General features: G+C 25.6%; 5 protein-coding genes and 2 long non-coding RNA genes across 17 annotated transcripts; 5 read left to right on the top strand and 2 right to left on the bottom strand.

The window, feature by feature from the left end:
- Nucleotides 1-2,488: 2,488 nt before the first annotated feature.
- On the bottom strand, nt 2,489-36,849 carry LOC114119119 (protein draper-like). Its single transcript, XM_027980598.2, has 18 exons — nt 36,447-36,849; nt 18,420-18,622; nt 15,220-15,349; nt 13,896-14,064; nt 13,587-13,833; nt 13,293-13,413; nt 12,535-12,672; nt 12,265-12,476; nt 11,888-12,054; nt 11,333-11,569; nt 7,820-7,984; nt 7,448-7,657; nt 5,827-5,979; nt 5,576-5,752; nt 5,348-5,458; nt 4,429-4,644; nt 3,795-4,109; nt 2,489-3,554 (listed from the first exon to the last, which is right to left on the bottom strand). Exons 2-18 carry the CDS (start codon nt 18,536-18,538, stop codon nt 3,439-3,441), a joined length of 3,003 nt encoding a protein of 1,000 aa, XP_027836399.1. The 5' UTR covers nt 18,539-18,622; nt 36,447-36,849; the 3' UTR covers nt 2,489-3,438.
- On the top strand, nt 28,391-35,591 carry LOC126549762 (uncharacterized). The gene is made up of 3 exons (XR_007603869.1): nt 28,391-28,464; nt 28,528-28,687; nt 35,503-35,591. It is a non-coding gene; the product is annotated as an uncharacterized LOC126549762 (long non-coding RNA).
- Nucleotides 36,850-43,984: 7,135 nt separating the features above from the next.
- Nucleotides 43,985-58,751, top strand: LOC114119419 (uncharacterized). Of its 3 annotated transcripts, XM_027980976.2 has the most exons (10): nt 43,985-44,383; nt 45,371-45,458; nt 45,556-45,675; nt 47,099-47,300; nt 50,904-50,977; nt 51,065-51,157; nt 51,507-51,578; nt 51,887-52,002; nt 52,187-52,259; nt 56,668-58,750. In XM_027980976.2, exons 2-10 carry the CDS (start codon nt 45,381-45,383, stop codon nt 56,878-56,880), a joined length of 1,041 nt encoding a protein of 346 aa, XP_027836777.1. In that variant the 5' UTR covers nt 43,985-44,383; nt 45,371-45,380; the 3' UTR covers nt 56,881-58,750. The 3 variants fall into 3 exon arrangements, with proteins under 3 accessions (XP_027836777.1, XP_027836771.1, XP_027836786.1); XM_027980970.2 differs by lacking the exon at nt 43,985-44,383 and having other exon boundaries at nt 45,238-45,458; XM_027980985.2 differs by lacking the exons at nt 43,985-44,383; nt 51,065-51,157 and having other exon boundaries at nt 45,238-45,458; nt 56,668-58,751.
- On the top strand, nt 52,681-55,533 carry LOC126550221 (uncharacterized). Its single transcript, XR_007604263.1, has 4 exons — nt 52,681-53,668; nt 53,776-53,972; nt 54,041-54,188; nt 54,261-55,533. It is a non-coding gene; the product is annotated as an uncharacterized LOC126550221 (long non-coding RNA).
- Nucleotides 58,752-59,554: 803 nt separating the features above from the next.
- LOC114119592 (putative uncharacterized protein DDB_G0271606) lies at nt 59,555-77,487 on the top strand. The gene is made up of 2 exons (XM_027981193.2): nt 59,555-59,689; nt 74,679-77,487. The coding sequence occupies exons 1-2, from the start codon at nt 59,678-59,680 to the stop codon at nt 76,455-76,457; spliced, it is 1,791 nt and encodes a 596-aa protein (XP_027836994.2). The 5' UTR covers nt 59,555-59,677; the 3' UTR covers nt 76,458-77,487.
- A 3,064-nt stretch (nt 77,488-80,551) lies between these two features.
- Nucleotides 80,552-86,575, bottom strand: LOC114119874 (TNF receptor-associated factor family protein DDB_G0272098-like). 3 transcript variants are annotated; one of them, XR_007603942.1, is made up of 14 exons: nt 86,140-86,575; nt 85,750-85,873; nt 84,938-85,067; nt 84,645-84,789; nt 84,177-84,318; nt 83,929-84,025; nt 83,709-83,775; nt 83,057-83,644; nt 82,073-82,319; nt 81,581-81,642; nt 81,435-81,525; nt 81,290-81,349; nt 81,126-81,211; nt 80,797-80,882 (listed from the first exon to the last, which is right to left on the bottom strand). XR_007603942.1 is itself a non-coding variant. In XM_050200572.1 (13 exons), the coding sequence occupies exons 2-13, from the start codon at nt 85,859-85,861 to the stop codon at nt 80,719-80,721; spliced, it is 1,905 nt and encodes a 634-aa protein (XP_050056529.1). In that variant the 5' UTR covers nt 85,862-85,873; nt 86,140-86,574; the 3' UTR covers nt 80,552-80,718. The 3 variants fall into 3 exon arrangements, 2 of the variants coding, with proteins under 2 accessions (XP_050056529.1, XP_027837402.1); XM_050200572.1 differs by lacking the exon at nt 81,126-81,211 and having other exon boundaries at nt 80,552-80,882; nt 86,140-86,574; XM_027981601.2 differs by lacking the exon at nt 81,126-81,211 and having other exon boundaries at nt 80,552-80,882; nt 84,941-85,067; nt 86,140-86,573.
- An 8,551-nt stretch (nt 86,576-95,126) lies between these two features.
- Nucleotides 95,127-120,092, top strand: LOC114119281 (neuroglobin-like). 7 transcript variants are annotated; one of them, XM_050201175.1, is made up of 5 exons: nt 110,648-112,307; nt 114,247-114,892; nt 115,748-115,816; nt 115,941-116,033; nt 119,750-120,092. In XM_050201175.1, the coding sequence occupies exons 2-5, from the start codon at nt 114,287-114,289 to the stop codon at nt 119,834-119,836; spliced, it is 855 nt and encodes a 284-aa protein (XP_050057132.1). In that variant the 5' UTR covers nt 110,648-112,307; nt 114,247-114,286; the 3' UTR covers nt 119,837-120,092. The 7 variants fall into 7 exon arrangements, with proteins under 7 accessions (XP_027836599.1, XP_027836591.1, XP_050057132.1 ...); XM_050201174.1 differs by lacking the exon at nt 119,750-120,092 and adding an exon at nt 117,873-118,182 and having other exon boundaries at nt 110,655-112,307; nt 115,962-116,033; XM_050201172.1 differs by lacking the exon at nt 119,750-120,092 and adding an exon at nt 117,873-118,182 and having other exon boundaries at nt 110,657-112,307.
- The last annotated feature ends 5,399 nt before the right edge of the window (nt 120,093-125,491 follow it).

Below are 125,491 nucleotides of genomic sequence, written 5' to 3' on the forward strand. Positions count from 1 at the left end.
CAGTCTTATCAGGATCACGAATCGTGAATGTTACATTTTGTACCTATTCATAAGACACATTGATATCAAAAACCTATTGACTAGTTAATCCTTTTTTCAATAATCAATTCCTATTGTTGAAAACATAATATTTCTAGTATAACTTAAACCTTCAATATTCATATTATCTATCGTTGCAAGCGACCCTTATATTATCCTTCCTCGATTAATTTCTTTTTCTGCATACAATTATATTATTTAGGATAAACAGAAAATCACAATATCACAAATACAACAAGAATACCTAGATATCCAATTGTTTTTATACCACTTTACATGTATCTTAAATAAGTTATAACTCATAAGTCATAACAAACAAATGTACCTACACCATTTTGTTTCATTATGATTTATTTTTAAACAATAACAAATAAGAATATTATAGTGATTATTGAATTGTAGCGCTTGAAACTATTATGATATCAGACTTAGATCGTTTTACAATATATATATATACCTATTATATTATTTATCCATATAATTACTTATTTTGACCACAGCTGGTATATACACTGGTATAGTGGAATATAATAATAAACATTTTTTTTATCAATCATTAAATAATTGATCAACAATATATATTCTGTAATGAATATGACTAGTAACTAAAAATAATAATTATTTTATTTTATAATACCTACCTACCTAATTGATTAGATAGATATTTTATAAAAAAATCTAGTTAATGTATATAATACATACAATTATTCTATACAGACATTAAAGCTATAATAATAAATTAATCTAGGTTAATAATAAATACTGAGAATGTCAAAATTTTCCAATTCAAAGCATTTAAAATATTAACATTTTTATATAAATGTTTATTAGATAGGTATCTTTACGATTGTTGTAATTCACTATAATACCTACTGCAAAATAGTTGCAGTTGATTGTTATCAACTTTTTGTTAAAAGTAAAGTTTTAAATCATTCAATTATATCCAATTTAGGCTTGCCATATTTTATTTTATATTAACAAGAACAAATTGTGTAGTCATAATTTTTATGATAAGAATCTTACTACTTTTCAATTACCACAGTAAGCCACTATGGTCTTGCATCCTATATTTTTTGTAATTCTACACATATTTTTCAACATTACTACGATAAACCTTCATAAAATAAAAATGATCTACATCATATTCTACAAATACTCTACATCACATATTGGAGGTAAGGAACGATTCTACAAATTTTAAAAATCTATGTACGTATATAATCCATTAATCCCGATAAAACTATTATATAATTAATATTAATGTATAATTTATTAAATGATAATGCATATTTCCAATACCTATAAATTATACAACAAAAATCTGAAGTATTAACAATAAGTAGGTACATATAAATATAAAATAAACACCAAATAATAAGATAAATAATATCACACATTAATATGAAAAAGAAGTAATATAGAAGTACAGCAGTTTTATAAAGAACCAGGCATAGTAGCAGTATTAAAATATAGGAGAATTGCATGGTCGGTCATGAATGGAGGTAAAATAGTCTTATGAAAACGGTTTTTAAAATGAAAATCCCAGGAGAAAAGACCACTTGACAAGTCAAAACAAAGATGGACTGACAAAGCGGAGAAGCATTTAGCAGAGATTGGAATACGAGATGGTGAAATAATAGCTAGCACAGGATAGAAACAGATGTAAGCAAGTTTGTGTTGCGGTAATGGGCCTTAATGGCCTTTAAAAAAAAACCGAAGAAGAAACACCAAATAAATTGTCTACATTTAACACAGAACTATCACGTATTTTTCAAATTGTATCAATATTTAAAAACAATCTTAAATTCTTAAACATTATTTAGATAAAGATAATAATCATATGTTCATATAGATAATGATCATAATATTAAAAATACACTTTTTAAATGAATTTCATTTGAATAACCTAAAAATCATTAAAGTTTCTTAAATTAATTTATTTTGTTCATGACGTATTGATTTAAAAATATGAAAGCTTGTAAAGTCTCTTTGTAAACACTATATAAATCAACAAAAAATATACTATTATATTATTTAAATATGAATTTTTATATATAAAATATATATAAAGTTAATACATGAATGCATAGTTAGATCGATTGTTTTTCAATCAGGCCCAGCTCAAGAGGTAGGCGACATAGGGCCATGCCTAGCGTGACATTTAATATTTTTGTATAATAGATAAAAAAAAATATTGATGTAGTATATGTAAGGGGCTGCAAAACTCAAATTTTCAAGATGTGTTTAAACACTTGAGTCAGGCCTGTTTTCAATTTTCATACGATACCTCAGTTCATAAGTATAGATTATAACAAAATAAATGATGAAGTGAAGAGGGAAAAATTAATAAATCGCCATAATAATACGAGTGACAGTGGACAGGACATTTGCGATCTATGTGTATTATTAGTAGGTACTTATTTTTTAAACTAAAACAATATAGATAATATGGTATGATGTTATATATTATAATAGGTAACATCAAACATTCAACATATGAAAAATGTATAGTAATTTAATAATATAAATTATTGTAAATCATTTGATTAGTACTAACCATTTTGTATTTTTTAGCTTCAAATGGTTAAAGGTAGGTATTACATAACCTTGGTTACAATTTTGAAATAGTATAATATTATAAAATTATTATGATTTATACTATACAAAAAATAAATGGATAAAATAAATGCACATTTATTCATTATAATATATATAGGTACAATTATAATAAATGTTTAAATTAAATCAATTAAATTAACAGAATAAAATATGAATAGATCAAAATCAACTCATGACCTATATTTATTACAAACAAATAAAATTTGAACTCCTTAATACTATAATATTATATCTAAGTAAAAAACAATCGAAGTAAAAATTATTGAAGGTAATATCCACATAAAGATAATATTATGAATTCTTCATTTAATTACATATAAAACGAAAAAAAGTTTTTAATAATAATTATGTATACAATGTGAGATACTTACAATAACACTTCAAAAGAACATACAATAATATTATGGAAACCTTTTTTTATAAAATGTCCTACATTTAAAATTAAAATATGTTTCTTAATTTTTGTTTTATATTCAGTCATAAAGACAATTTTAAAAGTCTATCAACAATGGACTACGCAAGTATATTAATAAAATATCACAGAGCGCCTCAATAATAAAATATATCAATTTTGTAGAAAAAAAAATATACATAATATAATATGATAAGGTATTATTTAAATTTTAAATAAAAAGTAGGTAAATCATTATCAATAAAAATATATAAATAAAAAAAAAGAAGAAATAAATGTTGATAACTAAAGTCACGTAGTATTATCTTAAATTGACAGTTATTTAGGACTTCATGAACAATCTGACAAGTCTTGTATTTAAATTTGTTTTATTCTGTATTTAAATTCTTTTTACTTTCAGCCTTTAAACTTGTCGACATTCGTTGATAGTGAGGCTTCCATGTACCATTTGGTCTCTGATAGTCTAAATGGTCGTATTCTTGTTCTATTTAACAAATATTAAAAGTTAATGTTAACGTATAAATTAATAATAATCAATCTAAAATGATAATGTGTTTATTATTTGTAAGCAATGTGGAATAACGTAAATTTATAATCGAACAGAGATTTTACAGTTAAAAAAAAAACGTAACTCAATTTATTATTTTTGATAAATTTTTAAAAAATTATAACATTTGATCATATTGCAATTAGTTATTATCTTTTAATTTCAATAATAACTCACCCGCTGCTGCTAATTTTTTATCTTCAATCTCATCATACAGATTTTCTGATTTCAAATCATCTAAACTGTGATAGATGTTCGGATTGTTTAAATCAGCTTCCATATTTTTGAAAGATGAAGAGCTAGTTGATGGCATACCAAAACTATCACTGTCATCTATCAGTGATGACGAACAACCAGCTTTCACCAAATTATTAGGCTTGGATAAATTATTTTTAATTTGACAGTTGTTCAATGTTTGGTGCTCATTGACCATTCCTACTGTTGTGTTAGCCTGTCCAAAAGAATATACAGGGTTGTCGAAATGGAATCGATCTGAAAGTATGCATAAAAATCATCAAATGATAATAATGTTATTCAGTTGGATAAAATATGTATATATTTTAAATTATAAAATATATCTGTATTTAATATTTATTAATACTTCAAAATTTAAACACGTTTTAAAATATATTATTTATTGCAAACACATTTTTAACTCTAATATGAAACAAGAAGCAAGATCACTTATGATAATAAATAAAAGTCACAGATTAACTCACGACGTCCGTTTACCTTATATATTAATTAAATTTAATAAATACTATTTAATTCAATTTATTATGTTTATTATTTATATTTATACATTATTTACCTTGATTTATGGTAAGTGGATCAGCTCCATATTGGACGTGTGCATGTATAACATTTTTTAGACCAGCAACACGATTACGGTAGTATCGTAACACCATAATAAATGCAGCTATTACCAAAATAGCAACACATATTCCAGCAAAGGCACTTGAAGAGCTCTTTTCAGTTTCTAATGTACCAACTATTCGGTCAGTTAATGGCTCATCACAGTTCTCACCTAAACCATTTGTTATATTAGTAAGTATGCAATATATTATTTAACAATAAAACATTAAATGAAATGTTTTCACGTCATTTACGTTATCTATAAAGTTACAAGTATTCAATGATATTTAAAGAGTCAAGTCAATAATGAAAATAATTATTTATTGTAGATACTTATAAGTTTTGACTAAAAAAATATCAACTGACAATATTTAAGTAATTATTTGGTATTCATATTTTTACCACTGGAACTCAATTCTTTTAAGGTTATTAAAATCTATCATAAAATTATTTACCTATACCATGATTAATTTATATAATCATTATTAAAAATTAAGAGTTCAACACATTTATAACAGGTACCTACTTATTTATAGATAACAAATATAAAATATTTATTGATGAGTCTGGTTCAATATTATTATTGTATTAGTATCATAAATACAGTAAATTGATTACGAAAATACCTAACTAAAGAAATGTTCCAACGATAACAGATGAAATTAAGTACATTGAAAGAATTGATGATACAATGTATACCTATGGTTACAAAAATTCACTTTTTTTCTTTTTTTGTTTGTTTAAATTTACCTACTTAAAGTGAATCAGAGTCACAAAATAAAATATATAAATAAAGTACACAATAAATATACTTAAAAATTAGATATGAATAGTGGATTTATTATGGGCAGATAGATATAAAGTTCTAGAGGTACCTGTGTATCCATGTCTGCATACACATCCGTCGACGGCATGACAGATAAATTTTTCACTAGGACAGTTGCATATTGACATACAGTGATCGCCATAATACTGATCAGGACATACTGTAAAATCGTAAATAATTTGTCAGATTTTAATATTTAACGACAGTAGTAGCATACTAAAGAGATAAGTGTTTCTCCACGTATTAAATTCGAATTGAAACAATAAAATATACTGACCTTCGGAACACGCGGGACCGGTAAATCCAGGTTTACAGTGACAAACACCATCAATGGCACGACAAGAACCACCGTTTAAACATTTACACGGGAGCCCACAATTGATACCGTACGTGCCAGGTGGACATACTTTCGTGCAGTTGGAACCAGTCCAGCCCGGGTAACAGTGACATGCACCTAGAGAAAAAAAAGAAAATGTATGCACTTTGCTTAAACGCATCCCTAAAATCGACGACAAAAGTCATCCTTACCAGTGACGTGATGGCAATCGCCATATTCGCAGTTACACTTTTTCAGACATCCTCTACCGTATGACTTTGCTGGACAAGCGTGCTGGCATATTGGCCCGATGTAACCGGGGCGGCATTCGAATTTTCCAGTCACATGGTCGCACGACAAGTTATCTGAAGAAACGAAAATTGAAACTTAAGTACAACTGTATAAGTACTAAGTAAGTACTAAGTAAACGCTACTTATTACTATATACAAGGTTTATATATACACAGAAATTTTAAATTAATCTTTTTCATCTTAAACTTAAAATGTATACACGAATCTCGACGACTAGAGTAATCATTAATCACAAACTACATATTATCATGTATATAAAAAATACTAATACAAGAGTTAGTAGGTCACCTTATATTTGGACACTTATGTGATATCTGTTAAAAGCACTAATGTATTTGTTTCATAGCAAAATAAAGGTTATACAAATAATATTTTAAAAATTAAAGATTTTATAAGAGCAATTATTCTTAACTGTTTATAGTGATTAAATGCTCAAAAACATATTCGAAAAAATAACGTTCTAAAATAATGCATGCCCATAATATTGTGCATATTATATAACTATATCAAAAAGTATTTTGGTTTATAGGAAAAATAAAAACTGGAGGCGGGAATAGTTTCCAACAATCTTAGCTTTGAATCTAATAAAGATACATTGATGACATACTCAATGACGATTTATTAACTAAAACATAAAACAGCGAGTTTCATTTCAGGTGCAAGTATAACTAGATTGAATAGTTCAAATCACTTATTAATTGTTTGTATCTATACATCTGTTAATAAAATGTCATACTTCAACTCTAAATTCTAGATGAACTGCGTCGTGATATACCAAGTTCTGATGAGCCTAACTATTAAGTGCCCATGACACTATACGCCCAAACGAAATTGCTTTAACAGTTTATACATAAAATATATATTGTATAATTGATCTAGAGTTTGGATTTTGGGTCAACATAAATAATACTAACGCACTTGCAAAAACAATAATGAAACCTTATAGTATATTTATGTAAATTAGTAAAAGTACCTAACTGAAAGTAGTGGAAGTTAAGATAAAAAAATTAAAAATATGTAAAGTTTCTATCAATTAATAAATGATTTCTTCAGTCAACTATGGATTGATGATCATTGATCAATCTATTTATTAAAAACACATTAACATAATATTGTATTATGTACTATGCTATTAATAATAAATAAGCATTGACGAGTAATAGTAATTTAACGATCTATCAGCGATAATTGATGATAAATAGCATATAATATGAGTATTTTACATAGTACCTATATTATTTTAAACAGAACACTGACAACACATAGTATTTGCAAGCTTTTATCAATTTATATCATAATATCTACATTCAAAATGAACGCAAAAAATTAATCATTTAACAAAAATATTGAAAAATAAAGGATTTACACAAGTACATATATGAAGTTTATTCAATTTTAATAAAGATTATAAATGAAATACATTTTGAATAAGAACGTATATATTTATATCATTAAAAAAAAATCATTTGCTTTTAAATGTAATACAATATAGATAGATTATAAACAAAGAAAACGACTTACCGTCTAAATGTCTTTCTGCGCATTCCTCCTTGCATCCGAAACCATACTTGCCCGGCTTGCATGGCAAATCGCACTTGAGCCCTTCCCAGCCTCGAGTGCACGTACACTTAGCAGACTTTTGGTCGCACGAACTGTCGTTGTGGCATTCGCATTCATTCTGACATTCTTCGCCATAAGTGCCGGGTGGGCATAGCGTCTCACAATGAACACCTTAAAATGTAAATACAATTAATTCAACAATGAGCGTGCTATTATAACACAGACTGTCGCGAGATCTATTGTGAGATATTAGTCGACACGGCCGCGAAATTATATTGTTATGCATTTTAGTTGTAACACTAATTCGATAGATATAAGTATGACATCGTTTACCGTTCCAGCCTTCGACGCATTTGCATTCACCAGTTACTGGGTTGCACGATGCTGTATTTTCCCAGTTACACTCGCAAGTCTGCATACAGTCTCGGCCATAAGTCTTAGGTGGACAAGCCGAATCACAGTTATCGCCAGTAAAACCCGGTTGACATGTACAAGTACCTGAAACAATAAACAAACGATTTAATACAACTGACAGTGATAGTTGTAATTTATTATTACTAAGCAATAGGTACCTTGAACTTAGGCACACGTATATTCGATGAACTTCATAGCTTACTATATAATGCTTAAAAAGAAGGCGATTTTCGCCATTATATATTGAGTTTATAAACTTAAAATATAAAAAATGAACAGATTTCTCTATCTACTAACTCAAATCTTATCCCATCGTTATTCATAACTTTAATAACATCCTATAACACTAATACATTTCATAAAAAATGAATTACTCAGAATAAAATTGTTTTTTTTTATTATTGACCAGAAATATTACCAATTTCATGCATAATTAAATTGAACCACCATTGTTTTTATTTTTTGTTGATTTAGAGTCTTTAATTATAATTAAATAACAATAATATTTTTAAATTAAATTCATTTTGAAAAACGAAGATAAAAATTGAGCCCATGTGATTAAGCAACCAATCCTCCAGTGTATTATAAACTACCAGGGTTATGGACATACAAAATCTTACTATAGTATTAATAAAAGTTGTATATTGTGCCAAATTTCATACTTATTATAAAAAAAAATAGCAATTAACCAACAAAATATATACGTAGGTACTCTACCTTGGAAATCACCCAGAAATTAAAAATAATGTCCAGTGTTAAAAAAATATTTAACTTTAGAAACAACAATTTCTTCAACAGAAAATTCTAAACCAAAACACAAGAAAGCCTCACATATAATAAATCTAAATTAAATTTTCGAAATAAACTAAAATCGTATGATAAATTTGGAATCTTTTTCCAAATCAACTACATACATCTCATACTCCTATAAACTATAAAAATAAACATTTTTCATAAAAACCAAGATAAAATATCAATATTAATCTAATAATAGTTTAGTAAATAAGTTATAAGTTTCTTGAAAACCTAAACCATTTTTCGATTGACAAAAAATGAATACATTTAAAAAGTAAATTGATCATCTATAAAAAAAATATATTTATTCCTTTTAATAATAGCGAATTTCAAAGTGTTACAATACTCTGAAAATAAAGTAGGCCAGTAATTATTGTATACATATTGTTTGTTTATCTAAGCTAATCTATCGTAGATTGTTTACGTATCAACATATTATTGAAGAATAAAACTTTTTGAAGATAAACTTTAAATTATTACAATTTTAAAAAAGTGCATAAATTAAACATCACGTATTAAAATGTAGTAGAGTCATAGTGGTAGTTATAAGTCACACGTATACTTTAATTTTTTAATCTTAATTAATTATGCCAACACAATATTTGAAAATTTAATAATATGATAAAGTCAAACGTTGATCTTAAAGTTATGAGCTTTTAAGTGCTCCTAATTTTTTTCAGTTATATTACTAAATACGTTGATGTGAAATAGATAATAAGATAATTTAACGTAAGGTAAATGAAATGCGAATGATGCATAGCCAAAAAATCGAATAATTTGCAATTGTCTTACAAAAAAGATCGACATGAAAAATAGTGATAAGAAAACGATTTACAGTCATAAACTACATCAATAAAACTCATTATCTATGTACATAATATCCAGAATATTATAATATACTTAAAATATTGATTTTACGTTTCTTGTATTTAATTGTATTTATAAATACTAAAATACCATTGACATCACAATTTGAAGAACACTACACATAAATTAATTAGGTATTAATTTATCATAAAAATGTTGAAATGTTATGTGGTTAATATAATAATAAAATATACTAAATAAAAATAAACTATCAATTATTTTAACATTCATACGTTTAGCGTGAGAACTTCATAATGGATGTATTATAGCTAGGCAAACTTGTCGTAATAGTTAAACAACTCAATTAATAAACATATCCATCAATGGGGCGTTTATTATTATACTCACTAAGTCGATTTTAATATTTACGGCCATAAATATTTTTCAGTTGTTACTTTACATATAATATTATACAGTGAAAACGATCTAATAAAGACCCTGAATAAAACGGAAAACTATCCGGGACAATACGGAATTGTTCTATAGTCCCAGCATTTTCCTACAGTTTTATATAGACGTTGAACCTCAATAAAACGGAGCCTTACTAACGCGGAAACAGAACAATTTTATAGGTTCCATCCAAGCAGAAACTTTCCATTTTCAAGCCGTACATATGAAACGCATCATATTACGTTGATATGAGTATGTAGGTACATTGTAAAACGATAATTGAGATAAAACTGCACTATATACATCAGTTGGGTAATTTGTATTTTTGGTTATCGTATTTGCGAAATAAACTTATCGCGTATATATAGCTGTGAAATTTCTTCAATTAAACAACATACAGAAGGAAAAGTAGCAATAACAGTGACAAAATAAAAAAAATATACATGATTTTTGGAAAAGCTAAATGTTTAAATTTAATTCCCAACTTTCATACGTATGTAATAATAATAAATTACTTATATAATTCTGTGATAAAATAATTCTATAATTAATTTAAAATATGTTATAAAAAGTAAAGTAATAAATTAAATTTATAATTAGTCTCCAACTCAAAAATAAAAATTATAAATGTTATAAACTAATTTTGTAATATGAAAAAATGTTATGAATTTATAAGCCGGATGAATTTTTCCGTTTTAATCAATAAAGCGGAATTTTTTGATGGGTTCTATGGTATTCCGCATTAGACAGTTTTCACTGTACAAATATTATGATATGTGAATAGTATATTAAATAAAATAAAATAATAAAATAATAATAATAAAATCTATTAAAGTATGAACTATTTTGATAATAGCATCCTCGATTTTATTTGAAATTAAAATTTAATTGATATTGACAATTTGAAAATCTAGAAATACATATAGGTAGGGAGCATTTTATACTAATTTAAAAACAGTAAGTAATTTAAAAATAACTATTAAGCCATTTAAAACTAATTACCATAAGATATTTTTTGGAAAAGTCCAATTACATCAATAAAATCTATACGACATTTTTAACAATATTCTAAATTTAGAGTTCAATTGTATTATAATATATTTCATTGTCGAATTTCTGTGAATCAATATTTTTTTACAAACCATTTTAAATTATAATTAACACCTTACTTATTTAGATTAATAAATGTAATTATATTGATATATAATACCATAATACGTGATAAAACACGGTTATGACGTGTGTTATTAGTAAGTAGTAGACACATATGTTTGATCATAGTAAAAATATGAATATATGATCAACATTTTTATATTTTATTTAAAATAAGAAATATTTCTTATGTGATATTATATAATTGTTTTAGTATTTAGTATTTACCATCAATGGGACTACACGCTGCATCATTTTTACATTGACATTCGTTTTTACAATTTTCCCCGTAAAATGACTTTTCACACGGCAAATCACATTGCTGCCCTCTCCACCCAGGAGGACATAAGCACATACCAGATTCAGGGGAACACTTGGCTCCATTGTTACATTGACACTGATTGTTACAGTTCTCACCGAACGTACCTTCGGGACAGGTTACGTTACACAAGGGCCCACGATAACCTAAAATAACAATTACATTATTATCCAACTAAAAGTAAAGTATGTACGTACGTCAAAAAAAATCATCATTTAAACGAGCGTACCTAGTATAGTATTTCAAAAAATGCATTGCGGAATTAATATTATTTACTCAATTTTGTTTTTATTTATTTAATTTACTAATAAAACTAATTTTAAAATATTGAGTATACAAACGCAATTTATCAAATTGTTAACTGTAGTCAAAATATTATCAAATTAAAAAGATTAATAAACATATAATTGATATACTAATTACTAGGGGCCATAATGTTCGAGAATTATTGACTTATAACATACCAGGACCACATATGCATGTGCCGTTATTAGCCAAACATTGTGCGTTGTTGTAACAATCACATTTTCTTCGACACTTTTCGCCGTAAGTATACAAAGGGCATGTTCTAGAACACGTCGGACCATCCCAACCAGCTACACAATCACAAGTTCCTTTCCACGGATGACACCTAAAATTAATATTTTTTATTTTATTTTTAAAGCAAACAAGAATTTGTTATACAATTTATACAATAAGTAACATGAGAGGGGGTTAAAGTATACGAAACTAGACAGTTTGATAGAAGGACGTGGTTCACTGACACTAATTTACAATTCTAGGCTATTTTTTGTTTTAATAAGTCAAAGTAAATTTATTAACATTTAAGACTTTTACTTACGAATTGGTATTTTCTACAACGCATTGACATATTTTGTCACATCTTTCCCCATAAAGACCATCTGGGCATATTCGTTTGGAACATTTATCACCTTTCCAACCTTTTTCACATATACATTTTCCATGTTTTGGTTCACAGTAAGAGTTTTCTGGACAATTACAATTGTTCAAACAATTTGGACCATACATTCCTTCCGGGCAAATATCTTTGCACTTAACCAAAACATACAAATTATCGTTTGAAATTTAACTCTAAAAAAATGTTTATTACCTTTTCACCATAATATCCAGGCATACATTGACATTGTCCAGTAATATGGTGGCAATTACCTTCATTAAAACAATCACACGACTTACTGCAATTAACTCCCCATTTTCCAGGCTCACATTTTTCTCCACACACCATTCCCTAAAAATAAAATTGTATTATTGTAATGTATAATTTTTATTATTTTATCCAAGGATATTTTAAGATTCAAACTTATCAATGGTATTAATGTACAACAGTAGCGAACTAATTAACTTTTATCATACTTTTTTTTATACATCATTAGTTAACTAACCATTTTCCTAATAAAAATAAAATAAATAAACTTATTTTTTAACATTAAATTAAAGTTACATTTAAAATAGTTTTAACTATGTATATTAAATAAAATTAACTCCAATTTAATAGTGCTTATTTTGTTATTTATTACAAAGGTAAAAACCCAAATCAATTCATAAGTATCTAATTACTTTTAAATACTTTCTTTTCAATTGTTTTTTTTTAGTAATCTTATAAAAAACTTGATGTGGCATGCTATAAATTATTTATAAAAAAAATATCAATGTTATTTATCTATTTGACACAGTGAAATAATCATGGATTTTATTCCGGTCTGATTGCATTTAACAATCTAATGGATAATCAATAAACCTTAACGATAAGAAAAAGAATAAGTTAAACGAAAATCATTGCATATTTAATTCTCATCAAGGATATTTTATAATGTGATACTTTTAAATAAATATTTGAATGTTACATACCGTCCAGCCGGAAGAGCATAAACAATGACCAGTTTGTGGATCACAACTACCTGAATTCTGACATTTGCATTCACTCTGACACTCATCTCCGTGACGACCAGAAGGACATCTCTGATCACATCTATAATTGGAATTAATAATATATTTTATACTATACATCTGGTTTATTTTCAGAAGTGCGATTTTCACGATTGGTTTCAACACATAACAAATTGGAGAAAAAGTTAAAGATAAAATTGTATAGGTCTGTTCCAAAATAAAAAAATAACTTAATGCTCAAAATGTTGTACTTACAGTGGTCCTCTAAAACCCGGCGGACAGTCACATTTTCCAGTGACTGGATCACATATAGCACCGTTTTTACAAGGACATTCTTCGACACAGTTGATGCCAAAGTTATGGGGTGAACATTTCTCTGAACAGTCAACTCCTGTCCAACCTGCTAAGCATTTGCACTGTCCATCATACGGATCACACGGTGAACCATTTTCACACTGACAATTTTCTGTGCAGAACTCGCCGAATTTTCCAGTTGGGCATGCTACACATAAACAAATTATACTCATAGATTCTGACAATATTTTTAGTATTATTTATTATTACTTTTATTGCAATAAGGTCCTCCATAGTTGTCATCACATTTACAAATATTTGGAGACGTGCAAGTACCATGCTCACAGTTATTCTGACAAACTGGAATGCAATTAGTTTTATTTGGTGATATAACAAATCCTTCACAGCATTCTTCAACAGGCTTTTTTTTTTCTAGGACCTATAAATGTAATACACATAAAATTATTCATTCAAACAAAACTCGTAAAGAGTATCTACAATTAAACATTAACAAACTGTTAATATATAACAATATAAATAATGTATTTAATAAAAAAAGCAAAATACTAAAATAATAGTTCATGACAAATGTACTAAAAATATTATGAAAAAAACAAAACGTAAATTAAAATGTTTGATTAAATTTAAAGTATTAAAATAAATTTTACAAGTACAAATTAAGGAAAAAAAAATTTGTATATTTAAGTTTAAGTATTGATTCACGTACACAAAAAAATAGTTGACAAATTTTTAAAGTTTAAATATAAATATTAATATTAATTTAGTTTGTATGCATAAGGCATAACACTTAAGTAACTCAAGTGGGACAATAAAACCATATATAAGAGTAAGCTATACTAAAACTTGAAGTCTACAGCTAATATATAGCAATCAAGTAATTGAATAAAAATATAAAAATTACTAAATATGTTTTTAGCCAAAAAATAATAATGATTTAAAAAAAACATATTGAGCTAAGTACCTAAGTACATACATTTCTATTAAAAGAATTTCAATAAGAAACAATATTAAAGCAGAAAGTAGTAATTAAATAGCTAGAAAAATTTTAAATGGTTTTAAATTTTTTTCTCTCACAAAACAGTAGGCATATTTTATTATAATATAGTAAACATAATAAACAAATTTACAAACTAATTGTTTGTACTTTATAACAATGCATTGTTCAAATATTTAAAAAAATATATCCTGTACCTAACAAGTTTTATTAATTGAACTATTTTCTAACTGAGTCGATACCTATTAATATTACTACTACATATATATTATACCAAAAGTATAATTATATTGTACAAGATAAATCATAATTCATATAATTTATACATTATAAGCTTTAAGATAAACTTTAACGTTTTTTTCATAAAGTACTACTAATTTAGTTATGTAGTTGATTACATAAATTAAAGTTTTTTTTTTTTTAAACAGATATAATATTATTTTAATAAAAAAAATTAATAACTAAAAATAGTAACTATCGAGGTATTAAGTATTGCAAACCTAAAATAAATATTACAAATGTACTGTAATTATAAATAGTATTGATTATACAAAAATTCAGATTTTTATATGAATTTACCTGCTGTGAAACAATCGATTTCATAACAATTCGGTATCTGGAACATTTTAGTTTGAAGTCTGTAAAACAAAAATACGACTCTCGTACTTGGTATGGTTTCAATTCAGTAATATTGACCGTCACATTATACCTAAGAAAAATTGTTACAATAATTAATAAAAGTTTATATATTAACAGAGCATAAAAACTATCGTCTTATAAATTTTATAAATTTATATTAACTAAATAATTATAAGTAATTTTATCTAGTAATTATTTTATTCTAAAGGCTACATTTAAAGAAATATAAAACTATAAAGATGTGTATATACACATACTTCAACGTAAATTATAAGTTAAAAACATTATGTACCTATACCTACATATTTCGTTTCTTAACATTTTCGATAACAAATTACAAATTACGGATTATAAATTTTAGATAGCACCACAAGTATATTCATTAACACGCGTTCCTAAGTTAAAAAATTCACTTTCTGCAATATGGGAAATTGTAACCATATGGTTTATTTTAGTAATATTATTATTACTATTATTATAAACATGCAAATAACTATATTAACTATTTTAATATTTTATTTTTAATTAACTATATTTGTATGAATAATAGTATATAATTATTAATTAATCAAAAACAAATTATTTTAATAGAAATATTAAATGTTAATTATTAAAAAAAAAAAAAATAAAGTTATTTTATAACAATATTATTTTTCTACTATAACTTAACTTTATTATTCATAGCAAAGCTTTAATATATTCCACGGTCTAAAATTGTTCATATACAAATTAAGAAGTATTTAAAACAGAATATTATAATTTTATTGACAATAAATATTATATAGTGTTATTAGGTTTATTTTTAACAACTAAAATGTTAAACAAAAACATAATGATATTTAATTTGTTTATAATATAATATAATTAAATTATGTCCACATTTAAACAAAAAACATTTTATTAGTACATCGTCCATGCATTATTCAATATTCGATTAGGATAACCGTTTCAATTCTAAAATCAACACACTCTAAAGGTATTGCATTTCTTAACTAACACATAATTATGGGAATTTATGCATCTCCTTTTATCCGAATGAATGTATGATTTTTTTTTTTAAGTCTATAAGTAAGCTACAAATACATAAGAAAATTTGATAACAATTTGAATAGCCCACAATAATTAACTATTATTACTTTATACAACAACCAGAATACAAAATTACATAAGCTTAAAGGAAAACCGTCAGATGGGAAACCCCTAATCTCTATCAAAAGGAAGAAACCACTATAAGCCGACTAAGAGTCGGATACTCAAGGGTAACTCATTGATTTTGTATGTCCAAAACAAAAACTCCCATCTGCAAATAAGCATGTGTCTCACAACTCATAGTCAAGAATATCAACGGAATATCAACTATACTAATAGGAGCAAATAAAACTCAACATGACTAGAACTCGACGCAGCTCTGAGATCGAACCCGAAGCAAAACAAGAAAATCATAAAATTCTTAAAATGAACAAAATGAACAAAATATAATTGAATTTTAAAATTGAGGTTAGGTTAATAATTTTAAATAATAATTAAGACACAGTAACTAATGGCCTTTACTGCTGAGTTGCAGCATAAGATCAATAAAAAAAAAAAACGGGTAAGTGAGTACCACTCTGCTGTACATTGGATGCCGTATGGATCATTATTATATATTATAGTAGTGTTAAATTTGAATACAATGATAGGTATCATTGTATATGAAAAACGATTCTGAACGAAGATGATTTGTCATCCTAGGATATCATTTTGAATGGTTAGTGAAAAAGGTGGTATATGTTTTAATGGCCTGAATACACCAGAATTTAAGTTCTTTTATAATTAGTATAAGCTAAACTTATTGAAAATCTCGTATTGGATTTTCAACTTTTAGCTACTTTTACAAAAATTGTTATGAATTATCCCTACAAAATAATTTGCAAATTTTCATGGTTTTGACGAACTTCAAATGCTAATAAAAAAAATTGTGCCTATGTATTTTTATAATTTTTTAATCACTATAAGAATAATTTATGAGGAACTTTGTATTAAATTTTCAAGTACTTTTTGGTCATCCAACATTTTTTTATCGACACTTTAAAAAAAAATTCTCATAAAAACCGAAAATTTCAATGGTCTATAAATAACTCAAAAAAGTCAAACATTTTTGAAAAGTTAACTGTATATAGATAACACTAACCTAAACATTTGGTGAATATTTCAAGTATTTACAGTGATTAGTTATTGAATTACAACTATATAAAAAAATCGATTTGATCGAAAACTGGTTTTACGTGAAAATTCCCGTTTTTCTGTCATTTTTTTTTTTTGTTGTTTTCGATTTTTTTAATTTTTTTGAAAACTGTTGGAAAATGTTTAATTTTGACCTCTAGAATGTACCAAGGATATTCACTTTTTCATCGGAAACCACCCCCAAAGTATGAAATTGAAGCATTATTTCGACTAGTTATGCTGTACACAAACACACACAAAAAAAAAACACATCATTGTAAAATCAATACATTCATCACTCCGTTCAGAATCTAAAATACGACTATATTATTTGCATCCAACTTGCATATCTCAATAATGAAAATATGCATTTTATGATAATAAAACTCAAAAGCTGATAAAAAAAAACAATCTACTCTAATAATTTATATGTTCATTTCAAAAATTCGAATAAAAAAATATATTTTAACTTTTAAACTCTAATAAAGTAGAAACTAGACAAATATTTCATTCGATAATAAATTTCAATCGGTACTTAAGTATAAATACTCTTACTTCTAGAATAAATAACAATAGAAACAAACTAGCTAATAAATAAAATAAATTACGTAGCTGCAGTAAAAGCATTGAAATTCTCGCTTTGTTCTGAATTTAAAACTAGATTCATTCACTTTTATAGAATATTTCAAAACATTTTAATTGTACATTTTACTTTAGAAAAGTAATTTATTTAATCTATTATTAAATTTAATGAATTGTTGTTAAATAATTAAACATGGTCACGCCTAAGTAACATTTTTGTCAATTTCATAATAACTTCCGTCAACTTATATGAAATAATATCAAGTAAATTAATTCAATCCAGGGAATTTATTTAATAGCAATATAGGATTAAATCAACAAACTATAGATAAATGTTTAAATAAAAATGCACTTACGTTTCTAATCTGGTACAAACATTAGATCCTTTAAGTTCAATTTCCGATTGAGCTGAATAACACAGGTGGGCAAGTAACAACGCCACAGCGTATATGCCCAAATTAGAATAACGTATCATGATGGATAATTATCACCGATCACGTTTAATGAAAATTGTCAATTTACATGGTCGTGATTGATCAAATGATTTTTCATTATGTATCTGTAAAAATAACAAAGCAATTTAAAATAAATTAGTGAATTAAATCATACTTTCAATTTCTTAAATAGCGTGTCTACTTTATGTTATCAGATCAACGAAAATAGTATATGATAATAATTCACTTTTTCGTACGGGAATAGATACACAATTGTTTTTTTTTACACTTATGTAGATACTTTCTTAGACAAGAGTCTGGCTAAATTATTGAACTAAAACGTCTTGTTAATCGTATTGTGTAATACATAATAAATGTGAAGTAGTAAGGTTAAAAGTTAAAACGGTAAATACATTATTAATTATAATTCATAAAACATCAATTTTTTTTTTCGTACAAGCGTTACTGTGGTGCTAAGCTATAATAATATATATTATATATTACATGAAAAAATGAAATGTTATAAAATCATTTGTTTTGAAATGTCAATCATTTATCGTACGATAACTCTGTAATGGAGCGATATGCTAACAAACCAATCACAATAACTAAATTTATCAGTTTTTAGAATGAGGAAATCCGTTAAAGATCAAACAAATTATAAAATAATAAACAAATCGTAAAATAACCAACAATAAAATCTAAGTGTCCACGAAAGAATATTGTTTAGGTATCATATTATATAGTACGTGTAATAAACGAATGATATTACTCAAACTATATAATAGATAGCTTTTAATTTAAAACATTTTATTAATAAATATATTAAAATATACAATATGTATAATACCTGTATTATAAATTGTAATACTTATACAGTTATAATTATATTTTTTTATAAATTTGGACCCAGCGTAATGAACATTGAACATGTCATACATTTTAATATATTTTGATAGAAGTATAACAATCTTTTCTTCATATTTTTTAAATATTATTTATAAATATTTATAAATAATAATATAAATATATACATATATATATAATATATATATATATATATATATATATATTATAATAATAATAATAATAACTTTTTTTAATATTTATATGATATTTATAATATCGATAATAAAAATGACTGTCTTATAAAGAATACTAAGAAATATAAATTATGCAAAAAGCTAAAATATTCATCGAAATGTCACTGCATTTGACTAAACAAGACTTAACTAAACACAGGTTAATATAAAAAAAGACACAAATTGTTTTTACTCGTAACATAATACCAGGAACAATATATACAGGTCTTGCAGTAATACTACACTATATAATTCCTCAGGCGCCTAACCGTTTTGACTACTTAGTACTTACATATAAATAATATTATAGGTGGTTATAGGACATATGTATAGGTTAGGTCTACACCACACAGTAATTGTTTCTGTGCGACACATCGATCGACGAGGTATAACTGTGTTGCACTTTCTTATATCGATGTTTCGTACGTGATGTATACAACGCAATAATAGCAATCGATGGATTGATTGCGCCATGCGATGTGGTAATTGCGCACCAAGTTTATATTATGTTAAGTATAGGAATAATCTAACTTAAGCGAACGAGTACTGTAATATTATAGAAGAAAAAATGCTTCCGTTCGGTCGAGACATTCTGTTAACATATTACGTCCGCACGTGTACAACAGCGGTCGTAGTTGTGTAAAAAATAAACTGTCCAATAGTGTGCACGCAATTATCTAGAATCTAGATAATTATTAAATTGCGATACCACAGCAACCACAACAGTGAGTACCCAAATCATAGACTTTACCCCTTTAACATTATAGGAATTAAACTTAATTTTGTCCTAATCTGATAGATTATAATATTATAAAAACACGACCATAGTAAATAAATAATTTATCATGCATCTCCCGAAATCAATGTCATAAAAACATAATTTCAGTATTGATTGCTCGTTGTTAAGAAATTGGTCTTTCATAAAACCATTAAAAACCCACTATCCTATTATCTGTCAACATAAAAATTATGAAGTCGCAATAAATGTTTCATTAGTTATTCTCGATTATACAGGAAGATCCATCAAGCATGGTCGTTTTTATTTTTCATTAAATAATGAATTTATTCAAATTCGTGTTTCTAAAATATTTAAATTTACTTCAAAACCATATTTTAAAATTTTTGAGATTTTTTGTACAACTTAAGATGAATTCTATGATTTTATAAGCTTCTGTTTTTCAAATGAATACTCCTTTTTTCACTGTAAATTATTAAGTGGAAATATATTTTTTTTTAATTTTGATATAGATTAAGTATAAAATTCAAGAGTAGTTTATCAGTTACTAATGTCTATATTAAGAAAAATAGTCCATAAAAACAATTTTAGAAAAATATACAATAAATAACGTATGTAATATTGAATCTAGTAGTATTTATTAAACTTAAATCTTTCTTTTTTAAAATTTTTAATATTGATTAACTATAATATTAATTACTAAAATGTTCAAGTCACCATTTAAACTCTCATATCTTTCAAATATACATCACCACAGATCTATTATCCTCAATACACCAAGTAACTCAAAATCTATTCGTTTGAATTTTGATATATAAAAATTATCCGTCAAATAATTAACATTAAAAATAGGGGGTTAGGTTAGGTTTCAAAACAGAGGGTTTCAAATTTGAAAAAAAAATCTCATTTGTGTTAATCTTCCTAGAACACTCTTTAAATAAGAATTATATTATATTTATGAATACCTACTTAAAAATTCCAAAAATTAAATTTTAAATAATTGGAATATTTAAGAAAAAGGTTAATCACTCTGTATATATTGTACGAAAGTAAAAGGTGAAGGACCTCATAAACCCAAAACAATTTCACTGCCAAGAATACGACCACACTTGTACATACTTTTGTTTCCAACTCAACGTGCCATTTGTAGTATCTTACACCCTTCCTCAGATCACACTAAAACACGTGATTTTCCAACTAGATATGTTGGGCTAAAGACGGTCGCAAGAGCGAACTGACATACATCAACAGTTCGTCTATTCTCAGCCAACAAGAAAAAGGTAAATCGATTTTCTATTGATAAGTAGTCACGAGGTGAAAAGTGAATTTTTAAAACATTAGAAAAAAACGTAAAAACTTATTATAGACTCGTTTAATTTGCCTTACGTCGCTAGCAATAAAACGGTTTTAAATAATACAACCATACTCAAGAAAAGAATGGCCAATATAGTACCTTAACAAACACACTCACACTTAGTTAATTAGCAAACTTCATAATAAAATTGAATGAATAAGTAATATAATAAGTTCATGATTGAACCATATACATAATAGTTTATAATACTCGTATGTATATAATGATGTATATAATAAGTATGTATTATAAATTAATCAATGATACATTTATACCATTCATTTTAAATTAATCCGTGATTTATTATGTTATGATACATCACTATAGAAGAACTTTTATAGCATACTATAGATAAGAAACACGTGTCATCAAATATTAATTTTGATTCTCCATTTTTTTGGTCGACAGGGTGACACGAATATATAAATAATATGAATACCTCATAACTTATTTAACTAATAAAAATTACAGCCAATTTGCTCACTACCAAACATATTCTTGACATTCTTTTCAATACCAAAGATTTCAAGATCCATATCAATTGTATAATATAACAAATCAACCAATTCATAGATAAGTGTCACAAATGGGTGTTTTTTTTTTTTAATTTAAAATGTCATGATAAATTATTCTTATATCATATGCATAGACTGTTTTTATGTAAAGTTAATTATTTAAAATAATTAATTTTTTTTACTTATTTACATTGTTTACTACCTATCTGATCATTATGAATTTACAATTTTACTTATAATTATGCTATTTAAAATTACTATTTTTTACGTATAAACTGTACTAATACTCATATCTTATGAATTTATGATAAATAACAATGATAAAAAAAAATTTTAACCTCAAATTTAACTAATATAATATAATCACATAAACGTTTCACACAATAGATAAAAAAATTGTATTTTTAAAACTTCTTTTATACTCGTATATTTAAATTAAATAACCGATACCACAGTACTTTTGAGTACATATATTAGATTATGAATGAAGTGGTTAATATTAAATATATTTTTTCTATACATAAAAAATAAAATGTTCATTGAAAATACCCTGAAAAATATAAGTATATTTAGAAGATATAAGGTAACTTTGAAAACTCAGCAAAAAACCAAACTAAATAAACAATTATTGCTTATTTTCTTGCGGGAAATATACCTACAGATTATAATATATTAAAATAAAACCATTAAAACGGTGAAAACAAATTAATATATTATAAGAACAAAACTAAAGTCTAAAATGTTATTAGAGTGCATTAGAATTAGTACAACTAACTAAGGTAAACTCAACAACTAAATTATATAATACTTATAATAAGTGTTAAGTCTCTATAATAAATTATGGGAATAGAAAGACGTTCTCGCATGACACGCGCCTAACTACAACAGTTATTCTTACGACGATGAATTGTTATGAATTTTGCGGTCTGCAACGGTGCAGTATATTATAATATAGCACAAGCAATCATTTAGTTTACGCGGACCACTCGAAGGTTATTACACTCGAATACTGAGTTATAGTAAGATAGTAAGTGCTGAATAAAATATTATAATAGTATACCTAAAGCAATACTGTTTACTATATGCTGTATTATATTCGTTGTGTTGTTCATAATATGATGGATATCATCTAATCCAAGCGTAGGAAGAAATCGTCAACGGTTTTCAAAAAAAAAAAAAAAAAGAATCCAAAAACTACCCACAGTCATTGAGTCATCTATGAAGATACTAAGTGCAATACAATATTAACACATAAGTTATCTAAAGCTCTGCTTTGTTGTTTATTATGACTAGTCTAGTCACTATCGAAAATAAATGACATGGGCTATTAATTATAATACTTCCGGTATAGTTGTAAATTATTATAATCGTTCTCAATATATAATCATAGGTTAGAATTTGCATCACATATTTACGTCATCATGATATCATGCACTATGCCACTTTAGTAAGTACACACAATCATTGATGTGATGTATTTTTAACTTTATTTATGGTATAAATTAGACTAAAATTAGATATATTAACGGTACAATGGTTTTTGGTAGTTGTAAGATGAACAAATTGGTTTAGAAAGTAAAATATATCTATCGTAACATAATATGTAACTTAGTATTATCATTACAATAAGTATCTATATCAATTCTAAATACATTTGTTAGTCAACAAATAATAGCAGAATTTAAAGAATTCGACATCCATAAAAAATATAATAACTTAGTATCAAAAACGAGTAGGTACTTCTACAGTAATAATTTACAATCGTGTCATAACTTATAACGAATAGTAGATACTAAAGTATTTTATAATATAGTTATTATAGAACACAAATATAGTTAAATTTATTTCATTAATAGTAATTATTTCTAAGATCACTATAATATTCTTATATTAATATTAAAATACCTATTAAAATTAAACAAAGACGAATAAAGAAAATTTGCTTAGAATAACATAATGCGCGTGTTATTTTCTACATTCCATAGTTTTATAAAAAAAATAGATAAAAATATTTGCTTCTAGAATCATTTATGTAAAAAAATATGTAAATAATTACAAAAATAAACACGCGAGACTAAAACGCTGATCATTTTTTTTCTTATTTTGTTTACTAAGAACTATATGAATAGACTTGTCTGTACAATATTCTAAACAGAGTTAAAACTATTGTTTTATGACTTAAATAATATTATATACATATTAGGTATGTATTTACTCATGAATAGTGTATATTTTAACGAGATAATTAAATATTTGTATGATATAATGTAATAAAATATTTAAATATAAATTCTTGTTAAGCATTTATGACATTATAAAAAATTTAATTTTATCAATATCGACTCTGAATATTTTTTAGTGAATTTATTCTATAAAACAAATAATGAAACGCATACCAAATAAATAGTAAAATATTTGTTTATGAAACAATGATGTTTTTCATAAGGTGTATAACTTATGATAATAATAAGTGTATTTAAACTAAATCAGATAACTATATAGTATACAATTTATAAAAACAAGTTTTACAACACTATTTGATGTAGGCATATCAGAAAAATAAATTTTAAATTTCTCTTCCGTAAACTCCAATAAAAACCAGACAGCATCTAATTACGTCTATTTAACTCCATGAATATCATAATTCGTTACTGTACTTTATAATATTATAGTATAAGGAAGAACTATATTATTATTGTTTTGGATCAGCTTACAATTTCTCAACGCTCCAAAAAAATACTGATTATTATCGTTTAACATTTACAATCAAGAATGTTTAATAAACAAAGTATTATGTAATAGAATACTTCAACATTTTTATATTCTTAATTTCCATACCTAGATAATTGGTTAATAGTTTTCATAGTACATAACATAGAAATATAGAATCGTTGTCATTTTTAATATTTTGATACAAACTATTATTATACTTAGGTGTTTTACAAAAATCAGAATCTTTAAGAACGTGGGACAATGAAAACTAAAACCATTAACCGTAAAATTCATTAGTAAGAATAATAGTAAAAAATTAAATAACAAAACGTCAAGACAATGCCATAATATAATAATTAATAACAGTACCTACGTCACGGACGATTCACCAACAATGAAGAATATGGGACATAGAACCCATGAAAATAAAAATAATAATACTTAGACAATCGAATATGTTTTTAATTTTTGGAAACGTTGTAATGTTCGAAAATTTACAAAAATTTAAGTATAAGTATATCGAATTTATTATAAGTAGGTACACGTTTTTTTCTTATAATTCGAGGGTTTTTCGATGATCTTTAATTGTTAGAACGTTCCAAAGAATGTAAAAAAAATTAATGCTATCAACCATCCAACGTTTTTTTATATTGTTTTGATTATACTATTATACTATTTATTTCGATACAATAATATTATAATGTCAGATTTCTCCAAAGATTAAAAGAATAGATAAGACACGCTAAAAACAGCTGTGCTGCTAAGTACTAAACATTAGGGTGCCACGGTCTGAAAGAGCAGAATATTCTGCCTTACAAAAGTGCCTGTATAACTTTCTATTGTATCTTCATTATGTTATCACTTATTTGAAATCAAATCGTAACTGTTCAAACCATGGTCGAGTGCGCCAAACATTATTCAACTAATGTTATCATTTTAACAGTCAAATATTAATTTATTACATAAAGAATAACAGTGTTTTAAAATAAAATTATATTACCTAACCGCTATATAAGTATTATGTATCAGTATAGATACGTTTATTTTCATTAAGTATGGTCCATCCGGTGTGTGATTGGCTGAGCCTATCATAAAGACGATTCAACACTATCGTTTAGTATGTGAGTATTTTTCAAAGTTATCAATTGAAATGTCTGTAAGGAAATTAGGCAAATCCGTAAAAATAAGTACAAAACAGAATTTGTATTGAAAATGTAAAACAGGTTATACACAATATTTTATATCATACATATAAAAAAAGTCAAAGTAGGGAAAATTTTCATAGAATAGTAAAATAGCATATCACTTTTTCCGAAGAAACGTGCGATAGTAATAACCATAGAGGGTATGTGACCTATCTATAATTTATTATTTATGGGCCTCTCTTGATTTGCCGGACTAGTGATACAACCATGTCACGCGCGTGTGCGGAACAAAAACGATATCGTTATACTACGCCGCCTGTTTACACTAAATCGAACGGGTACGCTTAAGTAAAATAGTAGTTCAAAAATGAAAAATAAATATGGGACAAAAATTACTTTCACAGTTTCTTATATGCTCGTATTTAAAGATAAAATATATGTTTTAAAATTATAACCAACTAACTCTCCTCATACGCTTTATTAACAATTAAAAAAACTCCACCTCTTATATAAGACTTATAATTACTGATATAGTGAGCATTGTCGGCTCCACGTTACATCGCCTGCCCACCTATGCTATTACTTTGATTTCACTTAACGTTCTTTCTGACTTTTATTTTTGCTCGGCTCTTGAGAGATGAGAGTCATAGCGCGATGTTAAATATCCTAGAAACTTCTTCGAGAATTAAGCTATCAAATAAAAAAGAATTGTTCATATCCGACTGGTATAGTTTAGGAGATAAGCGCATTCAAACAAAAAAACAGACTTTTTTTCCAATAAATTATTGCTATTTGGCATCACGCTTAAAGGTCCTTAATTAAATATCCTTAATACGCGAGCAAAGTAATATTATTGGTGTAGACATAACTGTTGCGTCGTCTGGTCAAAAATAGTCGACAATCGGTTTAACGCAGGAATTAAGATACGAGTGGGTACCGGTGTACCAGGATCCAATGCTAGCGAGTGTTACTAGGTGTGGTCGGCCTCGAAAACCGCCGACGCTCGCCATTCTGTGAGATATATGAACGTTCGGCGGTCGCTAGCAGAAGCCCGGAGTATATGTGCAACGCATCGTATTTCTAATGGCTTCTTGGTGTGATATTTTTAATTGGATACTGTACCTACGACAAATCTCAGTTCTCCCTTCCCTCACCCCCAACAAAGTCTCATAACCACTTGCTGAAATGAAGAAAATAGTATGTAGTATACAAGTAATATTGTAATACATTGAAAACACGGAAAACACGTAATTTAGAAGAAAATCTGAAAAACATAATTTAAAATTACCTTATGAACCGACACAGTATATACACAGTATACACACATTATTTTTATTTTTAGGGCTAATATACGCTACAAATAATAACAATAATAAAAATAAATCACAATTTTATCAATTATTGTATTCAGTTCAGATTATTTTGACCACATTTAGCATGTTGTATTAGAATATGCAAATATAAGTATAACATCGAAAATAATACCGATAAAGAGTCAAGTTCAAGCTTCAGAGATGCATTCGTACTAAAGCCATTTACGGATTATAAATAATACATCAGCAAAATAAACAGTGAACTTAAAAAGATTAAAGTCCAAAAATAATTTGTACTTCATTTGTTATACCTAGTCTATTAAATTACGTAAACCCGTTGTTTAAAACCAATAAAGAACATCTAAGTTCTTCCAAACTGCTTAGTCTGATTATAATACAAAGTAACTAATATTGAGCATGCAATTATAAAAATGATTTACAGATAGATCTTGTCTTAATTGAAAAAAGCATATTATTTTGCTAATAATTTCAATGTTCTAAATGTTATCGAGTAGCAATAATATATTCTTAAAGATATAAGTAAAATTTATTGATTAAGGAGTTCAAACTTAAAATATTACGATAAACATACGTTTTGTTGTATTATACACGTAATTTGTATTATTGTCGGTCGTAAGCTATACAATACACAACAAGTACACTTTAATAAGAACATCCTCAACTATTTAGTTTATATTCATGTTATATGGGTAGAACTTAAAATGATAAATAATCAAATATCTTAAAATAACAATTAGATTTGATCAAGGATTCTTTATCAAGATAAATAGTGTGTAAGTTAATAGTCGCGATTAATAGTATATATATATATATATATATTATATATAAAACGTAAATAAGTAATTATTAACGAAACCTCATTATCATTTATCGATGTTAAAATATATGAAAGTGCACATGTATATGTAAATAATATACACTCATCAAAAAATATGTTAATAATATTATTGCTCAAACAACCTTATTTAACTGGCTAACAACAAATATTAGGAACATGGCAACCTGAATTATTATTATATAAGTAAATATATATCAATTATTTGTAGTACCTATGCAGAGTTTGTAATAGACCAATCGTTTGTCGTAAAAGTAAGTTTCATAGAAGTTTTCGAGTGAAAATAATAATAATAATTAACTATTATTATGTTATAGATTGAAGACGATTATAATATTATCCAAACATTCCAAACCAAATTCACAAAAAACAACAAAATGATTCATAAAGTGATGAACTTTGGCTTTATGATAATAATATTTTTTTTTAACCATACTATTTATACTAATAGAAAACAAAACATCAGCACCGATAAAGGTAAGTCACAACTGAAAATGTATTTCGTACGTCTGTAAGACAAACTTCTAGGCCCGTAAGTAGGTAGTATTATTCGGTTCTATCCCCGTTTTTAAAATTACAGAAAGATTTAAAAACGTTTGTCCACAACTTTCCCTCTGGAGTGGTCAGATTTGTGGGTGCTTCCTTTCCTCGTTTTTAACAGTTACAGGGAGATTTAAAAACGTTTATTCACAACTTTTCCCCTTGCGATGGCACAAATACCGATTATTACTCTTTAAATAAATAAATAGATTTCACGTTGGTTCTAGATTCTAGAAGGTATTATTATAACTACAATGTGAAAATCACTGTATTTAGTATATTTACTATTTAGTGACATTGACGTGTGGTGGATTTTGTTTCTCATTCAGTATTTTTATCGATATAAACGATTTTTATAATTAGAAATTGTATTATTCCCGGTATTGTATTATAAATTATAATACAATATTGCCTTGAAATTTAAAAGAGAGATGTTATTGAAGTTACGTTATATGGGTTTATTAATCCGAAGAAAATCTATTTTGTTAAACTACTTTCCAAATAGAGATTTAAAACACGCTTAATGATTTTCTAAAGATATTTAGATATCCTATATCAAATATAACCAAGTTAAACTTAAAAATCTGAAATGTTGCAACAAATTTCTCGAATAATTTTATTTAATATAACAACCAAAAGTTTGGAAAACTAAATAAAGAAAGTAAAAATAAATATGTAAAAATAATAAATACAAAGTTATTTTTATAAAGGTAAACCATTTTTTTATTGAAAAGTATTATTATTTTTCTGAATCCTTAGTACTTATAAGTTGTAACTTATATTTAAATAATTATTTGAAATAATTTTTAGTACCTAACAGATATATTAGATTACATTATAATATTATTATTATTTATACTACATTTTTTATTCTTTTTTTTTCACATTGAAATTCTCAGGAAATAGAAAACTTACTTTAGAACACATCGAAAACTATTCAAAAATAATATAATAAAAATGTATATATTTTTTTTTCAAAAATGTTGCTTTGGAAGAACTTTAAATGATGTCAAGAAATAATTCTAAAAACATTAAAGTTCGAGAAAATCAATGTTAACTTTTAACATAATCGTAATACTTTAAATTATATGTAGATATTTAATTTGCGATAGAACAAATTAGAAATTAGAAAATCAAAACAATGAAATTAAAATGAATAGGATAAAGAACAATATAAGATAAATAAAAATTATAGTTGGAGTTCATATATTTAATATGTTTACTCATTAAATTGCATTAATATTTATTTAATTTTACATAATAAACGACAAATGGTTTTTATAAATTAAAACTATTAACTGTTTCAATAGAAAAAAAATTATCTACTTAGATAATAATAAAATATATTATAATTTCGTATCATTATAAAAAGGGATATACCTATTTCTTATGAAGTTAGATTGACTTGCGGTCAAATAAAAGGTGTCTTATTGTTACCTGTTGTTCTTTGGTACCTACCCGATTATAAGTCGTTAAATTGATTTAAACGTTGAAAGAATTTTTTAGATGACCAAACATAATATTTTAATAAGTCACTTCTGCTTAGAGAATCAAATAAAACAAATGCTATTTTGATTGAATAATTAGTTCATAAAACAAAAAATATTTTTGTTCATCCTCAAAAATTAAGGTTTTTACAACATTAATAATACATATCCTTCAAACAATAATAAAAGAAATATTATTTGTTCAATTCAATATAAACTTATAATTGTATTATTTCTTATACGAACAATTATATTACATTTTTGCCTAAGTTTTATTTTTAAATAAAAAAAAAATTATAATTATGTAAAAAAATTGTAACCATTGACTACGTATAACTGGATCAGTAAAATGCAATCAGTCCAAATTATATTTGTTGACTCAAAAAATAATACTTTTATAGAAAGCTTAAGCTTTACCATATGTTTTATTTAACCAATATTTTAACTTAATATGTATATTAATCTTTGAATAGGCATTTTTAATTGTTTATATATGCGATATTTTAAACAATAAATAATAAATAAGTTATGCGATAAACATAAATAAACATCAATTAAACCACAAGTTCAATAATCAGAAATTCATAATAATAATCAATTATTAATAAACATTCACAAAATAAAAAAAATAAGAAAAGTACCCCAACAGAAAATATATTTTCAAATCTAAAAATAACACTTTAATTTAGTCGATTATTCTCAGAATTAAAACAAATTGGTTCAGACTATCTTCTTTGTATATAATCAGTAATACACAATACATAATAATATGTAAAATTTATTTCAAATTATTAAATTAAACAATAAATACAATTAAATAATGTCAAATATTTTATCAATTAATATTTTGTTAGAAAAAATATTTACGTCAAAATCAATTTTGGTAAAGGACAATTAAATATAGTATAACTAAAAGAACATGTTTTTATTATATTATACATTAATAATTTTATTTTTAATATTATGTGTCCACGACACTACTTTATCCTAGTATGGATGTTCCAATGTACAATGTACCAAAATAACTAGTGAGATTAAAGTTAGTTGGTGGGGTAGACAATAGGGACATCATATTATAGTAGTCGTTTATCATCCATCATGATTCATGACCTTAAAACATTAGTATAATAGTATACCTTTTGGTTTTTAAAATACAATGTTCATGTTTATCTCAACTCTAATAAGAAACACGCATTATCACAAAAAAAGTTACTGGGCTATTATTTTTATATTTAAATTTGATAAATAATTCAGGAATACAAATAATATAAATAAGTGTATTATCTTAGTAAAGAATGTGTAAATATTTTAAACTTAATGACTTAAGTTTAAATTCTGATGTTCATATGAAACTGAAACTATTATAGAAACTATTGATATTATTAATAAAAAAAAATTGTTTTAAGAGTAATGTTGATATACTTTATAAGATTATATTGATACAATGGTATACTAATTTCGATTTTAATGAGTACACCGGTCATAACATACCTGATGCAGCAATGCTGTATTTTTCATATCAATTATCATTTATCTAATTTTTATAAATTTACATATTCAATATAAATAAACTGTACTTGTTGTTTAAAAAAACAATATTACTATTATATATTTATAAATCACGGGTAAATAGGTATTATAATTGTTTAGTTCCAATGTATTAAAAAAGGCAATATTTTGCTATTCGCTATTGATATAAGATCGTAATGACAATACATTTTTAAAGTACTTTATAAAATAACTTAAATCATCATCTATACTCTATAGTATATATAGATTGTATTCCATATAAAATTATTATATATTATAAATTATAAGTTATAACTAATAAGGCCGCGCTACACTATAGAGCGGTTTTGACGCTTCATTTTTGCGCGCGTTTATTGATGTCCTAAATTAGCTATATTTTGTAATAATATAAAATAACTATAAAGCAGTAGGGTATTTAAATTTTAGATATTATACAATTATGTTAAGTTAATTGAATATTATTAATATCATAAATCATAGGTAGATAAAATATCTGAAAAGAAAATTCTAGTTCATTAAAATTAATCAGATAAATCCTCGGATAAATCATTACAATCATTTAGATTTAAAATAAATTAATAGAAAAGATAATTTTCTAATAATTTGTATAAAAATAGTTATTATACCTAAAAATATTTAAATAATTTAAAAACTTTCTTGTTGAAAGTAGGTTTAAATCCCGTTATGGTTTTTATATTTGTATTTTTTCGTTTAATTTTTGTTTTGTTTTAATGAATAATTTTCGTGAATATTTACAATATTCATAATATGAGACAAAAGCTTTAAATCTTAACATATATTTGACCCTAGTTTCTTTTTAGCGCCTGTGAAATTATTAATACGCACTACTCATATTACCTACTACGTTTACATACAATCGTTAATGCTCAAATAAATGCCTTTAAATAATTAGTATAAATTATTTAATTAAATTAATGAAATCGAATTAACTCCAACTCCAGAATTAAAAATGCATACCTATATAAACAGCTAAATGCGAATATTCATATTTGGCGGGAAAACCAGTATAATTTGTAAGATAACTGTTTTAATCATTAAATAAATTATTTTACTCATACCTACAATAAATAATAAAAAATAAAACATTTAAATTAATTTTATCCTAAATTATTTAAGACGCATAAAGCATATTATAAATCAGCATTTTAATCATTTTTAAATTTTTAAGTCTATATTTTGTTGGTATTTGACCGCAAAAACTGATTAACTAAGTTTATTAAACTACCTATCAAAATAATAATAATAATGGAAACTCTTTTATTTATGATAGATACTTTTAGATGGTTAACTCTATTACTGGTACTTCAAGAATTTGAAATTCACGATAATACAGTATACACCATAATATATAAAACTATAAAACATTAATTCTTAGCTCAAATTCACATGTGTCTATGGATGTCTAAATAGACATGCCAATGCGAATATAATATGTATAATGCAGTATATTATATGTAATACCCAACAAACGTTTGTTATAACCTAAGACAATATTTATTAATGATTCGGTAAGATAAAAGATTTTAATTTTGGCATCAAAATTCCATATTATACAATCATAATTTATGGATGGTAATAGTTACATAATATATGTACTTAAGTACGAATTGAAAATCATATTTTTAATTGATTGTAATGGTGAATACATCATACATTCATACCGTTATTTTGGTGATAATTACATTTTTTTTAGACCGCCTAAACCAAAAAATTGTAATTAAGTAAAAATAATAACAATCAATTTGAGTTACTATTAATAGATAAATTTATTACTGAATAAAATGTAATTTCATACCTTATAATATACTATTTTTATTTTTTTATTGTGTTGAATACAGATTTTTAAATTATTTAAAATAATAATAAAAAATAAAAACTGTTAAAAAGAAACGTATTGGGTTTGATAAAATAACCCATATACGCAGTGCATATTCTATAGACTATTAGACTAAACATATTTACGAACAAATTATATGTTGGCTTAACTATAATTAACTTAATATAACTAAGTTAGTTAATTACGGGTTTAACACTTTAACTACTTAGAGTTTTACTTCGAGGTTTAAGCAGTACGAGAGGGGAGAAAGCTGATAAAAATAATAAATATTACAAGACACAAACTAGCTAAAATATTCTAAACTTTATATTATATTGTCGGTAATACAAGGTATAGTTTAATTAGGCATTTAGGCATACTAATATTAAATTCACACTTGAAACGATGTATATGTAATTTTACAACTCCGCATATTGTTCTGATCAGTATAATATGAACAAGTTGCGATCGGAACGAAGTTTATCATGGGTGGCCTGCAAAACCCTTACATAACACAACACTTAACTTTACCCAAAATATATGCCTATTAATTCTAACTTCTAGCAACGTTTTAAGATAGTATACTACTTGGATTTAGCTCATAGAGTAATTCGAGGAGTAATTACTCTATATTTTATAACTGTTTTAATGTTCTTATATATATATATATATATATATATATATATATATATATATAGGTATTAAACAGCTAATGATATCAGTTATTTTATAATTAGATACGTGATAATATGTTGATAGACTACCACAAGGACTGCCATTATTATGAACTATGATTATAAAGCATATTATTCCAGTACATTTTACTGATAATATAGGCACCTAATTAATATTTATAAATATTACAGAAAATTTCACTGAAGTTTAAAAAAAAATTAATAATTCCTTCATTTAATTATACAAATAATTGTACTTATGGTTTGATGTAGCAGATGTACCTATGTAAAGAGTATTTTTTAATGATTAGAATTTTTATTTTGTAGATTATGAGTAGAGAAACAAAGCTATTGATTATATATAACAAGAGTTAATCAACACAATATTATTTTTAAAAACTAGAGGTAATTTCAAAATGTTCAATATTATTATTATTTTTTTTTTTTTTTTTGAAAAAATATATCTAAAAATAAAAATACCTATTATTATTTGTGATCTAAACTTTCAAGTACTAAATAAATCATATAGAACAAAGATGTGTATAGTGACTTTCAATTCACAGTTTTTTAACATTATTGAATTTTAAAAATCTAGGCAATACTTATAATATAATTATACCTAATTTTAAATTGTCTATTAATTACACATATTATGTATATAGGTACGTACGAGGGTAAGTATACTTAAGTACAGTTTTGTACATTAAAATATTTACATTTTATTTAGTTTGCTTACTTAATTCTTAGTTATATGCAATATTATCATAAGTTTTATAAAAATTGAAAATTTTCATACCTAAAGATTAATGAACAAAAATTTGAATTTCAAATAAAAATCAATACAGATAGATAGATGATATGAAGATTTGTAATTTTAGACGATTTAGACTAGTAAATGTAGTTAGATTATTTATGAAGGTTTATATTATTGTAAATTATTTCTACTATCAACAAATCTACCAGGATATCTACATGATAATAGCAATGAATATACATACCTATGCCATTTAAATAATCCGTAAAGTACATAATAATATGATAGTTCATAAGCATTGAGGTCACACGATAATATTATGAACAGTATTTTGTGACGTAATAATATTTATAATAAACATTTTAGTACAAATTTATTCTACGACTAATTAAAATAATGTAGAAGACTGCCATTAAATTTAATGTATAACCTTTGATTAAATATTAAAGCGGTTTTTATGTTGAACATAGATTTCTGCAATTTTGCACAAATACAGTATCTACACTCAACAAAATAAACAGTACATTGATTAACACGTAAATGATGCCAAAAATCTAGATCTTATAAAAGAATAAATGAAAAGTTGCGAGATGGATTTCTAACCGAAAGTTGTGAGACGATCTAGTGACGTTCATTCAAATCTCTTGCCATGTTAGTAGGACGATTTTATGTCTCGCAGGGCAATTCGGCTACAAAACAACGTCATCGTAGTACATCGATAATATTATAATTAGGTATGTAACAACAAGCTTGTGTAGTTATACTACCTAGTATAATACTACGAACTCGTTATTGAAAAACTATATTTTTTAACGACGAAAAATAAAAACAAGTATGCACGTGTATAGACAAAGAAATGTTGACTCGATTTAGAGCAGGTGCATATAGACATTATAGTTTAATAATAATATAATATTCTTCCAACTACCTGTCTGATGTCATAGCACATTACTAAGACGACTGCGTAAACCCGTTCGCACGATATTAATTTGTATTTCTTGTATTTTGTGCATTGTGGTCGATTAAAAAACAAAAAAACCCGAACTGTCGACGAACCTATATGATGACATTTCGGTTAATCGCCTACAATGGTAGATATTGGGGAGGTTTTAATAACCCTTAAAGAAAAAAAAGATTTTAAAATCTACCCGTATCATTTGTACCTAACATAAATAACAACTATACAGCCAAATGCCAAAGCTTATTCTTTTCGAGCAGCCCCCAGACTTAACAAAATATCTCCCCATGATCGACCGTATAATTTTACGAATGATATTATAATATACCTAGCTGTAGCAAACGCGCCCTATATTAGTGCTTAATAGGATAATCGATGATTAATATTATTATATGTCTTAGGAAGTTAAAAACTCAATAATCATCAAATTCACAGTCATCGATATTGATTTCTTACCGTCAATGAACCATGTGTTTCAACTTTCAAAACTTGGGAGGACGAACACGGGTAAACGGAAGACGAGTACACGGAAACAATAACAAAACAGACAACGGAACTATATTATCTAAAAGAAACAAACGAAATAAAAAATGAACGATAACAACGCACAACACAAAACGACGTCACGAGACACACTGCTGGTCGGTAGAGTATACGTAGTATAATGTTACATTGAATTTGAAGAAAACAATCAGGAATCTCGCTCTCCCCTCTGGTCACGTGAACAACAAACATCGGCGGCGGCGGCTGACGGTACACGTCTGACGGAAGCGGGGTATGCGGTACCGTACTCAGTGCGGCCGGTTCGTCGAGCGGTACACGATGTGGTCACACTCATCGTGTGCCCGCACCACCTCCGCCGTCTGACGATTCTGACTGCATGTGTTTAACAATTTTAACAATATATTATTATTTCATACGTCATATTCCTATCGCCTATTCCAGTTGGAGTATGTACTATGTTGCGTCATAATGTCATATTGATAACTAAGACAGTGTTAGTACTGGTAGTTAACGTAGCTCTACTTACTCGTTTCTAGTGACGCAAAAAGCGGGAGGGGAGCTAAGACCCCAAAATCTATATAAAAAAAAAAAACATCAAATAATAAGATTAAAATATAATATGGTACAGTTATTTATCATAATTCATAACAGTTTGAAATACTAAAATATAAAATGTTTTGTTAATCTCTGGTAGACAACTACTTTACTGAAGTATAAAAACTAATAAAAAAAATTGTAATAAACTGCACACGGATGAAACCAGCCAGTTATTCAGCTATATTATTGTACTTATATAATTTTAAGACAGAGTTAATCTATTGGTATTTTTTAATTTGTCACGGACGACTTCATGCGGAATCAGCTAGTATTTATGCATGTATAATATGTGAATATTGTATGCATATAATTTATAAATATTATGTTATAGCTGCAGATAAAATATACAAAAATACATTGGTACCTACTCTTAAAATCACACAGGTACATTTAGTTTTTAAATTCTGTTAGCCGCTTGAACATCTCCTAGATTTTTTTATACGTTTGCCGCTACACTTGAGATAACTTAATGCTTGTATTTGATTATTTTTTAATTAGAAAAAAACTTTTTTTATAGGTGTATAACAATTTAACACATTTTTGTACCTTCTAAACTATAATGTTACAGAAATTTAAATAAATATTATCATATGCAAAAGCAAGGACAAAATTAGTCTCCAGTACGACAAATTGTGAAATACGAAAATGATAAGCGTGAATAAATTACGAAGTTAAAAAATATTGGTGATAGTACAGTGTACATAAAAATGCCAAATGAGTTATTATTACCTACTATTATTTATTTATTTTTATTATTATTAGATATTTTATTCATACAGTTTAATTTTATTATTGTAAAACATTTTCCTTTGTATAAATTAAGACAATCTGTAACTGTAGGCAAAATAAGAACATAAACTATAAACTAAAACTATAAAACTAAAAAAAAATAATAACCTGAACAATTTGATTTAAGAAGCAACCTCTTAATTATTTTATATTGTTATTTTTATTTTTTTATTAAAGCAACAAGAAGGATTTCCAAGAATATTTAATGTAGCTAAGTTTTTGATAATTTGATTTTGATGAGTTTTTTAAGGCATTGAGAGCATTGTTCATAGTTATTTTTTGTCACTTCGTGTATTGTTTTCATTTGTTCAACTCAATAAAACAAATATATGCTTATTAAGATACTTATGATTTTAAACAATATTTTTTTATTCAAACAATGTTACTTATTTAAAACAAATGAATAATAGAAATCTTCTGTTACATTTCTAAGCAATCAGTATCAGTCTGAAGTTTGGTAAGCAGTTACACTATTTAACTATTAATTAAAATGTTTACATAATAACATTATGTGTGTAGAAAATATGCAATACTACAATAGTATTAAGTACCTATATTATAGATTTATAGATAGTATAATATCTATATATTAAATAAACACAATGGTGTCTAATAGACAGTGGATTAATTATAGTTAAAAATAATCATATAATATTTCGATTACACAAATTATAATATTAAGTTAAATAACTAAATTATATAAATATAACCAATAATATTCTTTATTCTAACTACGATAATTGTATATGACGCTCCCTATTAGCTATTATATTTTACAAGTTGGGTACCTACCTTCTTATTATTCGCAACTAAGTGAACACCCCCTATAGATGGATGTATGATATTATATATACCTATAATATATATTATGCTATTTTTAACATACTATTACAAGACTTTCAAATAAAAGTAAATAATAATAATGAACCTTGTATATGCAACTTTAGTGTGTTGTGTACAAAGATTTGACAATAACTTTAACGATAAAGACAGAGTAAAACACTATAAAAAATGCTAAAATTAAGTATTTTATGTACAATTATAAATATTAAAAAATAAAATTATATATACAACTATTTTTTATAAATCTCACAGCTGCAGCTTTAGATTTGAAATTCAAAATGGAATTTGAGGTTATTATAGTCTCCTCTCAAACAAGGTAACTTACACCACTCTTCTACTTATCTCGCAAATAGTGTTCCGAGTCGTTCAAATCCAAATCACGGTATCTCGTCAAATACAGTAAAACCTCAAATTCGTGTTTGTGATTAACCGTACTCACTCCTAAGAAAAATTGTATTTACCAAAATTTAAGGCATAAACAGAATATTGTGCGTAAATAAGGAATGATAAAAAATAAATAATAATTGTTAAATATAAATAATGTTTAGACTATATTATTATGCAAAGTTATACTAGTGTCAGACGAACATTTTATAATGGGAAAATCATTTCGCAAGCCATAAAAAACTAATTGCTTCATATTTCAAGCTTTAACTTTATAACATGGCATTGTAAATACGTATACAATATACATATTATTGTAATGAATTTGTTAAATATAAAAAAATGAATTCTCGATTAACCATGCTTTTCATTTATCCATGTGATCCATCCCCACTATTACCCCCGTTTAATAGAGATTTTACTGTAATAATTATTCCACTTGTATCTTTGATCACTGCAGCGTCGCGAGCTACCACGGAATCACACGCTTGCCGTCTATTGAACAGTCTCGACGTCTTATGTAGTCGTATGGGAACCGTGTGAATACATTTTATGTAATAGCCTTATATGATACTTGCAATTAATATACAAAAAAAAAAGAAACAAAATTATATTCATAACATCGTGAAATTACCATACGTGTAGTTTTTTTGTCTGAGAATATTTTAATATTATAATACATTATAGATACTAAGGCATGTCCAAAACTAGGTCAAAGTATTGAAGGGCCCGGCTAATATATAAATGAGATCAACGCCGTGTATACAGTAAGTGGGTTACATCGCCGGCGTCACCGCCAACCTGCAGGTCCAACACGAATTTGTGCGAATATTGTAGTTTTTACAGTTAGGTACACTATAAACGAATGTCACGAATGGGTGAATTGGATAAATGGCGATTATAACGCAAACTTGTAGGTATATTGGTATAATATAACATGAAGAATGTTATCTGAAATATATAGTAGTGACGTCAACCTCTTTATTGATTAAAATTAATTACTAGATACATACTACTTACATAAGAACCTAATTTTTTCACGGAAATTAGCTAGGTATTTGTTTTGTTATATTACAAATACCATCAAGAGGTATAAATGGTTATAATTAGACAAATAGTTTACTCAAACATTTACTTACTTATCTTTAACATTTTAGAATTTTAGACATTAACTGACAAAATTATACATTTTATAATAATCTTATTTATTTAATTATTTTGGACAGATAAACAGTGATGGATTTTTAGAATTTTTACATAGATATGAATATTTTCATACTTCATGGACATGATTTAATGAAGATTATAATTTATATTATTATATATCATAGTACCTACAACAATGATTTCTCTCTTAATACTCTAATAAATATAGGTACAACTTATACTTTTTTTATCACTGATTTATTTTATTATACACTTTAATTTTTACTACAATCGGGAAAATAATGTAATATACTATGTAAATACATACATACTATGGAATATTTTGAACTCAACGATGAAATCGTATTCGAGTTATACATTATAGCGTATTATGTACGTTTATTCTTCATTGTTCTAATTATCTGTGACGAGTGTGACGTATACGAAATCACAAACTTGCAAATCATTGTAACCTATACCTAAAATAAATTGTAGTAATTTTACATAAAATATTTAATATAATATATTAAAATATAAACATGAATCATTTTAATTTTTGGATTTATTATAGATCAATGTATATCCAATATTATATTTGTTTAATAACTATATAATATAATTTATTTTAATTACGTATCTCAATATTATATCCCATATTACTACAATTATTAAAGAATGTAACATTACAAAGTTATTGTTATAATAAATAGGTTAAATTTAATTATAAAGCTAAGTTGTTCTCTATACTTAACGTATTAAGTATACAAATAATGCAATTGATAAATAGTTAATTAAATCTATTATTTTGATTATTCATTATAAAAACAAATGTAAAATTGTATTACAATTATTTCAAGGATTTTGTACATTAAGAAAATTGATTATTTCATTCTTACACTAAAAGCACATGACAATTGACAGTAGAAGGTCGACAAAATATTGACCAATAAAATAACATGTAATTGCCAGACATCATGACTACCTCCTACTGAACTAGTCTGTGGTATACTTATAAAAGTGGCTACTGTGTAGAAATACTACAAATTGTTAAAAAAAATTTATTGATGTTTGGAAAGTTCACTTATTACTCTTACAATTAAATATTTTATTAATTTCTCACTATATTATGTATGTATGGCTTATATGGGGCTATGTGCCTATATACAAATACAATATCAACATTTGTAGGTACAATGCTAATTTCTAGTATTTATTCGAGTATTGTGTTTTTTATTAGCGCTGTATTGTAATAAAATATTTAAACACATTAAAAAAGTACTAAAATTTAAGTTTTATTACGTTTCGTAATATTTAATATGTAAGTATGTGTATAGTGTATTCATGAGAAATGTATTTATACATATAAACATTCTCATTTACCTGTCAAAAACATGCTTCTTAAAACATAATACTATTTCCCGATTATCTGTATATTATATTTCTTTTAGTTATTTAAAAATTTTTTACTACCGTTAATTTTAAAATAAAATCATATTACCGCCTATTATGAAGTGAAATAGTATAATACTTACATAAGTAATAATGTAATATATAAAATTATAAAAAACAATTAATACAATATTTTTTTTATAAATTAATCAAAATATGTTAACATATTATACTTACCAAAAGGTACGAGTACTTTTGTAATTTACAAACCTTTCATAAATGTTATTACTTATTACCTACTGGCTATTACAGAAAATTTATTCAAGTATATTTATACAATGTATGTTTTATTAATAAAGTTCGTTCACATAAAAAAAATAAAATGTATTATATTAATATTAATAGATTTTATAGATTATACACATACCTAGTGCATATCATATAACATAACCACATAGGTAGGTAGGTACTGATAATCAGTTTAATTATTTTTAAATATTAACAAATATCAAATAATTGTATTATTATAAAATATACTCGTATATTTAGTCATTATAAATTTAATTATCAACATACAAATAATAAATAAAAAAAATTGATTTACTTAACAAGACTATGCGTGGGATGAATGTGAATGAAATATTTAGCTTATCAAGTAGTTTCCTCATATAAAAAATAGTTATAATACCTAATATAAATTATTGAAATATTTTAATAAACAACATACTAATCTTTATAAAAACAATGGGCTACACTCATGGGCGTACGCCAACTTTGGTGGCTAGTAAAGTGTGCAACTAAAATTTTAAACGTTTTAAAATTAATATCCAAACTGAGTCTAAAATAATATTTATGATGACCATTTTTGTTATAACTAATTCTTATTATCTAGAGAATAATGGGATTTTCAATATTTTTTTCCATGTTGAAAAATATAAAAATTTGTTTAGGTATTGAAAAGGTTATAATTTTATAACTTATTATTGTCACATAATTATAAGCTATGAATGTATATCATATCTATAAATGTTGTAATTTTTCTCTCTAAAAAGTGTTTTTCTAGGCTTTGTTCATATTATTATATATTCAAAAAATATTGTTTTTCTCCAGCCTACACAGGGTATGATTATGTAATTTACGCTGTTAGTGCTGTACTACTGGTATTTTTTAATATGAAAGCATCGTTTACTTAAAAAAAAAAAACATTTAATTTATAGGTACTTCAACATTCAGTGCAAATCACTATTAATTTTGCATTTCTTAACTTCAGATCATGTTTTTCTAGTCCTTTTATTGAAACATATTGATTATAAAATTAACTCATATTTATTAAAAACCCAATAGGTACCTACATGTTTTTTTAAATAGTAGCATCGGAGTCATCGGACAAATTACATAAAATATTAATTATTAATAATAAATGAAGTGTAAGTTATCAAAATATAATATATTGTTTATTAAAAATAGAACTTTAAATATTTATTATAAAAGATTCATTTATGTAAATATTTTTTCAAGAACTTACTGTATTATGTTTATGTATACCTTTATTAAAATAAAATAATTATTTATAGATTTTTTTGTTTAATGTGTGTAAATGAAAATTTAACAAATAACAATCAACTAAATCAAAATTATTTAATAGTCCATATAGTGTATCCAATTGTAAAACATACCTAAAACTTTCTAACAAGCTAGCTAGATAGTAATAATAACAAACAACTTATATTTTTACGTTTTTAGTTGGGTTAATTAGGTATTTTTATAATAATTAACTCAATAATAAGCACTATTTTATGTTGAGTAAAATAATAAATATGTAGAAAATATTTGTACTTTAAAATTATGTCCATAGAGCAGATCTACGAGTATATTATTCTTTAGATATGTAAATTGCCTCATTAAAACTACAACTAAATGTTTTTTTTTTTTTTTTAAATCATAAAAACATAGAAATTAAGATATTCTGCTGGTATAATCAAACTCTTTTCATATTTTCAATCGTTAACGCGGTCTTTTAGATATCGGTGACCCTAAAATCGGTGACCCCAAACTGTTATAAATAGGTTTTCGAACTTTATAACATCGCCGCATCGCACACATATATATATGCCTAAACTATCCCGAAGACATATATTTCACGCATCATCTACATTATAATAACGTATACAATTGATAATCGATATAGTATATATATATGCCAACCGTAACTATATAAATATAATGTTTTACATTTTATTATGCCTATTGCCTATAAATCAAATAAAAATTGCATGTTTAGATAAAAATAATAAAATGAACAATGTAATACAATAAAAGTAATATTAATTCAAAGCAATGTTATTGCGTTCGTGGCTCCTATATTGCTTTTAGCTCCTTAGCGTTTCGCAATTTAAACTTGTAGTAAAGTACGTTCATGTACACAACTCATTTGAATCTCATTTCGCAAAAAAAATAAAATACAATAATAATAACAAACTGTAATGAAAAAAAATCCGAGGATGTCACGATAATTTGGCGAAAAGTACTGCAGTACATACATAAATGGATCGTGTCACTTCGACCTCTTTTCCGTTTATTATATATATTAAATAGCACCGATAGTTTTTGGTTATAGAATTCGGTGCCAGGCGGAGCACAATTCGTCGTTAAAAGTTCAATTGCAATACTCCGCGTAACCCACTCGATCGTCAGTTGTAGTTCTTGACAAGGGCGTGCTACCAACACAGAACAGTGTTCAGGTAAAAGACAATAAATTCTATAGTAAAACATATAATATTTTTAAATCAGATATTTAATTATTCTTATTAATTAAATATGTTTTTGAATATTTCAATTTAAAAATCTAAAAAAAAACCAACACTTATAGTTAGTGTTCAAATGGTCACTGATAATTAATTATGCATTTAAACATTTTAAACATCAAATAATATAGTTAATTATTATGACGTATTTAAATCGAAAAATATTGTTTTCTAAGATGAAATGTAATAAATAATAATATAATAATTTGACTTACATGCATTATTACATTATTCAGATAATAAAAGTCAGCATTGATTAATAACTATTAAACTGTTATAAAATTATATATTTAATGCGAATTCAACATTTTAATAAGAAAGCATAATATATTTTTTAAATTCTATTAAAATTTAAAATGTACCTTATAAAGTTATAACGATAATTTATTTAAATATACAAAATTATCACATTAAAATGCTACCTAAATAGTAAATACTTATGCAAAATAAAATAAAATAAATAATTTATTTGAAAAAACGTACTCAAAAATATTATAATGTATTATATGATGTCTAAAAACAGTAAGCAAGTGTTCCTCCTTATGTTATATTATAATATATTATATTCTTGTGTGAAAAAGAAAATAAATGTCGTTTCCGTAACCGCTGAACCATAAACTCTGTTTTCGAGGTTAAACAATAATTACTTTACCCACCTATTTAATAAAATCCAATATACTTGTTGATGTTTACTATTAGTTGTGTAATAAAAAATGTCAAAACAATTTTTTTTTATTGAATTCAATTGACTGCGCCCGAAAAGGCACAAAACCGTATAAATATCGGATATACTTGACTAGTATATCCGAAGGTACGTGTTGATATGTTTTAGTCATATTCTTGGCATTACTGTGAATTATTGTGATAGACCACCCGTCTTAAACATTTCATCTTCATAATATTATATATGCGTGATATTTCTAGTGACAACACAATGCCTGATAATGAGTGTCATCGTTGTTCTGCTGGAAAAAAGGAACCTGTAACACGCACGTGCGATGAACAGAAAGAAGTGAGTTCGTTAAATTAAATAATATAGTGTTTCACTTACGGAAAAAAATATTAAGGAAAGTATTGTTTTAGTATATTTTTTATTTATTTTATTCTAGGTTCTCTCGTCAGTTGTTGACGATTATTATCCTTGGGGAAAACCTGGCCATGGTGCTCCCAACGACGATGGTCTTCGAAAGAGGAAAATATTTACAGATCCGCCATCTCCTCCTTGGAAGGTACCTAGTCGATTTAATACGTAACTTTATAATTGTGTATAATAATTAAGTATAATATGAAAATTATTAACTAAAAATCATCTTAGTAATCGGTATTTTAATCTATTGGCATATTATATCATCTATTAAATAGCATGAAAATAAATTGTTTATTACGGTAGTGTAATATAAATTAATATTAATCTATATCTTGCTAAATTGGTGGTACCTACCTGTTTATTACATATGCATAATATTATGTTAATGTATAAAATTAGAAATTGATATCGATTTTTTTATGAAAAGATACTATTTAATTCTATTACACAATACATTAAATAAATATTTGTTTTATTTTTTGTAAAAACTGTCTTCAAAATGTTTAAAAAAAATCATTAAGGTATAACTCTTTTTTCTCTTTTATTTAATATATTATAAACTTTAATAAAAGATTATATCAATATTAATGTTATAGGTACCTATATACGAAAGTCATTTTACTTGTGAATTTTAAGTCAACTAAAAAACATGCTTTATATATTATATAATAATACTGTTGGTCTATGACGTCTATGTATTGTATAAAGTTAATTGTGAAAATAATGGCCAAACAAGCTGTATTATTTAACAGAACCTTTATACCTCATTATAAATGCATGTAATATAGGTACTAAAATAATGAATAATATTTATATTATTATTGTACATACATTATACTGAGAAAGAGAAAAATATTTGAAAATAGTACATCATCATTAAATTTATCTAGACCTAATTCTTATAAAAAAATATCTCAATACAACTATAAATTATACACAGGTACTCAATTAGTATTACAATAAATCATATGCCAATAAATTACAATATATAATATAAAATATTATTTTAATAGTATTGTTAGTTTAGAATTTATTATTTAATAGCCTAACATTATTATTTATGGAGTATCAGTATATGTATATACTACATAAAACACAATAAAAAAAAATTATTTTATACTTTCTTTCCATTGGTAATATACTCATATTATAAACTAAATTGCATGTAAAATTATGTTAGATACACTATTGTAATTGGGTGACAACATTATTGGTTCTATTATTATTAAAATATAAATACTATTGATGTTGAAATATAAAACCTAAAATACATCTATTTAGGTATAATTTTATCAAAAATACTTCTATGATAAAATTAACATAAATATTCAATACAAATTTTCAAAATATAATTCACTTGTAAATCTTGACTGCTAATATTATAAAATGTAAAATAATTTGATGAATTTATTTAATTATGTTATCAAAACGATATTTTATAACATGGATGTATTATTTGCTATCAATATAATATAATTTACACATTTCGTTATAATTAGGTATAATTTCACAATAAAAAATTAATTATTCAATAAAATAATATTAACTATTAAGGTTAATTCTAGGAAATTAGTAATGAAGTGACAAAAATGGGAAGGCCAGGAGGTGGTGCACCTCAAAAAACGTCATCCGGAAAAATCAAAAACTTTCGTATCGAAGACCCACAACTTAGATTTCAATTTCATGCTCCTGATAGAAATATGGTGGACAATGATCTTCGATATAGAATGCCATTAAAAGACCAAAGAGCATATAAGTTGGAATTAGGTAAGAATATTTTAACCTGATCTACGATACACTATATTAAATATATGAATAAATATACAATTATTTATAAGTTATAATTGGCTTAATTATGTAAAAAAATAGTGAAACTCTGCACATTTTTTAAATAGATAAATATTGAACTAATACTAATTATTTGTTAGATTAAATTGTCGGTATTAATAAATTATAAAGACAAAATGAGCCTTGATATTTAATCTAAATATTGGACTTGGATACTTATCTAGTTTCATTTTTTTTTATGTGTTTATTACTTACTATATTTTTGCATATTTTTGATGTATATAATTTCAATTGCACATTGTTGCATATTTTACAATTTTTTATTGCATATAAATCCTAGCCCTATCAATAACCTAACTATTAAATATAAACTATAATGGATCAACTTTCTGTTTTACTGATGACATATCAATTATTATTGATGATATAAATAAAAATCATATTTACAATAAATCTACCCATGCAAAGCATGAAAAGCATCAAAGCATGATTTGATAATAACCTCCTGTAACTTAACTAAACAAAAAATTACTTTATAAACTTTAGTATAAATACATTTTCGTTTAGTGAAAATAATTATTCTCAGACACACCAGAAAAAGGTAATGAATATAACAATATATTCACTATGTATTACACTATTATTGTTTCAGTTTATAATGTAAAATATCTATATATTACTATAGGTCTATAGATACAAACTTTAAATGGCAAACATTACATTATTTTTAATATCATTGGATTGATTAAATTATTATTTTATAAATTTAAAACCCTCAGCAATATTCTTTCGTCCACTACTACAATAAGAATAGTTTTTATAAATATGGTTTAGTCAATATGATATTTATATGACATTGGGAGTTGGGTAGATTACATTTATTAAATAAAATACGAGTAACATATTTTTCCAAATATGTTTTTTCATGATATTAAAATATTTAAATTTAAACATTTACTATTAAACAAAAGTGAAACAAAGTAATATCTATTTAACTATTATATTATATAGAAAACAATTTGGAAAAAAACTTCATTAGTGCTAGAATTAAGATGGCAATAGAATTGAATAGAATGTTAGTATATTTACAATATTTAGAATTAATAAAAGAGCGATAAATGAAAAATTGATCTTTTACTGCTCCAAAGTATGACGACTGGCAGAAAAAAAATACATATTTTTGTAAAATTAATACATTCGTTGCTCTGTTTGGAATCCAAAAATGTTATTTCTCAAATACATAAAATTATATAATTATTACTTGAAAGTATAATTTGTTTTCATCAGCATTGATTATTTCGGGCAAAATCTATCTTTGTGTCACAAAATTATAATAATTACTTGGTAACTATATACATTGAAGTATGATTAAACAACTATGCTCCAAACCGTAAAAATAAAATAAAATATTAATAAAAACGCCTGAAAATGCACACTTCGGCAACACAACAGCGTGCTATACGGTCATGTATAAAATTTTACACCGTCTGAATAATTGATTATTCTAACTAAATCGTATTGTTTGTCTTTGAAAAATCAATCTAACCATTTAAAAATTATACTCTAGTGTTCCTTAGTCAATCAGATTAAAAAAATACAGAATTTTTAGTTACAATAGTAGGTAATGTGGAACAGAAATTTAAAAATGAAAATAGATCATCTCTGCATGATCCTTAACCAGTTGATCAATGTATTTTATTTTAAAAGTATAAACAAGATAAAGACTCAAATGTTTTTAAAATTTTTAAAATAAACTAATGAATATTTTAAATATCGAAGTAATATATATAGATTATTACTTATTAAACATAAAAAAAAATATTACGTACTGCATATTAAAATATGTATAATTTATAGGTATAATATGTGTTTTAAAGTTGATTGTATTTTCATAAATTGCCCTAGTCAATATTGTCTGTTGTAAAAATAATTAGTTAAGAAATTTTCCCATAGAAAAATAAAAACAATTAAATTATAATATGATATTTTTCATGTATAAAGGTATAATTTAGATGTATCACTATTCGGCATTCACCTATTAAATTACCTAACTACCGTTTACCATAACAATTTATTGCCATTAAACTATTTATTGATTGATAAAATTATAATAATATGATTACATAAAATGAAAAACATCATAATATAATTTATATACCTATTAGTAATTAACCACTTGTAGGTATGTCCATTTTATTACCAATCTCTAATATTGTACGTATATTCATTGATATTGACTGGTTCCTGTTTTAATGACTAATACAAAGGTAGAAGAGGAAGAAAACAAAGTATTGTATTATGAGTTCAAAATATTTCTCATCATATCAGGAAAACATATGTTTTTACAAAATTGTTTACATAATTTCTACTTTCTAGTCGAAATAAATAAATAAAAAACACTAAAAAAAATATATTATTTTTTATGGTTATAATTTTTTAAGTTAATTGTTTTTTGAATAACAGCATACGTTTTTAATTTTATATTCTAAAACAGATTATTTTTTTAGTATTCCGATTAATAAAAATCAAAATTCGAACGAGAAATGTTTGAGCATTGACCTCTAATTATTTAAAGTTCAAACAAGTAGAGTAGTAGACCAACATTTTGCGAGATACTTATTCACTCCGCTCATCAACACTTTGAATACTCATTTTAACTTATTAACTTCTCGTCCAAGTATTAATTTTTAATTTTTATATATTATCGAAATACTTAAAAAATATTCTGCTTGAGAATATGAAATTTAAAATGTATGTTGTCGTCTAAAAAAGTTAAAAGAAAAGTTATAGATGAAAAATATTGATAAATATATATATTTTTTAAATGGTTTATACTTCGGCTAAAAATTATTATGGAAAAAATAATAGATTTTGAAATAATAAATGCTGCTTGATAAAATAATCGCCATTATGTATACATTTCGTCATTTATTCAAATAGATATTAATAAATAAATTGTATTCATCAAGATATTTATTTTTATTTTTTAAACTTTTATGGATGGCCAAGGATATTTTATTAGAAGAATTTATTATAAAAGAAAAAAAACATATGAAACATTCATATTTTGAGCACTGTTTACTATGTTCCATTCAGAATAATATTGCCTGTAAACAAAAAAATATTTTTTAAATAGTTTATCATTTTTTTACTGTTCTTTCAGTTCTTTGTATAAAATAGGATTATAAGTATTTTATTTAATTGTTTTATAATCAAGATTAGGTTATATTAATATATAATATATATTTTGTATATTTAAGCTAACAAGTATGAACATTTTGAACTGTGAAGTTTATGTAAAAATATTACCAAGAAAACTCAAAGTTAAAAATCCCTTAATATATTCTTTTTATATCGTAGGTATACGTTTTAAATGAATTGCATCTCCTAGATCCTCACTTTAAATCCATGTCTTCCACAATATAAATTAATCATAATAGCATGTTGTGTTTATAGTGTTGCGTTGTATCTAACGTAAATGTATTGTGAAACATCACGGTTGCCTGTTTCCAGCTCCTTGGGCCCAATACTCGTTCATAATAATATTATTATTAGTAAAAAAATTAATTACAATATTTTCAGATGAATTGGTCAGGGAAAAACAAGAAATAGTTGAAGAAAACCGCAGAAAAGAAATGATCCAAGATCAAAAACTGGTAAGTCATCATTTAGTATTTATGAAAATATTTCAAACAATATGTACATGTTAATATTGATTGGGTTAGTTGTAAAATGATTATTAGAATTCGATCGCAGATCCCTGGGGTACGCCATGCCCAGGGGGTGTTATTTGGAGAGATCCAAAAAGTATTGGAAAAAACTTCTTTCGATCGTTGGTAACAATTTTCTGAACATTGATTAACATTATACATTTACCTACAAACGATATACCTACATTATCGTTGCTTTATCAAAATCTTGAGCTTTTTGCTATAATACTATTTATAAATTATTATTGTTTGTTTGTTTTTTTATTATCAAACATTTTAATTCTATATTAGCTTGAGCTTTATGACTTAAATAAAATAATATTATACCTAATACGTTTAGAACTTGGTTAAAACAAATAACTAAACTATAATAATTCTTGCATGGCAATTTAATATTATAGGGTATATTGCTTACGCTTAAGCTTATAGTAATTATTTTAAATGATAAAACCATAATGTTTTATTTTATTTTTAGGGATATGTAGATGGAAAGATATTAAAATTGGGATCGCATCCAAACGACAATAAAGAAAGCACTGAAGATATTGTAATACTTTTATATATAAATATATATATAAAACCTATTATTAAAATTATTTAGTATTGCAATAATTACTATAATTATATAGTTGTACATCATCACCTGGGGTATATAATGTCAAACAAATTATCATTAGAAAATGTATAATATGTTATTAATGTTTAATATTCTAATTATTAAATTCAGATAATATGATATATGATGTATGAGACGACAACATAATTAAAATATTCCAACTTCGTTTTTATAAAATAGACTATCGTATATGATGAACTTTAAAATTATTAAACATGTTTAATTTAAATATTTTGTAGGAAGCAATTACGGGTGGTGTAGAGTTAGCTCCGTTACTTGCGTCAAGAAGAAGACAAGACAATAAATGGCCTTTGCACACTAGCGATGTAACGAAGATCTATGATCCTAAATCAAAGTAAGTTATATTTTTCTATACAAATAATTATCATCTTAAACTATTACAGCTAATTATAATTTTTAAGCATTTTAATTCAATAAATTATCATTATCAACAAAAAAACATATTATGATAAAATTATTTGAAATAAATAAGTATGATATTAAAAAGATTTATAAAGCTGTTTGATTATTGTTTTCAGTTTCTTGATAGATGAAAAAGAATATCACAAGTTTCTGGAAAGACAAATAAGTGGACGTGAAAAACGAAAACAGGTAAAATTTACATACGTACATATTATCAAGGTGATTTTTAAGCACATTCATCTCATTTATGTTTAAATTATACGGTAATACATTCAAATTCTGATTTTTTTATTTTGATTAAATATATTTAATGATAATATTTTCCAAAAGATTCAAAGACTATTTTGTGACCAAATATGGGTTTTAAGCAAGAATCTATAAGTTTTATAAAAAACCAGCAAATTAAGCAAATTATAAATCAGATGATTTTTCTGAAAATGTTGACGTACTATTTTTTAATTATAATTTGAACGAAAATTTTTTTGAGTTATTCTACTTTAAATACTGAGAATAATATTCTATTAAGCATTTTATAAATATATAATATGGTATAAGTAATTATTATCACTAATCAGATATGAAATACAGGGTGATTTTTTTATCGTGAACCAGTTAATATTTCGGGAAGTATTAGGAATTTTAAAATAATTTTTTTTTTAAACTTTCTAGGTTTTTCTATTTTACATTTTGTTACAATTTTGATAATTTTAACTTCCTCCCTTATTTGATAAAACAGTATCCACTTTCGATTTTCAAATGGCAATACCTATTTTCGATAACGAAAATCTATAGGCATACTGAAAAAAATAATTTTAACGTTTATAGAATTTAATTTGAGAAATCCGTTTAAGACTTATTAATGCTTTGATATTCGTTCAGTTTACTGCTACTGGGCAATTTCTTAAACCCAACAGTAAAAACCAGAAGTCAAAACGAAATTTTATCTCAATTTCACAATACCCATAACGGTCATAATCGATAATAACAAGATTGATAAACAATAATATTAGATAAAAAAAAGTGTCCTATCTTCACTCCCACCTGAACACCGGCTACCGAGTGTCACTGAACGACTAGCCAGCATTGCTGCTGCGCGGCTGTATGCCTGTATCAGCTATAAAGTATAAAAATAACATTTTACAATTTACCATTATGGTTACACAATAAAGCACTGGTTACTGATTCCTGGTATACGGTCTTATCACGTATTAGTAGATAAACGATAATAAATGCCGGCATTCCGGCAAACTGTTTATGAAAACATGTGGTTTTTGATTAATGTTATTTTCCCATTATCAAATATGGAATATTAATCATTAATTAATTAAGTACTATTCTTTAAATGTTTAACCAAAGAATACGTTTTAAACAAATACTAAATTATATGTATTATTTAAAATATAAATTTAAAGTTTGCGCCAATTATTCCAATGCATACAGCATACATATTATATTTTTTGATAGTGTTTTAATGTTGTAATTTGGTTAATAAATTTGAATTTAATTAAAAATATACTTCTGTCCAATCAGCAATATTATTATGTATATGGGAATCAGATTTCATACTTTGCCGACAACTTTATTTGTATAATTTATTGGTAAGTTCAATCTAAAATTAATATATTAGAATTGCATTTTTTTTACTAAATGATTTATACATATTATTATTAATAACTATGGTTCTAATATTTTAATTTTATTTCAGTGGCAATAAGTAGAGTTTATATAATTAATCAAAAAATACAGTGAACTATATGACTAGGCAGCTCAATTTGACCAGCAATTAATGCAAATTTACATTGCTTACTGTCTACTGGTATCTGATGACTATAAAAGAATAAAATATCCATATTTCTTTACATATTATATTTTAATCTTTAAACAAGCTAAATAATTTATTATGTAAGTATGAATTTTTTTTCATAAAATAAATAATTTGATGTTTATCATAATTTTTGCTTATTTTTTAGAAAATTAATTTTATTTTATTTCAAATTTCAACTGCAATTAGTAGTACTAACTTTTAATTCAAATATCTATAACAACATTGGATGAACAATTACAATTCGTAATTTTGGTTAGTCACAGCAATGTACATCTCAGCTGATAACTTCATAAGTATGAATAAATAATTTTTTTTTTATATGTAGAATAAATCACTTCTATAATTATTTTAATGTCGTTTTTTAGTTGCATTCAGATAAAAAAAAAAACAGCGCAGCATCAAGACCAACTATTTCTACATATGTAAAATTTTTTGATTGTTATATGATTAGTTAATTGTATGTTTAAATAATTAGTTTAAGTTATTGATTTACTATTTTCCATAATTAGGGCTATGGAGTTTTTATTAACCTAAATTGGCAAATTAAAATTTTTTTTAATATGATAGTGTCATTTTTATGCAATATTAAAAGATTTTTTTTTATTAAGAAAGAATATTTACAATCTGTACACAATAATTACAATAAGCAAATTAGATAAAAAAAAAAAGAATAAACTATAAAGTAACATGAATATCGTGTTGAGGAAGAAAGATTTTTATAGCATAAAATATTAATTAAAAATTAACATAATTTCAAAAAAAAGTGTAAAAATTAATAATTTTTTAAAACATCCATAGCCCTAAAAATATGTTGTAATCTAGAATAGATATTATAAAGTATGTTTAATGTTCATTTAATTTTTATTAATTTATCTAGGGTAGTGGACATGTTAAGTGTTAATATTTTTTATTAGGTATGACCTTACCCAAATTCTGCAAAAATTTGCACTACGGAAATTTGTTCATACTCTAGTAAAATTATTGATAACTAATGTGTTTATTGCCTTCGATAATTTAATATTGAATTAGTGTCCATTATTAATTGGTCTATTCACACACGAGATAGTTTTAAAAATGCAAATTATACATTATACAAAAAATATATCACACTATCACAGAATACCTAATATTTATAAATGGAAAATCAGGTAGGTACTATGAACAACAAGCTTTGGGCCTATAGCCTCGCATCAGATTAACAATACAGGACTCACTTCCTTGATGCACAAAACATTGTCAGTCTAATGTAGGTTATTTTTTGTATCACTTGATTTGTGTAATCAAAATGACTTACCTATTCTATTTTTTTTTTTTTTTTTAATATACACAGATTGATTTGTAATTATCTATTTTTAACGAAATAAAAACTTTAAATAATAGGGACATTGTAAAAATGTATAACTAAAAAAAAAAAGAAATGTGTGAATAGACCTTTAACTACTTTAGTTTTGTCTCTAAATCCTGAATCCAAGTACATACATTTTACATTAATTGTATCTGTATTTATGAATTATTTTTCTAAATACATAGAAATTGTTGATTTACTTTGTTTTAAAATGAATAAATGTTTTCTGATTATTATAATCATTTACTATACTACCTATACACCATATTGTTTTAAAAAAATATTTATTTTGTAATTTACTAGTCAATCTGATATAGAAATATAAATTATATTAATATGTATTTATTATGTATAATTACCAATTAATAAACTTAAATAAATTAAAAAATTATACAATATAATATATAATATTTGATTAATGATATTTTAGTTGTTTTATTATAGCATTTGTATATTATTATTAATTAAAAAAAAAAAAAACAGAAATATGAACAATAAATCGAATATTTGGGTAAAAATCGATTAATTCGATTATCGATTAAAACCATAATCAATTGATAATTAATATAAATATCGATTGTTTGGTGTGAATGGAGTAGAAAACCACCGGGATCAGTAGTGTCGTTATTTAAGTATGTTTGCAGTGAGTGGTCATTCTATTTATATCTTTTTCCGTGTTCCGGCGAGAGTGAAGATAGGATGCACTATTTTATCAAATAGTATTGTTTATCAATCATGTTATTATCGATTATGACCGTTATGGGTATTGTGAAATTGAGATAAAATTTCATTTTGACTTCTGGTTTTTACTGTTGGGTTTAAGAAATTGCCCAGTAGCAGTAAACTGAACGAATATCAAAGCATTAATAAGTCTTAAACGGATTTCTCAAATTAAATTCTATAAACGTTAAAATTATTTTTTTTAGTATGCCTATAGATTTTCGTTATCGAAAATAGGTATTGCCATTTGAAAATCGAAAGTGGATACTGTTTTATCAAATAAGGGAGGAAGTTAAAATTATCAAAATTGTAACAAAATGTAAAATAGAAAAACCTAGAAAGTTTAAAAAAAAAATTATTTTAAAATTCCTAATACTTCCCGAAATATTAACTGGTTCACGATAAAAAAATCACCCTGTATAAAATATTTACAAATTTACAATAATTGCGACCTATTCATTTATTTACTTCTCTAAAAAAACTAACTTGTAGATACAACAACGTTACGATCAACCACATTTATCTAAACATTAAATATAGAGAGAAATTATGAAGGAGTAGTATAATTACTTTTAAAAGTTATTAAAAGTAAAAAAAAATAACTGTTCACCACAACGAACTATTTAAACCATTAGGAAGTCTACTGTTGCTACGAGTAATTTATTAAAACTTTTTTGACTTTAATTTATTTAATTTTATTATTATAGCATGAGCACCAAGAAGACATACAAGAAGGACAAAAACACCACGAAAATTGGAATGAATTCTGGGGTAGACCGGGCGGTGGAGCACCAAAAGGAACAACGAGACAAAAAGAAAATCTAGAGTATATGCTCTATCAGCTTCCTATAATCAACAGATTAAAAGAAAAAGAGGAGAGAAAAAATTGCGGCGATTGCAAAAAAACACCTGAAAAATAAATAAACTTTTTATAGTTAATCTAGTTTATTATATTAAGCTATATATGTAGTCGTCCACAATGGAAATAGAGGTACTTCTAACATTTATGTAATGACTTTTGACTAATGAGTAAACTTATGGGTTAATTTAGATCGTAAAATTATGTTCAGAAATTCGATTTTAATTATTTATAAAAGTTAATCTTTATTGCACATTAGCCAATTTCATATTTCGTTCAAATTAATACAATTTTTCACTTCACGTTGAAAACAAAATAATGAATTAGTTCTACAATAATGAGAGTTCTTTATTTACTTTGTATTTTATTTTTATAGATCTACTTTTTTGCTTTGGGTAATAAATAATAATACTTAAAACGAATTATTACTTTCCATAATAGCTCTTTGATTTGAAATTAAACATTAATAATTTTAAATTATGATTATAATCTTAATTTTAATGACCCAAAAAGACTTTCAAAGTAGTAAAGTATCTACAGGATAGACAACTTAACAAATAACTCAAATTTTAAAAGACATTAAAAAAATGTGTTTGAAATATTTTTGACCAGCTGCCCTAGTCCTTTTTTTTTATATAAAATGTGATTTCTACACTAAAATTACACGATTTATAACGATACAATCAATTGTTTTAAAAACATTTTTAAACATACATTTTTTCTTATATTTTTTAATTATTTTAAATGTTTTCATAAAATTGTGTATTATAATTATTATATATTATAATCATATATATTTATATTATCAAGTTTAAAATATAAAATAATTCAATATAATGTTAGGTGAAATAAAGTAAGTGAATTTGGATAAATGATTTCTAATACTCGTAGACTACTTTATATTATTTAAAAAATTAGGGCTATTTATCCAATTTCGCCTCAAAATATTTTTAAAAACAGTTATCTAGACATTATTCTGATTTGTGTTTTTCTTCTTTTTAATTCCGTTTAAATCGTTGTTGGGATTTTGGGAAATCAGAAAATATTATTTTTCAAATAAAATATACTATAGGGTTAAATTGTCTATTGAATATTAGATTAAAACTATACAATATAGACTGCGTTCAAGAAAAACGTTTTCCGAAAAAATAAATTAGACAACACTAATTATTTTAAATATAACTTCTGAGCTCTGCTTTATAGATAATACAATAATAATGATGTCATAAACATGCTTATCCATTTAAACATCGATTAAAAATAATGTGCGATATGTTTTTTAAACGTACTTTAACGACTTTTCACTTTAAAAATTCTGAATGCGATATAATTATAGACATAAGCAAGTATCTAATATTTTTTTTCAGATTTCTCTTTTCTTACTCATCGAAAACTACAATTTTCCTTAGACTTAATTGTTTTATTAAAAAAAAATTATATATTATCGTTATAAATTATGTACTGAGATTTATTTATTTTTTTTTAATTTTATTTACAAATACTACTGCCGATGTCATAATAAATTTCATATAATCATAAATCCATAATCCAAATAATATAATATGTTTGTTCTTATAAACTAAATCACTAGAAATTACAGATTTACAGTTAAAAAATGAAAATTCTCATATATACAAAAAACTAATGACATCACGAAATGATTCATTTAAAATAACTGTGTACAACTGTTCATTTAGTTTGATAAATTAAATGTCATTTGTTATAAAGGTTACGTGTGTCTAAATAAAAACTATTTCTTTCGTCGATTTCCGATTTCAAAATTTAAATGTGTCTCTACCTAATTGGTACATAATAATTTTGTATATTATGTGTAGAATGTTTTATGTTTTGATTATGTATACGATTAATATTTGAAAATACTAATATTTATTTATTTTTAGCATAAAGAATACCAAATAATAAATTTGAATGTATAATGATATTACGTTTTTTTACTAATCTATTTTGTTATAATATTTAAAAAAGTATATTTATTTCAGAGTTAATTCACTTAAATAATTTATTAATAATAATTGTTATTTACTTATTGATTTTATTTTTGTTATTTAATACAATAACTGTATTCGTCAATACTTAATAAAAAATACATATAAATGTGTATAATATATGCATAATATTAGTCTTTACCCTATAGTGTTGATTAATTATTCATTACAGCGAGTTTAAAATATATATTTTTAGTATTTATTAAGCTAAACTGCAGACTATTATGTCCTAAACTTTATTAGTTTAGTATATTATTATAAAATATAAGTATATTATAATTGTCAAGTTGTCATAGTTAATACTAACATTTTATAAACAAAACAAAAAAAAAATTAGGTATAGGCGATCAAGTAAAAATCGTACACATAAGTATACTTTATTGTTATATAAAGTAGTACCTATATGATAAGATCAAAAAATATTACAATCCTTCTACAGTTTTTATAATTAGTATAATTTTTTATTTTATTTTTTATGACAAATAATAGCCATATTTTACCCGAGTGCATTCCAAGTGCGCTATTTGCGTTTACTACTCGTCTGTCTCGCCTATGCATATACCTACCTACTCCTCAACGATTTACTCGTTAATAAAAATAACCGGAAGCATTATACATTTATACTACTATCTAATCATACATCATTTCACGAGGGATTTATTATTATTATTCACATTGTTCATGTTGAGATCATCAATCGCCGTGACCTTAAAAAGTGAAATTTTCGCCCCCCGGAGACTGATAGTTCTCCACGAGGGGACCGGTTACCGTTACGATCTGCTCATCGTCGTCGTGATATTGTTTTTGAGACTGGCTTAGTCGCCATCCAGAACGTCTACCAACAACATCACCATGATACCACAGGTCAGTAAAATACAAATTATATTTTCATATTTAAACGTGTATGTTTAATATTATACTTATTGCTTTTTTTTTAAATGTACTAACAATTATTAATCAAGAAGAAGTGATTTTTTAACATAAAAAGATTTTTTTTCATATTCGAACTCTAATAAAATAAATTTAGAAACATAAATTATTGTTGATTCTACATTATCTTTATGTTACTCAAATAAAAGTACAATGTTTGTCTAAATGAAATTAATTTTAATTACTTTATAGACTGTTTTTAAAAACGTTTTCCTTAAATGTATTTCTAACTAAATATTATTATACTACAACGATATTATATGAGTTGAATATGAATACCTAGCAATCTTTTTACTAAAATTATTATAGTAGCATTAAAAAAGTTCAATTTACGTTCAAAACAGTGAGACAGAATAAGATCAGCAAAATAATAGTTATGAATTATTAATGTTATGAATTTAATTATAACAAATTGAATTTCACTTTTTATCATTGAATTTATATTGATTATAGAATACAAAATTAATATTATTGTGTACATAGTTAATACTTTAAAACAATTATTATTTTTTATCGAGTAGAGTAAAGCGGAAATATGAAATAATTACTAGGGTATAAATCATGTGTATATTATACTTTATTTTCACTTTTACTAATATTATATTACCAATTGTTTTAAAAAATAGTGTGTGAATTAATACATATAGAGCTGAAAATAATTATTTTTTTTATTACAGAAAAATGCATAATTGTTAAAATTATATAACTTTTTTAACTATTATATTTCTGTATATACATAAAACATGAATGTACAATTCATAAATAGCGTAATCTTAACATGGCAAGTAATGGAAATTATTGCCATTTTTCTCGATTATTTCATCATTAGCTACTAACTACAGTAATAATATAATTATGTATCTTGTAAAATAGTCTATAGAGATCTTAAATTATTTATTTTTATTTAAAGTGCAAATTTAGCTTTTATCAAACTTGGTTATCAATTAGATTTTTGTTTATTCTGATTACTAATGCTGTTGTCGGTGTTTTACATAAAATAATTATAAAGGTACATAAACTAGGTAGTAGATACTAGATAAAGTAGCCTATTATAATATATTATATATTTATATCTTTGTAATTTTTTAGTCTTTTTGGAAAAGTCTTTTCATCGATAAAAAAATTACTTATTATAATACAACATAAAATTAATATGATTGGTTACAATTTCTTAAAGTTGTGATTTTTTTAACTTAAATAATAACATAGTAGTATGTTATATTATAATCTTAGACTTTAATTTCATAATTTGAAGAAATTTTTTTTTATTTTTTTTTTTAACGCTTTTGTGTATAAATTGAACAAATAACTTTTTATAAATACGGATTTTACGTTAAGATAAACGGAATAGTGGTCCACATTTCATTGTTCTTGTATAAAATCAAATTAATATCATAATTTAAAAACACATTTAATCTATATTTAATATTTAAACATCAAAAGAATCTTAAAAAGTATCTTATTCCATTAGGTTATAAAATTAAAAAAATTAAAAAAATTAAAATCACAAATCAAAAATTGTACAAAATATAATATATATTTTTTTAATGTATTATACGTTATAAGTAAGAACCTATATAAAAGTTCAAAAATGCTAAAACATTTTTTTAAATACATTAAAAAGCACACTGTAAATGGTTGTGTTTCACATACTACTATAGATGAGACATTGTATAACCGGACATAATAAATAATAATTACATATATTTACTATTCATAAAGAAATCATTAAACGCGCTAATATATTATGTCAATATATAGGTAGGTAAATCTATTACGTGAAAACGTGTAATATTTTTTGTGAGCCAACGTACAATGTTATGTATAAATACGATATTATCTACGAATTGAGTATAGATCGTCGATACAATATAATTTTTATTGGTCTTTGCACTTTGCGTAATATATTATTCAACTTATACGTGCCTGCAACAGTTCAATAACACTTCGAAATTTTGAATAATGCGTTTAAATCATCGTATTAATTATTGTTAACATTATCACGGCTAGGGAGGGTTAATTTATTAGTGAGTTAAAATTTAAAATTTTTGTTTACCTGTTAATTTGAAAATACAGCAATTCCTCGTAAAAAATTCGACCAATTAAAATATGAGGTATATAAAAACTATTATCTACATTGCTTATTTTGACACAGCAATGATATTAAATATTGCTTAACTGTTTTTTTTTTTTTTTGAATTTCAATTATTTTTAATACTACACAGGTTCTTGTTGTCATATAATTCATTTACTAACACAATAAATTGGAATACAAACCAAACACACCATCCTTGTGGTCGATTATACTATCGTTTTTCAAATTATATAATACTTTAAATACCTATAATGTACACACTTGACCGCAGTAATAAGTTGTGTTAGAATGGAAATAAGTGCATTCATGGCATCCAATATTTATTCATGACTTCTTTCAGTAAACAAGTTTCTTGTATTTAATCGCCTAATATTTTCAAGAGTATTATTTATTTTTCTAGAAATCTACAGTGTTAGTGTCTACGGGATAATGAATGAAAGTACAATCCTGAAGTATTTATATTTATTTATATATTATGTACCTACATGATAAGTCAAAAATAAATAATTTTGGTGAAATTTTAAGTACTTGATATTTTATGCAATTATGATTGGATATTATAATCTTAATGACTCGTTAAAATAATATGCACACGATATAGGCACATAAACGATATTTAAATTAGTTAAAAATCTATTTTAAGTGACTATTGATCAACAACTATTACCGTGTAATAATTAAGAAGTATCCACTCTATATAAAAATGAAAATGAGCCACATAATATTATTACTTAATAGGTTATAAAATATAAGTCATTTGTGATCATCAGACCATTTTCTTTTACAAAATACACCTAATTAGTAATTAGTTATTACCTACTTATTTTTGAGTGGGTTACATTGTAATAATATAAAAATACAAAAAAAATAATAAAAAAATAATAATAATAATAATACAACGACAATTAACTTTTATTTTAGATAACTTGTTGCACTAAAACGAAATAAATAAAAATTCGTCCCAAACAATATTGAGCTACCATTAAAAATATAAATATATATCTTTAAAATATAATAATTAAAGTTTACTGTATCAATCATTATAATTTTTTTCAAGTCAGATCATTATACTTTATAATCAATATGCCTAGAACAATAAATTAAAAATTATATATTTTTTTATTAGTATTTACAATTTTCATAATTTTGATCAACCTATAAATTATAACAATTAACACAAAATATACGCATTAACAATTGAATTATTTATGATTTTTTAAAAATTATCTTTTAACTTCGCCCTATCTTTAATCATTTATTATGCATTAACCAATAGTTATCTAGTTATATAATTTTAATATCATTTGAATGTGTCGAAGTATTTTTCTATTTAAGTAAGTCACACCATAATAAACATTATTTATGTAAGAATATTAGAAACTCAAATTGAACATTTGAAAATGATAAGTAACATAAATCGTCGTTAATAAGTTTTCAAATATTATCAAAATTTTATAGTTTGTAGTAAGTACCTGTTTACTATCGTAAGCCATCAACATAACTAATTATAAATATATGTATATTGTGACGAGTAATTTTAGTAAGGTATGGTTTCTAATATATTTTCTACCATGTATAATATTCCATACTTAATTACGATAAATTTGTTTCTTTTTCGTAAGATCGTATCGCTTCTAACTTCGATCTAGTAGCAACGAAATACAGTTATAAAAAATACCTCAATCGACTCTCAATAAACGGACAACACTGGGATTCCATAAAAAACTTCTATATTTTATAACGATGCATTTGATAAAGGATTATATTTAAAAACTTGAAGCATATAACAATAAAAATTACTATCTTTTTTTTCATTTTGTTTTCACAAATAATTCACAAAAAACCTAACCCACTACACCAATATTAGCAATAGTTATGAGTTTACAATGATAATCTGCAGTCTCGTCCCAAACATTGGATAAAATGGCAAGTGTAACTATGCCAACTGCTTTTTATCAGTTTTTTAATAGTTGTTGACATACAAACTAGAGACTTGTCTGATTTATTTGACACCCAATTGATTGCACTAGGGCCAAAACCTGCGGAATTATAGTTTTTTTAAAACTCTGATATTTTGCATGGCGTATTCTATATAATAATAATATATATAGCAGCGTATTTAACACATACCTTCCTAATAATATTATTTTATTACAATCATTCAAAGTCTAGATGTAAAAACTTCATGCACATCAAGTATTTACCATAATAGTATAGGTAGCTATTGAAATATGAATTTCCGAATAGAAGTTGTGAACTTTGATTAATCGTATTTCAACCTTATGTAGTACTTATAAGTATACTGAAACGACATGACACTAATGCTTTTCATCATTTTTTTGAGTAGACACCTATATTGTATAGTACCTATGCCTACAATATAATTGTATAACATCATATAATATACGAGAAAGACCGAGAAATGTTCACGAGTCGTAGCCAATAACGAACAATGAAAACAATGCATACACAACTATAAATTATTTAATAATTTCGATATGAACATGAAAAATAAAATCACAACCAAGCACAGTTTCGGCACGGTGTCGAGGTTCAAAAGGTTCGTGTTAGCGATTCTGAACTCATATTCATACAACACATTCATGATCCGTCAGATAACATGTATTGCACACGATTACATAATATTATATCTATATAGTTATTTTGAGTATAATATTTATTGTATTTTAGTATTTCTATAGTATTCTACAAGAGACGTGAGACGTATGGTTTATGATATTAATTATAATTTAAAGCTAATTATATATTTTGTTGATGTACTCTTGTGGTAAACGTTTAGGTACATATACGTGACACTATAAAAGCGACATATAGGTTACCTACCTAAAGAATAAATTATAATATAGTATTATCAATTTCCTCGCACATATTGTGTCATATTATGATCTTTCAGATCATACCATTTAATATACAATATAACGTCTAAAAAATCATTTTTAATATAGAAGGTAATTCTAACAACCCCCAAACATCAAGTCTCGAAAATTTATAACGTTTTTGAAAATATTTTTCTTTTATCGTGTGCTCTTTGTACCAGTCCGTTTATCAAAACTTTAAACGCTATAAGTATATAATAACTAAATAAATACTTAAATATATACGCTGTTATTTAAAATAAAACTTAAAAATTACTTAGTAAATCATTAAATATTTTCTACAAATATTTAGTTTCGATTTCAAATTGTCTTAAAAAAATTATTTTCAAAATAAATGTCAACCTTTAAAAGAATTACTCTGTATTCAAAGCAAATTGTTATACGAGTAAGTAGTTATCGTATCGAACAGACGTGTTAAGATTTTGTTGTTGATTTTCGTTCATCTTAATTTACCGGTCTAACAAAACCACACGTAGATTGTTGCGCAACTCGATTTTACACAATTCAATTATACAATAATTTGTATAAAATAATAATAATAACATAATATAAATATTATGACCCAATATAATGGTCAGCGCATCGTAACACAATAATAAAATACATATAGCTATTTCTCTGTAGAGGTAACCGGGGCTTATAAACAATACACGCATGCATAAAATATTAATTAATTAATTAGTCGTGAAAAAAAAAAACAAGAATATAAGTAATAAAAATAAAAAAATCGAAAGCGAGCTCACTGTTTAAACATCCATAATAATATTACAGTATAGCGTTATAATAGTTATAATGTAGATAGTAGTTGGCTACGTGTAGCAATATAATAATTGGTATGGCTACCTAGGCCTGCAGCCTAATGATATGGCTATGTATTTTGTTTCCCGGCGCGACGGCAATGTACTCACGAGAAAAACAAACAATCGGAAAGAGCAGATCAGCTGCACCATGTACACAATAGTCATATACACAATTTGTATTATATATTTTAGTGTCTGCGCATGATAAAAAAATGTCTTGCGTAACGACTGACAGACGTAAAAAATGCATGTTTGGCACGTAGGTACATATATTTATATTTTAGGGTTTCTCTAACGATCAACGGGATTTTGTTTTTTATGTAACAATAAAAAAAAAATGTAAAATAACATAAGTTTTACCTCAGCAATAATAATACTGTTGAGTTGTGAACTAGTAAATTGTAAGGATATAGGCCGCAGGCACGTCCAACGTTAAGTATGGGTCAAAATTATTGAATAGAACAATATAAAATATAAACTGTAGTTATTGTTTTTTTCTTTATTTTCACTTAAGTTTTTATAATTCTGTTGGCCGTGGGATGTAAAACAAATGCAAGGGCCGCGCATTTGACAAACTCGATTTAAGGTACCTATGTACTATGTAGGTCCTACATACTCTACGGGGTAGATTCGAATTGCACTAATTTTAGTTGAATTGCACTCGTGTAAAAAATAGATAATGGTCGAACTGCACTTTGGTTAAAAGTAGATAATGTTTGAAGAAAAAAACCTAACTAGAAGCTATTTTTCGAACACATCTCTTTTAAACAGTGCAGTTCTATATACTATTATGTTATAATACACTTTTTTATAATTTCTAAAGAAAATAATTGAATTAAATAATATGTACTTGTAATGTAATATACATTGTATATAAAATTAAAAAGTGTAAAAAAAATAATAATTATACGTAGTATGCCAATCATTGCATTTTAAGCGGTAAAGGAAATTTAATATTTAAATTAACATTGTTTTTTGAACATCTGCTTTTTAACCCGATTGCACTTTGATCATTATCTATTTTTTACCCGAGTGTAGATCGATCATTACCTTTTTATAATCTAAATGCAATTGGACCATTTAATTTAAGTAATAGTGGAATTCGACTATCCCGACCCTACGTTATAGAATATAGAGGATAATCGATAGAATCGTGAAAATAAGTCTTTGTATAGACGTAGTGAGTATAGAAATAAAATAATAATAATAGTAATTTATACCTACTATCGTTTAAATATAAACTCTTGGAAAATATAACACATTCAACAGTGAATGGCACAGATGTTCAAAGAGACATTTTACTATAAGACCGTGATGTTCACATCATACTCGTAGTCTAAAACTATTAGATTATTAGGATAGGACTTTGCACAGTACAACTGCATAATATTAAATATTATTTGCGGACAGTAACAATCGAATGATTTAGTAATGTCATAATTATTGTTTGGTAAGCAGCATTTTTATTTCAAAAATATTTTTCCCGAATTATTATTTTCAACCGTATACCAGTACTTTTTTTCGAGTTCGGATTAAGTTCCGGATACCGACCGATGACCCTCCGGTAAATGCTCGTAGTCACCGGTTCAACAGCCTCGCCAGCGGTAAGCGTCGCAAACACGGGATCCTCGGGAAGATCGTAGCCCGTGGGTACGTACATAACATACGTACTTAAACCATTGCGACGCGTTACGCTCGGCGGTATATTAATATATTACACGCGACGTCAATCGGATACATCTTTATATATATATGTGTGTGTGTATGTATTCTTATATTATACAGTGACTTTCTTCATTTAGAATAATAATTAGCCATAAAACACAAGTAATAAGTAATAGTATTATTATCGTGGCCCGAGGTATGAGACGCGCTCGCGATTGATATTCGACGGCGGCGCGGCGGCAGTGTTGTGTGGTCGTATACACTCGTAATAATATGTGTATATAATATAATAATAATTGTCGTTTATAATAATATACCTTATAATATTATAATGCGATACGTTATATTATTATTATGTGCTATGCCGCGGCGATCGTGACCTTTCACCCGGCGCAAAGGTGCGGCGGACGTGGACGCGAAGAGAAGAATATATATTCATTTACACACACTCGACCGTATATTATTATACGCATTATACTTACGTGTCGTAATAAGACGTGCACATTATAAATGTGTACACATTCACACACGGGCATTTTAATACGTCATATTATGTACCGCCAGATCGATATCGGATGAAAGTAGTCATCCGAGACTAAATCATCGTCGCCCTACTACTACGATACATGTACGATATTATATTATATAGAATTCATATTACCTATACCGCGATGCTGCAGCTGCAGTGTAATCGGGTGGGCGTGCGTGTGTTTGTGTGTGTATACGACGAGTGAACTTTCTCCACGATTATGCATTACATCCCATATACGCACCGTTTGCAAAACACACAAACGCCGTCCGGCGATACGATAGTGTGTGATTTATATATGAGAGAACATTACGGTATAATCGATAGGTGCGCTTCAAGTGGATATGAGTTATAATGAACTCAAAATCTGTATGCTCTTGCAGGCTAATAATAGTATTGATGATTTTGACTTCAACTTTGAAAATGAATCTTAAGAGGACGTAATACTCGCACGTGTTGTCTCCGTCTTACAAACGTAAAACATAGCAAATTTGCGTTCAGCGGAATCAATTTTATGCTTTAATAATAGAGTTAATTTAATAATCATCAATCTTAAAGGTATAATATTATTATCTAGGGTATCTCATAGGCTAACATCGTTGTTTTAATTTTTAAATGAATTACGAACATTTAAAAGTCTTAATATTTTACATAACTATAAAAATTAAAATATTAATAAAAAAAAAAACCTAACCTGTGAGATATCCTTGATAAATTTTTACCTTAAAGTTTGATAAGAGGTAAATTGACTCTAATATTAGATTTTACAATATAAAATTTATTTCGCTGAATGCTAATCTGCTATGTTTTGCGTTCGTAAGACGGAGACAACACGTGCGAGTATTAAACGTCCTCTTAACACTTCGGCGTTTGTATTTGAATTTTAAATAATAAATTGTTCACATAAATATAGATTTTTTCTTTCATACTTAATAATATTGTTAATTCATAAGTCATAAGTCATAACATATAATAATAATTGTTGTAATAGTATTTATTCTTAAATTAAATTTGTATTAAAAACAATTCTTTGGGCATTCTATTATATTGTCTTTTTGGAAACCAACATAGTATAACAATATATTGCTTCGTAATAAACAGTATTAAACGCTCTTGTAAAAAAAGATATTATAATTTATTGTACTACGATAAAAAGATGAATCACAAAGCGGTCGCATATTAAATTATTATCATGGACCGACGACGTACAACAGTAACGTCACAGTGTAGTGTATTACTGTAGTACGAATCACTAATGCAAAGTGTGTGTTTGTTTCCTATTGTTGTTGATAACAGCACCTCATAATTTATATAATTTATGTTTATACAATATAAAATATGATAAACATCTTAGAATCTATGTAATTAAAAAAAAATTCCCACGACTCACCAAAAATTGGCTTGCGATCCACCAGTGGGTCGCGACTTACACTGAATGCGAATATACAAATATTATAATGTAATTATTTGTGTCCATAAGTGTGCGGAAATGTATTTATATCATAGTTAAATTATTACAATGGAGAGGTGCTCTTATGATAAATACAAAAATATTTTTGATCGCGTAACAGGAAAAAAAAATTTACAAAAATTTCATCCCCCTCCCCCAAACACTTTACATGATCAAATCACACCTCTGTCTAAGTGCCTTAAGCTCATGTCCGTCTACTTCGAATTGAAATTTATTAACCTCAAATATGCGCGTGTGTTATTTTTTGACTGTTAGTGTACGCACACATACTATAATTTCGCGTCGTCGCGAGTCGTAACGCTCGTGACGCGGTCTTTAAGATGATGTTGTTCGCGCGGACACCGTCCATTAACGATCGTGTTTTAAGTCACTAAATGGGCGGTTACGACGTCTCGTCGATTTCAAAAATGTGCCGCGGTAGCGTGTGAACGCGGACCGTCGTAAAATAAATCGCGTACCATAATATCGTCGCTTATCCGGCAGCCTCGGATACGCGCGTATATAAGGAGGAAGGTACGTGTACAGATCTCGGTAATTACGCGTGTCCCGCAGATTAGAAACAATAAATTATTATAATATGTTTTCGGGAGGAACGGAATACCTACCCGTGTTTCACATAAAATATAATATGAGATAATATCTGTACGTCACTTTTACGCTTACACACGGCCATTATAATATAATATAGATGCTGCCGATATTCATAATCAAAATCGGTTTTGTACGGTATTATTATCGCTTTCACCCGAAAATCCCGCCTTTACTGCCAACTATTATTATTATATTATATTTTACATATTACTCGTATTATACTGTTTCCACTATAAGTACTTATATGTAGCCACGTATATATTTCCCAGCTTACAGCCGATGCATCTGAAGCTCGGTAAATTCGAATAGATTCCAAAAACACGCGCCCTTAGTCCTTAAAGATATATTGCAGTCGAATTTTAAAATGCTTACATCTTTTCACAACAAAAATAATAATAATCCAATGTATGTTTATTGTTTAATAACATTACATTACAATAATATGTGTAGGTAACACAAATATTTTTCGTAAAATCAGATATTGATATTTTCATCTTTCGTTAGCAGTAGGTACCTACATATTTTAGTTACACATTCGTTTTTATATTCTAGATATTTCATTTAAAATTTATTCACGTGAACAGAAAATGAGAATTCTTGGGATTAAATACTTTTCACTCGCACCAAAATTAGTGTAACAGAAAAACCATTATAAAATTATACCCAACTCCTAAACACTCGTAAATAACTGAATTTGTATAATATTAACATACCTGATTTATAAATAATATAAAATATAGTATATAGTATATTAGAAATCGTCAAAAACCAATAATTATGAATAATATTAATATTAAAAACTTAAACTTTTGAACGATTCAGGCAGTTAATCGGGAATGAAAAACGCATGGGTAACTACCTCGAATACCAAATGTTTTTATACGATACTATTTATTTCCTTCACATCTCATTTTATGCTTTTATGCTTGCACTTATGTCAATCATCGTTTATAATAACATTGTTTATTGTAAAATATTAACATAATATATATATACAGGGAAGTCATATGTCATAGGTTAAACTTGGGATACCTACTACGACTTTGTTTGGACACGTTCTTCGGGCGTATCAATACATAGATCATCACACAATTCCTATAACGATCATTACAATATTATACTATAATTTGTAGTATTGTGCATAATCATCGATTTCGTGCTCACGTATTGTTATAATATTATCTATTATCATAGTACTACCACGAACTCTTACTACTTGAACGCTATGATAAAAAATAGCTTCCACTCGTGTTTCTCGTTCTTATGTATAAACTCATATTCCATAGCTGAAGATACATGTATTTAAGCATTGACCACAAAACGGATGTATAGATAAATATCAAATTAAAAAGTAAAAAAAAAATTTTCGTTACGATTTCGCCACGAGTCTCGAACGCGTCCGATGTTATTATTTACTGTTATTACTATTATTATTATTATGATAGATCGGAATTACGACGTGTTGCATAAAAAACAAAAAAAAAAAACAAATTTGATGAAGAACATCGAGCCCAACCCGAACACGCTTTCACTCCGACGCTTTCTGCCTCCACCGCCTATGAGAGGTCATATCTGTACACTGACGGGTCAACAGTTCATGACTTGATATTTCGCACACGACTGTCGAGTAAACAAAACGAGCGAGCGTACATTATAATAGGCAACCGCACATATGGGTGATTTCTCCACGCACCGCCTCGTGAGACGTAAAAATAAATAAATAAAACGAACGACGACTGTCAAGTGGGGAAAAAAACTCTAGACGTTCCTCTATGATGATAATAATATTATGTTATACGATAATAATACCACTTTGCTCGGTGTATTACAATGGGTATTTGCTGGTATAATAATAATAATGTATGTGTGTGTACGGTTTCATAGCAAACCACTCTTTAGCGGAGCACTTAATGTCGCGGAAACGAAAATACCACCGTCCACCACAGATTAATATAATGTTATATTACTATATACTCTATATATAATATATAGTATATCTACGTATCGTTTAAATTTTTAAATATGTATAATTCCTTCCAATGATGATATAAAAATACACCTACCTATTATATTGTAGGTACATAGTTATGTTATAACTTATAAGCACGTATGTTCAGGACCATATATTATTATAAATCGTATACATGGGTTGCAATGTTAAGGCGTGTATTGGCGCATAAAGCTTAGTGCCAGCAATCTTGGTTTTGTAAGTCACGAAGTGTGAGTCATACGGAGGGCGAATAGTAGTATATCTTTAGTAAATACTAAAAGGGAAAACTTTTTTTAACTACTGAAAAGTGAAATTTGATTCGTACGTACAATGGTAACATATTTGTGGAATACATCAGTATGGCAATACTATAAATATATGATATTCTACTATTTTTGTTAAAACGTTTTAAAATAATTTTATGTGTACTTACACACAACTTATGGACTATCTAAATACTAGCCTAGCATACAGGCTGCGAAATGTTTTTTTTTTCAAGAGCTAAAGCAAAGCAATGTATCAAAAAGCTATTATTCGGCTCCCGATAAAAGTTAATAAATCCTAGATACATAATAATATATTCAACTAGAAAAGTTTATAGTTAAAATGGATAAATGTATATAGTAATAATAATACACAATATTATATTAAACAATTAAAAAATGTTAAATATTTTGTTTTTGAATATCGCCTAAGTTATACAATAGTTATTCAGTAACTTTCATTTTTTTTAATAACTAATCACTTTTTTAAAAAAATCATCGTACTATTCCTTTTTATAGCTCTGCAGCGCTGTTGCGGTGACTTAGTTGATTATAATGTCCATGCCTAAAAATGATTGATTAATTTTAAATACCTAACTATAAATTAGTATACCAACCTATTTGAATATAGACGTGGTTTAACGAAGATGGGAATTATTTTTTAAATCAATGAAAAAGTTAAGTTATTATATAAATTACAAAGTTCACTAGAAAATAAACTATAAACTATATAACTATATAACTATAAATATAGTTAAGTTTAAGTTAAAAACAATTAATTTTTTATTGTACTTCGACTTTTTTAATATTTTTAATGCTCACAATCACATAATTATCGTTATGTTATCCAATCAATACACGTACTACGAGCTGTAAAAATAATTTCATAACTTTAAGTCGTACAACTATTATAATTCATAATAATATTAGATATTACTGATATTAGGACTTTGCGCATAAGTAGATATGCATATGTATATTTATTTTAATCGCTACAATTATTCAATATTGTTTAAAATCGTTCTCGCAGCATCCCTAAAAATATCTTACAAATCGTATAATAAAATTATAGTTGTACGTATATCCAAATATAACAGCGATCCATAGACCGTGTAAGTAATCAAAAATTGTTAGTTTCTTTTCATTAATCATTGATGAAATGTTTGTTTTGATTTTTTTACAATTATCACACACGATTTAAGTAACTATTACAAATACAATATATATATTTATACAATGTACATTCCTACCGGTAATTGATAATCGTGAGTCCAATGAAATTACAAAATGTGAAAATAATATATTGAATGATGTGTAAAATACACGTAATTATCAATTTATGCAACTTAAGTTTGTGAGAAGTATTGCTATTATTATCTATTGTTTTGATATAACTTATACAATATTATACATACATTCTGCAGTAACTAGTAATAACGATGTATTTAAATACTTACTAAATCGTATGACTAAATTGTAATTTTTTTATAACTGATATACATCACAAAAATAAATTTATACACAATAAAAAATTAAAAATTATTTACATTAAATACTTGTAAGTTGTAAGTTGTTATGAATAATTTATGTTCACTTTCTTTGAAAAAAAATTCTCTAGAATAATAAACGTGTTAAAAAATAGGTAATAAATAATTTATTGAAACTTTCCTATTATATTATTCAATTTTAAAAAATGAACAAAATGTTTTAAAAGAAATAATTTCATTAATTTCTTAGATTATTATTTTTTTAAACTTTGACTGTAAATACAATTAGTTTCGATAATTATTAAGTACAATATAAAAGTTTCTTACAAGAAGAAAATTTCGGATTATATTTTAAAGAAAAAATTCTATAGATAGATTATTAGAGAATATCAATCCTATTTAATTTATTAGTGTATGTCTAAAATATAATATTCAGAAAAGTATTATAAAAAATGTATATGTATACACCAAAAATAAGTAGTGAAGGTTATTTTTTAATTTAACAATAAGTGATAGGTAATATTGATTTAAACTTTATCATATATTTAAAATTATAAAGATTTGTTTGATAATATTACAACTTATAACTAAAAACTTGTGAATAAAAATATTAAATTCAAATTATTGTACACTTATATAAGTTATTATATGCCTACTATATATCTACACAATTATGAATAAAGATTTTTTTTTCATTGTTCCTCATTCAGATTAAACTATTACTGTGCAACATTTTCGATTTCAATTGTTTTACTGACTTCTTACCTAATAAACTGAGTTCATTGATCAATAATAATACACTTTCTCACGCCGCTTGTAAATTGATTCTGAAAAATCAGAATTCATAAAACTTAAAATCGTGCAACAAAATCTCTTTAATCATCTAACATTTCTCAATATCTATATTATACTTTCCTCTTTAACTTCGTACAATAATTACTTCGTCACTTATTTCTGTATCAAATTTCAAAACCTATCTTATCTACAAGGTATCTTATAATTTTTCGACAATGTATTATTTACACATAGGTATAATCTTTATCTATTATACATATAATATTAAAATATTAATTTTTATCAAATTAATTTTTCATATAAATGTTTAACTAATAACTTTTCATTATATCTTTTAAAGGTATCATCATTATGTGTGCTTCTTTTAATCGCCGGATTTTGTTGGGCGGATCAACAACAACAACTAGGAATTCCTAGTTCTCTCGATGCTGAGTCCATCAATGACCTAGCTAAAAAGCCAGTTAAACTGGATCCAAAGTTACGTAAAGCTTTGCTTAAAGTACTCAATCGCTTAGAAGAAGAGGACAGAGTTACCGAAGTTAAGCAGGTGGAAGTCGAATCACAACAATTCCAACAACAACAACAACAATTTCAACAACAACAACAACAACAACAGTTTGAACAACAACAACAACAACAACTAAGACAAAGACAGCAACAGCAACGGAAACAAACACGAATTCTAGATCAACAGCAAATACAAATACTAGGACAGCAGCAAATACAGTTACAAGATCAACAGAAGAAACAGTTGCAGGATCAAGAGCAAAGACTAGAGCAGTTACAGGATCAAGGAGTACAAAGACTGCAGTCGCAAGACCTGCAGCAGCGACAGAATCCACAACCGCAACTACGTTTCAACGTACAAGAGCCAACAGAACAGGCACAACAAGAACGTCAAAACTTCACACCGTCTCAGACGCCGACAGTAGCGTTGCCCACTTCGACGATAGCGTTTACCACTCCCACCGAAGCAATATTTCAGCCTAGCCCGACTGTAGCGTTACCCACTTCCTCGCCCAAAACGGCGGCAGTGACGTTAGCTACGTCTACATCAACAGGTCTATTATCCACGTTATTGCCGACGCCTAATTCACCAGCGGCCACCAAGTCCGTGTCGGTCGTCAACGACGACGTGGAAAAGTCATCGAACAGTGCGTTACGTACTACGTCGCCGGCTGCATCCATCGCACCGACTACGGACACCGGCACCGTGGTTGACTTTTTTGAGGCGCCTTTGCTGACGGCGTTTACAGTGCAACAAGACTCGGCGGGCGTGCCAAGGCGTGTCATACCCATTTACACGGAACCGGGACAGCTGGAGAGGCAGAAAATACTTGCCTTGGAAACCCGGGCAGAATCGGGCGATGGTGGAGACCGAAATACGGTTGAACCGGACAGGAACGAACTTGAGTTCCTGAAAAGCGTCGAGTTGTCAAAGCAACAGGTACCGTCACGAGAAGCACTGCAGCAGCGAGAGTCGTTCGCCCTGCAACAACAGCTGAGGTTCCAACAACAACTGCAGCAGAGGGCGGTACTCGAAGAACAACAGCGTCGGCAACAGATCGTCCAACAACGACAACTACAACAACAACAATTGCAACAACAACAGCAGCAGCAGCAGCAGCAGCAGAAACTGCAACAACAACAGCAACAGCAACTGCAACAACAACAACAACAACAACAACAACAACAACAACAACAACAACAACAACAGCAGCAGCAGCAGCAGCAGCAATTGCAACAACGACAACGACAACAGCAGCAGCAGCAGCAGCAACTGTTGCAGCAACAAAGAACAGTAGTCTTCCAGCCACAGCCCCAGCAGCAACTGCAATTACAACCTGTCCAAGTTCAGCCACAACAGCAAACCAACCGAATTGTGCAACAACAGCGACTTCCGTTTGGTGACGGCCCGTTGACACTTCTACCACAGTTTGTCCAACAGCAGCAGCAGCAACAGGCGCGAGTGCTTAGGCAACCACAATCACAGTCTTTCGGTTACGGGTTGTCGGTACCCAGACTCCCAGGAGATCTGGACGTGGTGTACAAGGTGCTGGCTTTGAACCACGAAGGCAGAAACAACAACGTGATTGGACCTCAGCCGTTTTTGTTCTGATCAACAATTATAGTGTCATATAATGTTATCGTTATTTTATCATCGCCTAAGTATTATTGTTTTTATTTAAAAAATTATTTTTAGTCAAGTCACATTACTCGCATTTTTACCACACCGCTTATAGAGCCAAATCCAAAATGAGAATATTTAATAATGATATACCGTACTATAATAGCACTAGCTCGTGATTTAATATTATTAAATTGTTTATTATTGTTAAAATACTTAGAAAATGAAATTTAATATTACCATACAAATTATAATATTATTATCGTACAAACGCGGTTTTTGTTTGAATTATCCAGAACACTTTACTTTTTTAAGGGCATTATATTTTTCTTTACACGCATCAAATGTTTTTTTATTTATTTTTTTTTTTAAATAATGTGATTAAGTCTTATTGTCTGTATTATATTTTTTCTTTATTGACCATCGTAACCGGACGAACTACATTATAATATGTAGGTATATAGTACTAGAATAATATAATTATTAATATAATATTTTTTATGTGCTCGTGTTTTTATTAAATATCGTATATTTTATAGTTTTTAATTGTTTAATTAATTAATATTATTCTCTTCGAAAGTAGATTCATATTGTATACTAAGGTATTTATAGCTTAATATAAGTTGTTATTTGCGAGTAAATGTGCACACAATGTATGTATATTTATGTGTTTAGCATCTATACTTTCGTGCAACTGTAAAATTTCCGTTAAATTTTAAAATAACTGTTAAACTGTATAATTATTAGCGTATCATTCTTCTCTGAATTTTAAATAAGCAAGTTTATCTTGTTGTACGTATTTATGTATTATAATATTATTTGTGTTATTCTTATAATTTTATATTTTTATAATTATATTATACAAAACAATCCATGACCAAATTAACAAACTAGCATAACTTAAACATACAACATTATAATAAGTATTTAGAATTGAGTTATTTAAAATGTAATCAAAAATAGTTATAATAATGCATAATATCAAACTATAAATACTAAAAATAAATGTTATGTACATGTATGTATTTTTGTATTTTTTACTGCCTTATCTTATGTGTCATTTAATAAAAAATTAATAATTCATAGAAATATAGGCCCCTACATTTTAGTATATTTAACTAAAGGTAGGTGCTCTGCATAATATAATTTATAGGCTATGTATTATATAAGCTATATTATAATGTAGCTTATATAGATTTCAAAAAAAAAAATGTAGTGGCGATGAAGAACTCAGAAGGAGTCTAAACCCTTCTACCAAATAATACGCTGTGAAAAAGATAAAATTACTTTCTACGACGTACCTATAACCTATTGCAGTAAATGTTTATCAGCAATCTTGTTCTGTCACATATTTTTTTCAACTAGTCAGATGTCACCACTGGTGTATTCCTATTTCGTCATAGTATACTTTTTTGATGACAAGTATTGGATCTCTAAAACTATGCTCGTGAATCGCGATTTGCTCTGTACAGTGCGTTCTTTGAAAAAAAAAAAAAGATTTGAATTCGTTCGATATTTTCGGAGTTTAATAGATAAATACCAAACAAAAATTTAAGTTAAAAATAAATAATTATATACACACAATACGTTTTTAAAAATGTGTTATGGAGAAAGCTTTTTAAAGTGAGAGGACTAAATGCACTCGCATCCTTTGACACTTCAAGCCCACACTCGTGTAATCGTGTGTATGATACGTCGAATCGTTTGAATTAAAATCAAAAATCTGAAATTCAATAAAAATATAAAAACAATAATGGCAGCGCTATCTATTAACAAAATTACACGAACGATTTACGAAACAAAGTTCTATCGTGTTTCAGATTATTAGTCAGTTATTGCCTATTATTAAATAAGTATATTCAATATCCTCATTTATTTAATTTGGTGACATGAAAATATTATAATTTATATAACTTCTAGTTAAACATAGACAACAATCACTGTACTGCTAAAAAATATTTATTTGTTAGAATAGTGGTTCCCAAACTTTATTTTCGGCGGTGCCCTTTATTGGACTAAATTCAGTCACGGTGCCCTGCCGTGAATATCACGAAAAATATAATTTAAAAAAAAAAACACTTAATCTCATTGACAATTAGTTTTTATAATTTTACTGAATATAAAGTATATAGCCGACTTAAAATTAATACATTTTTATATTTAAAAAAATATAATGATAAATATTAAACTTAAGGGTGTTTATACATTTTACGGAATTTACGTGGTTATTATTGATTCCTAATCAGAATACTTATACGAAATGATTTTCTTACAAGAATATAAGATTAAATTTAAAATTAATAAAAATTACAATAAATTATAATTAATTTTTTATGTTACGGGCTCGTGATGCACAGTTTGGGAACCGCTGTGTTAGAGTAATAAAAACCATAGATTAAATATACATTTTTATTAAAAGGACGTTAAACCCACAGTGTTGTCTCAGTCTTACTAACACGTAGGTACATCATAGCAAATATGTATTCAGCAGAACACATTTTGTGACGTTATTTTTAATATTATTAAAGTAAATTTACAAATTATCAAATTTAAAGGTAACAACATTATCTAGGAAATGTCATTATTATGATAATATCATTTTAATGGGAGTTATGAACATTTTAAAGTTATAATATTTTACAGTATTATAATTCACTTTAAAATGATAATATCCATAACAGCATAATAAATAACATTTCCTGGGATATATTCTTACTTTTAAATTTGATGATAGGTAAATTTATAATAAAGCTAACATCAAAAAATATGTTCTGCCTTCTGCAATATGCGAGTGTAAAAACTGAAAAAGTACCTAGCTCTTTAGTTAGTCTTTATAAATTACGAAAAACTATTACTTGTACACACTCTAGCGGATAAAATGTACCTACCTACCTACCTAACTGTCGTTGTACACACGGACCAACATTATTCGGTAGAGAGCAACACACATTACTGTTATTCCAATAATAATTTTTGGACATTTATTTTCTGAAGAAAAAAAGATATGACAATGCTCTAATAACTTACCACTTACGAAAAATCATGGATTCTAAATTAACAGTAAAAGTATAGTTTGAAAATTACCCCACTGAATTACTAATGCACAACATATTTAGTATAAGTTATACATAATTTATTTCATATATACCCTTGTAGTGTTTTTTAGTTGATAGTATTAACATTCATTAAATACACAAGTATATTAATTAATCTATGGTATTCAATATTAAAGGCCGTTAAATAAGTAAAAGCTAAATTTTAATAAAAAATGAATTCGACTTGAACTTTTAAAAATTGTTTCCAAACGTAGATGAATGATAAATTTAATAATTTAATTAAGTATGTTTTATACAAACATCATCAAAGTGCCTACCTGGAACTCAATTCATTTTTATATAAAATTGGAAATTGGCTGAATAAGCATGCACTATTGCATGGAAAATTGTCCAGTAGTGTACAACTACCTATGTAATTTAATATATAAAAAAGAAAAATATTTAATAATTATTATAAAAATAATTTCAAAGAAATTAATAATAAAAAAACACCTGTATATGTACAGAAATAACATTACTTTTTTCTGTTTTACTTATTTATAAACTATAATCTAGATATTGAAATATACAAAAATATATGAACAGCAGCATTCTATAGTTATTAATTGAGAGTTGAGATTATTTATGATAAATTGTCATTATCAAATATGAATATTAATGTTTAAAAAATGTTTTGTCTTATAATTCATTTTTAATGTTCTAAATATGCAGGTTGAATAGGCAATAACCAAATGTTATTTTATAAACTAGATTCGTAGATTTAATAAATAAAATAATACTTTGGAACCTGGATCACCTGAATATAACACTTTCTTAAATTACTAATTATTAATAAACAATTTGTATATTTTTTTTTTATCTGTTTTATAAATTTATTAATCATAAGAAACATACATTTGTTTGAATATAAATACAAAGGTAATTTTATTACTTAAATAAGTATACATAATATATAGGTATATTCTTAAAATTATTTATAAAATAAAGTTAATTTACTTTTAATCTCAATTACCTTTCAAAGTCAACAGAAAAATGTATTCAAATTAAGAATTACATGCAAAAGTAATACGAATAAATACTCACTAATTAACTAGGTGTTGTTAAATAAAATAGGTATTTGTTAAAATGTACATTTAGCTTTTACTCACATATGTATAAAGCATTTATTTTTCTTTACTTATACTTTTTTTTTTTTTTTACAAAAACTTGAATCTAAATTGATCAGATGGTAGAAAATGTGATTCATTGGGTAGGGTAAAATCATTAGATGCACTGGATGTTGCTTCATTTATAAATATATTCTTATTAGTTTTAGTTTTCTTAGATGATTCACTTTGTGAAGGTTGAAACATAAAATTTCCTATAAAATTAATACAAATGTTAATACATATAATAGAAGTAGGTGTCTAATTGTAATTTTATAAAAACAATGGAACTAATTTTAAGTAAATTAATTGGTTACATTAGTTTATAAAATATAATTATAGACTACCTATAAAAAACAATAATTAATAAGACTATAATATATGAGTATTAGGTAGGTATTACTAGTATTAGGTAATTATTTTATTTCAACATTTATAGTAATTACTAATTTGTTTACTTTTTATTAACAACTTTTTAACATCAGTAAAATATTTTTTTATATTAACAATTTGATATTATTCCATGATTAAAAAAAATATACACCTATATTAAACAAAAATATATTTTAAAAATTCAATGAAATAATAAGACATAAAAAATGTGTTGTTAAATATGACTAACCTGATTGTTGTGGAATTTTTAATACTTGAAAATTTGATTCAGGAGTTATATCTGAGTTATCTACAATTTTGTAATTTTTTTTTTTTATTTATTAACAGTTTAATATTAATAATATTATAATATATTATATACTGTAATAACTTACTATTAAAAGACTTAGTAAAATGGCATTGTACATTATCTTGATATTGACTAATATCATAAGAATTTCCAAATAATTCAGATAAGTCTGACCCCTAAACAAAACCAACATCAGTCATTAAAAAAAAATGATTTTAATAACTTACGTACACAAAAACTACTGTCTCCACTATTTTGAGATATTGGTTCTGCACAAAAGTTCCAAAATGCATCTATTAAAATATAAAAATTAAGAAAAATATTATTTTCTGTATAGTATACATATACTTAATAATTAAACTATTTCTTTTTAAAAAATTGTTTAATTGAATAAAAATTAAGAGATACCTAATGGATTAAACGGATATTTAAATTTTTTATTTACTTTTAAATTGAAATAAAATAAGTTGTTTATAAAAGACTAAATGACCTTGGTTGAATTATACTGATTAGTTTCCAAATTTTGATACAATAATTATTTAAAAATTAAATATTTTATACTACATAAACTATTATTTTTTTCAATACAGCATTATACATAGGTAAGTATCAAAGCTTATCAGTTGACAGTTATAACATATTGATTAAATATAATTTCATAAAATATATATAAAATGAAAAAACAAACTAATAGTAAGAAAAAATGATATTGTGTACACAGACCGGATAATTTTTTATTTTGATTATCAGATACATTTTCTTGTGATTGTGATAAATCATCAAATATGTTAATATTTTCAGAATCAATATTTTTTAAATTTGAATGTTCCATAAAATTTAAATCATTTAGTTTTTGTAATTGGTCTTCATTAGTTAGATGACAATCTTTATTATGGTGATTTTTATTGTTCATTGATAAACTCAATGATATAACTTTTTCTTGATTAAAATTGTTATCTATATTTATGATCTGTAAGGAAAAAAAATAATATAAATTAATAATTTTAAAAAAAAATAAAAATTTTATTTTAATTTATAGATAATTTAATATTTATTTAAGTTACAATATTCTAAAGATTTTTCAGAAACCAAACTTTTTATGCATTAAAATCGATTCACATTTTATTGCAATTTTTGATTCATCATATTATGTAGATAGATCTGAAAATGTCAAGAAAATCCTAACTCATTTACTATTCAAAATAATTAAAAAAATAATTATTAGTTAATAGTATTTATTTTTACTTCTTATTATTTTAAAATAGAGATAATTGTAGGAATCAATGAAACCATTTATATTTTAGTCCAGAATGTTTTCCAAAAATTTGGGTTTTGGGACTAATTGGTTTCTCAAATTCATTTTTCACATGGTATTTTAAAAATTATTTATTTAGCAATATATATTTCTTTATAAACACAAATTTAAAATGTTCTTCTTCTTTTAATATTTTTACTTAATTTCTATACAACTTCCATAGTTCCATCAAATGCATAAGTAAACACTATTTGTATTTATTATTTTGTAGGTATATAAAAATATTTGGATTCAAATTTAAAATTAACAAACAATTAGCTCAAAAAAGTAATTCCAATTCAATATTTTTTGATAAACTTTATAATAATATATCTACTAAAAACCTACATTTTAAATTAGTAGGTATTGAGTGTATTCACATATTTTTTTTTTTTTTAATTAAAAATATCTACCTTATTTGTTTTCATTTTACTTGGTTGAATAATTTTTGGCTTCATTATACTTGTATCTTGCTCAGGATTATTTGGTTTTTTAAATTCAGTATCTGACAGTACATCAATAGTTTTAGATTTATTAGTATAGGAATTTAGATCACTATCATTATCCATATTATCTTTATTTTCAAAGTTAATCTCTTTTGATTCTATTACATCTTTTTTTGTAAATTGAATAGTATCCTCGTCCATATCTTCCACATTAAGAATATTTTTTAATTTTGAAGAGTTTTTATTTATGTTTTTATTGACTTCTTCTGTAAGTGTATTTAAGTTTTTGCAAGTATTGACATTCTGATCATTTGTTTCCACTGATATTTTATCCTCAGAAGATAAAAAAAAAGTTACATTTTTTTTTGGTTTATTTAATTTTGAATTCTGAATATTTATATCATCTTTGTCATAAATAAAATTAGCATGATTAAAATTATTGGAATTTGTTAAATTAGGTTTTAGATCTTGGTTCAATGAATTAAGTTCCATATTGAAAATGTTGGAGTCAAATGTGCTAGTAGTATATGACCAAAATAATAATTTATTAACTTTCTGAAAATTAAATGTCATAATATTAGTCTAATAACATCTTAGTTTTAATAAATATTTGTTTTACCTTATTTTGGGATTCAAGAAGTTCATTTTTCATAGAACATTTCTCATTATATTCTGCATTCAATTTTCTAAAATATAATTGTACCATCAAATAATAATGTATTTATTATAAGTAGCTATACTTAACCTATATACTATATATGCTATGTACTAATAAGCTATATATATATAAATTAATCATAATTTTATCACAAAATTGAATAAAAAAACAAAGTATTCACCTTAAAAGAGTTTTGCAGTTTTCTTCTCGCTTATTTAAAGATAGCATTTCAATATAAACTTTAGCATATTCGATAATAACATGGTTCTGTTTTTCATCTATAATAATTAATTTTAAAATAATATATAAAACTAGTAGGTACTTTCTATATGATGATATTTTTATTGAAATAAAAAAATTAATCTATTCCCAGAAAAACTAAACAATAAGCAATAAATTGTTTTGACTACATAAATGCAATGCAATTACCGTTTTCATTTGTAGCTATATCAATCTTTTCAACTAAATTTTGAAGATTTATCAACAACTCTTCATATTCTAATTTTGTGTTTTTTAGTTCAGAGTCGGCAATTTTTATTAGTTTAACTTCAGGTATATTATTTAGTCGTGCCTAAATAGTTAACTAAATTTGTATTTTCTACTTATAGAAACATGTATCAATGTATCTACTATTTATGAATATCAACATGATACTTCATAAATTAATTTCCAAAATATTTTTTTGCATTTATTTTTATGTTGTTTATTTATAGAACATGCATATAAAAGTAATTAAGAACAATTTATTATTTTTTAAGACAAATCAATTGGTCAAATTTAAATAGATAGACCATCTGTTTAATCCATGTATCAAATATTGTTAATTTTAAAGCCTACATTACCAACAAACTATCATATTATTTTTTTTTATAAAATACTAAAAAAGCAATTTCAAACCTCTTTTTTTTGCCACAATTCCATTTTTATAAACAATTGTAATTCATATTCACGTTTTGATTTATTTAGTATGAATTCTTTCTTTTTATATTGCATTTCTAGATGAGCTAATGTTTCATTAAGAGAGAAAATAATGTTGTCAATACTAAAAAAATAATAAAATATAAAATTATTAATTAGTATTCTGAATTAAATATAACACTTTTCTAAGCAGAATTTTTAAAATGTTAAAATAAAAATATTTTTAATGACATTTCAATAATATATGTATATTAATGTAATATGGTATGTACCACCTCACTATATTTTCTTTAACTTCATCTATTCTTGATTTAGTATCATGCAGTTGTTTTTTAATCCATCCATTTTCTAAAGTGACTTGTTCAGTAGAATGTTTGATTTCTTTAATACTGTTTACTTTTACTAAAACATGTATTTTAAGTAACAATTTGCTGTGTACAGTTGGTTATAGGTATTTAAATATGGAACTGATTTTTGAACGGAAATAATATACTAAGTAACAATTTATTATACCAAACCTAACCTAACTTAACTTACATAGATATAGAGTAGAATTTGTTAAAATTTGTTATTGGAAGGACTAATTAATAATTTTGGATTATTAAGAGTTTGAATTGCTACAATGTTCAAAATAAATATAGAACATAAATTTAATTAATGATTCAAAGAAAAATAAAACAAGTATTACAGTATGTATATAAATATAATGTAGGTATGCTAATTTTTATAAATACAAAATGATTTGTTGTAGTTTTTAAATACATTATATTCATAAAAACATCTAGCATTTTTAAGGACAATTTGATATATTTTATTATGCTCTACCTATTGCATTTTTGAACTAATAGGTTGTAAAAATTCTCCCAAAAATATTTTATATTTACTAAATATTTGTTTTACTATTATTAAAAAACAAATAAATACCTTTGAATTGTGAATGGGTTATAAAGTATAAAAAATAGGTATATATTTCATTTATATTATCAATAATTATTCAATCACAATATAATACTATTAATTTTGATATAAGATTAAATTTTCTTTTTAAGAGAAAAATTTAAATTTTAACTACATTGAAACTCACAACGACACATTTCTTCAATTCTCCAAAGTTCAATACTACTTTCATAAAAATTTAAATTGAATTTACTCAGATCATTGAGCATACTTGTATTATTTACATCATTACTTGACATTTTTATCTGAATCTGAAAATAATACTGATTACTAGCAAGTAGGTAGCAAATGTATAACTGTATAGTCTGTATAAGATTTACATTTTACAATATGTATGGCGCAACATTTAATTTATTATTCAACGATAAATGTTAAAATAACGAATATTACAGTGAACCAAAGAGTACGATAATTTAACAACATACTATGTAATTGTTAATGTACACCGCAATATATTGTATCTACCTATTGTACCTGTACTATTATAATTTATAAATACTAACAGCTAATTACTTACTAATTGCTGTCACGTAGTTGTATTCTTAGTTCTTACTGTTAAATATATATATGTTCAAAAGTCAAAATACCGTAGTAGTGACGTAGTGAGTACAACTGTACCATATAAGCTCTTAATTAATATATTTTAATAAAAGATTTTTTAAAGATAAAAATAAATATTGTGGCTGCAGCTGTATAATATTTTATTAAATAAACCACTACTAATCAGTAGGTAACCGAATACCTGTGCAAAGTACATTTAGGCGGGTTTCTATTACATATATGTGTACGACGTACGTGTATGTGCATAGAAAATTCTTTTCTGTGATTGGTTGGTATACATGGTAAGCTTTTGGTATACCTGAAAGTTTATACGTTCCAATCAATCATAGAAAAGTATTTTTATGCACGTACACCACGATTAAAGATATTAATATCTTTAATCGTGACGTAAACGTACACGTATGTAGGGGAAACCCGCCTTAACCAATGCAGCATTGGTTAATAATGTTGGTAACACAGCACGCAGCACTCTATAAAAAATGGTAAGTTGCAAATCTGCAATACTTTAAATTTTAATAATAAATCAAAATTTGAATATTTTTTGTGTAAAGCATTTGGCTGATTTATACCTAATCGCACTTTGCAGAGGTCAGACACTATTCTAATATTCTATAGCCTATAAGTACAGCCAGCAAAATTAGGCGGATGACCGTTGCGCACCTGGTGGCAAATTTCTTACAGGGCTACTACAACCACGATTAAAGATATAATATAATATTATCTTTAATCGTGACTACAACTACTATTTTCTCGCGTAAAATAATTTAAAAACGCGAGAGTCGTTATCAAAACTAGTCATTTAAAATGTCTGTATTTTATATTTGTCATTCATTATCATAATTAAACTAATAATATGAATATTTTAATTATCTACATAATTACCTATATATGTACATTTAAAATCTAATAACTAATAAAACTTAAAACTATTATTAAAATATTTACAAAAAAAATTATTTTTCTAAATATAATAATTTAGTCATCGTCGTTTTCCTCTTCGCTTAGCCTACTTCCGTTGAAATTAATGGTCAATATTATTGATTCTAATATCTTATCCCTTAATTCTGCATTTCTGCCTTAACAAAGTCCTCTTCTTGAATTTTATTCCGAATTTTTATCAGCATTTGGTACAATCACCTGAAGTTCTGGATCAATTTCTTTGTGCACAAGTGCCTCGATATCCCCAATTTTGAAAGTATTTTTTTTTCAGCCACTCTGCCTTTAAGTTGTACCCAATTCAGTTCATTAGATTGTATTGACAGTGGTTTGTGACCCATTCCAAATATTAGTTCATCAAGTTTATATTTTTTCCTCGCGGCATTGTGAGTTTCACTTTAGCTAGTAACTCATCAAGCGTTTCTATACTGGAAAAAAATCTATATTTTTTACTCGTAACCACTGTTGAGCATCTGCTTTTTTACTATTAGATTTTGGGTATTTTTCGACTAATGAAGAGTAATACGATGCGTTATTCATCACAATAATATTTAGTTCTTCTAAGCAACATAACATTTGAGAAAACCAATCTTCAAAAATTGTCGCATTATTCATTTGTGTATGATAATCCTTATTACTGGAATTACATCTAAAAATAAATTTAAATTCTTTGATGAATCTAAAGGAAAGAAATCCAGCGTAGCAAACGAGTATAAGGCAACTGCCTTTTCCCGTGGATAGGTACTTTTAAACCTCCCACGTATTTTCACTATTTTGCCAAATAGATACTACGACCACGTTAGGTTAAGTTAGGTTATACTAGTATAAAGTCTATGTAGGTATCATGATTTAAGACGTAGATATGTATAGATTAGGTAACCTGCTGTATATTACCATTTACTAAGATTTGTATAAACCCCCCTCCTTCGAAAAAATTGTTTTTAAGAGGGCGCACAAAAATCGTTTGCCAGGACTCAGGAGCGTCACCAATACGTCCCGTCTTTTTATGTTTATGGGTTACACTAATATACAACAATATAATTATTTGTTTTGTCAACATTGTGGACTGCGGTATTCGATGTTTTGTACTTAGATCTGAACAGTTGTTTACGCCTTTTGCTTATTTACACGTGTTTTTTGCAATTATTTTTAATTTTGTTCTTTTGAAACTTTACAAGATGCCCAACATTTGTGTTATTCGAAAAAATAAGGGAAGTCAACACAATGTGACATTTCATCGTTTTCCTAAAAATGAAAACCTGTAAGTATATTTAAATTGATTTAACCATTATTCGTAATAAACTTATAACTGTATGTTAATTCCAGTGCTCGTTTATTTTCAAAACATGTTTATTTTAAGGCATTGAACTATAATTAAAACTTTATTATTATAGAGATTATTGATTGAAAATCGAGGAAATCCTAGGTTAGGTTAAAAATACCTAACTGTTTTTTTTTTTGTTTTACGATAAATGCACCAACCAAGTCTTATTAATTACGAATTCGTTTTTTTTGTTTAAAAAACTAATGCACAATTAATTTTTAAAATCCTGATTCCTGAGTGCTCCTAAGGTTCGATATATTTGACCTGTTACTTAAAATTTTCTGTGAATTGTGTATTCAAGTATTTACGTCTTATTACTTAATTCTATGTTTTTATTCGTAGGAGAAAGATCATTAGTTGACATTTAAAAAACATTTGAAAAAAATGTGACAAACGATTTTTGATTTTTTTTCAACTACAATAAGAACGACTCATAAGACACCTTGTATTAAATTTTCAAGTTTTTTCGGCCATTCAACAGTTTTTTATCTACACTTAAAAAAAAAAAAAAAATTCTCAGAAAAATCGAAAATTTCTGTGGTCTATAAATAGTTCAAAAAAGTCAAAAATTTTTAAAAATTTAACTGTATATAGTAACACTAACCTAAAACTTTCAAGCATTTACAGTGATTAATTTTTGAGTTAAAACCATATAAAAAAAATCAATTTGGTTAAAAACTGGTTTTGCGTAAAAATCCTAGTTTTTCCGTCATTTTTTTTTTTTGTTTTTCTCGATTTTTTTGAAAACATTTGAAAAATGCTTACTTTTGACCTGTATAATGCACCAAGGATATTCACTTTTCCATTGGAAATCTCCCCCAAAGTTTGAAATTGAAGCATTATTTCGACTAGTTATGCTGTACACAGATACAAAAAAAAAAACAAAAAAAAAAGCACACGTCATTGTAAAATCAATACATTCATCACTTCGTTCAGAATCTAAAATAAGTAATTTTTTTGATAACAAGAGAATTTCGACCATTTTGTCAGTTTAATAATTTTTACCTAATAAGAATAAGGGTGAGTTGGCTATTAAGTATTTTTATTATTTTTATTTAACTGTAGTTTCAAATCACAATTAAATATGACTAAAAGTAAAAAATTACCCCAGTACTCAGTAGGCACCAATCTTGATGATTTTTGTTCGGCGATACTCCTGTAGTTCTGCCAAACTACACCCAACAATAAAACTGATTTTTTTTTTTTTTTAATTGCTTTATCATATTATAATACTCACCTACTGTAATCTGTTACTTGTGTAAACTATATAAGTTGAAAATACAAATAAGTTCTAGGGTCTAGGCGGTTGATAATAAAATAATAAAGTCACAGTCCGTTACATAATTACCTATAATATATCTCGTGTGCATAACTTCGCTGCCCGACTGCTCAAGGTTATTTTTGTTTGAGATGGAGTATAGTGTATAGAATATTTGAATTTTGCTGTATATGGTACATCCATAAAATTATTGAAATTAATTGCAAATATTGATTTAAGTTTTTAAATTAATATTCAATATTTTTTTTTATAATTGCTTAACATACAAATGATGGTAAAATTACTGAAATTACGGATTTATGCAAACGCATGTAATATTTACGTGTTAACGTATATTATCATAAATCATAAAGTAAGATATTTAGTCGTATTAATCGGGATTAAGTATTTATTTTATTTATTCTAGAACACTTAACAAAACTTACTCGTGGTATTAAATAATTAATTTAATCAGTTTAACAATATAAACTATTATAAATATTTAAATAATATTGCTAGTTTATTTTAAATTCTGAGCGGAGCGGAGTGATTAATTTATTGATTTTATAATGATGTCTGTCGATGTGTGTTTTTTGTCTATAATTTTATTAATTTGTGTATATAATTAGAAGTTGAATGTTTTAAACATGTTTGTTTAAAATACTTTGAAAAAACTTAAAAGGTGATTTTTGATAGATAAAAGAAAGAGGTAAAAATTCTCAGTATAATTCATCAAAATAATTTGGAAAAAAACAAACAAAAATGTTTATTCTTTTTTAATTTACAACAAAATTGATTTATTTATTTTATTATAATTCAAGACAAATAACCGTAGAAACTTGACATTTTTACCAAATGTTTACATTATTGTTTTATTAGATGTGGTATAATTTTAAAAATATTTTGACTCTTTTTGAGCTATTTATAGGTATGACACATTTTCGTGGTTTTTTCGTTTAAACACCAATACAAAAATTATAAATGGGAAAAATGTTGAAAATAAAATACAAAGTTCCTAATAAATTGATCATTTTCCAATTAAAAAATATCAAAAATCTATAGGTATAGTCACAATATTTTTTTTTATAAGCATTTAAAGTTAGGTATTATTAATTATTAGAATTGTTATGGACAAAATTCATAAATTATATCGAAAATTAAAAACTATATTGTAGTAATTCATAAAACATATTCTATTTATATTTAAAGTTTTAAAATTTAATTGCAAAGTTCATTATACGTTTTGCAATCTATATCTTTCTGTGTGAGTAATAATATTATATGCCAATGGCTAAAACGACCATACATAGCTGAAATTATACAATAGGAACTATGGATTTATATTAATTTATGGCGTCGGAAAAGACCGTACTAATAAGTGGGTTTTCCGACACGAAATTGGGACAGTGTTTGCAGACAATAATTATTAAAGGTAGGTACCTACCTAATCGCAAGGCAGCTCCTCGGAAATGAACAACGTAATTTCGGCTAGACGAAATGATGACAGACGCAATGCTGTACATCAATAATAGCCAATAGGCACGCAAATTAAACAGTGTGGATTTCGTGACAAGGTTATGTACGCTTCGTATCGGAATGATGTTTAATACTTGTTTTGTTGGATGCACGAACTGAATATCAATATAGCCTTTTATGGTGAATTGAGTAACAGATTGTTTTAGCCGTTTTAGGGTAGGTATATATACTAATTGAATCCCTTGAAATGTAAGGTATATACTAATTTAGTTCATGTTTTGAGTCCCATCAAACTTAAAAAAACAATTTCCTTTCTATTTTTACAAAATTAAAACTACATTGATAAAAATGTATGTGATAAGCATTGTTCCTATATAATATATATTTAAATTGAGTTATTTTGTTTAATTTCAACAAAAATGAATGAGCGATATCACATAGTCATCTCCATACTTATACCTATATATTATCCTGACAGAGCAGCTTTTGCACGGCTGTGCGGCATATGTGTGACAATAACATAGTTTAATGCCACTTGGCATAATTTCGCTATGTCTATAAGATTGGTTTTATATTTTACTCAAAATAATCCTAGAATTCAATTTGTATACAGTGGTTTTATTCCCTACTTAACCTAACTATTATATTATAAAAATTGATTTTTTAATCAATAATTTGTACAATCTATCGCATAAAAAATATACCTACTGTTAATTGGATTTTTAATAACAATTGTTAAATATTGAAAAAAAAATTCTAGGACTCAATTTATCTACAACCTTTTTTCAGGACCCAATTTAGCAATTTTGCTATTTTTCAGGTTAAGAATTGAATAAAAATATTGAAAATTTGATTTGGTTTGATATTATTTAATTGTAATACTATGATTATTGTCTTTTTGTAATTTAATGTAATCACATAACAGTCCTAATTTATGTTTTTCACTATTTTAATCATTATTAATAGTACATATTAGTCTATTATACTACTATATGTATCAATATACATATACTTAGTGTAAAATGAAGTCGTTTTTTTTATTCAGGATAAACTCCGAAAAGGCTGATGGAATTTCGATGTGGTTCACAATGTTATATTAACTATTATAACAGAGAAAGGTTCATGTTTATAGTTTATTGAAACAACTTAATTAATAAAATGTCTATGATACAATCAAATTTTAATACGAGACACGTGTTGTATTTACTGTTGTGCTCTCCCACCGCCAGACATCTCCACTTCCTAGCTGCTGTCACCATAATTATTAACTGTACCATGATATTATTTTTGTTATTTGACAGTTTCCTTGTGTGTGTAAATTAGTATTTTTTTTCATTCAATACTTCTTATGTTTAGCAACAAAAAAGAAAATTTAAAGGGTATTAACTTGCAATTATTTTCATGGGCGACGCCGTGAGGATACAGCTAGTATTAGACAGTATAGTACTATAGGTAGTGTATATAAATATGAAGTTTAAAATTTGAAAAACTAAGTTCTAAATTATTTCTACTAAGTTATCGAATTTTAGCAAAGGTCTAATAGGATAAGACAAAGTGGGGAGATAACTTCACACACGTCAACATTTCTTTAAATAATTATAAACTAATCAAAAATAGTTATTCATAATATTATTTTCAATTATTCTGTGATCTCTGAAGAGTACCAAAACAAAAAACATTGCCAAGAATCGGAAAAAAGTCTTATAAAATACATGATTTAGACATAAATGTAGACTGAAAGTACTAATCAATACGCGACTGTAACTTATATTGGTTAAAAAAATAATTTTTAACTTAAATAAAATAGTTGGTTTGACTAGCCTTGCAAATAATTTATAACTTATAAGGTATAATATTTTATTATAAATACCCACAACACATATTAAAAGGTCTTAAATGGTAAACGTATGAACTCGATAATAATGTATAAATAATAGGTTAACAGATGAATGTTAAAGAAATAAATATAATGTTTTTTATCATCAATATCATCAAACATAAGTTTTACCGATTTAAGTTTAGTCACTTAACAATCATTAAATTATTAATTTTATCTAAAGTTGTTTAAATAATGAATATACGAAACGTGTAAGATATATTTATATTTCTTGAATTTTTGTGAATTTTATATATTAAAAAAAAATGTTTGGAACTTTGTGCTTCGTTCAGCTAGCTTTCTTTTTAAAGAGAAAGAAACCATTTTACTTTAATAGTAACTAAATGGCAGTCAGTGGAATAACTATTTTTCAATATTTGACAGACAGACAAGAAATTTAGTTTTTTAATTATTACTTTTGGTGGTGGATTAAATGAGGTTTTCATTTTATTATTTGATTTGTTCTTACTTTTTTTAGTTAAACACATGCATTGAATTTTGACGGCATTCGAAAACTATCCTAATTCCTAATAATATATAGCATTAACAAAGTATTAATTGTTAATTTCTGATCTAGAACATTGTGAATGAAACAATGAAACTGCAACACAAGGTTAGGCACGGGATCATGACCGGTGGTCTATCAAAGACGGGTAGAATACAATATAGGTACCTATGTACGTGATTTCAAAATTGGTGAATTATTTAAGCCGTATCAAGAAGTAGTTTACAGGAGGGAATTAAACATTATCCGATCGAATTCCACGATAAGCAGTAACAAAAACATTAGTTATTTGGCAAATTTTAGCCGTTGTTCAAAATCAGGCCTTAAACCGATATTCCAGTGTAATTTTGAATTGTGAGACCTCGTGAAGCATTTTAGCTCTCGATAAAAAAAGCAGATTTTTGTTTCAATTTATTTTAACTTTTGGTTTATAATTTGATTATTACTCATTTAATTGTAAATGAACCTTTTTTTATAACGAACACATATCATGTAGGGTTTATATAAATTAAATCAGTTATTTTTTAAAAGACAAGGGCTTGAAAATGAAACCATCCTGCAGTAATCGCATTAGTAAGATATTTTTTGAAATGTGACCGTCATTCTTTGTTATTACTTATTACTATTATAAGGATGAGAATGAAAAATGTATACGAAATAAGTTCGAAATAATTTCGATAAAATAAAATGTAGTAGGTTACATAATACTATAATAGATCAACTTAATAATATACAATTTGTAGAAAACATAAAACCAGCTAAATTTTACTTATTAATACGATTAAAAAAAAAATAATTTGTTTTTTATATTTAAGATACAAATAACAACAGATTTCTATGTATAACTTTTGTGTACAAACTTATTAGTTATTCTTCAACACAATATACGTTTCTTTTAATCTTTCACAAATGTCCTTAACTATTTTTAATTTTGCATAAATGTTACCATTAAAATATCGCTTATGTACGAGTAACTTCATTTAATTTCCGTGTCTCACGATGATTTAAAGATTACACACGAGGTATTAGTATCGCTAGGTAGAGTTATAGTTATTATCGATCATTTTTTTCACCCATTGACACGAAAAAACTAACAAATTAACTAACGGCCATGTAAAATGCTCACTACAATTCAGATTATCTCGAAAATGAGTGTACAATATAGTTTGTATTTATACACCACGGTTAGATGATTGAATCCTTCCGATTTGTTACACTCTGTATACATCTCGGCTGCGTATACATGTACACAATGACCTATTCTTCGGCTCCCTTGCATTTGCTGTCAGCAGTGTCGATTGATTTTTTTTCAGTTTCAATTAAGCCTATAGTGAAATTTAATAAGCCACAGCGAACTAAAATTGAAACGCCTTAGCGGTGCGTGTACACTATCAGTGCTCCTACATGTGATCGAAATGTATTCTGGTTGGCAATTTAACGCGCCTTATCTGAATAAGTATTAGACATGTCTACAAGTGTTCAAACACATATGACGTAATTTGTATGTGTGCGTGTTTTGTGCGTGTGTGTGAGTGCGTGTGTGTGTGCGTGCGTGTGTAGATTGTGCGTGTACAGTATGTAGCGGATTCTTATACCAGTAGGTACAGTTCATACAACTGTTTCAGTCTGTCTCGAAACGTTACGCATTTACGTTTCGCCAACTTTCGCTAACGGTCGCCAGGCATATTGCACATTTAAACATAAAATGGCAAGTTCATTGAGTCCTCTTCAAATTTCACAACTAAGAGATTCATGGTCAGTTCTTGCACAGGATCCGACCAAATTGGCGTCAGCATTGGTCATCAGGTACCTATTTATACATAAATACAAAATATTTAATTACAATACTCATAAACTTGTTTATGGGCCATTAAAATCTAGCTATTTGAATTTTTTTTGATTTTGAATTTAAGATGTTATTCTTGTATAACGAATCAACAATTGAATGATGTATTATTGTTATGTGAGAATCCAATATAAAATCAATATTGATAAAATGTATTCAAAATTTCCATCAATACAAATTAATTTTAATATAAAATCTCGTACGTTTTTTATTATCTCTAAGAATATTTATATAAATTAAAGTTATAGTTTGAAAGATTTCATATTTAATATAAATATTTCTGCATACTATCGTTAAATAAAAATATCTTATTAAAATCGAATACTTTTGTGACATAATATCTATTAATATTATATTACTCTTAAATATATAATTGTAATATATTTGTTGGTAGTTCAATCAATTATGAAATTTTTTTTCAAAATTAACTTTGTATTTATGTTTTAGCCTATCTTAGTATTATTAGTTATTAATTTAATCACCATAAATAATTGGTTTATATTTTGGAATTTTAACTGTTAAAACAACTGCTGGAGTTTTATTGACGCAACAACATTAAACATGACAAGTCGCAGTAATAAATCACATTTAGCTTTGAAATTATTACTCTTAAAATGTAGCATTTCTTATTTAAAATATTAAATTAATAAATAATAAAAATAGTATTAATGATAATGATTTCTATATCTTAAATTTGTTTAATTGTTATCTACGATAACTCTTCTATAAAAATGTTGAAATCGAATAGTTTTTATTTTATGTTTTATGCATATAATTAATTATTATTATCAATACTGACAAATTATTTCAGATTTTACATGTTTTTTTCTGTGTATGATCAATTTAATACTGCTCTTAATAATATGTGTCACTATAAGGTTATTCAAAGAAAATCCCGAGTACCAATCATTATTCAAACGACTTAAGAACTTATCGATGGATGAACTTGCGTCTAATCCCCAGTTTATATCACATGCATCAAAAGTAGGTGCTGCATTAGGGTCGACTATTGATCATCTTGATAAACCTGAAGAATTAGAAACAATACTTACAAATCTTGGCATTAAACATAAAAAATATGGACTTACACCAAAACATTTTCAGGTGAGTGAATATTTATGATTACCTATATGATTATCAAAAAATCAATGTATTTTTTATATGAAATATATTGTACATTATTTTATTTTAATACCAAATTGATCAAATAAAATTATGGGGAAAAATATATATCAAGTTAAAAAATAAAATACGACAATAATTAGATTTAAACGCCTATTTACTTTTTATTTATATTCATATATTAAAAAAAAAAATAGATAGAACTAAAGTTTATAATACACTTAATATTTATATATATAAAAAAAAAATACGATACATATAATTGATATTAAATGAAGATAAGATTTTTATTTTTCTAAGTAGAATTTTGTTTTACTTATTATTTATAGTATTATATTATCTTTAAGATGTATTTACTGTAAATATTTAGTTGCATTTCTACATATCGTAGAATCTATTAAAGACATAAATTGAAAAGTAAAAGGTTTTCAACAAAACTATAAATGTTTAGTACCAAGATACGTTTAGTATAAAAATCGATTGATAAAGTAATAAAAAATAATATTACATGCTTTAAAAATTAGCTAATTAAATACTAACCATGTATATAAATCATTCACAGTAATTAGTATTTTTATTTCAATTGTATCTAATTTTATTTTTAGAGCTTTTATGTTTTATTGGGAGTCAAATGTTATTTTTGTCATTTATTATACAAATGTATACCTATACATTACTTACATTATCATGATTTATCAATGATAATAGATATCTGAGTATATTTTATAATGATTATGAACTTGATCACAATCTATAATAAATAAATAATACAACAAAATAGTTTTTCATATAATCTAATCCTATAAAATGCCAATTGAAGTTACTTGAACTATATTCACACATAAATAATAAATAATTTTCAAACATATATTGCATAGATATTATACACCTAGTAAAAAAAAATCATATAATTTATGAAATCATTAACTAAATGCATATCGTTTTGTTTGATTATATTATTTTATTGTTTATTTACTAACACAAGAGGTTGTGCTTTAATTTATCAAATTATAACAATTAAATATTTAAAATGATCTTATTTTAATGGTTGAAATTAATTGTTATTTGTAGGTGTTTTAATTTTTACATATTAATATTAATGTATAGTTTCGTATTTTAATTTATTTAATACATTTTATGTTTTATAAAATAATTAATAAAAAAAATATAAAATGTAATATTAAAATAATTAAAAAATTGTATTCAACTAAACTCCATATTATATGCATACAATATGTATACATATATAATATATATACGTATATGTATGATAAAATATATATATTATCAAAAAAGTTAAAAGTATTATAATTTTATAACTTGAATCAAAATTATATATTTGACAGCTTGATAAAAATTTTTTTTTAATTATTCTACAAAAATAAAGTAATATAAAAATTAATAAATATTAAATTATTTCATAAAAAAGTGAATGTTATGTATTTATATATCTATTGGCTTTAGTTCATTTATGTGGATATGAAATAATAATATTAATGTTTGGTTTTTGACGGATAAAATAAGTATAATGATATCATGCGTTCAATAAGTTTTTGACCTTAGTAGGTACCAGCATTATTGATCAGTATTTTTACATCAGTATTATATTTTTGTTATACAATCTGACGTGTCATCAAAAATTGTAATGATAAGCTAAATTATATTACACATATAAATATTAACTATTATCTGCACTATTAATGTTTAAGGTCATTGGCAACGTTTTGGTGTCCATGATAGCAGAAGCAATCGGTGATAGTGATCCAGAATTATTAGATTTGTGGAAGTCTAGTTTATCTTCCGTACTAAATATTGTGATTGCAGCATGCAATAATTAAGTGAGTAAAACATGTTCGTTAAATTATTTTAGAATCGTTTTTGAGAATAATCCATAAGATTTTCTGTATTATTTGAAGTACTTAATTTTAGATACCTAGAAAAGCAATGTATGTTTTCATTTTACAATCTATATATATATATATATATATTTCATTTTAATATATAGGTATGTATATCTATGTTTGAAACATTTGTTATAGTAAATCAAATTCTTCTATTTCTAATATCAATACCTTTGTTCAATCTTTTATTTATTTATTTTTTGGGGGAGAGGGGAATTAGAAAATTGGGAGTGGATTTTAATATTTTTTTGATACTTAAAAATAAATAACTAAAATAAATACATCAAATTCATAAATAATTGAAAATTATTTTGTAATTTAAATTTAAAACATTTTAAAATATGCATACCTAAATATTTTAACACAAAGAGTTTCATAAAATTATTCCTTACTAAAATTAAAAATAAAATTGAGTATTATACTTATTACATAAATATATTTTAAAAACGTTTGAAGTTTATATTCGATAAACATGGGTATTCTTGCTTAAAATCTCGTTTTGAAAAATATTTTTTAGTTAAAAACTAATATAATATTTAATTTTTATAGCTTAAGGTTATAAAACTAGTTAGATATATAGGTTGAAAAATTGTCTCAGAAAAGTTTTTCGTATACAATGATTTATCATTGAATTTTAATTCAACTCATTAATTACATTGACTTACTTTATAATGATGTACACTTGACATGTATTTTACATGAGATCGATTATCTACTTGACCATATTTTTAATTATTCGATTTAAATAAGGCTATCATTTTATAAATATCTATACTCTTGATAAATTATGGATGATTTCCATAAATATAGTAAAAAGTAAAACTCTAATAAGTTAAAAAAAGTAAGTTTTAAATTCAAATTAATATTAGGAACACAATACTTTTCATAATACGTACTTGTTAGTTACTAGTTACTACCATTATATATCTACATCAGTCGTTAATCAAATAAAGAAGATTTTACAATTTTATATAATATACGCTTATAGTTAAAGCAGTTTACTTATCATTTTTTCAAGTGTTTTACGTATATTACAAAGAATCATTTAAAAATATACGTAAATAGATGTGGCCACTCTGGATTTAATTTCGAATTTTTTTTTGTATACTTATTCTAAAATGTGTCATAAAAACGTTTATTAAATTTGTATTCTTGTTTTCATGTAGGTACATTATATATTATATAGTTCATTAAACTTATTTAGTAAAATTATGGATTTATTGTAGATTCTATAATAATCGTTTTCACTCAAATATTAATTTTTAATTTTATTCAAAACTTTAAACACTTTTTACTTTAATATTAAATGCTAATATTGTTTTAATGGTCACTAGTGGCTACATTAGGAAATTTATTGCTGTTACGCTAGGTCAGCTTTACCCCTCCTATCTATTTCAAATTTGAACTATAAACTTTAAGTCTTAACTAATAACCATTAACACCTAGCATAAATGTATTTTATAATTTAATAAAATAAATAATAATTGTTTGACTAGAGGAAATGTATTGTTTTAGATTCGTGACAATAATTTAGTGATGGTATCGTTATTACTCAATTTATTAATTGTTACTATATATGCCATTTGACGGATGATGAGTGTTATTACCTTTCGTAATAATGTTATTCGTGTATTTTTGTCGAGGGTTGTTAAATTTTATGGTCTCATACTAATATACTATATACTATATTGTTCAGATAAATTAATAATATATATGTCATGTTCTTAATTTAACGAAACTCGAATAACACTCGTTCAGTTGATTGATACAATTTTATTATTTATTTATTTATTCAAATCTTTTTTTTTTCATTGAAACTTATTTTATTGTATGACTATTATGCATATTGTACAAATAATATAACGATGTATACCTGGCATCTTGAAATACATGTTTTATCTTTGTAAATATCTTTATTATTAATAAATGTAATATACTAATATATATATTTTATAATTATTTATTCTTAAATTAGTTTGTGTGTTAATTATGATTAAGTTATTCTTACAGATATTGTAAATGTTTAATATAAATATACATATTCTGTACCTTCTGTATCTACTACTTATATTATAACTTATTACTATTGAAATAAAACAAAACAGGATGTTTCAAATATTACGCATATCCATGTAATCAATTACAGAATAGAAAGAAAATAAGTAGAAAAGAAAACATAAACTTCCATTTTGTCAATTGTTCAAAAGTAATAGTGATATAATTTAGAGTAAAGCGTTTTTCACTATTACATAGGTACTTATACGCATTTATTATAGGTAATTGGTGATTTACTAAAATATATGAGAATTACCTATTTAAACGTTAATAATTAACGATTACTATCTGTAGTATGTATTTAAAAAACAAGTGTTACTTTACAATGTCATAATTAGTTTTATGGCGTAAGATATTTTAAATGATTGATGTGTACATATAATTTTAAGATTAACAAATATTTACTTATAAATTCTACTATAACAGTTATTCGATTAAAATAACCACAAAAAAACAGTTATTATGTAATGTAATATGAACAGATTTCAACTATAATATTATCTGTATAGGTATAAATTATATTACATGAATAGGATTAAATACTTTTAATAAGCTAACACAAACATATTCAGCCCATTATATCTTGAAAAAAAAAATTATTTAAGTATATGTCTATAAAATTAATATGCGCATATTATCTGTGTGTACAGTAAAATCCATAAATCGTAATGTAAACACTACGTTTAGGTAATAGCTATTACTTAAATCATTACGATTGTAATATTAATATATTATAAAACTCGTTAAATTTAACTATCGATTGGATTTTGATGCAACAAACAATATGCAATTGTATCGCTATTACATGTACAAAAACATGCAAAATAAAATTTTGTGTGTGTTTTAGGAGTAGTGTATATAGTTAAGTACCTATATAAGTAAAATATTTTTTCAAATATTTACTTAATTACCATCATATACCATTAATTATTGAACCTTAAATATATTTTGAGGTATCTATAATATAAAATATATTATCAATTTTAGACTAATTTGGACATTTTACGAGAAAAATTACTGTGATGAAATCTACATTTTTAAGTAGGTATCCCATTTATTCCTTATTTTTTATTGAATCTTATTATACAAATTTATAGTAAATTATTAAATAACACTTTATATATAGTAGAGGGATATTCCGGGTTTTTTTTATAAAAAATTCTAACCAAAAATATTCAGAGTATAAAGATGTAAATTACTAAGTATAACAATAATTAATTTTATAAGTACGATTATAACCTACAATTCAAATTGTACATCTCTAGAATAACTATAGGGTCTTCAATATTATCACTTATACACGCTATTATGCAATATATATTTTTTACTGTGCATAAATTATTAGCCATTATTTGATTTTCGAATACCAGGTAAAAGTGGTATAAAAATAAACGAAAATTTCAAATTATTTTAAATACCTCATACTTTTAGATTCTGAGCGGAGCGAGGAATGTATTGGTTGTATAATGATGTTTATTTCTTTTTTATTCTGTAAACACTTTTTCTCCCCCTAAACTTGCTCAAAAGTACAAGTGTAGCATATTTTTTGAAAGGTAATGTTTTTGAGCTGATACTTTAAAAAGGTCATTTTTCGATTTTCGAAATTATGCTCGACACAAAAGCGGTTAAAGGAGAAAAAATGTACAACTTCGCGATTATGTGGTGTAAAATAATTATGGCTTTGTTTATCACCATAGAAACGAATAAAATGAAATAAAAAATATCTCCTCGTCCGCTCAGAATCGTTTTTTATCGAATGCAATTGCGAATGCTTTCAAATTGAATACCTACAGTAAAATTACACTATCCTGTCCGAGGACCGAAGGGACAATGGACAAACATCCACCACCGAAATGCGCTGACCTACTTAAAAACTACTAGTAGGTAAGGATAGTGTAATTTTACTGTAGGTATTCGATTTGAATGCAATATGATTGTATTCGATACAAAACGATTCTGAGCGGACGAGAGGATCTTTTTTATTTAATTTTATTCGTTTCTATGGTGATAAACAAAGTCGTAATTATTTTACACCATATAATCGTGAAGTTGTACATTTTTTCTCCTTTAACCGCTTTTATTTCGAATATCATTTCAAAAATCGAAAAATGACCTCTTTTAATTACCAGCTCAAGAACATTACCTTTCAGAAAGCATGCTACACTTGTACTTTTGAGCAAGTTTAGGGGAAGAAAAAGTGTTTACAGAATAAAAAAGAAGTAAACATCATTGTAAAAATAATACATTCCTCGCTCCGCTCAGAATCTATAATATATATATCATATTATATATATATACTATCACTTATACACGCTGTACATATTATGCAATATATATTTTTTACTGTGCATATATTATTAGCCATAATTTGATTTTCAAATACCAGGTAAAATTGGTATGAAAACAAACAAAAATTTCAAATTATTTTGAACACCTCATACTTTTTATATTGAAATGATAAGTGTCTGAATTAATATTTGTCTATGTATTTGAATAATTAAAAAGTAGGTCAGCGCATTTCGGTGGTGGATGTTTGTCCATTGTTTTTTTGGTCTTCGGACAGGATAGTGTAATTTTACTGTAGGTATTCGATTTAAATGCAATGATTGCATTCGATAAAAAACGATTCTGAACGAACGAGGGGATCTTTTTTCTTTAATTTTATTCGTTTCTATGGTGATAGACAAAGCTGTAATTAGTCGTCCGTAATTATTTAATATTACAAAATCGTGATATCGTACGTTTTATCTCCTTTAACCGCTTTTATTTCGAATACCGTTTCAAAAATCCAAAAATGACTTCTCTAAAGTACCAGATCAAGAACATTACCTTTCAAAAAATATGTTACACTTGTACTTTTGAGCAACTTTAGGGGGAGAAAAAGTGTTTATAGAATAAAAAATAAATAAACATCATTGTAAAAATAATACATTTCTCGCTCCACTCAAAATCTAATATTCGTCTGATTAAATAATAATTTCATTATTACAAGTTACTTCGGTTGGTTTTTCCTTATATTATATATTATTAAAATATATAGTTCAAAATTATCTTTTCAAAGAAATAAACAATAATTATAATAGTTTGCCAATATATATATCTACCAGATAAATCCAAATATTAAGCTTTTTAAGCTTTTAAAATAAAATAATAATCAATAAAACTAAAACAAGTTTACAATACTACGCCCTCTTAGGAAATTAAAAAATAATTATTAGAACATACGTAAGAACAATAATACAATAAGAAATTGTTGCTAGAACTTTGTTTCAAAGTTATAGTTAATTAAACTTTATCATTTATCAATATAATTATGTCTAGTTGATGCATGACGAGTTTAGATAAATAATAATACGGTCAATACAGTATGAAGTGGGATATTTACAGCTACGACGTCTGTCGTGTAGTAGTTGGTATGCCTTTTATCGTATTCATCACTTCAGGTTTAAAGCGAAAGGTCCTATACGGACCTCTTCTTGGACGGTGATCCCCAAACTTTTCAGTTTCGAAACAAAGTTCGAGTGAAAATTTCTAATTGTATCATTGTTCATAACTCGGTGAAGTAGTAAGTTCCAACAATTTTTTTTTTAATTTTCCCTGAGGCGTGGTAAAGTAAACTTTAGTCATATAACTATTATATAACCCAAATTTGGATGTATACGGCATCCAAATCTAGTGTCAAACAAAACCATTCAACATTCACTTTCTGTAAGTATTACAGTTGATTAATTTACGAATAATTACTGAATGGATTCTAATCTTAATTAACACAACGACCTATACATATCCTTATATTAAAATATATATACTGGACTATCAATATTACAACGTCACAAGCTAATAAATCGTAAAAATATATGCATATTTCTCAAATGATTCCAGAAAAAAAAAATAAACTAAAATGGATAACTAATACCTTAAGTGGGGGTTTCTTTACACTGAATTTTTTGGTTTTTTAAGCTTAAATAGATACAGTTACTTTCATAATAATAATAGAATTTTAAAATGTTGATAGTCTTTTAGGTAGGAACTTAAGGAATGATTCTGTGCAACAAAAATTTGACATCCTTAAAAACTAGTTAAAATATTTACCTTCACTTATGGTAGTTTTATTGACATGATAAGCGCCTAAAACAACTGTTGGTTAAATACGTAAATGAGTAAATAGGTACTATAATTATTATTTGAGCAAATAATAATTTTGATTGTTCTGATAATTTAGATTGATATTAAGCCATATTATTAATAAATATTTATAGATTATATAGTGTATATATTATTAGGGCTCACAGTTCTGTGCACTAAAAACTACTGTAATAAGTATTCGAGTAATTATATTCTTTTTTCACTGATATATGCGCACTGACTGGTGACATATTATGCTTTTAAATTATTTATTAAATTTATAAATATAAAAAAAAAATCTACCTTTTAATGCAAATATTTTTTTTATGAATTTTGTTGATTGGAATTTTAAAATATTATTTTATTATATATTTAAAAATAAAACTAAATATTTAAATAGAAAATTATAAAAATAATACAAATTATTAGATGAATATCTATTATTTATTACTTTTAAATATACGATTCACAATTAAATTCTAACACTACTATAATTAATATAATTATTATATTATAATTATTATATTAACTATATATTTTATTTATCACTAGGCCTTTTAGGAGTAATTTATTTTAACGATTACATAATATTTGACTCTAATATTATATACAATTAACAGTTAACAACAAACAATTTGAAAATTATGTAAACAAATAAAAATAAAAAAATCCAAAATCTACAATTACATGCAAAATAAAAGTTTTGGATTTGGATTTGTATAGGTATAATTCAAATGTATAGTTGATCCAGCTGTTTTTTGTCTATTCAGTAAAATCATATCATGCAAAGGCATAAACTTTCGGACTCTATATTATACTTATATTTCAATCTCGTTAGATTCTTATTTTTGTTTCTTATTGTGTAACAGTGAGTGTTTTAATAGTAACGAATTGAAAATCTTCATCTAATTTATAGGCATGGTATTTATAATTTATGTGCATTCCGTTGACACCGCCCAATGCCAACCACGACTGTTCACAAAGTTGGGTACGGTTCATTATCATCCGTGATTGGTCTTCACACGTGGCACTACCTAATGTCGGCCGTAGTTGTCTGTTATTGGTACCTATCGCGGTCTGTGGAGCATGCAGGTTAGGTTAAGTTAGCTACACGCCGTATTGTTGTTAATATATTATTATATCATTTATTGTTATCTCAGATATTCATTAAATTTTATCAAGAAACTATGTACTTATTTGATTGAGCGAGTTTGTACATGTTTACAAACGGAGACTAGAATAGAGCTCCCTATTATTGATAGGTACATAGTTCGCAGCAAACACAACCAGTGGAAGGGTTGTAACGCGTGCTTGTACATCTCTAGGCGTAAAATGTGTCACCTTTATAATGATTTAGTAAACAATCGGCCTTGATAAACCGATAGACTGTGTAACAATAATAGTAAAATGGCCAAGAGCAATATTTTTGTGTTTGACTAAAAAACCAATTGCTACTCCGTTTCAAATTCAAGTATAATAAATAAATGTATGACTTATTTGAATAGAACTATTGTTGTGTTATTATTTAAACTGAGGTAGTATAATTGCCTCTACAACTATCTATATGATTTTTCTATTATCACGTTTTATTTTTTTCTTAATCAAAATATGTTAGACATTTTAATATAGTTATTGTATAAGATGTTTTTATATTCATAGTGTGACATCTAGGTTTTGTGCTTTCAATGACGACTGGAAACGTTAGCCACTTGGTTTGGTGGAAATTCTGAGTAAACGGTTAACGGACACATCCCGAAATAATTAAGTCGATGCAGAGGATAAGACTGATATTTATGATGTATAGGTAATAAAAGTATTTAGTGAGGTTATTATTATTTACTCATTTTTAGTTTACCGTCGTGTATTTAACACCTGACATATAATTTACAGTTAACATTGATGGATTTATCATTATCATTATCATTCTCGTAAATTCATCGTTGACTAGTAAAAATGTAGGTTATAGGTATAACTAATTTTAATTTTAAATCAATCACTACTTAAGTAATGACCACAAATTAATTATTTTACATGCTAAGTTTTGGTATTTGTTATTTGTATAATTAATTCAAACATTATGATAACCAAAACTGATCTTTTAAACAGCTGCATTTTAATAAAGTTTCAGTCCATTTATTTTTATTTTATATGGTTGTATAGTCTTATGACCTATTATGATTTTTTAGATTCTGAACGAAGTGATGAATGTATTGATTTTACAATGATGTGTGTTTTTTTTTTTTTTGTGTCTGTGTACAGCATAACTAGTCGAAATAATGCTCCAATTTCAAACTATGGGGGTGGTTTCCGATGTAAAAGTGAATATCCTTGGTGCATTATACAGGTAAAAAGTTAACATTTTCCAACAGTTTTCAAAAAAATCGAGAAAAACAAAAAAAAAATGACGGAAAAACGGCAATTTTTAAGCAAAACCAGTTTTCGACCAAATCGATTTTTTTTTATGGTTGTAATTCAAAAACTAATCACTGAAAATACTTGAAATTTTCACCAAATGTTAATGTCAGTGGTATCCGTATATAGTTAAATTTTCAAAAAATTTTGACTTTTTTTAAGTTATTTATAGACCACTGAAATTTTCGATTTTTTTGAAAATTTTTTTTTAAAGTGTCGATAAAAAATTTTTGGATGACCAAAAAGTTTTGAAAATTTAATACAAGGTTCCTTATGAGTTGTTTTTAATGTAGCTAAAAAAAATTAAAAATCGTTAGTCACAATTTTTTTTTATAAGCGTTTTTAGTTCAAATTTTTACGAAATCTGTCGAAAACGCGAAAATTTGCAAGTAATTTTGAAGTTGAAAAATCATAAAATTTTTTTCTTTTATAACTAAGTTTTGAAAATTTGGTACAAGGTTCTCCATACATTTTTCTTCAAATATCTGTAAAAAAAACTCTACCGGATTCAGGCAAAAAATTTTTATGAGTGTTTGAAATTTAAATTTTTACAAAAACCGCGTTAAATAACAGTTTAGCCTCAAACGATTTTTGATATTTGTTATTTTTCAAAAAGTATAAGTCGTAGATACTTGAAAATTTTACCAGTTATTAAGATTCGCGTTTTCTTTACGTGATTTAAATTTCAAAATATTTTGACTTTTTTTGAGCTATTTATAGACAACTGAAATTTTCAATTTTTCTGAAAAAATATTTTTGAAGTGTCGATAAAATTTTTTTGGCCCTATAAAAATACTTGAAAATTTAATACAAAGTTCCTCATATGTTATTCTTATAGTGATTAAAAAATTATAAGAATACATAGGCACAATTTTTTTTTATTAGCATTTGAAGTTCAAATTTTGACGAAAATTCGTCAAAATTATGAATATTTGCGAAATATTTGAAGTTGAAAAATCATAAAATTTTTTGTGTTTATAACTAAGGATTAAAAATACAACACTAAGTTTTCCATAAGTTTACCTTCAAGTATCTATAGAGAAAACTCGAAGCATCATTATAGGAAAAATTTTAAGTGCGTTTGAATTTTAAATTTTAACGAAATAGCGTAACGATAACGATTTATCCTCAAACGATTTTAAATATTTGTTATTATTCAAAAAGTATAAGTCGTAGATACTTGAAAATTTTACCAGTTATTAAGATTCGCGTTTTCTTTACGTGATTTAATTTTCAAAATATTTTTTAATATAAGCTGGTTTTTTTAAACCACCTTTTTTACCAACCACTAGAAATTATATCCTAGGCTGACAAATCATCTTCGTTCAGAATCGTTTTTCGTATACAATGATAACTATCATTGGATTCAAATTTAACACTCCTATAATATATAATAATGATCCATACGGCACCTAATGTACAGCAGAGCGGTACTCACTTGCCCACTTTTTTTTTTTTTTTTTAATATTTCTCTTTACTGTAATTTTGTGAAACTATAATATTTTATTTTCCTATCTATTTACAAAAAAAGAGAAGTAATATCATATTCATGATCATGTCAATTTCTTTAGTTTGACGTTTACGAACTGAATAACCTAAACTTAAATAAAAGAAGAAGCTTTATATCAACTTATAACGCATCTTAATTGTATAACATAGACAATCTATACCTATATCCTATATCCTATACATGATAAAAATTATACCTATTAGATAACTGATAAATTGAAAGTGTAATTATTAATTACTAAAACAGTTTACTTCAACAATACATATCAGAAAATATTTGACACTTACATATTTATTTTAATTACTATAATTTGGTAATTATTATTGTAATATTATTGATCTATCGTTAATATTATTGATACCGGTTTAAACATAGCTGGTAACCTTGTTATTGTAAAAGTAGAAAATTAAATAGTTCACATAGTTAATTAATCATTGTTAGAGTAAAATTATTTTTAAAATATGAATATTGCTTTGATAATTTTAACCAATTATAAACAACACTTGTCAGGTTGTGACTTTTTGTTTTTGGAGATATTATTTTTTTAATGAAATAATCAGAATATTCTAAATATTCTGGCTTTTCGAGTAATATAGACAGTAATAAAATCTGAGATAATTATAAGTACATGACATTCCAAAAATTTTTGAAGGTCTAAAAATGTTACTTATTCAAAATATAATCCTTAGTCATTATTTTACCTTATATTATTTACCAAGTGTTAACTCTTGAATTTTTCAATATCATAGTTTCGTCAAATGGAAATGAAAATAGCAGCTAATAAGATTAATTGAAGGACAAAAAAATTACTTCTTTATGAATACTAACTAGATAGTGATTTCTATTTCACTAATTATTATATCAAAAATTCATTTATTTTGATTATATTATTATACAGATATATATATATTATAATGTACTTTCAAGTTTCACAAGGTTAGGTTATTAGGTTAGATAATTTTACACTAAATTAGTGTCAATTTTTAGTATGAGAGAAGTAAAAAATAATATAAGAAACTGGAAGGAGATCGTAGCTAGATGTCGTCGGATGAAATTTACTCGTCATAGTTCTTACTGCACAAGACTATCGTTGGATACGATTATTATTTTTAATTCAAATTTTATAAAAAGCATAATTTATAATATTCGCAAAACGATTTCAAAAGGAGCTTGAAGAACAGACAAGTTATTATGCGTCGTGATTTTCCGTCAAAAAGTCAAAAATAAATAAGCTCTTCCAAGTGCAAACAATGTTCAATTTTCTAATTGAACATAGGGAATAGTAGAGTAGATACTCAAATAGATGCGATAATTTTCACACGACGGCTTGGTGTCATTCCATCGCATAGAACACACGATGATTTATGCGTTGACTTGTTCGCATTCTGAATCTACAACACGTCAGTGTCAGATGGAATTTGAAAACCGTAATATGCATAGTCTTTATACGCAGAAACGAGGAGTATATAATATTATTATATACACGTCGACTGTATACATGCATAATAATAATATAACATATTATAATACGCACAGTTCTACGTGCAACCGAACGCTATATATATGCTATATATACGACGTAAGTCGTAACGATTGTTATTATGCTTATCGAAAATATTAAACGCTAAATTTCGGACAGGACGATTTCCACTCGAACCCCCTACGGCTAAGGACCGAGATGAAACGGTTTTAATTTAGATGGTATTATGATACCGTCAGATGGTGGAGGCGAATGCGTCTGACGCGTAGCACGATGTCGTGTAGATATTATACCTATATAGCTGTTGTAGATTTAAAATTGTATTCTACGCGACATAAACGGAGACGAAAAACGACGATCCTGTGCTCGAGAGTATATATTATTATAATATTATACAGAGTGCAGTGCACGTCCGAACGTAACTATTTGAACGTATAAATATATAATAATATGTACACAAAGCGTATATACGGATGTTATGTTACAATATATTATTATTATGATATACTGCAGTCGTCGTCGGGAGCGCTCATAAAACGAGAATTTTATAGACTATTACATACTATATAGTATATACTATATTACATATTATTATTAATTAAATTATACGTACTTTGACTCGCGTATGTCGAACGCGTGTAATTATAATATGCTTTGTAATCGTTTTAATTCATATCATAAGCTGCTGTTGTAATAAATACGGATTTACGTTATGGAACCGCGGCGGTATCGCCGTCGTTAAACGGTTTAATGCGCAGTTCGCCCCGACGACGTTGCGTACGCTTATATTGTATATAGTAATTCGTAAACAATGCGATGATGTGTTTCGGGAGCTGATTGACGTGCGCTCATTTATGCTGCGGTAACAATGATAATATTATTACAAGCACCTATAGATAGGTATCTATATACCTACCCCTATTATATGAAACAGCTGGACCGCTTGGATCTCCCATCATATATATATTATTATATTATACCCGTTTTGAATCGATCGTCAGTACGAACGTACACCCCCTCGTATGGTGTGTAATATACACACACAGATAGTATAATAATACTACCCCGCACGCAGAAACCCGACTCGCGTTCGAGTGGCGTACACCGTGCAAACATTGACTGCAGCTGTTTAAACGCTATATATGTATATGGTATACCTACATTATATTATATATATATTTAATGTTTTGTACGTAGGTACAGTCGAGTGTAGAATTAAAACACCGTGTTGTTCTTGTTTGTCCAAGGTTGCGAGCAGAAGCGTTAAAAGTGCTCCGCAATAATGTCAATATTGGATTTTCTTAGGTTCGCCACGTGGGTAAAAGACGAACTCACAAAATTAACGCGCATATTAACACACATAAACTTAATCGTTGGTAAATGAACCGGTCTATTATTATATAGCCGGAATTTATTATAGGTACTACCTTCGCATCTTTTCAACAATACGACACAGGAGATTTCCTTATTTGTAGGCGTGATGACTTATATACACATCTTAAATATGTGCATTGTAAATACAACATTTATCTACATAGACAGCAACTGGAAATTATTATCGCATTGAGATTATACTTAACAGTTCATACATCAACACTTCACGAGTCTTAGTTCGCTTTTAAACAATTCAAAAACAAACTCAACGACTCAAGATACTAATAACCTGCGGGTTAATTTGAGTATTAACCAAGTTGAACCAAACTTGTACACAGTTACCTAATGAATATAAAATTACTTTCAATGTACCATTTCTGTAGATATTGCCTAACTATTATATCTAAAGCATATTATATTATACTAACAGAATGAAGTACTTGGCACTTATGAAAACTTTGTTCCAGACAAAATATTATCAGCTTTCAACTCTCATCACGCTTTCACCAAAACTTTTAAACAAATTACAATATTATAAATTTGTATGCCCGGTATAATGACATATACTTTATTGTTTTGTTTACTTTTTATTACGTATTCTTAGATAGCAAAATATAAAATATTTTAAGTACCAAAAAAAGTTTATGACGACGGCGTGGATCATTGAGAAATAATTCAATTCTTCAAATGTAACAATATCATTTAAATTATATGATGTGTTATAAAATAATAACAAGATAAAGTATTTATGACTGTAACGATACCTGCACATAGGTAATTAAGACAATATATAATATTCTCCATTAAAGGAACGTATATTGACTGATTAGAAAGGAAATCATCGCCATTCTCTCAGTTGCTTAGTCCAGTCCCACATCCTGCGGTCGTTAAATATTTGATCAACAACAAAATAAAACAAAAAAGGTACTTATTTACAGTTTCTTCAAACAATATTTAGTATTAAATAGTTGTTCGCAGCTAGGATGAGAGTTTAATAATATATTTGGACTATAAGTAAATGTGCCACTAATACTATACAATAGTGGTTCACAATTGGTGGTCCACGGATGTGTGTGTTTGACAGTATGACTAAGCCGAGGGCACTCGTTTATGATACAGTAATACGGATAAGCAAGAGTATAATATACAAAAATAGGGTTCCAGACTAATTTAAGTTGTATTTAGGGTTGTTTATATTAATTGGAAACCACTGGTCTATAATTTAATGTTAGTTGGTCTTACAGAGATTTCCTTCACGCCCACGGCCATGTCTTAAAAGTATTTTCAAACTCCAGTTAAGTTACAATTTTATTTATTTAAATTAATCATATTGTATATACAACTGTGTATGATATTTTGAATATTATATACCTACGTAGTAGATGTATATCGAACGTGTTCATAATATTATAGTAAACATTTATCACTTCCACATGAACACATTCGTAGTATATGTATAATTAAAAACGCGTGGATATTGGTCTATCTATGATCAATCGATCTTATACATGTCTATTCAATTGATTAAATGCTATTTATTATCACTAACAGCTATTAATAGTATACAAGTTTACGTAAAATATCATGTCGTTTTGCCCTAACTTTTAATCATTGCAAATTGTGGAGAACAGGCAAAAATATCATTCGGAAAAAAGTTTCAGAAAATAATTATTTATTAATTAAAAAAAAAAATTATCAATAATTTCAACTTCTCCATAACTGATGTAATCGATTTACTCATATTGGAATTTTATATATCTATTATATATTAAGGATGAGAAGAATTAAATTAAATTAGAACTGTATTCCGAGTACTGATGGTATTTTTGGAATTCTCTTAAGACTATGTAAGTACGCCTTATTTTTTTTTAATATGAATTCTTTTCAACTGGACATTAAAAATTGGAAATTTGCCATCTTTTTCAAAACTTAATGTATCTAGTGAACCAAGTAGACTATAGTTTTAACTTATTATTTTTACTCCTATAGTATATAGAAAAATGTTAACCAACTCTAAACTTTTAATAGTAACATGTAGTTTAAATTTAAATAAAATGTCATAATATGAATAACAATTATAACATAATACGACTTACCTACGATAATAATATTGACGCGATAATCGTTTAAATAAATGTGTGACAGCAAACAATATTTTGATGACTAAATAACGTTTGAAAAAATTATTATTTGCTTTATACTGCTTATTGGGATTGACAATAAATGTTATTATTAAAATACATAATTAATAGAGTTCTTCAATACACATTTCAGAGTAGTTTGGTGGTGTAAAATAATATTCTAAACAACTTTTAGTGTCAATATAGTGTGAACGTATCTACCATAAAAATGGTCAACGTTTTTCAAACAGAAACCAGTAATTTATTAATATGGTCGAAAATTTTTGGGCTTATGCATTGCTCATATACATTCGAAAAGGGACTATTAACTAGAAATACAATTAACTCAACATATTATTTTTGTCTGGAATGCACGTGGATATTTGTGATGTTTTATTGTACATACTCTATTCACATTCAAGGTGTTTTTTTCTCGCGACAATACTATTTAATTAAATATTGGTTATTAATTTGTATCGCAAGATTATCAGAGACTCAGATCGTAAAGTAAGATGGTAAAAATGATTATTATTTATAATAATTGATTTCAAAATAAAAAGTGGATATGAAAAAAAACCACAGTTTATTTTGGTAAAATATTAAAATTCATGTTTTCAAGTATTTATTTTTATTTTATAAGTCCTAATACGTATATTTAAACTCTTTTTTAAATTATATTTTGCGAATACTTAGTTTGATTAGATGTTATGATCTAATTTTGTTTTTAATTCTTTTTTTTTTAGGTTTATTAATGACATCATTGCATTTGATCGAAAACAGCTAATGCTACTCCGACCATCACTTATGAAAAATTCACCTGTGACAAACAAATGCATAACTTTGAATAGAACTTTGATAATGTTATTTATATATTTTATCCTTTACAACATTTTTAGGACTTATTATATGCCACCGAAAGTATATGATTTACCTTCAGTTTCGTTTATTTTTTTTTCTGATCCAAATTTGTTAGACATGATAATTGTTACTGGAGGGTGTTTTTATATTCATAGTGTGGCATCTAGGTTTTATGCTTTAAACGATGCCTGGAGACACTTGCCACTTGGTTTGGTGGAAATTCCGGGTGAATGGACAAAATCCGAAATAACAATGTCATTAGAATGTTTACGATTGTTGCATGCTGATCTTTGTAAAATAATAAAAGTCTTTAGTTTAGGTTATGGTATGATTATGTTAGGGTATTTTACATTTAGTTTTGTAGGCTTATTGATGTATACTTATTTGTACTTTGCTGTCGGATACAAGGATATCTCTGACACGTCATTTGCATCGATCATCCCTTGGTGTTTACCATTGATAGTTAGATATTGCCAATATTGTATATTCTACATGAGTATTGTCGTAAACGCATCATATACAAATGAAAAAGTAAGAAACTATCATATATTATTCTATTATAATTTTAAATTATGAGTATAGCGAAGAATGAAATTTAATGTATGGAATATTTACGTATTACAAATTATAATATTATGCGACTATTTTTTTTCTCTTTATATAATTTTATAGTTTAAATATTTATCTATTTCAAACTTTTACCTAAAACTAGTTTTCAAAAATATCTAATGCTTAAAAGTTATGAATAGCTTAAAATGGTTTAAAATATTTTTAAAATTCAATCATGTACATAGAAAGATTGAAATGCCTGTTTAAATATTTGGCTGAAAGAGCAATTGTTTACAGTTATTCGCTTATGAATTAAATAAAAAAATCAAATTTGTCAAAACTTATGAGAAAATTCCTGTTTTTCTTAGTATTTTGATATTGTTTTCTGGTTATATTTAAAAAAAAAAAAAAAACTAAAACTATAAATTATTATCTCTCAAAAACAAAATCTAGAATCAATTTTCTATCAGAAGCCGTCCTTAAAATGAAGATAAAAGCCTTTTTTTTTATTTACGTATTGTATAATACACAGATACAAAAAAAAGAAAATAGCTATAAAAATATATTATAAATTCAATACATTTTTCGCTCTACTCACAATTTTAAATATATTATGAATTATATGTCTAGTCATATAGGTTAGGTCAGAATCGTTTTTTATATAAAACGATGTATCTGTGTATTACTGAATTTAAATTTAATACATTCATTACAGAGCGCCATTCAATGCCTACTGTACAGCATAGCGGTACCCACTTGCCCGCCTTTTTTAAAAATATTTATATACACTTTCATTTTGTAAAAATGTTGCTATTTTATTTCCTTAACTGTTTACAGAAAAGAGAAATTATATCATATTTACGAGCATGCCGAATTTCAAGTTTAGCAATTCACACAAAATTACAAGTAAGTAATATTAGCTAGTTTCTTAACAGTTTCTTCTGAAGTTTACTGTTTAGTGAAAATAATAATATTTTTACTTATGTTATTTTTATTGAAGTATGAAATAACTAATTTATCATGTATTCAGATTAAATTGTTTATGGTACAGATGTCTGAATTCAAATCTAACGAAATTTCAGCGTATGGGATATTCAACATCAATTTACATCTTGTTATATCAGTGAGCATTTTCTTCTTATTCTCTGTTATAAGAATATTATGTCAAAAACGGTAACAACGATTTTCAATCAACCAGAGCAATATTTAATGTTATAGGTGGTAGGATATAATAAAAGTAACTATAGTACGTTTCATATCAAATGCGACTCGATCATAGCGGGTCGGGAGGGGCTTTTTTATCAGGATTACTCATAATCGAGTGTATATAAACTATAAATTGGGGAATTTAAAACGACTATTTAATATGAACAAAATAATATAGCACCTTATTCTTCAGTCTAATTTAGGAACCATTGATTTTAGTATAAACACTCACCCAGTGATCTAATCGAGTCGCATTTGATATGAAACTTACAAAAGTTTTGTAAACACATTCAGTATAGATTGGCTAGGTTGTAGGGTTGTAGAATGTAGAGGCGCTACAGCATTCTATTCCTTTTTTATATTTTGCTCGTTTAACTAAATATTTACACTATAATACTTATGTAAACTCAATACGTATAGATATATTCTATTGGCAGTCAAGGCCGTAGCCAGAAAAACATTTGGGAGTTAGTGTATAAATATGTTATATTATGTAGTAAAATATGAAATTCTAACTATTCAGTCTTATTTCAAAAAAAAAATTTTTGGGGGGGGGGGGGGTTGAACCCTAAATCCCCCCTGGCTACGGCCTTGTTGGTAGTTATCAATACTTTCTAACTAGTGAAAAGTATTAAAAGCTATCCATAAAATTATAAATGTTACTTCCAATAAAAATTCTATTCCATAATTGTACATCTTAGTTTCATTTATGCCTACATTAATTATACATTTAAAACAATAAACATATTATAACAAATACTTCCTACCTTTGTATAAAAATAGAAAATCGAGAGATATATAAGACACCTCGTGATACATAATATCAATTAATTATTATAAGATCCAGGTTTTTTAAAATATTCTTAAATTATATTGAATAAATTTATAATGCTTTTATTTTGTTGTTAGTCTTATTTAGACAAATATTTTTAGTTGCTTCAACATTAATTTTAATCAAGAGTGACACGGTCAAATAACATAATGAATGTTAAGTGATCGATAATAATAATCAGTATATAATTTATAAATTAACAATAAAAATGAGAAATATATGTTTTCTGTTTCTGTTTATTCGTATTTATGTTCATACACTAAATATCCTAAACATAAATGAAAGAATGACGGATACATCAACTAATAATGTATTTTAATTTGTAAGCTATACCATGGGTGCCCGCGGGGAGGGACCAGGAGAGGCCATGCCCCCCCGGCTTTTGTCACCAATTTTTGTATACCTATTACAGAATTTTACCTAACCTAACTTAACATTTTATGTATATATATTATATATATGTATAATATACACCTTACCCCCCCCCTCCGGTGAAAATTTCTGCGGGCGCCCTTGATATAATAAAATTATACCTGTTGGATAACTGATAAAGTAATAAATTATAAACGTTGTACGTGCTCACAAAATAATTAGAATAATATCAATGAGTCATGATTGTCGCTATAGCGTTATCACTATAACCGTAAAGTTTAACATTAAATTAATAGGAAAATATTCGTGAATGACATATTTTAAAAATTTTTAGTCACTTTGCTAGTATCGATGTACTAGTCGATGAAGTTATAATTGATTTCATCGATTTCAGTGTACCTACTAAAATTTTTCTAAAATATTAAATGATAAATTGTATAATATCATATTATCATGTACCTTACTTGCTTATAAGTAATTTTAATAATTTTTTTATTTTATCTAAAATAATGATTTAACAATCAAATGTAAGTATCATTTTATTCGTTACAGAATTTAATATTGCTGTTTTATGGACTTATTACACTAATACAGATGAAGGATGGCCCATTTATATCTAGTTTGACAAAAGCCGTCATGAAACATTTCACACAACAGTATAATGATATAGAGAATAACACAAATTCATAAGAGTTAGAACATTATTTATACATTTTTAATTTAATTCCTATATTATTTAGATAGATTGAATGTAATTTGTATTTTAAAATGAATAAATCAAATAACTACCAACTATGTATACAAAATATCGACACTAAAATCTACCTAAATATTCAAAATAATATAAATAAAAATATTATTATCCATTCAGTAAAATAATTAAGTATAAATATATTTATTTTTGTTAATATGTAAAACAATTAGTTAATAATATTAAAATACATATACTTATTTAAAAATAAAAATAATTGTACTTTAACATACATATATAGTATATACATTATACATCTGGATAACTTTGAGTTAGTCATATGTCATATTATATAATATATATTGGTCAATTACTGGTACATATTAATTTATTAATTATTAATTAACCATAGTTCGGTAATTATAAATGCAATTAGGTACCTACTAAAAATACGGTCATACTATCAGTAACACTATTGATAAAGCAGTAAATATATTATGTGAACTTATGTAAAAATTTTAAATACCATAAACTAGGAACTATCAGATTATTTTCTTACTACGTGTCAACAGTATAATGAAAACATAGTATATCTATCAAAAAAATTCGATCTAACTTTTTATTTTAACTATTCAAAATGTAATAATGTAATAATCAAAATTGTATATATATATTTTTTTTTTAAGGAAGTGGACTTAATTTGTGTATCAACTACCACATAAATAATGATCCTAAGCTTAAAATATTTGGTTGATTAATACATTTTTATAAAAAATTTGTCTTCCAAAAAAGTTCACACAATTTATTGGTTTAATACATTTGTTGGTGTGGTTATATTTAATACATAAATATCGTAATAATTATAATATTATTAATATTTTGTTTCATAATTGGTATTCTGCATTTCAAGTTATGAAGTCATTAACATTTAAACCAGAAAAATTATCAATATTCTACATTAGTTGTGAATATTATTATAGTAAGCTGTCTTACCCGGTGCGCCCGTGCCAATTTTTCGACTATTTAAAAGCAGTTTTATTATTAATTTCTCTTTGCTTATTGACTTAGAGAATTTAAATTATGCTAAAAATTATCTCTGCGATACACCTTTTCATTTGAAAAATAACAACAATCAGACAAATGGTTTCTGAGATAATTTACATAAAAAATTTTCATTTTTATATTATATATATATGTATAAAAATATTATGTAATTATGTATAGATTGGATTCGTTTTTTTTTACTTTTTTAATGACATTACTTACTTTTAGAGTGACATAGTTATTATACAATATTGCATTTTAAAAAATTTAAATAAATTGAAAAAAATGATTAATAATAAGAGAATCACACAAACATATTATATTACGGTAAGAGTACGAATATCGATAAAAAGGTAGGATACACAAAATATTTTGGTCAAACCCCAAACGATTTTTATAGATTGGACTTTTAGAAACGATATTTGGTAAATCTTAAGATAAATAACCAGTAAAAGTCCGACATTTTTTACCAAATATATAATATTTTTAAACCATACTTTAAACTAGTGTATACAAAATAACAATAATTATTATGTGAGTATATTTGGTACTTTATCATCTATTACATGCATCTAATATAGTATATTAGATAATTACACACATATATATATATTATTATATATTTTGACAATAAATGTATATTATTATTAAATATTACTGCAAAATATTTATTACAATTTATTTATTTGTGCAGGCTTGTCTATTGTGTCATCTCAAATTGAACAATACATTTTTCAATCGATACTTAGGTACATCGATTTTTGATACATTTTTCAAATAGTTGAACCTTATCAAGATTTGTTCACCAATAAAAAAAAGATATCACTATAAGCATTAAATTGAAATTTTTAAGAACTAGATTATTTAATCAGAATAAATATTATATTATTACTATGTATTATTTAATTATATTCAATAAAACTAAGTATACATTGAAATTGAACACAATACCTGCGTTTGGGTACCATACAATAATTGTGCGAGGACTTTATTGGCAATAAAAATATATTTGCAACAATAAAAGTCAATTATTTTTTTTTATTTCTTTGCTAAAACTTTTCATTTCCAACAAACCAAGTTTAAGTTTAGAATATAATTATGCGTAACTATACATTTTTAATAATTCTCTATTAATTGGTTTATTTTGATTGTACAAAATAATATTTATTCTATAATATTACATTAATTTGTATATGTATGTATATTACTGAATAAATTACAATACAATAAACAAGAAAGAGATAGTTCTTACCAGCTAAATAAAAAACTTGTCATGTTTTATATTTTACAAGTCTATTCATAAGACATAGTTATTATTTTTAATTTAAATTGTAAACACAGCATATTTTATTGCAACTACTAAAGCAATTCTAAATAAAGCTCAAAGAATTCTGGAAAACCATAGTTAAATATTTTTTTCACATCTACATTTATATTCTAAACGCGACTGTGGAATAAAATAAAATGACGTTTTATTAATGAATATTTTTTTTTATGAAATACAATGTATGGTCGAATGATAATTATAGTACAGTGGTCTTTCTGTTGCTGTTATGTCAAATACATGGTTTAATTCCGTAGTGCTAATAAACACGAAGCTCGACTTTTTTTTTATTCTTGTAATATATTATGTCAGTATGTTCGACAACAATAGTGGAATAACATAGTTTGGTAGTAGTTTTACCGGTTCTAAAAATAGAGTAGTGAGCAAAAATAATAAATTTATTAATCATGTTTTAAATATCTACTTGTATTTAATATTGAATAACATCTGAACATGACGAAGAATATTATTTTATCCATCAGCATAAAAATATATTGACATCGACAACGTAAGAAAATTTGATTTCAAAGTTTTAATAATAGTAGTTAAGTCAACGAAATTATATATTTATATGTTTGATATTACCACACACGTTTAACGATATTTTTTTAGATGTAGACTGAAAAAAAAATGTTTATTTAATAATTTTATTTTAAAACAAAATATAAATATTGCATACAAAAGTGTGGTATAAATTAAAATTATCTTTATAATTGATGTTATTAGATATAAGTATAGAACTTTGTTTATGTTGTATATAATTCTTATCAATTCGAAGCACTGAAAAAACTTACTAATGTTCATGTTCATTCTCACGAAATTCTAAACGATAACTTCAGTAGCTCTTTCCATCTCCACTTCTTGAAGTTCATCTCTACTGTTTCTGAATTTATCTTTGACATTAATTTAGTCACGAGAGCGTTGTTCATTAATGCTATCTTTATATTGTTATATTCAATAAAGTTTTGTTGAGTATGTTTGGATTTTGTATGATGCACACTTTCACCGTGTTTTGTTATTCTTGTGGTCAATGAAAATGGTCCCCCCCCCCAAAAAAAAATGAAATAAAACAAATTTAAATATATTATAATACAATATAATGTTAATCTAGTCATAAACTGTTGTTGTTTCAGCTGTTTTTAAGGTTGAAAACGGATCTTCAAAAACCAATCAACGCTTATTATTTCAAAATCTATTAAAGTTTTTGGATAATAAGTGTTGTTTTAAAAATTATTCATTATATCTCATTTATCAAATATCGTTAGGTTATTGTCAATAAAGAATTTGTTCATTCAATAAATTATATCAACGCATAGATAGTATATAATTATTTAGAAATTAATAATGTTATCTTTAAATTTATTGGATGAAAAAAAAACAAGATAAAAATGTCTTGCCAGTTAAATAAATTAAACATAATAATTCTAAATGTGCTGTACCTAAATTGCCTATCTATAGTGCCGTGTCTAAATAAATCTTTGTGAATAATTTTGGGTATGGCGAAGTATTTAGGTATTATTTGAGTTAAAAATAACTATTAAAATTGTGATTACATTATCATCATATTATAAAAGGGTAATAATTTCAATGAACAGGTTGATGGTTCATAAAATAGTATACTTATACACATTATATAAATATAAATATCTAACATTTAATTACCTTAATTTTAGCAATACTTATGTACTTATTTGTTATAATTTTTAGTCCAAGTCAATAAACCACTAAATATAGTTTTTGTTTCTATTAAAACAGAAATTAATTACTATAATATATTATTGCAATGTTTAATGCTATTTTTGCATTGCTATTCCTTTGACTTTTATCAAATTTTGTATCAACCTTCGAAAAACATAGACACTTATGTGTAATTTGCGCAGGCATAATATATATATAAATAAGTATACGTATTCATATTTAAAACATATTATATGTATTTATTGTTATACGTTAACTAATATAAACCTCAAATTGCATCACTAGATGGCAGACCACATACTGTGTAGCAAAATAAATTATTTGCTTAATTCAAACATTAAGTACCTATCGCCAGATGCTATTTATTTTATATTATCTACAATTTTTAAATTTTAAATAGATGATCAAACAAATTAAAAACAATATTTTAAATTAATATTTTATGAATTATAAATTTGTAAACGGCTGTTAAAAATAAAGTAGTATTTTTTGAAGATAAACATTTATATATTGACAAATTGTTCAATATTCACAAATATGCGTACATTAAAAGTAACTTATTACTCAAGTTTGAGTATAATATTAATCAACCATAAAAATATCATATCACTTAATATACAATAAATATTACACATCATTTTTATAAATATCAACATGTCTTCTTGTAGTTATTTCATTTAATATATTTAGGACTTATGGTACCTAAAAAAATGCAATTAATTATTATCGTAATGTTTTTGTTTTATCAAATGTACTTTAAATACTAAAAAAAACCTGTAGGTATACTATTATATTATGTATAATATAATTTCCACTGCACTAAAAATTTTGAATTATGTTATGTTTTTGGTAGTCAATGTTATTTGAATAATAATATAATAACAAAAATAATATAAAATAAATAATTTTTTTTCTATTTATAATTGATAAAAAATTTCAACTAAACAAGTTTTTGAGTCTAAATTAACTAGTATAAATATTGTTTATTAATTTTTATAAAATTAATTTTATTTTTATTTGATATTTTTGTTTGGTTGCCATAGAATAGAAATAATTTGGTCAGAAAAAATGTTGTATCCACCTATCCACCTCATAAACTTGTATTTATTTAAAGAAAAATCTATCATTTATACAACTCGGTAGTTATGTTTTTCAACGTTAAGTTTGGTCACATGGTTTTATTTACTTAAAAATATCAAGTTTTAACATATATCTATATATAATACTTATATAAATATATAGGTATATATTTATTTTTCAAATAATTACATTGGACGATTCTTTTATCGAACATCACTCATTATTTCAAAACCTATTAACGGTAATTAATATTTTTAAAACATTTTTTTTATGCACTTAATTTACAATTGAAATAAGACAAAATTTAAAAATATATGTAGGTATATATTTTAATATTTTTATCGTTATAATTTTTTAAGTTTTTTTTAAATTTATATTTCTAAGTAGAATATCATTCAGAATATCTTTCGATATGTACATCATATTCAATATTTGGACGAGTAGTTTTTGAATTATAAGTATTTATAGTTTTAGTTAGTGAAGTACATTAATACAAGAATACCCTACAAAATGTTGGTTTTCTACAATGGTTTCTAACATCTTTTATTCAATACCTCTTTTTTCAAAAATCTTGCGCCTCTTTCTAAATTTGAAAATATTGATTATAGATATAATATAATTAAATAAATACAAATTTTACTTCGTTATGACTGTTTATGCCTCCTCAGCAACGTTAATACGCCGCTCCTCCCAGGTCGAGTTAGGTTAACATTAAATAGTTAACATTGCTTAACTACTCTACTAATATAGATAATACGTGTATTTAAATTTAGTAAAGTATAGTACAACTTTTATTATAAATTATAATTTCTATTATTGTTCTGGTTTCTTTTATATTAATAATATAATAGTCCAACGAGATTATTTTACCGTTTGATACTAATTTGTACAGTTATTTTTTTTTATAGGTACTTTTAGTCGTTAATATTTTATTTCTTTGTTGAAAAAGTTATAAACCATTAAAAAATTATGAAAAATTATATAATAATATTTATGATACCACGATCAAAGGGTCACCAAATAAGTCATAGGTACTTAAAAAGCTATAAATTACCTATACATTATGTTGTTATTATAGTCATGAACAATTATTGTACAATAATCTATTTTTATCTGGTAATTTCTTCTAAATTTGCAAGTCATACATCAAACAAATAATTTATCTGATTTATATATATTTTTTTTTCTGTTTGTTTATTATAACTTTTTTACATACATTTAATTAAATGTATCTATAATGTACATAAAATTAGGTTTAAACAGTATATTTCACTATTTTCAAATCATATTACCACTATTGTGTTATTTGCATTGAATATAATATTCTTCAGATTACAAATAAACGTTTGAAAATTTTTTGGTTTTGTACAAGACAATAATAATAAACAATAAACAATAATAGCGATGTTTTAATAGGCATCTACCTAATACGTGCAAAGGTTCTATGTAAATATCCCGATGATGTTCAAAACATTTACAAACATCAGACCGTTTTTCGAATGACTCTTGTGGTCTTTCTTAGTAGGTATATATAATGCAGTAAAATAGTTTATTATTATGCATTTATGTATATATTTATATTGATGACTCTGTGGCACACGGTAGCTGGTATTATAGGTAGGTACTTGAAAATGTTTATTGCTTTTTAACATAAATAAGTTCGTGTTGACGAACTAGTACAGCTAGTAAACAAATGTACAGATCTATTTATTTTACGCGTGTGTGTGTGTGCACGCGTCAATCGCATTTTGTACGATATATAAATTGTAATTTTCCACCGCTTTAAAGCATCTATAATGAATTACAACATAATGTAGTATAGTATATTATAATATACTATAATGCACGCTCTAGTATATAATTTACTCGATACTTAATGTTAAAACGGTATACCATCGTTTGTTATTAATTTTAACTAAATTTATCGAGTTCTTAGAGTGAACGAAGAAAAAGTATATTTTATACACTTCTTGTATAAATATATATATATATCATACTTAGTAGATTTTTTTTTTTTAACGAAATTGATTACAACAAAATTTTGTCGATTTAACTATTATTTTTCAAGCTTCCTTTATATTTCTATAAGATTGTGATGTACTCATATAATTATATTATACATTATATGTATACCTACTACCTACTGAATATCATAATAAATGAATATATTTTTTTGATTAATAATATCAATTAAATTGAAACAATTTTTCGGTTTCTTAATATTCGTATTAATTGATTTATAGTGTGTTCTCCTATTAAATTTATAATATATGTATATGATTATACTTGATGAATTAATACGATAACAGCCAAGTTTATTAAATTTCACAGCTT

Source organism: Aphis gossypii, chromosome 2 (assembly GCF_020184175.1).
Source record: "Aphis gossypii isolate Hap1 chromosome 2, ASM2018417v2, whole genome shotgun sequence".
Taxonomy (NCBI): Eukaryota; Metazoa; Arthropoda; class Insecta; order Hemiptera; family Aphididae; genus Aphis; species Aphis gossypii.

Excerpts from the sequence above, each read along its gene's own strand:
- LOC114119119 (XM_027980598.2), bottom strand. The coding sequence starts at position 18,538 with ATGATACGTTATTCTAATTTGGGCATATACGCTGTGGCGTTGTTACTT. Across the intron at positions 15,350-18,419 it reads GTTTGTACCAGATTAGAAAC|GTATAATGTGACGGTCAATA; the intron begins GTAAGTGCATTT and ends AATTTTTCTTAG. Across the intron at positions 14,065-15,219 it reads AATCGATTGTTTCACAGCAG|GTCCTAGAAAAAAAAAAGCC; the intron begins GTAAATTCATAT and ends TTACATTTATAG.
- LOC114119419 (XM_027980970.2), top strand. The coding sequence starts at position 45,354 with ATGCGTGATATTTCTAGTGACAACACAATGCCTGATAATGAGTGTCAT. Across the intron at positions 45,459-45,555 it reads CGTGCGATGAACAGAAAGAA|GTTCTCTCGTCAGTTGTTGA; the intron begins GTGAGTTCGTTA and ends ATTTTATTCTAG. Across the intron at positions 47,301-50,903 it reads AGCATATAAGTTGGAATTAG|ATGAATTGGTCAGGGAAAAA; the intron begins GTAAGAATATTT and ends CAATATTTTCAG.
- LOC114119874 (XM_050200572.1), bottom strand. The coding sequence starts at position 85,861 with ATGTCAAGTAATGATGTAAATAATACAAGTATGCTCAATGATCTGAGT. Across the intron at positions 84,790-84,937 it reads AAAGAAAATATAGTGAGGTG|TATTGACAACATTATTTTCT; the intron begins GTACATACCATA and ends TTATTTTTTTAG. Across the intron at positions 83,645-83,708 it reads TTCTTGAATCCCAAAATAAG|AAAGTTAATAAATTATTATT; the intron begins GTAAAACAAATA and ends TTTAATTTTCAG.
- LOC114119281 (XM_050201172.1), top strand. The coding sequence starts at position 114,287 with ATGCTACTCCGACCATCACTTATGAAAAATTCACCTGTGACAAACAAA. Across the intron at positions 114,893-115,747 it reads CATCATATACAAATGAAAAA|AAAAGAGAAATTATATCATA; the intron begins GTAAGAAACTAT and ends AACTGTTTACAG. Across the intron at positions 116,034-117,872 it reads ATTTACATCTTGTTATATCA|AATTTAATATTGCTGTTTTA; the intron begins GTGAGCATTTTC and ends TATTCGTTACAG.